Below are 139,953 nucleotides of genomic sequence, written 5' to 3' on the forward strand. Positions count from 1 at the left end.
TTTTAATGTAATGAGTGCTTATAAAGTGCCAGACAATTATTATTATGGTTGGATTTTTTTTCTCATTTTCACCTCTTCTTTATTTCTTCCTCTCCTCACCCTAGTGGAAGGTAGTTGTCTGCCATAATAACACATTTGTGTAATCTTAAGAAAGGCAGTCACTTCTGCAAGAGACAGGTTGATTTCCCTGTAGACACTTCTAGAACTTTCCACAAAGGGAATTGTTGCATGTCTGTGCTGCCAATGCAGTAGCTATTGAGCATTTGAAATATGGCTAAAGGACTGAGGAACCAGACAGATATTCAATCTTATTTAACTTTAATTCATTTAAACTTAGACTTACATGACTAGTGGCAACCATGATGGTTATATTAACATGACTGACAGTGCTAAATGTGGATGAAGAGGTGGAGTGGCATGAACACCCATTTTTTGCTGGAAGGAATGTAAGCTGTAGGCAGAGTAATATCCCCTAAAGATGTCCATGTCCTCATCCCCAGAACCTGTGAATATTACCTATGTGACAAAAGGGACTCGGCAGATATGGTTAAATTCAGGATCTTGAGTTGGACAGATTCTCCTGGATTTGAAATGGAGCAGAACCCTATGGTCCTTGCCCACTGCCCCTCACTCACCTCCCCAACCCCATGTCCTCTGCCTGCCTTTTGTCTGTGGAAAGCTTTAGTAAAAGAATAAGTTTAATGAGAGAAATAAGAAATGCAGAAGTAAAGGAAAACAGTCAAAGGAGACTAAATAATAATAATGTAGTCATTAAGCATAGTCAAGGGTCTTTAGTTCTTCCTCAAGGGCTATGGGCTTCCTTGGTACCTCAGTGGTAAAGAAACTGCCTGCAAGGCAGCTTTTTTTATAGGTAATTTTTTTTTTTATAGGAGCAATAGGAAGTTAATACAGTCACCTCCGGAAAAGGTATGGCATTTTCTTAGACATTACATTCACATCTACTTTGTGACTATGAAATTCCACTCTAGAGAAATAAAAACTTATATCCATGGAAAAGACTGGTAGAAGAATATTGACAGCAGTTTTATTCATAATAACCCCAAAGTGGAAATATGTGTCCATCAACAGGAGAAGGGATGAGCAAATGGGTATATGCAAATGACGGAATACCAAACGGTGATTAAAAAGGAAGCAATTACAGGGACCCCCCTGGTGGCCCAGTAGTTAGGGATCTACCTTGCAATATAAGGGACCTGAGTTTGATTCCTCTTCAGGGAACTGAGACCCCACACACTGCAGAACAACTAAGCCCTGGCACCACACAGGAAGTTCCTGCATGATGCAATGATGCCAAATAAATAATAAAAATAAATTTTTTAAAAAGGAAGAGATTACTGATTCATACAACAGCATGGATGAATATCAAAAGCATTATGTGGAGTGAAGGCAGCCAGATACAAAATAACACCTGCTGTAGGTTTCTGTTTATAAAAAGGTCTAGAACAGATAAAACTTAATCTAAGGTGATAAAAATCAGAACAGTAGTTGCCTGGGGTGGGGTGGAGGCAGGGAGGGAACATGAGGTGACTTTCTGGGGCATGACACCGTTCTCTATATTTTTATAGTTGGGTGTGTATTTGTCAAAACGCACTGAATGGTATCCTTAGGACTTGTGCGTTTTGCTGTATATAAAGAAATTTGCTCATAGAAAGATCCACTGAAGAGACAGCAAACTCCAGCTGATCATGTGTGTGATGTGTGTGTAGGATGAACTGGCTGATTATTTAGTGAGTGGATGGACGACAATGTTTTTCAACTTCAGCGCCATTAGCATTTGGAGCCAGACAATGGGGGGCCGGTCCTGTGGGTTGCAGTATACTTAAGGAAAGTCTCTCCCACACACACAGGTTGTGACAATGAAAAAATGCTTCCAGACCTGGCCAAATGTCCTCCCTGGGGGAAAATTTGTTCCTGGTTCAGAACCACTGAGAAAGAAGGAAGGAAGTGTAATAAAGCAAATACAGTGCAAGGGTTTCTGTAGGATCTAATTAGTGCCACTGTGTGTTCATCGCATACTTTCTTCCCCCAATGTTTTACATGCTTGAAATGTTTCACAATAAAAATTAGAGAACAATGCACGTGCCCTACCATCCAGCAGTACCATGTATTAGAATCCACCCCAAAATAGTCGGACACCACTTACCAATTCAACAACAGGGACAGAGAGAAACAATTGGTGCTTGTTCACAGAAAGGCACATATTAGAACCTCCACACTCTCCCCATTTCCTTGTTTATAACAGTGAAACACTGGAAACAACCTAAGGAGGTCTATCAATCTGAACGTCCATCAACCCCCATCAACTGGGGATTGTCTAAAATAGACTGCGGTGCATTTATGCTATGGAATTCTGTGCTGCCTTTTTTTTTTTTTTAATGAGAAAGACATGAATGTACTGACACAGAGGAATCTTGAGGATATATGACAGTGCAGCGCAGCTTGTAGACCCAGACAAGGGGACTGCAGGAGTGATGGATCTGCCCTGTATCCTGATCGTGGTGGTGGTTGCAGAGCTGTCAGCATTTGTCCAAACCCACAGGACTGTACACTAGAAGGAATGAATTCTACCTCAGAAAATTATACATATACTGATGACGTGTCTGTGTGCTGTGTGCTCACTTGCTCGGTCATATCCGGCTCTTTGAGACCCCATGGACTGTAGCCCACCAGGCTCCTCTGTCCATGGGATTCTCCAAGCAAGAATACTGGAGTGGGTTGCCATTTCCTTCTCCAGGGGATCTTCCCCACCCAGGGATTGAATCTGGGGCCTCTGGCATTGTGAAAAGTGAAAGTGAAAGTCGTCCAGTCGTGTCTGACTCTTTGCAACCCCATGGACTGTATAGTCCATGGAATTCTCCAGGCCAGAATACTGGAGTGGGTAACCTTTCTCTCCTCCAGGGGGATCTTCCCCACCCAGGGATCAAACCCAGGTCTCCCACATTGCAGGAGGATTCTTTACCAGCTGAGCCACCAGGGAAGCCCAAGAATACTGGAGTGAGTAGCCTACCCCTTCTCCAGGGGATCTTCCCAACCCATGAATCGAACTAGGGTCTCCTGCATCGCAGGTGGATTCTTTACCACTGAGCTATCAGTGAAGCCTGCATTATAGGCAGATTCTTTACTGTCTGAGCCACCAGGAAAGTTCATATCGATGATGTGATTATTTATTCATCTATAAATAAATTATACCTCCATGAACCCAACATGACCATTCTGAGAAAGAGTCTGTAGGTTTTATCAGAAGGGATCCATGGCAAAGGCAAGGATCGTTCGGTGTGGAAAGGTGAGTTTGTGTGAGTGAACTGTGGGCATTGCCTGAATCACCTTATAGTGGGAATGAAATAAAGGGAAAGATGGGCATTCCAAGGAGAGGTCCTTGGGTGGGCTCGGGCTGGGGCTCAGAGGAGGGCCCCAGGCCAGGTGCACCCAGGGGGATGGAAGGCAGGGACGATCCAGGGGAGTGGGGAGGAGAGGAGGCAGGACGCCGGTAGAAACCAGATGGGGACTCTTGCCATATATGGTTTCTACCTTGTCACCAGGTTATTATTATGTACAGCCTGCTATATATTCGTTAATGATACACCTGCCTTATCTGCCCTCCCAGCCTGCACTTCATTCAGGTGGGAAGACAGTCCTGGAGGCCGGAGGGACACTGGCCGCTATGTCGGGCTCTGAGGAACCCAAGCGGAGCCAGCCCTGGTCCCCGCCCTTGAGGAGTTCCCCGCCCAGTGGGGGAGAGCGACAGGTGAGTGCCCCCACGTGGGGAAGAGGCTATACTGGAGGGACCCCAGACACCAGCAGAGTTCCATGCCAGAAATCATGGAAGACTTCCTGAAGGGGGAGGCCTTTCCCAATGTCCTGAGGCCAATCTCAATCCCAGTATTGATGCTAATAATCTGATAACAGCCCCCACCTTGATGGAGTGCTTGAAATGTGCCGCTTTCACTGTGCCGAGCACAGGACAGGAATCAGTTAATTTAACCTCCCAACAATTCTATAAGGTAGCTACCGTTACCATTATCCCCCTTCCACAGATGAGGAAAACTGAGGCACGGACTTGGTTCCCCACCCTCCAAATGCTCATGCTTTGGTTGGGGAGACATGGATAGTCTCAGTCTAGTGAACTTGGGTTTTAATAGGGGTAAGATGAGGCATTGGTGGGAACCAAGGGAAGGAGTGGAGGGTTGGGGTTTCCCCGAGAAGAGATGACCTCCTGAGATGGAGGATGGAGTTAAATGCAGAGAATTGCATCATAATTTCAGTCCTGGTCTCTCTCTCATTTCTCTAGACCCTATTTTGCTTTCTTTTTTCTTTTTCTCTCTAATTCTCCTGCTCACTCCTGTCTCCTCCTCAGTATCCTTTTAACAAAGCCAACACATTTAACATCCATGCATCCTTTATGTATAATCGCTTGCACACTGGGCAGCCTGACTTGGTATGACTCTATCTTCTAAACTGATATGAAAGATAAATTGTATCTTTTAAATGGTGTTATAGACCTGGTTTTGGGTCTCACTCTTTTCACTCGATATGTTCTTAGGATCTCTCCCTCTTTCCGTATGTAACTCTGATTTTTTCTTTTTGATCACCGTGGGGCAATCCTCTCCCTTTTACCTGCCCATTCCCAAAGGAACAGACGCCGTGGCTGTCTCTAGGTCCTGACTCCCACTCACCTCACTGCCTTGGGCATCTTTGGATGTATCCTCTTATGTCACCTGTGCATGCTTTCCTGTGGGTACCTACTTAGAAATGGGGTTGCTGACACAGAGGATAAGTGCCTAGTTGATGTCACAAAATTCTGTCCAGTCATCTAAGGTGGATCTTGAGGTCCTAGAAGCATTTCAAGCCAGGCAGAGAAGGGTGGGGAAGAGCAGCCAGTGCAAAGGACTGGGAAAGTCCACAGTGTGTCCAGGGGTCAGGAAATTATAGGGGAGCCCCTCCCCTACGGGTGGATACTTTCACAGAACAGCCGGGTAATAAATACTTGACCCGAATTGGTTTCTTTTTCATTTTCTTTCCTAAAAAGGAAACTAGTATTTTTGTGGATGTCAGTTTGACAGCTTCTATTAAAATCTTAACTGAATTATACTCTTTGACCCAGCAGTATCTCTACACGTCCATAAGGAAGGAGGAAGAAGGGCGTTCACTGGGCTTTCTTTTGTAATGTTGAAACCTGAAAAATCACTGAAAGCTCCACCAATTGGAGAGAAGTCAAAGGAATTAGACTGTGATTATGGAATACTATGCAGGTGCAAAAAAGATTAAGGTGAAATGTAGGAGAGTAAAGTCTCCCAAGACATTGATAAGCTAGAAAAATAAGTCATAGTTCAATATATCAAGCATAATTCCATTGCCTGAACATAAGAAAGCAGTGGGAATATTTCCTTAAATACTTGCTTCTATGTATTCATTAGAGGTTGCAAAATCTTTCTGTAAAGTCTCAAAGAGTAAATCTTTTCAGCTTCGAACATCACGCCATCTCTATCATAATTCAGCTCTGCTCTTGTAGTGTGAAAGCAGTCATAGATGATAAATAAACCAATGTGCCAATGAAAGTTTATTTACAGACACAGGCAGTAAATAAATAGCACCTGATGTAAATGAATAGCACATGTTTTTAGAAGGCTCCTCACCAAAATATTATCATGGGTACTTACAAAAGGGGAAGTGAGAAGGAAGATGCTGGTCGAGAGAAATATTATCCTCTTATTGGAATTGTTTCCACCTTGTATAATGAAAAATTTGAATGTGAAAGGGAAGGAATGTTTTAAAAGTAGCTTGGTGACCTTTCCTCCCTCCCTGATGATAAGGTAATGATCGCTGTTTTGCAAAAATCGGTGTTTTGCTGCTGTTTTGTCAGCAGCCTGTAAAAATGACCAGGAACTAAAAGTTCCCCATCATCCCACCGGCTTGAGCAGAATTTCTCTTTTATTTATTTATTTTGGTTTTGGTTGCCAGGGTCTTGGTTGCTGGGCGCTGGTTGTCTTGAGCTGTGGCAGGCGGGGGCTACGCTTCGTTGTAGCGCTCAGGCTTCTCACTGCCGTGGCTTCTCTTGTTGAGGACCGCAGGCTCGAGGGCACGCAGGCTCCAGGAGTTGCAGCACCTCAGCTCAGGAGTTGCGGCTCTTGGGCTCTAAAGCGCTGGCTCAGTAGTTGCAGAATCTTCCCAGACCAGGGACTGAACCTGTGTCTCCCGAACTGGCAAGTGGATTCTTAGCCACTGTACTGCCAGGGAAGGCCAAGCAGAATTTCTTAAAGGATTTATTTCATTCATGCCATAGCTATTTATGGAGTTCTGAGTAGGTCGAAGGAACTGTTCTATGTGATCAGGATGTCCTGTGATCAGATCCTGAGAGACAGACAGGAAATACCAAATGCGGTAAATAAGTTAAAGACACAATATGATGGACAGCTCAAAGTGCTACAGGAAAATAGAACAAGTGAAGGGGGTTGGGGTGCCTGGGGGCTGGTTGTGATAGTAAACAGAGTGGTCAGAGAAGGTCTCGTTGCCAAAGTGACATCTAAGCAGAGAGCTGAGTGAATGAAGGGAGAGAGTCATGCTGCTCTCTGGGAGAGAGCTTTCCAGGCAGAGGAAACAGCCCATGCAAAGGCCCTGAGGTGGGAGCATGGGTGTGTGCAAGGATTGGTGGGCAGGGTGGTACAGGCTGGAGCAGCGTGGGTGAGGGGGAGAGGGTGGGGGGTGAGGTCGAAGAGGGGACACAGCGGGCCAGATCCTGAAGGGCTTGGAGCCCCGGTGAGGACTTTGCTTTTATTCTGAGTGAGATGGGAACCACAGCAGAACTTAGAGCAGAGGGACGTGAGCTGACTTAGGGTAATGGGCTGAGAGAGGCAACGAGCAGAAGCAGGGGGGCCAGAAAGAAGGTGACTGCCATGGTCCAAGCAGGAGATCATGGTGGATGTGACTGGAGTGGTCACACCGGGGATGGGGCAACAAAGGATCAGATCCTGGAGAGTTTTTGAAGGTCATGTTGACAATATGTGGGTTGGATGTTGGAGGTGAGGAGCAAATAGGAATCAAGGATGATGCCAGGTGCTTTGACCCAGGTATGACCAGGATTCACGTGCCACGAGATCACCTGGGAACTTGTAGAAATGCAGGTGTCTGGGCCCCACTCAGGTCTACTTAACCGGCACCTCTAGGGTGGGGTGCAGGAGTCCACTTTTTGAGTCAGGTCCTCAAGTGAAGGCTGGGGACTGCAGACCCCAAGGTAACCATGATGACCCCTTTGGGGGTTCACTCAGGGACAGGACATCAGCTGGTTGAGCGGGTTTCCAGATTGGAGTCCCGCCCTGTCACTTCCTAGCTGTGAGGCCTGGGGTGACATCTCCCAGCCACAGATTTCTTCATCTGTGAGAGGGGACTGTGACAGCACCTGCCTCCTAGAGCTGACGTATGATCTGAGTGAGTTCCTGTGTATAAAATATTTAAACTGGTGTTGGCACACACGAGCTCCCAATAAAGGGCAGCTATAATTAGCACCCTCTTCCAAAGATGATAAAGGCCAGGCGAAGAGCCAAACTGATCAGCAAGAAGTCATGGTTTCCTGCAGACTCCAGTGAACCTGGCCCCATGTCAAGGAGTACAGGGACAAGGTGCTAAGTTCGATCCACTTCTCATCTTTCAGAGACCCCCATCTGGTGGGCAAGGAAGTGCCAGGCTCAAACAGGCAGGACCCAGGGAGGTCAGAGTATGTTAGAGGAGGGGCAGGGCTATGGGAGCCCAGAGTGGGAGCAGGAACTGATCGTGATCTGACAGTGATGGGAACAGATATATTCTAGGCAGATACAGTGCACAGGAGGACAATGCTGTGGACATTTGTAAAGGTCAGAGGTGCCAAGAATGTTCCAGCAAGTTCAAGGCTTAAAAGGAGCATGGCAGAGTGGCTAAGTGCATAGACTCTGGAGTCAGACTGCCTGGGTTCAATTTCTAGCTCTGTCACTTTCTAGCTGTGTGATCTGGGGCAAGTTGCTTCACCTCTCTGAACCTACTACCCAAGACAGTTCCCTGTTGCTGCATAACGGAAAAAAAAATTAGTGACTCAAAACAACACATATTTATCATTTTATAGTTTCAATGGGTCAGGAAACTCATAATATTACATAGTAAATTTTTTGTGGAGAATACACACCAGATTCTACTGGGGGGTACATCTGGCTAAGGAAATGAGGTGGAGGATGCCTGTCTGTAAAGGTATTCACCGACAGATTATTCCAATCCAGTGTGATCAGAGCATCAACAGGAGAGTGAGCAGACTCCTGGGAGGCATTGGATGGAGCGAGACCAGGAAGCTCTCTATACACTCTGAGCACAGAGCAGGCCTTGAGAAGCTGGCCTGGAGTTTCCTGGGTGAATAGATAGAGGGGCGTAACGAGTAGGAGGCACAGCATGTGCAAAGGTATGGAGGCATGAAAGATCATTTATCCATCCGTCCAGCCATCTGTCCAGCTTTCCCTCCATTTATGCGTTAATTGATTCCTCCAGCCATCTTCCCACTTACTCATTATTCATTCATGTGTATACTCTTCATTCATCCATCCATCTATCCATCCATCCATCTTTTCAAACAGTCATCTATGCCCTCATTCATCCACTTATTCCATCAGTTACACATCCACTCATTTATGTATTTATTCATCAGTATCCAAAGTCAATGCAGGATACCCCGGTTCGATTCCTGGGCTGGGACGATCCCGTGGAGAAGGGATAGGCTACCCACTCCAGTATTCTTGAACTTCCCTAGTGGCTCAGCTGGTAAAGAACCCACCTGCAATGTGGGAGACCTGGGTTCGATACCTGCATTGGGAACATTCCCTGGAGAAGGGAGAGGCTACCCACTCCAGTATTCTGGCCTGGAGAATTCCATGGACTGTATAGCCCAATGGGGTCGCAAAGAGTCAGACACAACTGAGCGACTTTCACTCACCTCAGAGATTCAAAGTCATATGATCTTTTCACTCCAAATGCCACCTCCTCAGGGAGCCTTCCCTGACACTCTTTCTAAAGAACCCTCCAACACCGTCCCTCTTTTACCTTCCACTCCTTTTTCTTTGTAACACTCACCCCGACTGGTCACTGTGCTCTCTTATTGTGTGTCCATTCGTCTGGTGTCTGTGTCCACCACTGGAACACATGCATTCATTCGGCAAGTATTTGTTGAGGATCGACTGAGTGCCAGGCTCTGTTGTAGGCACTGGGAAGACAGACCAAAATCCTCACCTGTGCAGAGCTGATATTATAGTGGGGGGTATTGGACAACAAGTGTAGTAACTAAATTATTAGCAGGTTGGAGAATGCTGAGTTGCTGTGGACTTCCCAGGCGGCACTAGTGGTAAAGAACCTGCCTGCCAATGCAGGAGATGTAAGAGATGTGGGTTCGATCCCTGGTTCAGGAGGATCCCCTAGAAGAGGGCATGGCAACCCACTCCGGTATTCTTGCCTGGAGAATCCCGTGGATAGAGAAGCCTGATGGGGTGACAAAGAGTCAGACATGACTGAAGCGACTTAGCCTGCACCCATGAGGGCTGTGGTCAAAGAAAATGCAGAACGAGTGAGAGGTATTAGTGATCCAGAGGAGTGGTTGCTCAGATAAGTCGTCATGGACAAAGTGGCCTCTCAGCAATGGCTGAAAGGAGATGAGGGAGCCAAGTGGTTTTCTAAGGGAATTGCATTCCAGGACAGAGAGAATGATGTGTGAGAAAGCCGTAACGCAGGGCTGAGCTTGGTGTGTTGGAGATTCATTGAGCAGGCCAGCATGGCTGGAGCAAAGTAATCAAGGGGGAGAGGGAGGAAGCTGTGAGTAGAGAGGGGGCAAAGCAGGCCAGGTTGGGTAGGACCTTGCTTTAACTTTGAGACTGGAGCCGGGGGTGGATGCTGAGCAGAGGAGGGACAAGATCTAACTTAGGTGTGAACAGGTTCCCTCCGCCTGCCATGTAGGAGTAGATTGATGTGAGCTCTCTAAGGGCTGAAACTACATCTTTGTTCCTTCCATCTCCTTGGCTCCTGGAACAAGGGTCTGCAAACTATGACCCACAGGCTAAATCCTTGCGTTTCCCATTTGTATAAATAAAGTTTTATTGAAACAAACCCACACCCACTTGTTCACATATTATCTATGGTGGCTTTCCTGCTAAATAGAGTAGTTACAGCAGAGACCATCTGGCTCTCAAACCTGAAAACATTTACTGTTTGGCCTTTTACAGAAAAACTGTGCTGACCCCTGGTCTGGAACAAGGCCTGGCACATAGTAGGTAGTCAGTAAATATTGGTTGTCGCATAACTGAGCTGGTCTCTCATCTGTGACCCACACAAGGCTGCCAGCTTGCTCTTGTCTCAGAGCCAGTTCCAGTCACATGCGGGAGAACAACAGCCCAGGGACCAAAAATAAAATACTGGAACCATTCACATCTCTGCCACGGAGGAATTGCTCAGGCAGGAATATAGTCAGGACACACAGAGAAACTTCACATACTCTTCGTCCTTTTATTTTTCTTTGTTAAGACTTGGGGTTCCTTTACCCCTGCCAGGCATGGAAACTGCTCCCCCTATTTCTTTCTAACTTAAAAAAAATCCCCCAAACCCTCTTCCATAGAGAAGCCCCCGCCCCCCCCCCCGACTTTCCTGTCTCCTCTCCTGTCAACTCCAAAGTTTTGTATTTGTACATGACTTAGGTCCCAGCTGGTTTTTTTCCCCATGCTTCCGCTGCCCATTACTCAGATTCTGCATAATGAGGCAGTTATGAGTTAAGAATAATGGGGCTGTGCCAGCTGGCATGAATCCCTCTGGGAACTGAGAAAGCTCCCACACTCCTATTTCCTTTTCTTCTTACATACATTGATCACAGTATTCTATCCGTCCTCACTTTCTGAGTTCCTTCTTTACTGCAGTTTGTCCTGCACCCTCAGGATCCACAGAGAAATTAGAGCCAGTCCCTGAGAGCTAGGAACTCACAGTTTAATGGAGACAGTCCCAGTGCCGGGGGTGAAGAGACGGATGCATGGTGGGATGCATCCATCCATCATCCATGGTGGGGATGACTTGACCATCAAGGGAATGAGTTTGAAGTTTTATTCTGAGGACCCTCTCTGGCAGACTTGGATGGAGGCCAGATGGAGGGCTCTGAGGGAGCAGGGTGCCTCCTTCTGACTTGGTGTACATTCTGGTGATCTCACATAGGTATCCACACTCCAGATGCTGGGGCCAGATTGCTTGTGTTCAAATCCAGAGGCTTTCTAACTGTGTGGTCTTGGGTATGTTTCCCTCAGTGTCCTCACCGTAAAATGGGTATGACTAGCACCTACCACTTAGAGTTATTGGGAGGATCATGGGATTAATACATACAAAGAGCTTAGAACTGTTCCTGGCACACAATTGTTGTTTAGTTGCTAAGTCGTGTCCCATACTTCTGTGACCCCATGAACTATATATAGCTCACCAGACTCCTCTCTCCATGGGCTCCTCTGTCCATGGGATTTCCCAGGCAAGAATACTGGAGTGGGTTGCCATTTCCTTCTCCAGGAGATCTTCCCAAGTCATGAATTGAACCCGCATCTCCTACATTGCAGGCGGATTCTTTACCGCTAAGCCACCAGGGAAGCCCACCCGGCAGAGTCGGCACTCTGCCAGTAAACATCAGCAACTATTAAAAGCGCTTAGCAACAGGCATCCTATTATCATTTAGTGATGTCATCAATTATCCTATAGACTGAGCAGAAAGAATCACATCTCCAGTTTAGACCTTGGGTGGGAATGATGACATCACCAGTTACCAGGTAGAAAAAGGTTAGAATGTACACGCCAGAAGTTTCATTCCCACTTGAATTTCTGTTGTGTCCCAGTCCACACTCTTCTCTGGGGCACATGGGATTATCACCTATTTGCGCCTCAGTTTTCTATTAATCAAATGCAGATAATGAAAGTATCAATCTCACAGGATTGTTGAGAGAATCCAATGAGTTAGATGCACACAAAGGCCCCAATGTCCAGCACACAGTCAGCATGCAATAGACAGCAGCTCCCGTTAGCCTCATGGCAAGAGGACTCCATGGTGGGCACGCTGGCTAGGGCAGCAGGTGCTCTCCTCTCTGTCTGGGAGTTTTGGCTAAGAGCACAGGCTCAGGGGTCTGACCTACCACAGTCTGAGACCAGATCTACCTTCAAGAGCAGACAGGAGAACCTGGGCACGTTGCAGGCCTGAAAGTGGAGATAATGACAGTGCCAGCTCACAGGACTGGCATGAGGAGGCATCAACATGATGATGGTCATGCTCCCAGCACACAGTTAGCCTTCGTACACGTGAACTGTATAATCACTGAGGATGTCCTTGGAAAGGTTCTCCCCTCCGTGGAACCGTTTGCCCATCTGCAAAGAAATGGGCAGTGACCATGGCAATCTCAAAGCTTCTTGCTTATAAGAACTCACCTTTGCTTTGGCTGAGTGTAGATGTTGGGAGTTGAATGCCATCACCGGTGTCTGCCCTCATCCCAGCACCAGCTCTTTCCTTCTGTTCCTTCACGCCCCATCTCTTACCTGTCAACTTTCCCCTTTCTCCGGCTTCTTTCCCTTGTTCTTTTTCTCTCTTGGTTCTCTCCTGCATGCTATCAGATGACTGTTTGTAGAGCAATAAATAATGATAGTAATAATATTTTGTTTATTTAATCTTTCCTCCATGCTAGGACAGCTCTTTGCACATATTAACTCATTTAATTCACACAAGGACTTGTTACTGTTGGTTCAACAAACACTTATGGAGTTCCTCTTGTGTGCCAGGGCCTGAGAATCCAGCTCAGAGCAAAAGAAAGATCCTCGCCCTCGTGGGACTCACGTTCTAGTGGGGAGATAGAAGATAAAAAGGTAAACAACCATCTCTTCTAGTGCTATGAGGGAAAAAATCCAAGGAAGTCAAAGGAAGAAAGTGAAATGTTTTCTACAGGATGGTTGGAAAAGGCCTTCTGGAGGAGGTGTATGCTTCCCTGGTGGCTCAGATGGTAAAGAATTCTCCTGCAATGCAGGAGACCCGGGTTCCATCCCTGGGGCGGGAAGATCCCTTGAAGAAAGGAATGGCAACCCACTCCAGTATTCTTGCTTGGAGAATCCCATGGCCAGAGGAACCTGGTGGGTTATAGTCCATGGGGTCGCAAAGAGTTGGACACGACTGAGTGACTATCACACTTTTCTGGAGGAGGTGACACTGGATCTGACCTGATGATGTGAGGTGGGGCAGCCATGCAAGATCTGTGGGAAGAAAGTGCCAGTGCAAAGGCCCTGAGGCAGAACCATGCCTGGGGAGTGTTTGAGGAGTTAAGGAACAGCTGGAAAGCCTGTATCCCTGGAGTTGAATGAAGGGGAGTTGCTGTCACACAGGGCCCCCTGGGACCACATCATGCAGGGTCTTGTGGGACACAGTGAGGACTTTGGCCTTTACTCTGACAAGGAGCCATGAAAGGTTCTGAGCAGAGGAGGGATGCAGTCTGAACAAAGTTTGACAGGATCCCATTGGCAATAGGCTGTAGGGGGAGGGGATGGTGAAGGTGGAGGCAGAGAGATCATCCTCTCCATTTGACAGACATAGAAAATAAACAGAACCTCAAAAAAAGGCCAGCAACGGGCTCAAGCCCCCACAGCTGTTGAGCAGTGGAGACAGGTTGGCAGGCTGGCTGGGACTTGAGTGCAGTGTAGTCCACCTTCCCCTCCCTCTCCTCAAGCCTAGCTGCTCACCCCTCCTGAAGTGTACACCTGTAAAATCGGGACACAGCTCAGAGACCATGGTACACGGCTCACCAGCAACATGCTAGCTCCAGACGTGGGCACCACCTCAGAGTTCAGAGGAGCCTTCACTTTGTGGCCTTGGGAAAGTGCCTACCTCTCTCCTGAGCTTCTGTTTTCCCATCTATCACTTGGGAAGCATTAACCAACGTCTGGGTGTAGCCTGGTGGTTAAGAGCGCAAGTTCTGGCGTCAGATTCGGCAGGATCTGAGTCCTTGGTCTGCCACTTGCCAGCTCTATAACTTCCAGCAATTAGACATCCTCTTTCTAAGCTTCGGTTTACCTCATCTGAAAGATGAAGATCTTAACAGCACTAATTCCAAGGGGCAGTTGTAAGGATTAAATGAGATCATGCAGGTAAAGCGCTTAGCACAGCTCCTGGCATACATCAGGCACTCAATAAATGATCATTATTATCATTACTGACAGTAATGCCCACACCTCTGGGTGGGTGAGAACCTGGAGAGTGCCTGGTGGTACGCGGTCAGCGTTTGACAAAAGTGAATTCTCTCGCCCTTCTCTCATGCCTGACGGCTCCCAGGGGACCCAGGCATTCCGGCCTCCGGCCGCCCCCCCCTCCCCCCCCACGCCGACCCTTACAAAGGCCCTCATTCATGTCTGGTGCACAAAGCGGCTCATTCACCCGGGTCCCTTGGGCTTCCCGCCCCTGGCCGCCCCTTGTGCCTCGCCATTGGTCGGACCCCCTGCCTGTCAGGCTTCGGGTCTTGCCTGCGACCGTGCCGCCTAGCTCCACGATCCGGAGCCGTTCTTTTCCCACGGCTGGCACACTCCGGCAACTTCTGATTGGCCCCGCCCGCCAGCCGCTCCTCTTGATTGGCGGGTGCGCACCCTGTGGGCGAGTCCATAGCTTGTCGCAGCGGGCGCCGATTGGCCCCTGTTGCGCTTGTGTGGGCGGGGCTTTCTTGGCTGGCCCGCCCCTCCTTCTCCCCAGGCCGAAGCCTCGGGACGGCCCTGGAAGCCGGTGAGTGCCCGGGGCCCGCTGCCCGCTTGAGGCGGCGGGGAGTGGAACTGGGTCCCGGGAGGCTGCAGCTCCGGGGTTGCGGTCGGGGCTCCGGAGGCCGACGCGAGCTGCGGGGGAGGGGCGGTGACGTGGACACTCACCTTGCGCTCAGCCGGACGGCAGCGGGGGGCCAGGGGACGGGGTGAGGCTGGGCGTCTCCACTCGCCCCCACAACTCGAGTTCCTCCTCTAGGAGAGGCCAGGTCGGGGTCCTCGCTGGAGGCCCCAGGCCTGTTTCGCAGATGGGGAAACTGAGGCTCGCTTTTGGGACATTGGACGCTTTAATACTGAGTCATTGCCTTCAATCCCCCGCCCTCGATGACTGTGTCTCTGTCTTCACGTGTAAAACTCGCGGACAGGAGACAGGGATCATCGTGACTGGCAGAGCTGAGGGGTGGGGAAAGCCATCTTTGAGCCCCCGCGATGTACTTCAGCACTTTTATTTTTATAACTAAATAATTAACTTTAGATTATATTAACTCGAGATGGGTTGTATTGCACCCATTTAACAGGGAAAGAAAAACAGGCTGCACAGAGGTTGTGACTGCAGGGCGACAGGGCTGAGAACAACACTTTGAAGACCTACTGTGTGCTGGGTTCCTTAACCTTTTTAATCCAACACTAGTCCGCTAAGGAAGGCTGTAGTTCCTAAGAAGTAGATGGGGAAGGAGGTTGAGAGTTACCACCTGGGAAGAGGAAATTGACATCTTTGAGGACCTACTACGGGTTCCACCCAAATCTCCTGTTTAGAAAATGGTATGGGCTTGTACCCCAGCCCTCCTTCTTATTGGCTGTGTGAACTTGAGCCGGTTTCTTCCTTCACCTCTTCATGCCTCAGTTTCTCCAGAGAAATGGAGATACTGATTGTCCTTATCTCACTGGTTTTTGAGATCATTCTATGAGTTTGGTCAACTGTTCTAAAAGCAGGAAAACCCTCGGCCCATAGTAGGTGCGCTTAGTTACCATTATTTAGTCCTCGATTCAGAGAACTGAAGTTCCAGAGTCTAGAAAAGCATGTTCTCGTCTTCTTCGGTACTTCTCGATCTCCCTGTGGATTGTACCGCACCTCCCCCCCCCCCCCCGCCCCGTTTCCAGGGTTGAGGAAACTAAAGTTCTGCGTTATTAAATGATGTCTCCTTGCATTGCTTGTTTAAACGCTGGGCTGGGCACTTTCTCCCATATGGGTTTATTCATTTCATTGGCCTCCATTCGCGAAGAGGAAAGCCAAAGCCCAGAAAGCTTGAGCGGGATTCGAACCCCCGGTGTCCTCAGCCTTCTCCGCTGTGGGCCCTTGACCTTTGCTCGCCCAAAGGAGGAGGGGCCTTGGCGCGGCTGCCGCCGCCGCCGCCGCCCACCTGGCAACAGGCTCATCCCCGCCTCTCCCCATCCCCCTGTCTAGGGCAACTCCGGGATCCGCCCCCTTCCCCAGCCGGGCAGGTGCTAGGTGACATCAGAGCCGGGCTCCCTCCCGGTGACGCGACGTGGCCCCGCCCCGCGCTGGACCGCCGAGGTAGCCGCACCTGGGAGCTCTGAAGAGGCCGGGGGATTCCTGGGCCCCCTCCCCAGCTTCCGGCTTCCTGTACCAGCCGGCGCCCCCCAGGTAGCCCGGAGGGTCCTCGGGGTGAGGCACTTGGGTCTTAGGGAGATGGGGGTTGGGCGCTGGGATTCCGGGATCTGAGGAGGGAGTCGGGGGCCAGGAACCCCAGGTCTGGTTAAGGACGGCTCTGGGAGGCTGGGCTCATGGGTCTCGAGGGAGGAAGGTGCTGGGAACTGGACTCCCCTGAGAGCTGAAATGTGTGCATCTTGAGGGAAGAGGGGGCTGGGAGCCTGGACTTCTGGGTCTGAGGGAGGAGGGGTTGGATGCCCAGTTTCTGAGTCTGGGGGCAGAGAGTACCCTTGGATCCTAGCACTAGAGTGAGGTCAGAGGGCTGGATGCCAAGGGCCCCAACCCCTACCTCAGGGGCGGATCCCTGGCTCCTTCTCCTTTCCAGCCAGCAGTCCCTGCCCCTCCCAAACAGGTGCTTTCACCTGCACTGGTGACAGAAATGAGTCCTGGCAGAGGTGTTCCTGCTGGTTAAGGAGGGTGGGGCTGCCAGAGGGCCAGGCCACCCCATCAGAGCTGTTATCAGCCCTCAGAAGCTGGTCCCAGGCGTCTTCATCTCTAGCCTCTTCGCCTCTAACCGGCTGCAGTGAGGTGAGGGGGCTGGAATTCACAGGTCCAAAGGAGGAGAGGCCTGAGGGTTCCTGGAAATATAGTCCGCTGGGGGCCCAGACTCCTGGGTCTGGAGGAGGAGGGACTGGGGGCCCAGATTCCTGAGTCTGGAGGAGGAGGGGCTGGGGGCCTGGACTCCTGGGTCTAAGGGAGGATGGACTGGGGACTCAGACTCTTGGCTCTAGTGAGGGGAAGCACAGGGCTGGGTGATTGCAAAAAACTCCCAAACCCTTCCTGGTCAAAGGCCGTGAGCTGGAGAGGAAGTGGGTGGGGTGAGAGTGAGGGTAAAGTCCCAGGGATGGGACTTGGCTCTGAAAGGATGAGGGCCACTCAGGAGGCCTGGAGTCAGTCTGGGCGACCTGGGGCCTGGGAAGTGGAGAGAGATATGGCATCGGATGGCGGGAGACGCCCGCTATTTGAATGCAGGGGCCTGGGGTTTGAGGCCAGAGAGCAGCAGGACCAAATGTCATAGGGTGAGGGTGGAGGCCTGGGGCCACTGGTGGTGGGGAGAGGGCCTGGGGGTAAGAGGGGTGTGTGGCCTGGAGCTGAGTGTCCAGGTAAGGGAAAGAACCTGATGAGGCCAGATCTGGAGATGTCCGAGAGGAGCTGGGTGTTTGGAGGGACTTCTCCAGAGATATGTTGAGGTGGGGCTGGGGGGCGTGGAGGGCAGAGGCAGAAGTACCAAGGTGCGGCAGGCGGAGCACTGGGGGGTCCTGTGACTGGCGCGTGGGCAGCGATGTGGCCGTTTGAGGCCGTGGGAGACAACAGAGTCCGGCTTCTTCAGGGGCAGGGCACAGTGAGGGACAGGGGGCATGGTTTTCCTCACGGGTGCTTAAACTGCTCGAATTGCCAAGCTCTGTTCCTGCTGGTCTGCAGCCCCTTTAAGGGCGGGAAGGGGTCTAGCACAGGCTGGCTCGGATCTGAAAGTTCATCTTGGCTTGTGACTGTTTGAGATGTGTCTGAGACCAGATTGACCCCAGACCAGGTGCTCCTCGAAGCAGGGCCTGACTCATCTCTGGATCCCCAGACACTCTGGGCAGAGCTCAGGACTTAAGAAAACTTCAGGGAATGTTGAGTGAATGCAGAAGTTAATGAATGGGGCCAGCCCATGGTAAAGAGAAGGATTTGAGGTTGCAGGGAAGAAAGCCACTGCTAACGGAGTGATGAAATTCAGGTCTGTTCTGGGGTAGCCCAGAGGTGGTGAGAGAACCTGAGTTACAGAAATCAGGTTGACACCCTCCTAGGGCTTACATCTATGAGGTCAAGGTCCTCAGCGTGACCCAGTCTGACCCTCTTTGTCCCTAATCTTTCCTTACCTACTACCCTTCCTCCCTGGCTTACCTGGCTCCAGCCACACTGGCCTCTCACAATGAGGGCCACAGACATAGAGGCACATGCCTGCCCCAGGGCCTTTGCATGAGCTATTTTCCCAGCCTGGAATGCTGTTTTGTCTGACATTCCCATGGCCTGCTCCCTTCATCTCCCTCAGGTCTTTATTCAGATGCCACATCAGAGAGGCTTTCCTTGGCCACCCCAATTAAAACTTCAATGCCCCTCAACCGTAACAGTCCCTGTTCTCTGCTTCATTTTCCCCCTTGGCATGTATCATCATTTAATATACTGTATAATTTACTTATTTATCTTTGAATCTGTCTCCTGGGATTAGAGCAGCACTAACTCACAGAAACACAATGCAAGCCAAATGTGTAATTTAAAATTTTCTAGCCACATTAAAAATAAAGAAATAAAAAGGAACAAGTGACGTAAGTGCCAATGATGTATTTTTTTAATGCAATATGTTACCAAATGTAAGAAACACGAGTGAGCTTTTTGTTGTGCTGTTTTTGAAATCGGGTGTGTGTCTTAACACTCAGAACCCATCTCAGCATGGATTCTCCATTTCAACTCTTCAGTAGCTGCACATGGCCTTGGCTCCTATGATAGCCAGATCAGGGCTAGAATGTAAACACCTTAGGAAGGCAGGAATCTTTTTCTGGCTTATTCTTTGCTATATGACTGACACCTTGAACAGAATTATTTTTAGAAAAGAATTATTTTTAGAAAATTTATTTTATTGAAATATAGTTGATTTACAGTATTGTGTTAATTTCTTCTGTATAGAAAAGTGATTCAGTTATATATATATATTCTTTTCCATTATGGTTTATCACTCTATATTGAATAGAGTTCCCTGGACTGTACTGTAGGACCTTGTTGTTTATCCATTCTATCTATAATAGTTGGCATCTGCTAATCCCAAACTTCCGATCCTTGCCTCCCTCATCCCCTACCCCTTGACCTCCACAAGTGTATTCTCTATGTCTGTGAGTTGGTTTCTCTTTTCCTAGATAAGTATATTTGTTACATCTTTTAGATTCCATATATAAGTTATATCATATGGTATTTGTCTTTCTCTGTCTGACAATTCATTTAATACAATAACCCCTAGGTCCATCCATGTTGCTGCAAATAGCATTGCCTCATTCTATTTTTTGAATGGCTGAGTAGCATTCCATTGTATGTATGTACCACATCTTTATTCATTCATCTGTCAATGGACATTCAGGTTGTTATTAAAGAATTATTGAATTGGGAATTCGCTGGCGGTTTAGTGGTTAGGACCCCCGGCTTTCAGTGCCAGTGGCCCCTGTTCAGTCCCTGGTCGGGGAATTAAGATCCCGGAAGCCTCCTGGTCCAGCCACACACACGCGAATTATTGAATGAATGAATGGATAGAGAGGTGGATGGTGGAATGGGTGAAAAAGGCCTGTGAACCCATTTTGCAGAGGTGTAAATTGAGGTCTGGTGGAGAAGGCAGAGGCGACTGTCTGGGGGATCTGGGGTGGGGATGGAGCCCCTCCGTGAGCCTGGTCCTCTGCTCTTTCCCTGCAGACCATGGCAGCAGTGACCGTGTCGGTGCCCGGTCGGAAGGCGGCCCCCAGGCCGGGCCCGGTGCCCGAGGCCGCGCAGCCGTTCCTGTTCGCGCCGCGCGGGCCGGGCGTGGGCAGTGGGCCCGGGGGCTCGGCCGCGTCCCCGCAGGTGGAGTGGACGGCACGGCGCCTGGTCTGGGTGCCGTCGGAGCTGCACGGCTTCGAGGCGGCGGCGCTGCGGCACGAGGGTGACGAGGAGGCCGAGGTGGAGCTGGCGGAGAGCGGCCGGCGGCTGCGGCTGCCCCGCGACCAGATCCAGCGCATGAACCCGCCCAAGTTCAGCAAGGCTGAGGACATGGCTGAGCTGACCTGCCTCAACGAGGCCTCGGTGCTGCACAACCTGCGCGAGCGCTACTACTCCGGCCTCATCTACGTAAGTGGCCTCCTTCCCCAGGAGGGCCTTGCCCGGGCTGGGGGGGCTGCGGGGGCTGGGTGTCAGCACCCCAGCTGGAACCGAGGTGAGGCTGCTTCTAATTCTCCCCTCAGGTCGGGTGACGATGCCCACCCTTTGTTGCCGAATGATAAATTATTGGATTACCTAAATTATTGGATTACCAGGACTGCCTCAGACCCCACTGCAGGTGTCTCATACAATAGATGGTCCCTACTGGGCTTCCTTCCCCTGTGGCTCAGTGGTAAAGAATCCGCCTGCAATGCAGAAGCCCCAGAAGAAGCAGATTCGATCCCTGGCTGGGGAAGTTCCCCTGGAGAAGGAAATGGCAACCCACTCCAGTATTCTTGCCTGGGAAACCCTGTGGACAGGGGAGCCTGGCAGGCTACAGTCCCTGGGGTCCGGGAGAGTCCGACTAGACTGAAGCGACTGAGTGAGCAAGCAAGACACTCTAAATATATTGTTTCAATACACTTGCACAATTATAAAGCACTTTGTCCCCAGGTTACAGATAAAGAAACTGAGGCACAGAAAAGTCAAGTTCCTTGACCAAGGTCACTCAGTTGGGCTTGGTAGTCTGGCTCCAGGCTCTACCACTTTGCTATTAGGGCCTTTTAGGATTAAGACAGGACTGGTCATAGTGAGATTGACTGTGGCCTAGTCACTGTTAACCTTTTAATGTCTCACGTTGTTTAATCTTAATAGCAAGCAGGTGGAGTAGGGCTGTGATTCTTAGCTCTGCCTTCTTGTTACAGTCAGCTGTGGAATTTTTACAAAATACCAGCACTGGAGCCCTGCCCCACCCCGTTTGAATCAGATTCTCTGGGGGTGTGACGTGAACACTGGTATTTTTAATAAGCTTCCAGGGTGGTTCTAATGGGCAGCCAGAGTGTCGTTCAGAGCAAACAGGATTAGAGATGTTGACAAGGAATGTCGACAATAATAATGAGAAATAATGATCATGGGTGGCTAGCAAATATTTATTGAGTACTTACGATGTGCCAAGCACTGTTCTAAGTGCTGCGTGTGGGTTATCAGCTCCCTTCTGGGCTGGGGACTTGTCCTTATCGCCTGATGTTTTGGGAATGTTAAGTGACTTGGGTCCCAGGTCACATGGACGTGAAGGATTTGAACCCAGGCAGCTGGCTGCAGAGTCACACTCTGAATATCAGCTTAGAGGACTGGAGTCTCACTGCCTTGCTCATTGAAACTGGCCCCTCAAGAAAAGTCACAAAATATCTTGCTAAGACCGTAAAAGGAAAAGTGCTGGTTTTATATGTTTTAAAAACCACAAAACTTTCATGAAAGTAATAAAAGAATATGTCACTAAATGATGAGATGTATCAAAAAAATAAAAATAAATAAGCTGGCCTTAGTATTCACCGCATTAAGGGTCACAAGCAGGGTATTTTTATGATTTCTGACTCCTGTTTGGGAGAGAGACTGAGGCCGTGAGAGGGGCCAGTGCCTGGCTCAGGGCCCCTCAGCTTTTGGTGGCAGGGGTGGGATTTGACTGCAGGATTGTCTGGCCCTGCACTGAGGTGACACCTTCTGCAGCCTGTGTTAGGCCCTTAGGATTCCTCGCTTGCCTTTGTGAGCCACGGGAGCTCTGTGAGCCTCTGTCTGGGCCACTGCCCTGGACCTCGTCAAAGTCAGGGGATCAGAGAGGCACCCCAAACCCTGAGCCACCCCTTTCCTGTTAATACAAACTCTAAACCCTCACAGCAACGTTGTAGGGTATCTCCTATCATCCCCATTCTGTCGGTGGGGACACTGAGCCTCAGAGAGGGGCCTAGACTTAGGCCACGCCCCACCAGCTACCAGCCAGCTTAACTGGGATTTGAACCCAGGCTGTCTGACTCCAGACCCCCCATTCTATCCACCATAGTGGGAAGATTGTTGGGAAAGTTCAGGGGGGAAAATGGTGAGGCCTGAGTGAAGGCTGTGGTCTGAGAGTCAGAGAATTGGGGCCTGATGAATGAAAGTGAGATGGAAGTTTCTGGAAGCCCAGACAGGAAACAAATTGGGCCTTAACAACAATCACTAGCACTCAGGGAGGGCCTACTTTCTCCATGAGGTGCTAGAGATACTAAACTTCATTTCAAGATGATCTGGTTGACCCCTGCTCCACATACGGCTGTGAGGTAGGGGTTATCACCTCCTTTGCCCACGACTTGGAGAGGAAAAGACATTGGCCCAGGAGTAGTTAACAGCTAACGTATTAGGCATGCCCAGGGACTTCACTGATGGTCTAGTGGTTAAGACTCCATGCTTCCACTGCAGGGGGTGCGGGTTTGAGCCCTGGCCAGGGAACTAAAATCCTGCATGCTTCGAGATATGACATAATTGAGTAAATAAATAAATAAATAAGCACGCACAGGGCTCCAGGGCCCATGCTTAGCTCAGTACTTGCAACATGAACTTGTGGGTAGCTCCCCGAAGCCCTCTGTAGAAGCACAGTTCCCATCCCCGTGTGATCAAAAGGGGACCCGGAAAAGTTAAGGTATGTGCTCAAGCCTCCCAGCTAGAAGATTCGATTCAAGCTCTACCCGGCTTGCCCTCAGGCCATGCTTAGTAAATACTAACTGGCCAAAGGGAATGACAGTTCTTCCCAGTGGAAAGGGAGAGGGGGGTGTCCGGGATTCCAGAAACCAAGCTCCTGCCGCTCATAGGCTATTTGGCCTTGTGTGGTCCCTTCCCTGGGATGCCCAGGGCAGAAGGGGACCCCATCTGCTGGATACTGGCCATGCCCTCTGCTCCGGGAGGCACCTGAGGATGCTTGGCGTCGTGTCACTCTCAGAATCCTTCTAGGTGGTGGAGGTTCCGAGCTCCATTTCTCCAGAGCTGGAAACTCGGGCTCGGAGCGGGCAAACACCTGGAGTCAAGTCACACAGGCTGGAAACGTGGGGTGACGCAGCACCTGAGTCTGAGTGAACTCTCAGCTCCCAGGTGGGCTGGGAACCTGAGCGTCTCGGCGCCATGACAGGAGCGCCTTTTACTGCCCGCCCTGCCTCGGGCTGTCTGGTTTTTATTCATTATCTTCCTTAATCCCCACCGCCTCTGTAATGAGGTGGGGAGGGTTTCTCAGGGAGGAAACCGAGACTGAGTTGAGAGTTGCTGGGCTAAGGTGGGGCGGTGGCATCAGGGAGTTGGACCTGGTGGGTCCGCCTGCAGAGTCCTGCTCCAGGCCCTTCCCGCCAGGTTTCTGCAGCTGTGCGCCGGCCACTCAGGTGCCCCTGGCCCTCTCTAGGCCTCAGCCCTTTGCCCCCTGGCCCTGGCAGCCAGCTCAGGTTCCCTCTAGGGTGTCACGCTAGTGTCAAGGTATGGCTGGCAGGAGGGGGCTGGGACAGGGATGGGGGTGCAGGGGGTGGGCTCCTCCACCAGCCAGAAGTGGGGGCCGGGGCGCCAGCAGCCATGAGATACCCTCCCTGGGAATGTGGTCCGGCCGCCCCGCCCTTTGAGAGCTCCGGGGAGCTGCTGGCGGGGCGGGCAGACACCCAGCAAACCGGTTGTTCTGCTCCGGGCTGGCCACCCACCCTCCCATCCTTAAAAGCTTGGCACCAGGCAGCCTGTGGTGGCCACACCCTCACTCTACTTGAGAAGCTCAAGTTGTCTGGGAGCTTAAAGCAGTTCTGCTATCAATGGACAAGTAATCAGCTGGTCATTTAACTCGCTAAGCAGCTAACTAGCTGCCTAAGTGGCTAGTTGGTTTCATAGTTAACTAGCTGAGACCCTGGGGCTTCCCTGGTGGCTCATTGGTAAGGAAACTGCCTGCCAGTGCAGGAGACATGGATTCGATCCCTGGGTGGGCAAGATACCCTGGAGAAGGAAATGGCAACCCACTCCAGTATTCTGGCCTGGGAAATCCCATGGACAGAGGAGCCTGGTGGGCTACAGTCCATGAGGTTGCAAAGAGTCGGATATGACTGAGCAACTAAACAACAGCTGAGCCCCTAAGCAACTCTCTGGCTGTATTAGCTAGCTTAACCCAGTTAAGTTAGCTAGTTAGCTCTCTGGATTGTGTTAGCTAGGTGGTCAGCTAGTTCTCTAGCCTGTCTAACTGCCTTGACCCGTCCTGTTTCTCATCGACCTGAGGCTCTATTAGAGTTGGAACAGTGCTTAAATGATTACCAGGTCCTGAACTCAGGCCCAGCAGGTGTGTGGACAAATTCAGGGCATCCATGAACTTGGATGCAAAAAAAAAAAATTACATCTTTATTTTCACGCACCTCAAACCTGAAATTTAGCATGTCCTCCAATAAGAGGGAACCACCAAGACCGTCGTGGAGGCAGATCCTGCGAGTCTGTTATCAACAGAAACCGCAGACATGCTCCCGTCAAGTTTCAGCGGCTGCAGATACAAGAAGCACTCTTCCAGAAATATTCTATGTGTATTCAAGCAGATTCGGAAAAGTGTTCTTGCAAAGTTCTTACCTTGTTTCCTCTCTGTGATATTGTTTTGGAGATAGTTCTCTGTCTGCAGATGCCAGAAACCTCATAGGAATCCATTGTATGCCCATGCATCCAGATCATTTCCGGCCCTTCGTTATTTTAAAAGAATGATGCTACAGATGAACTTGCACTTGGTCCTTTCATGTGTGAGTCCAAGCAGTGACAGGGCTACAAAGCCTCCATTCTCTCCCCTTGTGAATCCTCATTCATACAGCACCTTTGTGCAGTTTGGAAAGCTTCTTTTCAACCATCAGCCTGAAACCATAACAAACGCTTAAATCTACATTGTCATGTGTGAATGGCAGTCCCTTTGCCGGATGTTGTTGTGCAGTGCACAACCTGCCCAGCTGTACATGGCAACTCTGTCTGCCCCTGGGTCGCAGGCAGGCAGCTAGCTGAGGCCCTCTCTCTTCTTGCCCGCTGCAGACGTACTCCGGCCTTTTCTGTGTGGTCATCAACCCATACAAGCAACTTCCCATCTATACGGAGGCCATCGTGGAGATGTACCGGGGCAAGAAGCGCCATGAAGTGCCACCCCACGTGTACGCAGTGACCGAGGGAGCCTACCGAAGCATGCTTCAGGGTGAGTGTGGGGCACAGGCTGCTGGAGGTGCCTCTTCAATGGGGACTGGGCTGGGGGTCAGGACTAGATGTCAGCTCAAGGATTCCAGACTCTGCAATGCTTCTTTGTGGGGCAGGAGGGAACACAAATGGAGGGCTGAGTGGGCAAGGCTCTGCCTCCTACCAGACAGGCAGGCTCCTTTTCATCTGCCTCTTTGTTTACCTGTCTCCTCAACAAGTATCATTTGGAAGTTCATTGGTTCCAGGCTTCTACAAAAATTCCTCTTGAAACAGTGACTCTTAAGAGTGTTCATTCATTCAGCATTTATGTTACTGACATGATCTACATTGTTATGACTGAATGGCCACCCCTTAGACAATGGGTAGCATGGGTTCGCCATGTACAGCTGGGTAGGTTGTGCACTGCACAAGGATATCCATCAGAGGGGTGCCATTTACTCCATGACAATTGTTTACTCCAGGCAAAATTCCATGATTCCATGTAGTATCCATAATACACTCATCTATATATTGTAGGTCATCTATTTTAATAAATATTTGTATATATTTAAAAACATATTAAACATTTTAATGTTTGTATCTTTCTATCATATGACATTAATAGTAGGCAGCATATAAGCTGTATTTACAAAGCAGTGGTTCCCAGAGTAGTGCTCTCAGCATCACTTGGGAACTTGTTCGAAATGTCATCTCAGCCTTTACCCTTGACCTGCAGAGTCAGAGAGCCTAGGGAGAGGCTCAACAGTCAGATGCTCCATGGGGGCAGGGACCTCACCAGTTCCCACTTGGTGTCTAACACTTAGTAGGTGGTCTGTGTGGATTTATTGAAGGGATGGCTCAGATGGCAAAGAGTCTGGCTGCAATGAGGGAGACCCAGGTTCAATCCCTGGGTTGGGAAGACCCCCTGGAGGAGGGTATGGCCACCCACGCCAGTATTCTTGCTTGGAGAATCGCATGGATAGAGGAGCCTGGCGGGCTGCAGTCCTTGGAGTCACAAAGAGTCGGACATGACTGAGTGACTAACACAGCAACTTGTCAGACCCAGGATGAGCAGAGGAGGAGATGGTGGGGACCGAGCTGTGCTCTCTGCCCTCAGGTTGGGCAGATGACCTCCCAATGGGCCATCAGTCACCGTCACTACCTTCTGTGGCCTGTTTGCTATTAGAGGCTGAGCCTGGGGTCTAGGATCTCACTCTCACATCTTTGAATCTCATCATTCAGCCCAAGGCGGCACATGGTAGGGGCTCAAATTGAAGTTTGTTGAATGAATTACATTCTGTTTGGTTGGAGTTTGTTGTCTTCATTTTACAGGTTAGGACACTGAGGCTCAGGGAGGGACAGCTGCTTTCCCAGAGTCACACAGTCAAAAAAGGCTGAGTCAGGGTTAGGTTTTAGAATCTAGGAGGATCATATGTCAAAAAACCCAGCTTTTCCTTAGCCCTTAGGAAGGATTTTGAAAAGAGGGTGGCCAGCATCTCGCTGGAGAAATCCTCCCAGGTGACCTGTCCCCCTTTATCCCCTACAGATCGTGAGGACCAGTCCATTCTCTGCACGTGAGTAATCCTGAAGGACTCCCTGGAGGAAGTGGGATCCCGGCTGGGCATGGCTCTGCTTGGAATGGATGGGGCTTACCTGGTGACTTGGGCTGACCCTTTTTGCTTACCTTTATGCCCCCTCTTAGTGGGGAGTCTGGGGCTGGGAAGACAGAAAACACCAAGAAAGTCATCCAGTACCTCGCCCACGTGGCATCATCACCAAAGGGCCGGAAGGAGCCTGGTGTCCCGGTAAGTGACCTGCCTTGGGACGTACTCTAGAGCTTGCTACCAGATGCTCCCTCCCTCTCAGGCTCTGCTTCCCCTCGTAACTAACTCCCCGCCTCTCTCATGGAATAACACAGTCGTAGGCCTTCTCCTGGCTCCCCCTGCCCCCCCCACCCTGAATCCCTACTGTGTGCCTGATATATAGTGCTGGGAGCCAAGGCAGGATGGACACAAAAATTGCAACAGCCAGTCCTTGGCCTCGTTGACACTTGGAACAGTGCCTCTGGCACATAGTAGGAGCTTACATCCCAGAGCACCCACTATGTGTCTGGCCTGTTTAGGTTCCTGCAGTGCCTGGGTTTGCTTTGTAAGTGAGCGTTTATATATAGCCTTTGACTTATATTACCGTAACACCCCAGTGAGGTGGGTGTGGTTTTTCCTGCATTAAAGATGGGAAAGCAAAGTCACACCTGGGGTGAGTCATCAGTTGTCCAAGGTCACACGCCCAGGAAGGGCTAGCCCAGATTCAAACCCCAGGTGATGGGGCCGCCGCCCACTCCCCACCCCCAGGAACCCTGCTCCACACGGCCAGTTTCCCCAGCCCCTTGTCTCTCCATCCCACCCCCTGCCCTCTCCCCCAACCTCAAGTTCACCTGTGTGTCTGTCCATGTTCCATGTGCCGTGTCCCGGTCCCTGTCTCGTGTCCTGTGACCTCCTCAGGCCTCCGCCAGCGCCGTGTCTTATGTGAGTAGCAGGGAATCACCTCGAGTCCTGCCACCCCTCATACCACCCGGTCACCCCAACCCACAGTCTTCCTGGCACACAGGTCCCAAGGCACTGACAGTCTCCCCTGCCCGGAGGCCACATTGTCACTTTTGTTGACCCTACTATGTGCACAGCAGGCGCCACACTGCCATTTCCTGCAGCCCTACTGTGCGCACACACCCAGGGCCCCCCACTGTTGCTTATGGCAGCCCGACTATGTAGTGAAGGACAGGGAAGCCTGGCGTGCTGCAGTTCATGGGGTTGCAGAGTCAGACACAGCTTAGCGATTGAACAACTGTGTGCACACAGTCAGAGCCATTTAATGTGGTCCTACTGTGCATGTGCAGACCCTACCACATCACTGTGTATATTAGCCCTCCTGTTTCTGTGCAGAGCGGCCGCAGATCCCAATGGGAAACAACCCAGAGCCTATAACTACCACTTATTGTTGATCTGCTAAATGTATGTAGACAGAGCCCACAGACACCACGCAGTCACACAGCCCAGGGACCCACACTGCCAGTCATCGTAGGTAGGCCTACTGTGTACACCCAGCTCAGGCTAGTGTCTGAGGGCTCAGAGGGCATCTAAAGAAATAGTCGGGATCTTTGAGAAGCTGGCTAGGAAAGAGGGGAAGAGGATTGTTGTGTATTGAGCACCTACTGTGTTCCTGGCTCTGTCACCGAAGTGGCTGTAGGGAAGCTCAGAATAAAATCTCTAGGCAGGGGGGCCTGCGGAGGGATAAATTGGCAGTAGGTATTAACAGATGCTTACTACTATATATAAAATAAACAACAGGGATTTACTATACAGCACAGGGAACAATTGGACTTCCCTCTTGTCTCAGACAGTAAAGAATCTGCCTGCAATGTGGGAGATACGGGTTCAATCCCTGGGTTGGGATGATCCCCTGAGGAAATGGCAACCCACTCCAGTATTCTTGTCTGGAGAATTCCATGGACAGAGGAGCCTTGACAGCCTTGACAGTCCACGGGGTCGCAAAGAGTTGGACACAGCTGTACAACTAGTACTTTCATAGAAAAAGATAGTCAATATTTTGTAAGTTTTAAGGGAAATGAATCAGAAAAAAGTATATATATATATCCAAATCACATTGCTGTACATTTGAAACTAACTCAGTATTGCAAATGAACTATACTTCAAGTTTTAAAAATTGCTGTCTTGAAAAAAAAAATATCCCCACTCAAGGGTTAGCCTGATTGGGGGAGGACACGACCATTTCTTGAATGTGTACTATGTGTCAGACAGTTTGAAGAATGCTACATAGATGGTATAGATTTTTCTTTAGTTCCACAAGTGATACATGAGTATGCATTCACTGTAACAACAACAAACAAACCAGACAAAACGAAATTCCTCTTTCCTTCTCTCAGTCCTCTTTCCTTGGAGTGGCTTACTCTGTTAACAGTTTGGTGTGTATCCTTGCAGACCTTTCTCTAAATGTCTACAAACATGTATCTATACCTATAGATATGGGAGTCTTGTTCTGTGGTGGTGTTTTCTCGGTTCTTTTTTTTGTTTGTTGTTGTTATTAATAGGATCACATTGTAGGTGTTGTCCTGCGACTTGCTTTTTGTTGTTTTGTTTCCGCCGGACAATGGATCTTAGAGAAGTTTCCTCATTCCCTTCACAACAGACTGAATGGCAAGCCCAGATCCGGGAAAGCTGGCACATGCGCAGACAGACACACAAAGGTCCCCCCCACACAGACACTCGGCCAGACCCCCCACCCAAGCGGGGCCAGTGCGCACCTCCCCCCTCTCCCCGCCCCCGACTCCGGCCACTGACGGCCATCCCCCCACCCCTGCAGGGTGAGCTGGAGCGGCAGCTTCTTCAGGCTAACCCGGTCCTGGAGGCCTTTGGCAACGCCAAGACGGTGAAGAATGACAACTCCTCCCGCTTCGTGAGTGCTGGGGCAGGGAGGGGCTGGGCTCCAGTTAGTGAAACGGGAGCTGGGAGCAGAGGAAGGTGGAGCCGGGGGGAGACAGACAGGACGTGTGGGTCCGTGAGGGAGGAGGGACCTGGGGTCCACGGCTCCTGGGCCTGAAGGGTGAAGGGCAACTGGGGACCTGGGTCCTAGGGAAAGGAGTCAGAGGCGCGTGGACCTTTAGTTCTCCCCGGGAGGCGCCCCCCACCCCACCCCGGCCCCCGTTGGAACCTCATGATCGGGATGGGGTTCAGATGGAGGGAGATAGTCAAGAGACAGGCTGACTCTGGGAGGGGTGAGTGTGGGTTGGGGGTGCTCCCCAGGCCCGCGGGACCCTCGGCTAAGCCCCTCCACCCGCCTCCCTCGCAGGGCAAATTCATCCGCATCAACTTCGACGTTGCCGGGTACATCGTGGGCGCCAACATCGAGACCTGTATCCTCTCACGGCCCCGAGGGGGCGCCCGGGGGCGGGGAAGAGTGGCGGCGGCCATAGAGGGCGGCCCTCGGGGTCTCACCGCGTATGGGAAACTGGGGTCCCCGCTTGCCCGGAACCCTGGGTGCCTGCTACCGACCCTGTGCCTCCGTTTCCCGCTCTGCAGAAGGGGAGGGACGCTAGAACCTCAGGAAGGGGCAGGCGCAGCATCTCCACGTTGAGGCAGGACGGCGGGGGCCGCCCGTAGCTTTTAAGAGAATGCCCTCCCAGGCTTGCCTCAGGGGAGCACAGAGAAACGATGCAGCCAAAGCGGAAGGCGTGTGGGGGCCGGCACTGGCTTCCAGGGCCCTGGCCCCGTGGAGTCACGTGGGACATGCTTAATCCCCAGGCGTTCCAACACACGTGAAAGGCTATCTACCAGCTACGCTCATCAGAGACTCGGCGCCCGGGGTTTTTATTGAGGGCTGGTCACGTAGGCACTGCCTGCCCAGCGCGAACCCAAATTTCAGAATCTGGGAAGGCAAACAGATGTTCAGTAGAAAGCATGTTGGTTTACACAAACAGTTTATGTGCAGGGAGCCCCTGCTATCAGCCTCCTGAAGTTCAGATTCCCAGACACCAGCCAAAGACGGGCCTTGCAAGCCTGCTGACTCCTGCCAAGCTGTGTCCTACTTTCTTCACCCATGCCAGGACCGCTTCCTAGAAATTTACAAGATAGAACCCAGAAGGTCCAGGAGTGCAAAGCTTAAGAGAACAAGCGAAGACATCACACTGGCCCGGGGTTCGAATCCCAGCTCTGTAGCTTTGAGGCGGGGGCCCCTTAAGCCCTCTTTGGGCCTCAGTTTCCCCATCGGTAGAAGGGGGCAAATCATAGAACCTACCCTTGAAGGGTCTGAAGGACAGTGTGAGGTACATTCTTAACATGGCTCCTGCCACATAAGCACTCAAGAATGAGTTACCTGGGGACCTTCCTGATGGTCCAGGGGTTAGGACTCCCATGTTCCCAGTGCAGGGGCCCCGGGTTCGATCCCTGGTCAGTGGAACTAGATCCTGCATGCTGCAAGTAAGACCCAGTGCAGCCAATAAATAGATATACAGTTTAAAGTTTATTTTTAAAAAAGGAAGACTGAACTATCTGAGACTTCCCTGGTGGGTGGTCCAGTGGTTAGGACTTGGTGCTTTCACTGCCAAGGGCTTGGGTTCAATCCCTGGTCTGGGAATTAAAATCCCACAAGCCGCTGCAAGGAGGGCCCAAAAGAAAAAAAAAAAAAAAGAATGAGGTATCCTTATTAGAAATGAATGATTAAGTTAGCACTGTCCTTATAATGTTAATATGTTAATATTGTTGGTTAATAATTATGAATTGCAATGTGGACAATATTAATAACAAATCATATTTCCATCCCTGGGGTGTCAGTTCACTGTCCCATACCTGCCCCCTCTCTTTGTCATCCAGGGAGAGATTGGGAAGCAGTGTGTTGGCAAAGAGTTTTTCCTAAGAGGGCGTGTGTGTGTCTGCTCAGTCGTGTCTGACTCTTTGCGACCCCATGGACTGTAGTCCACCAGGCTTGTCTGTCCATGGCATTTCCCAGGCAAGAATACTGGAGTGGCTTGCCATTTCCTTCTCCAGGGGATCTTCCCAACCCAGGGATCAAACCTGAGTCTCTTGCATCTCCTGCGTCGGCAGGCAGATTCATTACCACTCTAGAGGCTTAGGGCGTAAGGAAGCAGGGACCTCGCTGTCAAGCCCCTGGCCCCATAGACTCTATTGCTGCCTGGTAACCACTTCCTTGGGGTCAAGGTCTCGTGACCCCTGCAGCCACCAGCTTCTGATCCCCACAGTTCCTGTGGCCCATCACCCCACTTCATGGCGCTTCCTGCTCACATAGCTTTTTAAAACTCAGGGCTTTCTCTGCCCCGCCCCCTCCTCCATCCTCACCCTGATCCTCCATGAACCCCAGGGCTCCAGCAGCCTCCTCTGTTCACCTGTGTCTTCCCTGTCAGCTTCTGAATGCTAACTTTCTCCTGTCCACACTCCCCATCCTGTTGAAGCTGCTCCCACTGGGCACGGTTCTCCTGCCTGGCTGTCTCTGCCTCAGGGCCAGTGACCAGACTGTGGACTGATGCTCTCTAGGCTGGTGACGCCCCCAAAAGATGGACTGATCCCTTTTACACCAGTATTCCTCATGACCAACATTTCTGGAGGGTTGACCTTGTGCCTGGGACCACCCTGAGAACTCTCCGTCTGTTAACTCAATGCCTCGTATCTGTAACCCTGTGAAGCAGATGCTATTATTTTTTAAGGCTTTTTTTTTTTTTTTTTTTGATGTGGACTTTTTTTTTTTTAACATCCTTGTTTAATTAGTTACAACACTGCTTCCGTTTTATTTTTTGGCTGCAAATGTGGGGTCTTGGTCCCCAGATCAGGGATTGAATCTTCACCCCCTGCCTTGGAAGGCCAAGTCTTAATCACTGGACTGCCATGTCCAACTCTTTGCCACCCCATGGACTGCAGCCCGCCAGGCTCCTCTGTCCATGGGATTTCCCAGGCAAGAATACTGAGTTGCCGCTTCGTTCTCCAGGGGATCTTCCTGACCCAGGAACTGAACCCGTATCTCCTATGTCTCCTGCATTGGCAGGCAGATTCTTTACCACTGGGCCACCTGGGAAGCATCATGTGCTTGGTGGTCCATGAGCATAGGACACCGATGGCTACACCAAATATCAATTGTTTTATTTTCCTTTAAGGCATCTTGCAATTTTTAGTGTGTAAACCAGCCATCTGGCTTTCCCAGAAGGGAGAAGCTGAAAGCCCCAGTACGGGGAAACTGAGGCTGGGAGGGTCATGATGACAGGAGGTTTTTTTTTTGGCTACGCCACATGGCATGTGGGATCTTAGTTCCCTGGCCAGGGATCAAACCTGTGTCCTTTGCACTGGAAGTGCAGAGTCTTAACCATTGGGCCGCCAGGGAAGTCCTGATAGGAAGCATTCTTATCCATGGTAAATGACAGACCAGGTACCTGGTCAGGGGTTGGCTACATGGTGATTCATTTACCCCCACAGCACCTCAGGGACTCATGGATGGGTGTTAGCATCAGGCCCCTTGCACAGGTGAAGAAACTGTGCCCGAGGCTAAAGTGACACATGTCCACAGTTACTGGTCCAATGAGGTTGCCCACCAGGTCTTTGAGCGCCTCTATCGTTCCATGAGAGAGTGTGGGGGGGGCTACCCTCCCAAGGGGGTCCCCTCCTCTGCAGCACCTTGACTCGGCCCGCCCAGACCTGCTGGAGAAGTCACGGGCCATCCGCCAGGCTAAGGACGAGTGTAGCTTCCACATCTTCTACCAGCTGCTGGGAGGCGCCGGGGAGCAGCTCAAGGGTCAGTGTCCTTCGGCTCCGGGGGGCTGGGTGCGAGTTGCATGCGGGCCCCCTGGGGAGGAGGACGTGGGGGGCGCTAACCTTTGTCAAGCACCTGCTCTATGTCAGGCTCCTGCTGGGTGGCGGCTTCTCTCGCCTCCCGGATCCCGCTGCCTCTCGACTTCGCCACCCCTAGACTCTGCTGTCCTTTGGCTCCTGCTATCTCCTGGGTCTTGCTCACTCCAGCTCCGCGGCGACACGACTCCTGCCCACCCTCTCCTGAACCTCCACGGGGCTCTGCTTCCTCCAGCTGCGTGCTGTGACGAATCCAGCTTTGCCGCCGCGTGGTTCCCGATGATGATCGTGGTTTGCGTGGCTTTTGAGCTCCTGCCTCCCGGCTCCTGCCTGAGACCCCATCTGCCTCCTGCTCTGCGCCCCTCCAGCCCTCTGACTGGGGAAATGCCCACCCCCCTGAGGCTCTCTCTTCTTTGGCGGCCCCGCTGCCCTGCAGCTCCCTCGCGTTCTGGCTCCTTCCACCTTGTAGCTTGGGCCGCCTCCTGATCCCTCCACACCCAGCCTTCTGCTCCCCGTGGCTTCCAAACCCACACGCACTCTGCCGCCCGAGCCCTGCTGTCCCGTGGCTTCTGCTAACTCGGGCACCCGCAGCCCTGTTGCTTCTGCCGGTGGGTGCCTCTCACCTGCTCTGGGCAGTTCTGTGTCTTGAGAATCACTATGAAAAGAGGGAAGAGGAAAGGTCTGAGATGTGCTAAGTACCCACTTCATGGCCGGCCCTTCCCACCATACCCGTGAAGAAAGAATCCTGACTCATTTGACAGGAAGAGACCGAGGTTCCTAGTGGGGCAGTGATGCTCGTCCTCGGGTGGCCATTTAGGAAGCTAGGACATGAGTCTGACGCTGTGGCTCATACTTGACCTTGGCCCCTGCCGTTACCCCTACAGCCGACCTGCTCCTGGAGCCCTTCTCTCACTACCGCTTCCTGACCAATGGGCCGTCTTCCTCTCCGGGCCAGGAGCGAGAGCTCTTCCAGGAGACGCTGGAGTCCTTGCGGGTCCTGGGATTCACCCATGAGGAGATCACCTGTGAGTGAGCCCAGACCCTGCCTGGTAAAGGGTGGGGGTGGACTGCACGGGCTAGAGGGGCACCTGGCCGTTCATGGCTCGGTTTGAAAACTGAAACAGGGAACAGAGGAGAGAGGGAGCTTTAAATAGGGGATCAGGAAGGATGTGGTGAGATGGTGATGTTTGCACGAAGGTCTGGAGAGCTCAGATGTGTATGTTGGTGCTATCAGGGAAGAACGTACTAGGTGGGGGGGTGGGGACAGTGTGTGCAAAGGCCCTGAGGCAGGAAAGGCATGGTGTGTTTGAGGCATTGAAACTTCTCAAGGGACTTCCCTGGTGGTCCAGTGGTTAAGACTCCAGGCTTCCACCGCAGGGGCACAGGTTCGAGCCGAGGTCAGGGAACGAAGATCCTGCATGCTGCTCAGTATGGCTGAAAAAGAGAAAGATTCTTGTCTAATTCACTAATGGCCTCAATTAGTCAGTGACCCAGGTGGGTGGGGAGATGAAGCCACAGAGGCAGTTGGGGCAGAGGACTTTGTTCTGAGGGCACTAGGGAGCCATGGGAGGGCTGGGAGCCGCAGAGGAGCAGCTCTGGGTTGTGCGGAGGACGGACTGGAGGCCAGAGGAGGCTGAAACAAGGGTACAGGAAAGACCCTGATTGGCCCTGACTCTGCCCTGGAGCACTGGGGTGAAATACTCAGCTCATCAGCCCATGTTCTGCTGCTTTGCCCCACCTTCCTCACCAAACAGTATGTTCTGACAGTAGTTCGTTTGCAGTACTGTGCCAGGGCTGCCATCACAGAGTACTGTGAACAAGTGCCTTGCGTATGTGCTAAGTCGCTCAGTCGTGTCCCACTCTTTGAGACCCCATGGACTGTAGCCCTCCAGACTTCTCTGTCCATGCGATTCTCCAGGCAAGAATACTGGAGTAGATTGCTATGCCCTCCTCCAGGGGATCTTCCTGACTCAGGAATCCAACCTGGGTCTCTTACATCTCCTGCATTGGCAGGCGGGTTCTTTGCCACTAGCGCTGTCTGGGAAGCCCAAATGAGTGCCTTGAACACATGAAATCAATCATCTCCCAGTTCTGGAGGCGGGAAGTCTGAGATCAGAGTGTCGGCGGGGTTGGTTGGCCCTGGAAGATTCTGCTCTCTTCCTCTCCCCTGGCTTCTGGTGGTTTCCTGGCAATCTTGGCATCCCCTGGCTGGTAGAAGCATCACCTGATCTCTGCCTTCAGCTTCATGGGGCGCGCCTCCCTGCCTGCGCGTCTGTCTGCAATCTCCCCTTTTTATAGGACACCCATCAGTTTGGATTAGGGGTCACTGCACTCCCTTGTAATCCTGTCTTCACTTAAATAATTGCAGCTGCAATGACCCAATACCCAAATCAGGTCATGTTCTGTGAGGTCCCAGATATTAGGACTTTAATATATTTTGGGAGGGAGCAGAGGGACAGGGTTCAACCCGTGACATGTATGTAGAGGGCAAATCTCAGTCTTTTTTGTGGCTGCCTGGCATTTCATTGTTTGGATGAACTGTGATTCCTTTCACCAGTCCCGTAGAGAAGGACCCTGATTTCCAGGACTGAGCGGGAGCTGGACTGGGTCTCATTCTCCTCTGGTCTCCGGCGCTACAGGAGGCCCTGGGAGCTATTGTTGGCTCCAGGGCCAGTGGGGAGGGCTGGAGACCCAGTGCCAGCTTGGCTGTCCACCCAGGCTGCAAACAGGCCGGGCTTCCTCGGGCATATTGACACAGGGTCCCAGGCCTCCTCGCTCGATTTCCCAACCGCAGGTTGCGTAACTGCCCCGCCTGTGTGTCTCCGCTCTCCTTCCTGAGCAGCTGACAAATTTCTGGAGGGAAGTGACGGTGGGGGCCTGGGCCCCTCAGGTCCCTCCTGGCCTCTGGACACAGGTCGCCTCAAGTAACCCTCCTGTGGTGTGGTGGGCACGGCCAGCAGCCCCGATTTTTGCAAACCCGAGACAAAAATTTTGCAGCACCGACTGCGTGTAATGACATAATCTGAATATGATCAAAGGTCATCGTGTGAAAACCGAGTCTCCCCCCAGCCCCCCTGAGCCCTAGTTTTCCCACTGTTAAGCTTCCTGCATCTCCTGCCAGAAATATCTTAGGCACGAAAGAAAAAACACACATTATTCCCCAGTTCCAGGACTGAGGTTCAGGCATGTGTGTGCTCCGTCGTGTCCGACTCTTTTCGAGCCCGTGGACTGTAACGCGCCAGTCTCCTCTCTCTGTGGGGTTTCCCAGGCAAGAATACTGGAGTGAGTAGCCATTTCCCTCTCCAGGGGATCATCCTGACTCAGGGATCGAACCCACGTCTCCTGCAGTACTCTTTCACTGTATTGATGAACTGTGACTCTTGGAACGTGTCTGCCCCTTGCAGACACACTGTTAAGGTGACTGCATCCCATTGCTGTTGGGATGATACCTACCCCCAAAAAGGGGCCCCAAATATTCTTGTTATAATTTAAAAATTTTATTTTTGGCTGTGCTGGGTCGTCACTGCTACTTGGGTCTAGTGAGTCCAGTTGCTGCAAGGTTGGGGGCGGCTACTCTAGTTCCAGCGAGTGGGCTTCTCACTGCAGTGGTTCCTCTTGATGCAGAGCAGGGGCTCTAGGGTTCGGACTCAGTAGTTGTGCCGCCCAGACTTAGTTACCCTGTGGTATGTGGGTATCTTCCGGGACCTGGGATCGAACCCATGTCCCCTGCATTGACAGGTGGATTCTTAAACCACTGGACCACCAGGGAAGTCCCAAGAACATCCTTAGAAGTAGGTCTTTGTGCTCACAGGTGAACAGAACTGCAGCATCAGTTCTTAGCAACGAAATTCTGAGTCCAAGGAGAAGTGCCATTTTTAAGTTTTATCCAGCTTTGATGGACATTTAACGACTGTTTGAGATATCATTCATATACCAAACCATTCACCTATTTAAAGTGTATGAGTCAGTGGCTTTTAGCTTCACAGAGTTGTGCAACCATCACCAAAATCAATTTAGGACATTTTCAGTGACCCAAGAAGAACACTTGGGCCCCTTTGCGGTCCCCTGCCCGTTTCTACCACTAGCCCCTGAAGGTCATGAATCCCCAGGCACCAGCAATTACCTGCTCATGGCTTCTTGGTCTTCAGCTCTAATCTCCATCCCGTCACCGCCGTTTTCCTTCCCCCCAAGGAAATACGCGCTGTTTTTAGAATCGTGCTGAATCGACCTCGCCGCCGTCCATAAGGGGGCGCTCGTTTCCAAGTCCTGTCTGCTGCACCTCTTCCCGGACGTGGATGCCGGCAGCCAGTGTTGTCCCCTCTTTTGCTTCTGCTGGTGTGGCAGGTGGATGGGGTCTCATAACAGTGTGCTTTTGTATCTCCCCTCCAAGGAGTAGGGTCAGACGGTTTTATTTATTTACTTTTTTCTCTAGACTCTCCTTTGGACAAAAGAGGAGACAGACACACCTAACCCTGGCTGTCCAGTGGTTGGGACTCATAGGTTTGGGATGGCCCTGGGTTCGATCTCTGATCTGGCAACTAAGGTCCCACGAGCCTCACAATTCGGCCAAAAGACAAAAACGAAAAAGGAGACAGAGGTCCAGGGAGGTGGGGTGTCCGCCCTAGTCACTGCAGTTGACCAGGAGGTGGTAGAACCCAGTTTGACTCCAAAGCCAGCCCATGATCCCTTCCCAGAGAGGCAGGTGGGTGCCTCTGGGTCACCCTCGGGAGGTCCAGGGCAAAGAGCACCGGAGGCCGGTGGAGGGAGGCCCTCCATCCCCTCCTCACTTCCCGTCCACACTGGCACCATCAATGCCACCGGGGAGGTTGCACAGGGAGCCTGGCATGCAGAGAGGCGGCCTCGAGCTCACGTGAGGCCGTCAGAGCATCGCCAGCCCCACGCCCCCACCCTTGCAGGCCGGGGCTTGCTTGCGGTCGGCTGGGCTGAAGTCACCAGCCAGTGCTGACTGCCAACCCCTCAGGCGTCAGGTTCACCAGGTGCTCCGCACCCACGCAGGTTGCTAAGCCAACCGTGAAAGGCCATTTAAAGGCCACCGGGGGAACGCGAGTCTGAGTTGGGCCTGAGCTGACGTTAAGGGTGAATGATCATTCAGTTGATGGTGGCCTTCCTTGTCCGTCTATCAGGAGATGTCCTCATCTATTTATCTTTTGGGAGGTGTCTCTCTGCTTCCCGCCGCCCCCCCCAAACCTCCCAGTGTTTCCGGGATTCTTGGCTGTCCCCGTCTCGCCAGCCCCCTGACCCCAGCCCCGCCCCGTCCACTGTGCTGTAGGGGGAGGGGGTGGAACCCAAGGTCCAGAAGGCCATCCGGCTTGCCCAAGGTCACACAGCAAGAGAGCCCTTTGCCGTGTATTCATTCATTCTTTACTCATTCGACGCCTGATGGAGTCTGCGGGCCGGATCTCTGCAGGCACTGGGGGAGAGGAACCGTGGCCAAAACAGCGCTCTCCTGCCCCCTGGAGCGCTGAGACCCAGGGAGCATCAAATGACAGATAGATTAAAGTCGATCCAGTGGAAGAGTGACCCCTGGAAGGTGCATGGTGAGGTGACTGTGACGGCCAGGGGGCTGGAGAGGCAGGGGCGTGGTGTCTCAGGAGGGGCGGCGCTTGGCTGAGCCCTGTTGATCAGTAGGAATTAAGCAGGTATAGATGGTACTACCGGACTTCCCTGATAGCTCAGTTGGTAAAGAATCTGCCCGCAATGCGAGAGACCTGGGTTCGATTCCTGGGTTGGGAAGATCCCCTGGAGAAGGGAACCCACTCCAATATCCTGGCCTGGAGAATTCCATTGACTGTATAGTGCTGGAAGACCTGTAGGAGGAGGGAAGTCCCAGGGCAAACGCCTGGGGGCAAGAGAGTGTCACATGTTGAGAACGTGGTTGGCTTGGCTGGTTGGAGGGAGGGGACCCTGGGCTGGAGCCGGTGGGAGGTTTGGGGACAGGGTGTACTAAGGATCCTGACAAGGGATTAGATTGAATCCCAAAAGTAGCGATGAGTGTGGAAGGGATTCTTCCCCCCTAAAGTGGCAAGCTGAAGTTCATTCACAAACCCATTGATGGAGGGCTTAGAAGCAGTTAGAAGATGAGTAAGGAGCCAATAGACAAGGAGTTACGACCTCGGTGGATGTGGAAAGGAAAAACAAACATTTGTTGCACACTCCAGCGTGCCCCACAAACTCTACCAAAGCCTTTTCTGTTTTTCCTTTGAGGGCTAGCATTTACATACCAGTAAAATTCACCATTGTCAAGTACACAGCCCAGCCTTTGTATTAATAATATATTCCCAAGGCTGTGTGATCATCACTGCAGTCTCACTATCTAATTCCAGAAACAAACTCTTTTCTCAGCAGTGATTTTGTTTTCCAGACTAGGTCTCACATTTGAAAGGGTATGAAATTAAAAAAAAAATTAAAGGTATGTGATCATTCCAGTGTTCTGGGCTCCCAGGAGGCCACCTCAGTTAGCAGTTTCTTGTGTGTCGTTCAGAGCAAGACTTCTTGAAGCTGTCAAGCCAGTGACCACCACCCTCTCCATTTCTGTTTTCAGAGATTTTAAAGAATATTTATTTATTTGGCCACACCGGGTCTTACTTGTGGCTTGTGGGGTCTAGGTCCCCAACTAGAAATCTAGGTCCCCAACTAGAAATCAGCTAGAAATCTAGGTCCCCAACTAGAAATCAGCTAGAAATCTAGGTCCCCAACTAGAAATCCGTCTTAGCCACTGGACCACCAGGGAAGTCCCTCAGGGATTTTTTTTAACCCTCTTTATTTTGAATAATTTCAGGTTTACAGAAGAGTAGTAGAGAGTCCACAGAATCGTTGCATGCCTTCTCCCAGACTTCTCAAGCATCACCACTTGCTACATCTACTTTATGCTCGTCTGTCTTTCTAATTACTTGTTCTGAGTTGTTTCAGAGTAGGGGTGTTGCCCAGGACCCCTTCACTCTTCGTGTTAGTTTCTGATGGCCGCTGACACAAATGATCACAAATGTCATGGCTTATAATAACACGTTTACTCCCTGGCCAGAAGTACTTCCCTCCCTGGTCAGAAGTCGAAAATCAATCTGACTGGTTAAAACCAAGGTGTCAGTAGAGTTGGTCCCTTCTGGAGGCTCAGGGAGATTTGTTTTCTTGTCTTTCTCAGTTTCCAGAGGCCACCCACATGTTTAGCTCGTGGCCCCTTCTTCCATCTTCAAAATGCAGTGTTCTTGGGAATTCCCTGGCAGTCTAGTGGTTAGGACTTGGTGCTTTCACTTCAGGGACCCAGGCTCCATCCCTGATGGAGGAACTAAGATATCTCAAGCTGTCTGGCTGAGCCCCAAAATAGAAAACAGAAACAAAGTATATCACTCTAACCGCGGCTCATGTGGCTGCCCCATCGGCCTCCGTCTTATAAGGACCCTTCCAATCACATTTAGGGCCCACCTGGATAATGCGAGATTCATCTCCTGTCTTGAGATCCTCAATTTCATCACATCAGTTAAGTTTCTTTCTCCCTTCGAGGTAACATTCGTAGGATTCAGGCTGTGGATATTTGGGGGGGGGGGGGGCATTATTCATCTCACCACCCCCTGAATCTGTCACTGCTTACTCTGACACAGACACAGTACAGTGTCATCGTTAGGAAATGAGCATTAGCAGTATGGGTACTATTTATCTAATCCACAGACCTTATGCCAACTGTCCCGGTAATGTCTTTTATGGCAAAAAAAATCTTTTTTCACAGACCTTATGCCAATTTCCCCAGGAATGTCTTTTATAGCAAAAAAAAAAAAAAAGTTTTTGTTACACACACACACGCTTCCCCAGTCCAGGATCACACGTGTTGCATCTAGCCATCACACTTTACTCTTTATCCGTCTGGAACGGGTCCTGAATTTTTCTCTATCTTTTGTGACCTTGACACTTTGGGAGATTACAGGCTGGTTGTTTTCTCAGTGTGGGTGCACTTTCTCTTGATTAGATTCGGGTTACGTGTTTTTGGCACAGGTCTCCCAGAAGAGTTCCCCGCCCTCTCCACCTCCCACCACGCCCTTTTCCTGAGTAAACTTTGTGCAGAAGCTTATGTAGCACAGACACCGAAAAGTGAGCTTGAAGCACCCAGCTTGGGAAAATTTCTGCAAGTGACACCCTGTATGATCAGCACCTCGAAGTCCCCACAAGCTCCTTCCAGTTGCCAAAAACCCCCGTAACCTGGCGTCTAACAGCATAGAGTCATTTTGTTGTCGTTGTTCAGTTGCTCAGCCATGTCCGACTCTTTGCGACCCCATGGACTGCAGCACGCCAGGCTTCCCTGTCCTTCACCATCTCCCTGAGTTTGCTCAAACTCGTGTCCATTAAGTCAGTGATGCCATCCAATCATCTCATCCTCTGTCGCCCCCTTCTCCTCTTGCCCTCTTGAATTTGGAACAGATTATTCTGCCTGCTCTTGAATTTGGAACAAACAGACAGTTTGTGCACTTTCTTTTTCTTAAAAAAAATTATTTATTTGGCTGCATTAGGTCTCAGCTAAAGCACTTGGGACCTTTGAGTCATGTGGATCTTTCATTGTGCCGCCGGACTCTCTAGTCGTGGTGCAAGAGCGCAGTTGCTGGGCAGCATGTGGGACCGTAGTTCCCCAACCAGGGGTTGAACCCAGACCCCTTGCATTGGAAGCAGGAGTCTTAACCACTGGACCACTAGGGAAGTCCTGACCAAATCTAGATCAAGTTCTGAACAAAAGCAAGACCCGCGTTCCTTTGGATCCCACAGTGACTACCCTCTGTTAAAACCAAACACCAGACATTTTCATGTGTATGTAAAACAGCTCGGATTAGTCTCAGAGCATCTGAAACCATTATTCATAGACACGAATGTCCACTGGGATGTTTCGGAATCACTCGGGACGTGGACATCTCTTTGTGATACAGATGGGCTGCGTCTGGTGCCTACCCGCGCAGTCTCTGTGATCTCCAGAAACACCCCAATATGTTGCTGGAGTGGTGCCCATCCCTGTGGCAACCAACCCCTGCACGTTCCCAGGACGTCCTCTAGGGGGCAGCATTGCCCACTTAGGGCGAGATGTCTGGCCCCTTTGGTGCCTGCGTGCTAAGTCGCTTCAGTCGTGTCCAACTCTTGGGTGACCCCATGGACCGTAGCCGGCCAGGCTCCTCTGCACAGACGTGCAAATACAATCCATCTTTTACAGCGTCCGAGTTGGAGAAATCAGCTACACACGACAGTTATTTGTAACCCCCAAGCCAACAGTCCTGGTGTTTGTGTGGTCCTTGGCGTCATTCATAGAGGAGTGCAAGTTTTGAGCTGCCCAGGGAGCACCCAACCGAGGTTCCAGGGGCTGCATTCCGCTTTCTTGTTCTAGCTCACACTGCAAACCAGTATCCTTTCTGCAACCTCCTGGGTACCACGTTTTTCACTTTGGGGATGCTTTTTGTTTGGCGATTTCACTGTTTGAGATGCTCCTCCAAGTGTAGTGCTTAATGCCATCTGGTGTCCCTAGGAGCTAGAAGATTGTGATGCTGGGTACAGAAAAAATAGGTGTGTAAGAAAAGCTCCCTTCAGGTTCCAGTTATCGTGAATGTTGGTTGTGACTTCAATGTGAATCAATGCTATACATCAGATAAGGTGTCCCTTTAAAAATTTTTATTGAAATATAGTTGATTCACAATGTTGTGTTAATTTCTGCTGTACACCAGAGTGACATATATATATATATATATATATATAGTTTTTTATATTTAAATCTTATACACATCACTTTAAAAAATGGACATGTGTGCATAGCCCACCAGGCTCCTCTGTCCATGGGGGTTCTCCAGGCAAGAACACTGGAGGGGGTTGCCATGCCCTCCTCCAGAGGATCTTCCTGACCTAGGGATCGAGCTTGTGTCTCCTGTGGTTCCTGCATTACAGGTGGATTCTTGACCACTGGGCCCCCGGGGAAGCCCAAAACGGATATGAGCAGACACCAAATGGCAATAAAGCAAACCTCGTATATAAAATCTCCTGGAGAAGGGAATGGCAACCCACTCCAGCATTCTTGCCTGGAGAATGCCATGGACAGAAGGTCCATAGGGTCGCAAAGATTCAGACACGACTGAAGCGACTTAGCATGGATGCACGTCTATAAAATACAGAACTCATTTATCCATTCAGGTATTTTAAGACGTGCCTGGAGTCAGGTGATGGTGTAATTTGACATAGGGTTTTAAGCTAGATTTCTTTTTAAAATTTTAGTTTTGTAATTGAGGTGTTGAAGTATAGCTGATGTATTATGTGTTAGTTTCAGACGTACAGCCAAGTGATCCAGTTATACGTAAGTATATCCTTTTTCAGATTCTTTTCCATGATAGGTTTTACAGGAGACTGAGTCTAGTTCCCCGGGCTGTGCAGTAGGCCCTCGTTGTCTCAGCGAGGCTTCTAAGGGGCTAGTTCACACCCTGGGCCATGCGTCATGACCTCGCTCTCTGCTGCCCCCTTAGCCATGCTGCGGATGGTCTCGGCCGTTCTCCAGTTTGGCAACATCGTCCTGAAGAGAGAACGGAACACCGACCAAGCCTCCATGCCCGACAACACAGGTACCGTCCCCTGGCCTGCTGCCCACCGTCATGCAGACCTGCCTCCCCCCGGGCCCGCCCTGATTTCCTGCCCTTGGCTGAATCTTTACTGAGAAAACACCTTCCACTCTTTACTTGATTATACAGAGTGTGAGCTCTGCTGAAAATGTGAACAACACCAGTGTACCAGAGAGGGGGTGGGCAGGGTCCCCCATCATCTCAGCCCCTCTCAGGGTGGGCCCAGTGAGCCCTGGGCGTGCCTCCTCCTCGCCTCTGTGCTTTGCTTTTTTTTTTGGCCTTTCAAAAGCAGAAGTATAGTTGATGTTCCTTTTTCTTTTTATCCAAATGAAAATGGCTCTGCTTCTTTATTATAAAATAATACAATCTGGATGGGGAAGAAACTCTGGCAAGACAGCCAAGGATAAAGGCAGGGAAATTACCCATAATTACTGCTCACATTTTAGGGCAGCTCTCTCTGGGTTTTGTTCTATGTCTGTATCAATGAGGAGATAATTATCACAGAAATGGAATCGTGCTTGACACCCCCTTCCCCTCAGGATGGGAAGAGCTTGCTGTCCTGATCATGAAACCCTATGAGCTCATTTTCAAAAGCTGTATGACACAGGGCATATGAAGAAATGGGCATCCCTCTCTCTCTTTTTTTTTGGTGGTCGGGGGATCTGATCTTTATCAATATCAATATGGAGCCATGCAATATTCAGGATCTTCATTCTGAACCAGGGATCAAACCTGCACCCCTTGCAGTGGAAGCTCAGAGTCCTAACCACTGGACCACTAGGGAAGTCCAGGAGGATCATCTCTGACAGTGTCATTGATCTGAGCTATTTCTGTGACATCTGGTGGGTTCAGACACCCAGCAGGTGTTCAGTATGAACTCATTCATTCATTTGGTTTACAAACTGGGGTCAACAAAGACTTTTAAAATGGCCCACATTTAAAAAAATCTTTAAAAAAAGTACACACGGAGGGCTTAGAATCCTGTTAGGCCATCCTGTTACTGGCAGCATAGTACTCTGTGCTGGGTTTGGTATTTACTTTTGTTTTTCATTTTAAAATATTTTTGTATAAGGGAAAATCACTGCAGATGAATTAGAAATTGCAGTTGCAGAGAGAGACAGATTTAAATCTTCATCACCTCTCAGAAATAACCACTGTTGAAAAACTCCTCCTAGGTGTTTTTCCTTTTTGCTGGTGCTGAGTATTTGTAGTAGCTAATTTCCCATGATGCAAGTGATAGTAGCTTCGAAACACTTCTTAACGATCATTTTAATTCAGAGGTGAAAGAAGAAACACACCTGCCTGCACAGTCCTGCCTCCATCTTCTGCCAAAAGAGCCGTTAACATTTTGGCAATTATTTTTCCTACACAAATAAAGAAGATCAATGAATTTTTAAAGATTTCTTTTGGGTTTGGCCACCTCAATGAATTGTTATGCCAAGAGCTGTCCCCCCAACATTTTATTAAGACACCTTCCAACGTACAGAAAAGTTCAAAGAATTTTATACTAAATATTCGGATCCACCACCGAGATTCTACTATTGACATTTTACCACATTTGCCTCATTGACTATCTTTCCATCCTCTGCTCACTTGTCTTTTTTTCCTGGCATATTTCAAAGTTGCAGATACTGATAAAGACCCTTCAGCATGGGTACCACTTACTGGCGTCCAACATTCGTTTACAATTCTTTCTTGAACTTGAAGTGAAACATACATATCATGAAATGTACATGGCTTAAGTGTACCATGTAATAATTTATAATTATCATTTACTTATTTATTAAATAATTATGTATAATAATAATATTTAGTGACTGCAGAACACTTGTTCAAATGGGTGGACCCTGACTAACCAATCCCCAACATTGGGCGTGCAGGTTGTTTCCTGGTTTTCTCGATCATAACACTGTGATGAGCATCCTCTTAGTCCAGCCTTTACTCACCTCTGGGTTTATTTTTGCCAACTTGGGGTCCCAGGAGGATAATTGTTAGGCCAGAGAACACACACTTTTAGGACCCCTAATGCCTCTAGTGGGAAAGGCTGGGGTCCCACCAACAGCTGGGGGGTCGCACCCTCTCCCCCACTCCTTGCTGTCCCCACCTCCCAGTGCTGACCCCATCTTGTGCCTCTTGCCCTCAGCTGCGCAGAAGCTCTGCCGCCTCCTGGGCCTGGGGGTGACGGATTTCTCCCGCGCCCTGCTCACCCCCCGCATCAAAGTTGGCCGGGACTACGTGCAGAAAGCACAGACCAAGGAACAGGTGGGCGAGGCTGGGGGCAGTGTGTGCAAGGAGGGTCCTGGATTTTTAAGCAGCCTATGCCTGTTCTTTCTCACTCACTCAGCAAACTTTGGCTGAATATCTGTTCAATTACCGACTCTGGTCTAGGTGCTAGCATAAAGACAGTCATGGAAACAAGGGCCATGCCTTCAGGGAGCTCAGGGTAGTAAGGAATCAGATAATAGAAGAAACGGGGATGCTTTCTATGCAGGAGGGGGTTGGGGTGGTCAAGAAAGCCTTCTTGGAGGAGGTGACATTTGAATTGAGGCTTGGATGGTTTAAGACAAAGGGAACAGCATGTGTAAAGGCCCTGAAGGTGGAACAAGCTTGGTGAGTTGGGAACATTAAGGAGATCAGTGAGGCTAGAGAGCTGGGGAGAGGGTGATAGAAGCTGCAGCCAGAGAGGTTGGAAGGGGACAGATTATCCAAGGTCTTAAGGGCTATAGTAAGGAGGTGTTTTATTCAAAGTGCTTTAGTAGACCAGTGAGGATGTAAGCTGGGGACCAACTTGATTCAGTTTGTCTTTTATAAAAATTCCCTTGTCTATTATGTGGAGAATTGGCTCTAGGGGGCACTGGTGGAAGCAGAGAGACAGGAAGAGGCCACTGTCATAGTCTAGGCAAGTGATGATAGCAGAACACACACAGGTGATGCAGTGGGGGTGGGGAGAAGTGAACATGGACCAGCTATTTTCAGAATCCAATTCTGGGGTAGAGGCCTCTGCCTGACCCTCAAATACAAAGGCTGGGCACTCGAGGTCCTAGGTGCAGTGAGAGTTAGGAGACTGAGTGTCACTCTGACCCAGGGTCCACGCTCATGAAAGAGTGGTTGGAGAAGTTGAGGCACAGAGAGCTTTATTCGCAGGCCTCAGGTCACACAGCCTCTAAATGGCAGAGCTGGGATTCCAACCTTGGTGTCAGGCCCCAGATCCCACTCTCTTACCTGTTCTACTGTGGAAATTGGTTCAAGCGTTGGGTGGAGGATTCATGAACTAACAGCCCCCAAGCACCTCATACAGGGCCCAGCACACAGTAGGCCTTCAGTAACTGTCTGCCAGTGTTAACGTCATCACTCTTGATGAACCACAAGGGGGCGGCTTCTGCAACCAGGGTCTCCTCGCCAGCCCCCGGGGGACGGACCGGGGCGCTGACGGGCAGGCGGGGTCCTCACGGTGCGCCCCGCCCCGCAGGCTGACTTTGCGCTGGAGGCGCTGGCCAAGGCCACCTATGAGCGTCTCTTCCGCTGGCTAGTGCTGCGTCTCAACCGAGCCCTGGACCGCAGCCCCCGGCAGGGCGCCTCCTTCCTGGGCATCCTGGACATCGCGGGCTTTGAGATCTTCCAGGTCTGCTCTATGTGTCTGGCGGGAAGACGGGAGGGCTCCCATGCTGGCCTGGCTCCCCTTCTCTGGGTCCCTGTCTCCCTCTCCCTGGTCTCTGTCCCCCTCTCTCTGATCTCTGTGCCCCTCTCTCTGGCCTCTGTCCCCCCCTCCGGGTTCCTGCCCCCTTCCCCCTGGGTCTCTGTCCCCCGCTCTGGGTCTCGCCCCTCTCTCTCATGCGTCCCCGCCCCCCGCAGCTGAACTCCTTCGAGCAGCTCTGTATCAATTACACCAATGAGAAGCTGCAGCAGCTATTCAACCACACGATGTTCGTGCTGGAGCAAGAGGAGTACCAGCGCGAGGGCATCCCCTGGACCTTCCTCGACTTCGGCCTCGACCTGCAGCCCTGCATCGACCTCATCGAGCGGCCGGTGAGCGCACGGCTCCTCCCACCACACCCCGCCGTCTCCCGGCCGTTCACCCGCATCTCCTCTGCCTTCCGTGTCCTCTGCCTTTCGTGTCGCTTTGGTCCAGCCCCTCCCTCTCTCCCAGCCTTGGGCTTCTCCATCAGTTAAATGGGGAAAACGGCCTAGATCTGTGTGACCGCTAGATGATTGGAACCCAGAACGTGCCTACCACCGGCCCGGCTCAAATCGAGGGCTGATTGACAGCTAGAATTGTGATGGTGGTCCTCCTGTTTTCTAGTAGGTCCCAAGTGGCACAAGAGCTAAAAATAAGCAGCAACCTAAGTGTCCAGTTTTGGGGAATCGGACTTAATGCTTCTCCCTGCTCTGTCAACGGTCAGGCCAACCCCCCCGGACTCCTGGCTCTGCTGGATGAGGAGTGCTGGTTCCCAAAGGCCACGGACAAGTCCTTTGTGGAGAAGGTGGCCCAGGAGCAGGGCGGCCACCCCAAGTTCCAGAGGCCAAGGCACCTGCGGGATCAGGCCGACTTCAGTGTCCTGCATTATGCAGGCAAGGTAGGGAACAGGGAGCGGTGGGGCAGCCTTGAGGCATGCGGGTGGGAGTGAGGATGGAGGGAGGATGCAAGGGGAAGGCAGGGGCCACCTGGTGTCCACCGGAAAAGTCCCAGTCAGGCCAGGGGCCAGGAGCGAGGACTCTATCTGATGAAGTCAGCAAAACCTTCCTCGAGGTGGGGATATTTGTGGTAGGTTTTGAGGGATGAATAGGAGTTCACCAGGTAGAGAGTTAGGTGTACTTTATTCACTCATTTGGCCAGCGTATGCCTTTTGTGTGCACAGCCCTGTGCTGAGCAAAGTTGGGGATCCACGTCAGACACGATTCTGTCCTCACAAAGTTCCTTCTCTGGGAGGAAGACTAATAAAGACCATTGGGATAAAAGGTGATGAGTGCCTTAACAGAGGCAGCTACAGAGAGTATCAAAAAGTCCAGAGGAGGAAAGCCGGGGAAGGTCTCACAGAGGAGAGTGATGCTTTATCAAGCTCTAAATCAAAGGTCAGGGACTTCCCTGGTGGTCCAGTGGCAATTCAGGGGGTCGGGGTTTGTTCCCTGGTCAGGGAACTAGATCCCACACGCCACAACTAAGACCCGGTGCAGCTGAATAAATAACGAAAGGGTCAGCAAACATTTTCTGTCACTCGTTTCAGCTTTGTGGAACAGACAGTCTGGCACAACTGCTCAGTTCTGCCATCATAGCACAAAAGCAGTCACAAGTTCACACATAAATGAAGGCTGTATTCCAATAAAACTTTATTTACAAAAGGAGGTGGCAGGCTGAATTTGGCCTGTGGACCGGGGCTATCTGGCAACCCCTGCTCCAAATGATGAGTACGGTTGAGTGGAGGGGGGCGGAAACCACAAACCACAGGGCTGGCCGGCAGGAGACCCGTGTGTCCTGTCCCAGAACTGTTGTTTCCCACACATTTTCTAAGGTTTCCCGCAGGCCCAGGGCTGTGCTGGACTCACTCAGACTCAGACCCTGGCCTCTGGGAGCCACCCCGGAGGGTGGGGGAAGGAGGGCACAGCAGGGACTCCTCGTGGTCCAAGATTGTGACTCTCCCGGGGAAGGAGTTGGCCCTGTGAAAATCCACGGGGGGCGAGTCACAGGAGGCGGGAACGGCAGGCGTCAAAATCCTGAGGTGGAAAGGAGCTTGCACGTTTGAGGAGGAGTGTGGCTGAGAAAATAAGAAGTGATAATAGTGGATGAGGTCATGGAGGCAGAGTTGTCTCAAGCGAAAGGCAGAAACGGAGGGGAGCCAGGCGGCGGGTGGGTGAAGTTCGGGAGAGAGACACAAGGTGGCGCCAGCGCGCTCGTGAGCGGTGGGCGCGGTCCCCGCACCCCTCCCACCCCCAATCGGGGCGGGGTGGGGGGGCGTTTTCAGAGCTTCTGGGAGGCTCCTTGGGAAATCCGAAGAGCCTCAGTCCACCTCCTCCACCACCCTCCTCTGCCCGATCTCATTCAGGTCGACTACAAGGCCAACGAGTGGCTGATGAAAAACATGGACCCCCTGAATGACAACGTCGCAGCCCTGCTCCACCAGAGCACAGACCGGCTGACGGCGGAGATCTGGAAAGACGGTGAGGACCCGCTTCCCCCAGCCTGTCCCTGGAGCTCTGCGCACCCCTTCAGTTTTGTTTCAGAGGCTGAGTCCTGAATCTGAGTTGTCTGCTCAGATACAGAACTGGTACCAGGACCGACAGCCTCACAATAGTGTTTCCAGTTAGTAACTGAGGGATCGATATTTCAAACCAGCTTCGCACTCACTGATAAAACACCCAGCTTAATCAGAAATGAGACAAGGATGCTCCCTGACAACACTGCTGTGAAATACTCTTTTGGTGATAGTAGTTTATGCCATCAGACCAGCAAAATAAATGAGCATGTGAATAGTCAAAAGGAAGCTATGAAGTTAATTGTAGATGTCATATGTCCGTCGCTGCCCCCCGCACCCAGCAAAAAAAGATCAAGAGATTTGAATGAAAAGGAATAAATAACAAGAGAACTCAGATGAGTGATGTTTTACATGTTAGTCAACTTTCAGACTTTGCTTTCCCTTCAGGGATTCAGGGAAGAAGGAAGGAGCAAAAACCAAGACATAGTTTTGGTTTCCTGCTCCAACAAGACCCATGTGAGTTTGGCCATCAGTCTTTTCAGATGGACACTCCTAGGAAGCAGATAGAAAAGCTATGTCCATGCTTGTCCCTGATCCTTGGAGGAAGTTTGAGAGATGATTTATGAAACTAGCAAAACCAGCATCTCTGTTTTCCCTGATTCCAGGTTTCCAGAATCTGTCAATTGTCTTAACCTTTTATTGAAGTGAAAAGCATAGTAGTGGAAATGTCAGCCCATGCAATTAGACAAGAGAACAAAATAATCAAGAAGAGTTGTTCCAAAACAGACTCAGAGCAAAATGGCATAGGGCATCTTGATACAGTCAGCTGATTTTAGACAGTATCTCATGCCGTTTCTACAAGAAGATTTGAAAAGCAGTATTTGAGTTTCAGTAACAGAACCAGAAGGACTTCCCAGGTAGTGCTAGTGGTAAAGAACCCACCTGCCAATGCAGGAGACATAAAAGACACAGGTTTGATACCTGGGTTGGGAAGATCACCTGGAGGAGGAAATGGCAACCCACTCCAGTATTCTTGCCTGGAGAATCCCATGGACAGAGGAGCCTGGTGGGCTAAAGTCCATGGGGTTGCAAAGAGTCGGACACGACTGAGAGACTTAGCAATGCACACACATGCAACAGAACCAGGTTCTGCCGAGAAACCTCTCCTTCAGACTGAAAATCTCCCCTCTCAACTTCCTTAAAATTCATGCCCTATTCATGGCCACATGATTTTCCCCCTAGCCCCTCACATGCTCTGCCCCATATATGCTTGGCTCTCAAAGGCTTCAGGAGAGAAAGTAGAAGTGGTAAAGCCTCTTGAGGGTCCTAGTCTGAAACCCAGTACAGTATTGTCTCCTCCACAGTTCTCCCAAACAAAGCATGTCATAAGACCAGCCCAGATTCAAGGAGGTGCCAGTCCCAGAGTGCGATGGGGAATTGGGGCCATTTCTGCACCAGTCTTTACTACAGCTGCCCTGAGTCCAGGGTCGGCTTTGCTTTCTGGCATCCTGACAGCCCAGCATTGGGTACCGAGCATCCTCGGCAGCTCAGAGGGAGAGACCAATGAGACACGCTCTCCTCAGAGAGGCAAACGCAACAAGCTGGGTGGGAACCTTGGCTTAGTCCTGAGCTTCCTGGCAGCCAGGGCAAAAAGGGGATACCTAATAAAAACAGATACAGACCCAACTTCTAGGGAGAGAGATTTTCTTCCCCCCCCAACACTGGGCATTAAATTCTCAGAGGACATTTATCCTTTCAACCAACATTGGTGCCCTCACTAGTCAACATAAATGTGAACAGGACAGTCTCCCTGGCTTAAAAGTTCATGGTCCAGTGGTTAAGACTCTGCCCTTCCAATGCAGGGGGCTCAGGTTCAATTCCTGGTCAGAGAACTAAGATCCCATATGCCGCACAGTGTGGCCAAAAGGAAAAAAACAGTTAATGGCCAAAGTCAGGTTTCCCCTCCTCCTGCTTTGCTGTGTGCTGTTGACTAATAACCCTCTCTTCTTTTTCCTTCCTGCCACCTTCTCTGTCCTCTCATGCTGCTCCCCTTCGCATCTCCCACCCCATCTCCCTGCCTCTCCCCCCATCTGTCCTCACCCCCCAGAACACGGGGGCTTGCAGCAGTTCTCTTTCCTTGGCTCCTTCCCACCGTCGCCCCCAGGATCTTCAGGGAGGCACGGCTCTGCCATTTCTCCATCAGGGGGTGGGTGTTGCTGTGCGTCAACGGGTGAGATTTCCTGGACGAGGAGGGTGGGCCCTTCGGACCGGGAACCTGTTTTGAATGTCTATCCCCTTTCCTTTCCATCCAGAGATCTCCCCCTCTTCTTTTTCCCCTTCTTGTCGGCTCCCTCAGCAGTTTCCAGATTCTTCATAGCAGCACAAGGCCTTCTTTGAACTAAACTGCATGTAAACATACAAACAATTATGATGGTATTAAGTTCATTCAGGGTTTTTTGTAATATTGTACAAAAATCTAAATGAATTTTTTGGCCACCCCTCTGTCAGCTGGCATTAATCCAGCATATACTGTGTGCTGAGCCCTTTTACTATTATTAACACCTGGAATTCTCCGAACACCCAATCAGGTGTTAGTGCTCTTAACCCTGTTATAGATGAGGATGTGGAAGCCCAGAGAGGTTAAGTCACCTGTCTGAGGTTACACAGCCAGTAAGGGGCTGAGTTGGGATTTGAACCCAGAGCCTCCCCTCTTACCTGTTCTTTTGATAATAACTAGGGGCATGGCGGTGGGGGCAGGGAGACTTAGACCTGGGGAGGAAAAATGTCATATCTGAACCCCCACTGTTCACCAAGCTCTGCTTTCTGAGAGAATTATCTATTGAGTCCATAACCCTCATGATTGGGGATTGCAGGCCATCAGATTCTGCCCCAACTGCAGGTCCTGGAACCGCACGTGATTTAATACATTGAATTTGTGACAAAGGAGTGGCTGTTGCTCACTAGTTGAAGTGACACCATTAAATAATAAAACAAAGTTATGGAACTTTCCTGGTGGTCCAGTGGCGAAGGTGCCATGCTTCCAGTACAAGGGCCCTGGGTTTGATCTCTGGTCAGGAAAGTAGATCCCATATGTGACAAGTAAGACTTGGCCAGCCAAATAAATAAATATTATTTTAAAAAGACAAAGTTACCATGAAATCAGGCCTTTTTGGGAAAATGGTGACTGCGGAGGCAGTTGGTGATGTTTGCTTTTTCTTTTCTTTTTTAAAATTTCTTTTTTATTTTTTGGCCTTATTTTAAGTATGATAATAAAGCCACATTTCACTGCATTTTTAACATGACACTGTTTTGAGTTCCTAAAAATGCACCTGTGGTTATCACCCTTTTCCTTCTCGGTACCTCAGTCTCGTCATCTGTAAAATGGAGATGACTCTTATAGGCTTGTAAACAAGCCGATGTATGTCAAGTGCTTTGAGCAGAACCTGGCAGAGACTCAGTGCTAAGGAAGCATTTGCTATCATCATCATGATTTGTTGATAAGGAAAATGGAGAAGAAGGGTCAGGGTTTGAGAGGATTCACACCACTTTGGTTCAGATCCTGGGTCTTCAGATCCTAAACTGTGTGGCCTTGGGCACAGTTTTCCAGCTTTCTGAGCCTCAGTTTGCTCGTCAGTGCAATGGGCTGATAATACCTGCCTTGTTAGTCTATGAGAGATGGTTCATATGTAAAGTATCAGGTCTTATAAATAATGAGATCCTTGACTTCGGCCAATTCAGTCCCCTAAAACTGACCCCTGACTTTATTCTTTCTCCCACAGTGGAGGGCATTGTGGGGCTGGAGCAAGTGAACAGCCTTGGGGATGGCCCACCTGGTGGCCGCCCTCGCCGGGGCATGTTCCGGACAGTGGGACAGCTCTACAAGGAGTCCCTGAGCCGCCTCATGGCCACACTCAGCAACACCAACCCCAGCTTCGTCCGCTGTATCATTCCTAACCACGAGAAGAGGGTGAGTGACCCAGCCCGGGGAGGGAAGATGGCTCTGGAGGGAGGAAAAATCCCAGTCACTGAATTTGGTTGCAGCTATGTCTGGTCCCAGGCTCGTCTGTGTGATCTGAGTACGTTGCTTTCCCTCCCAGGCTCATGGCCCTGTTAGGAAAATTTATTCATTCATGGGGCCTACATTTTATCGAGCACCTACTAAATGCCAGGTGGTAGGGATACAGTGAAATCACGGAGGGCTCCCTGGAGGAGGTGAGGTCTGAGCTTGGAAGGATAAGTGGTATTTCAAGCAGAGAGCTGCTTGTGCAAAAACCTAGTAGTTGGTGGGAGTATGAAATGTGCAAGGGATAGAAAAAAGGCCACTGGAGCTAGGGAGAGGTGTAGGGAGACCATGCCTGGCCTCCCAGGCTATCAATAAGTTTTCTAGTTGGGAAAATCAGAGAACTGACCCTGTAGAGAAGGGTCAACATAAGAGAAGATGAAACTACAAAATTAGGTGCTTGGGGCTCATACTGTCCTCAGAAGGTAGGAGCTGCAGTTATTGGGGAGGTGGCTCTGTGTGCGTCTCTGATCTCTGTAAATACTGTGTGTGTGTTAGTTGCTCAGTTGTTTAACTCTTTGCGACCCTATGGACTATAGCCCGCCCACCTTCTCTGTCCATGGGATTCTCCAGGCAAGAATTCTGGGGTGGGTTGCCAGTTCCTACTCCAGGGGATCTTCGCAACCCAGGGATCAGACCCACATCTCTTGCATTTCCTTCATTGGCAAACGGATTCTTTACCCCTGTGCCACCTGGGAAGCCCCTCTGAAATTGGAATGTGGCTTAACAATCAATGACCTGTCAGAGTGTAATTGACAGGAGTTTTTCTTTCTTGGTGATATATAAAATAACAGTGTGTTTTATAATTGAGGGTGCCTTATATTTGATGAAATATGGCATACACAGACTCAGCCGCTTTCTCCATAGAGCCCTGGTCCTTTTAAGTGGAAAATGGTGCTTAGAGTCTAAGATGTGGGTGCTTGGTGTGCTCAGTGGTATCAAGGTGTCACTCCAGGGGGATTCCAGTGTGTAGCTGAGGTTGAGAACAGCTGATCTAGAGGTTCCATAAAAAAACTGGTTATTGTGTTGACTACTCTGGGGGCCTGGGCAAGGCAAGAGTTGTCTTTTAGAATGCATAATTTTTGTAGTGTTTAGATTTTTACCAAGTGCCAGGTAGTAGGGATACAGTGAAATCAGGTAGGGCTCCCTGGAGGAGGTGAACACTTCCTGGGTTTCCTTGGTGACTCAGTGGTAAAGAATCTGCCTGCCAATGCAGGAGATGAGGGTTCCATCCCTCGTTGGGAAGATCCCCTGGAGAAGGAACTGGCAACCCACTCCAGTATTCTTGCTGGGAAGTCCCATGGACAGAGGAGCCTGGTGGGCTATAGTCCGTGAGGTCACAAAGGGGTCGGACATGCCTTGGCAACTAAACAACAGCAACAACAATATTTATATATTTATTTGGGTGCACTGGGTCTTAGTGACGGCATATGGGATCTAGTTCTGCCAGCAGTGATCAGACTATGCCCCCCTGCATTAGGAGCCCTGAGTCTCAGCTACTGGAGCAACAGGGAAGTCCTTGAAAGTTAACTACCAAAAATAATAATGCACGTGCTTTGTTCACCTTCCTAGGCTACACTATGCAAATTCAGCCCTTTTGTGTTCCTTCCCCTCTACTCTGCTCTTTGCCACGTAATGCTGTCAGTCATTTACTTTTGACGTTTATCAGTGATGTCTTGTGGAGAAGGAAATGGCAACCCACTCCAGTCTTCTTGCCTGGAGAATCCCAGGGACAGAGGAGCCTGGTGGGCTGCCGTCTATGGGTTGCACAGAGTCAGACACGACTGAAGCGACTTAGCAGCAGCAGCAGTGACATCTTGACCTCACTTATTGTCAGTCTCTTGCAGTGGACAGTGACCTTCCCCGGGGACAGGCATGTCTGCCTGGCACATAGTAGGTGCTCAGTAAATTATAGGTTGGTGGTTCAGTTGCTAAGTCATGTCTGACTCTTGCGACCCCATGGACTGTAGCCTGCCAGGCTGAGAGTCCATGGGGTTCTCTAGGCAAGAATACTGGAATGGGTTGCCATTTCCTTCTCCAGGGAATCTTCCTGACCCAAGGAGCAAAGCCTCGTCTGTTACATCTACCTGCACTGGCAGGCGGGTTCTTTACCACTAGGGCCACTTGGGAAGCCCAAAATTATAGGTTGAACCAGATGAAATTACCAACCGTTTTCGACCTGCCCACCAGCGTTCCCCTGCCGGCTGCCGGCCCCCGGCCGGTGAATGGCGCCCCCGTGTGGCGGCCGCTGACCTGGCGCGTCTGTTCTTGCTCTCCGCAGGCGGGGAAGCTGGACCCCCGGTTGGTGCTGGACCAGCTGCGCTGTAACGGCGTCCTGGAGGGCATCCGCATCTGTCGCCAGGGCTTTCCCAACCGCATCCTCTTCCAGGAGTTCCGGCAGCGGTGAGCGGCATCGGGTGGGGTGTGGCCCGGTTTGGAAGCCACCTTATCTGCATCCGAAGCTCCTCTCTCCCCGCCGCTACTTCTGGGCGGGGCGGGGGTGTGGCCTCGGCGCGAGGGGAGGGGCGGGGCCTCTGGGCGAGTGCCTTTGGTTGCTGAGTCTGTGTTGTGGGAGAGCAACGTCCCCTTCAGTGGGCTCCCAAGAGAAAGCGCATAGAGCACTACGTTGCAATCGCAACAACCATTTCTTATAAAAAGGCAGTCGAGCAAGAGAGAACAGAAAATATCAACATATAAGATCCCTGGTGATTGAGAAACTCTGATAAACACATTTCTCAATCACCAACAGAAACTACAGCACATTAATACATGATATTAATATTTTATGGCATATGATATTTATGTGTATGTATGTATACAGTAAATATTAAAACAAAAATTATGCTTCACACAAGCTGTATGTAGCAGAATCAGTCGCTAGAGAATGAGAGCCCAATATACAATTTAAAATTTTCCTATTAGCCATATTTTTAAAAATAAAAAGAAGCAGGGGGAATTAATGATAACAAGAGAGTTTATGTAATCCAATACAGCCAAGATATTACATCATTTTAACATGTAATCTGGAGGAGGAAATGGCAATCCACTCAGGTAATCTTGCCTGGGAAATTCCATGGACAGAGGACCCTGGCAGGCTACATATAGTCCATGGAGTCACAGGAGTCAGACATGACTGAGCACCCACGCAACATGTAATCAACATAAAAATTTCGTAGTGAGACATTGTGCATTATTTTGTTTCTTACTGAATCTTTGAGATTCAGTGTATGTCTTCCACCCATAGTACATCTCAGTTTGGACACAAAATTTCCAGTGGCCAAAGGGAAATATACTCCTATTAAGGCAATGAAATTGTGTTGAAAAGAAAAATATTTTGCACTGCTTCAGTTTTTAAATTTAAGTTTCGTTTAATTAAAATGAAACGCAATCACAAATGCAGGTCCGCAGTCGCCCCAGCCATGTTTCCAGAGCCCAGCAGTTGCATGTGGCCAGTAGCAGTACATTGGACAGCTCAGGTCTGCAATTTTCTGCGCAAAGTGTGGTCCCTGGATCAGCAGCGTCAGTATCACCCAGCAGCTTATTAGGCATGCATATTTTGGGGCCCCTCCCCAGACTTACTGAATCAGGATCTGCATTTTAACAGGATCCTTGGTGACTGAGAAACTCTGATACACACAGATGCACACACACACATTTCCCAATCACCAGTTAAAAAATATGGCATATGAATATATGGCATTAATACACCATGCATATGATGTATATGTATGTGTGTATGTTGTGTATATCATATCCATTTTTTTTAATGAAATGTCATGATCCAGGGAGAGGGCACAGCAGGGGAAAGGCTATGAGGATGGACACGTATGTGTTTAATGAAATGGACACAAGTTCGGATTTGCACAGAGAAATGTGAAAGAAACAGCTGTAAGGCACTTAACTGAGGATTGACACGCAAAAGTTCAAGAACATCAGCCCCCGTTTGTTATTATTCTTACACTTCCAAGACACACTTTTTACCTCTCAATGACCTATGCACCCTGCGTGCATGTGTGCATGCGTGCTAAGTCGCTTCAGTTGCATCCAACTCTTTGCAACCCCATGGACTGTAGCCCACCAGGCTCCTCTGTCCATGGGATTCTCCAGGCAAGAATACTGGAGTGGGTTGCCATTTCCTCCTCCAGGGGATCTTCCCAACACAGGGATCAAACCAGGTCTCTTAGTCTCCTGCATTGGCAGGGGAGTTCTTTACCACGAGTGCCACCTGGGAAGCCCCAATTTCCTTTGGTATTGCTGTAATTAAACACTTGTAATCAGTACGTGGTGTATCCCAGGAGGGGAGCTTTTATTGATGACATTACTCTTGGCGATATCAATGCTGTCAGCCTGGTGAGCGACCCTTGGTGATATTGGAATGTTTCTTTCTCTGACTGTTCCTGTTGTCATTGTTGTTATTGCTGTTTGTCCCTCTGAGCCCAGTGCCTGGCCATGGTGACAGCTTGCTGTTACTCTTCACGCTACCCCACCCCTCTCTCCCCATTGCAGGTATGAGATCCTGACGCCCAATGCCATCCCCAAGGGCTTTATGGATGGGAAGCAGGCCTGTGAGAAGATGGTGAGTGAGAGGTGGAGTGCAAGTGTGTGTGTGTGTGTGTCTGTCTGTCTGTCTGCATGGTCTCAAGCGGTGGAGGTTGAGCTGGAAACCTCTCCTCTTCTCGCCCCTCCTCCTCACAACCCCTCCCCCACCCCCACAGATCCAGGCCCTAGAATTGGACCCCAACCTCTACCGCGTGGGACAAAGCAAGATCTTCTTCCGGGCAGGCGTTCTGGCCCAGCTAGAAGAAGAGCGGGACCTGAAAGTCACAGATATCATCGTGTCCTTCCAGGCAGCTGCCCGGGGATACCTGGCTCGCAAGTAGGGCTCCACACTATCTCTTGGGGTCACATTGGCCAAGATTGGTTCAGGGAGGGTTGATCAGATGTCCCCAGAGGTGCTGCAGGAAGGAGTTGACCAACTGGCTCCAGATGGCAGGGCCTCTGGGATGGTAGAAGGGCTGAGACACAAAAGGATGGAACCACTAGACACCTAGGCTTCTTGGTTCTACAGTCCCTGAGGCTCCTGAGTGATGCTGGGACCACACAGCAGAGCTCAGTTCAGCCATAGGGTGACCAAGCATCCCAGTTTGCCTGGGACTGGAGGTTTCCTGGGATGCATGATCTTTGTGCTAAAACAGGAAGCCCCAGGCAAACTGGGTTGAGGTGGTCACCCTAGTGGCCGATACCTCAAGGGACTCCAGTCTGGAGGGGGAGACATACGCCAGCACAAAGTGTCACAATCCAGGGTGAGATGTGCTTCAGTGGGGGTCGTCCAGCTACAGTGAGAGGCCCTGCAGACCAGGTAGATGAAAGACCATGGGGAAGGTGTTCCAGGCAGGAGTGACAGCCTGCCAAGGCCTGGTGATGTGAGAGCCTGGCACATTTCAGGAAGGCGGGGAGTTTTCAGGAAAGTTCCCTTCTCCTTGGGAACTGGCCCAGAGGAAGGATCAGAGACTAAAGAACTCCCCAGACACCAGGCTGAGGGGCAGGGACTGTGTCCGGGAGCAGTGGGGAGCAGCAGAGGGCCGGGTCAGCTGTGGATGTAGAAAGACCTCTCTGGAAGCATGTCAAGGATGGGCTGGAGGCTGGGAAGGAAGCTGGGGTGTCCGGTAGGATAGAAAGTGAGATCTGAACTGGGGCTGGGGCTGTGGGGCCAGAGTCAAGGGTAGAAAGACTGATGGACTGCACACAAGATTTACCAACAATAGAACAATGCCCATCGCTGGTGGGGCTAAGTTGCTTGTCATGTCTGACTCTTGCGACCCCATGGAATGTAGCCCACCAGGCTTCCCTGTCCATGGGATTCTCCAGGCAAGAATACTGGAGTGGGTTGGAATCTTCCCAGCCCAGGGATCAAACTCAAGCCTCTTTCATCTCCTGCATTAGCAGGCAGGTTCTTTACCACTAGCGCCACCTGGGAAGCCCAGTAGGCATTTAATAATGGTTGCTAAGGGGACAGGGCCTGGAGGAGCCAGGTCTCCCTTCTCCCACCTGCCTGTCTCCCCATTCAGGGCTTTCCAGAAGCGGCAGCAGCAGCAGAGTGCCCTAAAGGTGATGCAGCGGAACTGTGCGGCTTACCTCAAGCTGAGACACTGGCAGTGGTGGCGGCTCTTCATCAAGGTGAGGGCACCTGGAGGGGTGACCCCAGTGGCGAGGAGACAGGTCCTTGGGGCCAGATCTGCTTGGGCAAGTGACTTCCTTGGGTTGGGCCTCAGTTTTCTGCATCTGTAAAATGGGACCGATCAGCCCAACTCTTGTTCCTTGGGATTCTTCAGTTAACAAGTGACAGAAAATCTGTCTCAAAGCAGCATGGGTAATAGATACGGGATAGCTTTAGGTGCGGCTGGGTCTAGGGTTGAGTTGGGTGTCCCTAAGATCCCCTAGAATTCAGTGATTCACTGGAAGGACTCACAGAACTTAGAAAAGTTGTTACACTCATGGTTACAGTTTATTACAGTGAAAGGATGGACATTAAAGTCAGGAAAGGTAAAAGGTGCATGGGGCACAGTCCAGACTTCCATTTGGGTTCTTCAGGTGTGGGTGGGGCTGGCCTGTCTCTCCAGCCAGAATCACACAGTGTAAAGTGCGTCTTTCACCACGAACTTGGACTAAGAACTTTGAGGCACACTGTGAGTGGCCAGTGGCTGCTGCAGGCAAAGCGATCCTGTAGCAAAATGGGGCACATTTAGTGCTGCTTGTCATGTACCCTGAACTGTTCTAGACTCTTGATAAATATGAAGTCATTCACGCATTCTGAAAACCCTGTGAAATAGGGGCTGTTATTATTCCCAATTTTTTTGTTTGTTTGTTTTTGGCCCCAGCGAGGGACATGTAGGATCTTAGTTCCCCGACCAGGGATCCAACCTACACCCCCTTCATTGAAAGCACAGTCTTTTTCTTCTTCTTTTTTTAAATTTGTGGCCAAACCAGTGGGCATGTGGGATCTTAGTTCCCTAACCAGGGGATCAAACCTGTGCCCTCTGCATTGGAAGGCTGAGTCTTAACTATTGGACCACCCGGGGAAGCCCCTCTCATCCCACTTTTATAGATGAGGTGACAAAGCCAGAAGTGGAGGAGCTGGCATGAGAACCCAGGAATGGGGCTCTCAGAGTGTGAGCTGTTAGCTTCCAAGCCCAGTGGCCTCCCACGGTGGGAGCCAGCCATCCACACCCCCTCCTGTCCCCACAGGTGAAGCCGCTGCTGCAGGTAACGCGGCAGGATGAGGTGCTGCAGGCGCGGGCTCAGGAACTGCAGAAAGTGCAGGAGCTGCAGCAGCAGAGTGCCCGCGAGGTGGGCGAGCTCCAGGGCCGGGTGGCGCAGGTAAGGGGCGGGGCCATCGGGCGGTGGGCGGGGCTTCCGACGGAGTCCGCGGCAGGAATAGGTTGCCGGCGGAGTTTTACTGGGGCGGAATGGGGACGGAAACTGTGCTGTGGTGAGCAGTGAGATGCTGGGAGCCGGGTCCTGGGGATATAGCCAGGGTATCTGGTGGGAGTGGGGTGGTGCTGCAGTGGTGGTGCTGAGCAGTGGTGCTGCTGAGACGAGATGCTCAGGTAGCTGGTCCAGCACGGGGTCAGGGCAGGAGCCCAGTTTCGTGGTGGAGCCGCCCTCCGCAGGCGGTGAACCTTTCACTGTTGCCAGTATTTCTGGTATCTTAAAATAACGCCGAAGCAAAGCCCTTCTCGTTCATTTTTTCTGTTTGCTTTTTCGGAGTTATTTCCTTTGGTTGAATTTTTAGGCGTGGGAGTAGTAAATGCAATGTGAGCTGACAGAAAGTCCTCCAGAGGCCATTTGGATGGAGGATGGACTGGAGATGGAGAAGCTGGAGGCTGGGAGGCCGGGAAGAGTCCACTGGGAGAGGATGAAACCTGAGCCTGTTAGGGTTATGGGGACTGAGTGGGGCGGCAGGGCAGGAGGAATGGACGGGAACTGACGGACTATAGGGACGTGAGGGAGACGGAGGAACCCAGCGGGCTGACTCGGTGACTGGGGCTCATCCTGAGATGATGGGCAGGTTGGGGGGCTGTCTTCTATCCCTCCCCCCACCCCCACCCCCCGGCCCCAGGCTCCCAGGGCAGACTAGATCAGGGGGCAGGAGACCCTAGTGCTCCGCGGAGGGCCATCCTGGGAGCACTGCCTAGCAGCCGCTGACCCCCCTCCACCCCGTCCCCAGCTGGAAGAGGAGCGTGCCCGCCTAGCAGAGCAGCTGCGCGCAGAGGCAGAGCTGTGTGCTGAGGCTGAGGAGACCCGGGGGCGGCTAGCTGCCCGGAAGCAGGAGCTCGAGCTGGTAGTGTCCGAGCTGGAGGCCCGCGTGGGCGAGGAGGAGGAGTGCAGTCGCCAGCTGCAAACCGAGAAGAAGAGGCTGCAGCAACATATACAGGTCTGCCCACCCCACCCCCCTGCCTGCGTGCCCGAGGCGCCTCCCCCACCCCTTCTGTTGACCCCACCCACCTCTGCTTTTGCAAACCCTGCCTCTTAAAAACAAGTCTCAGTTCAAAGTGGCTTAAGCAAAAAGACTACTTTTGTTTGTTGGGGTTAAATAATGGGAGGCGCTGGAATGGGTCAGCTTCAGGCATGGCTGGATCCAGGTGCTCAAGCAATCGCCTCAGTACCCTGCCTCTCTCCATCTCCTGGCTTTGCCTCTGTGCTGCTGCATTCCGAGGCTGGCTGCCCTCCCGTGGTTCCCCTTCAAAACTCACAGATGTGTTCTAAGCTTAAGGCACATCTCAGTTCAGATGCTGAATTCTCACTGGCAGGACTCCATCGGCATTTGTGCTTCATAACTTCTTCAGTGGAAACAAGTAGATTAACATCCCCAAGTTGGTCCAAACATACTTCAAAGTTTCCCAATAATTAAGTGAGTGGTTTTCAATTTAAGAGAAGCTGAGTTAAATTGGAAATTCAGCTCCTCAGTCAGACTGGTCACATTTTGAGAACTCAGTAGTGTTTTAATCACCGCCTCTTGACTCCATTGGAGAGGGAGAGCCCTACCTGCGGTTATGGAGATGGCCTAACACGCCACACCTGATCCTAGACAAGATGTGCAACAAAGCAGGTTACTGGTCACAAATGCTCACAGCCTGAGGGAGGCGGCCACTGTGACAGAGAGTCACGGTGGGGTTGCACTCAGGGACGCAGTGAACCAGCTGGTGCTGTGGGAGGCAGGCTTAGTAGTAACGAGAGAGTGAGGTGACCCTGGGTTCCTGCAGGAAGATGTGACTGGTTTGTCTGATTAATTAAGTTATCTTTTGGTGCACCACATGGCGTGCGTGATCTTAGTTCTCCAGCCAGGGACCCCACCCCCATGCCTCTGAACTCATGCCTCCAGCATTGGAAGTGAGGAGTCCTAACCATTGGCACCAGGGAAGTCCCAATTGCTTTGTTTAAATAATTCCAAGGACTAGCAGGTAATTGAAGTATATAGATAGGGATAAGCAGATACCCTGTCTGGTCCCCAGGATATAATATCTGTATCCTGTATAGATATTGTGTATAGATATCTATACAGACAGTGTAGACAAGGTATAGATATTGTATCCTGGGCACCAGGTTCTATGCATTGAACAGTGCCTGGCCCCCCTACCAGGCACTCAGTCAATGTTTATTGAGCCAATGAATGAAAGTAATGGTTGGCTCCTTCCCAGCCCCACCCAAAGTGTGGCCCTGTCTGAGCCACACGCCCTGGGGGTCTGTGAGCCATCCCCACCAACCCCATCCTTCCCATCACACCCCAGTCCCCAGCCTCTGGGTCCTCACCCCACCTCCTCCACACTCCAGGAGCTGGAGACTCACCTCGAGGCTGAGGAAGGGGCCCGGCAGAAGCTACAGCTGGAGAAGGTGACGACGGAGGCAAAGCTGAAAAAGTTGGGGGAAGATCTGTTACTCTTGGAAGATCAGAACGCCAAACTGAGCAAGGTCAGTGAGCCCCCAAGGGTGGAGGGTGTGGGCCCACTGGTGGGCTGGGTCCCTCTCTGCATCTCCCACCCCTAGCTTGGCCCACCTGTAGGAGTCTTTGGACTCTCCATCTTGGCTGTGTCTCCCTTGAGCTTTTCCCATCTCCTAGCCTCTCTGTCACAGCCTCACTCCAGCCAGTGTTTACTGAGCAGCTATTGTGAGTCATTATGTATCTCTGTGTTATCAGACACCCCAAAGCCTCATTGCTAAAAACAACCCCCATTTCATTACATCCCATTGTTCTGTGGGTCCGCTGGGCTGGGTCCCCTTAGGCAGTCGCCATGACACACTGGCAGGGGCTGGAAGGTGGTGCCTGGGTGCTCCTTCATGCAGCCTCTCTGCTCACAGGAGAGCCTGGGTTTCTCATCTGGCAGCTCACGGCTCCTAGAAAAAGAAGCAGAAGCAACCAGGCCTCTTAAAGGCTTAAGCCTGGAACTGACATCACTTTCTCTGAATTCTATACATCAGGTGTTGGCAAAGGTTTTCTCTAAAAGGCCGGATAGTAAACATTCGGGACTCAGCAGGCTGCTCTCTTTCTGTGACAGCCACACAATTCTGCCCTTGTAATGTGAAAGCAGCCACAGATGGTCTGTGATCAAATGGGCGTGGCTGCATCTCAATAAAACTTTATTTATAAACACAAGCAGTGGGCCAGGTTTGGCCTGTAGGCTGTGATAGGCAGACCATTGAGCTTAAAGCAGACTCAATCTAGATTCAAGGAGTGGAGAATTGGACTCTGCCCATGGCTGGGCATGTGGTGAAGAGTCTGTCACCATCTTTAACCTGCCCAGGGTTAAATCCCTGGGCTAGGCACAGGAAATATGGGATTTAACTAATTAGAAAAACATTTCAGTCTTCTTCACAAGGTCATGGGCAAGGGGGATGCTAGCTGAGGCACCCCAGGAAATCGACATAATCATACATTGTGAAATAATTATAAACTGTCAGAAAAGAACAGAAAACTGTGGAAGGGGATGCTCTGACCTGCACTAGGCATGGTCAGGACAGGCTTCCTGGAGGCAGTGGTGCCTGAGTGGAGAGCTCAACGATGCACAGGAGTTTTCTGGAATATTCCTTGAATGCAGTGGCTCTTCTCTCCTACTCTGTTCTATGTCTTCCTTTTTAAGGTAATGCCAACCCACTGCCTAGGTTTCCAAAACCACTCACAGTATGGAAGATGCTGCTCAAAAAATACAAAAACAAATAATGAAAATAAATAAAAAATAATAAAAAGACAGAAAAGAAAAAAGTGCTGTTCCAGGCCAGTGCTTCTCAAACTCCCATGTGCCCAAGAATCACAGGGAGAACTTGTTAGAGTGCAGATTCTGACTCGGCAGGTCGGGGTGGGGGGACCCCGAGATTCCATTCCTAGCAAGCTCCCATTTGGTGCTGATGCTGCTGGTCCATGAATCGGACCTGGAGTAGTGACGAGGCTCCAGAGCTCTCCCGTGCACGCAGCTGAAGTGCAAGGATGTTCAGTGCAATGTTGTTTATAATAGCAGGTGATGCGAATCAACATGAGCATCCATCCGAGGGCCGATGGGTTAATGAATGGGGGTATCCTTCCAATAGTGGGAGCGTATGCAGTTAACAGTCCGAGAACTGATGGGGGTGGCATGGGGTCATAGACAGTGGAGAAAGGGAAAGGCGGGAAGGGGGTGGGAGCAGGAAGGGTCAGGGAAGGAAGGAGGTGAGCAGAAACACAGATGGGAATGACACCCAAGATGAGTGTCGAGCCCCTGACTCCCACCCGCACCTCCCACTATGCTCAGGAGCGGAAGCTACTGGAGGAGCGTCTGTCCGAGTTCTCATCCCAGGCAGCTGAGGAGGAGGAGAAAGTCAAGAGCCTCAATAAACTTCGACTCAAATATGAGGCCACCATTGCAGACATGGAGGGTGAGCTCCTGCACCCCTCCGTGGGGGGCCTATGCATGCTCCAGTAGGGGCAGGGGTGGAGTGGGAGGGACAACCCTCATGTGCTGGGGGGGCCTCAGTGGTCATATCTGCTAAATGGGGGCAGGAAAGAAGGCTGGGGACACGTTGTGTGTCCTCCCTCCCAATCCAGTTCTCTTCCTCTCTCCTTGGTTTCTTGGGTGACTCTCTCTCTAGCTGATGGTCCCACTGTTTCAGATACTTTTTTTCTCTCTCTCTCTGTCCCTTGCTGAGGATTCAGAAGCAGAAACAGAAGGGGAGGGAGCACGGAGGAGGCTGGGGAGGCCGGGAGAAGAGGACAGGGCAGAGCCAGCCGGCCAGCCGGCAGGGGCTGGGGGTTGGGGGGCGAAAGGGGAGGACGGCCTCGGGGGTCTGGTCTGGGATGGGGCCAGTGGGCTGTCCCAGGGGTGGGGAAGCTGGGAAAGATTGGGAGGGGTGGAAAGAGAGGTTGAGCTCAGCTTGACACCCCGAAAGTGCGTGCGATGATTGGGGCGAGGGGGCTGGGGGTCTGGCTCCCTCATGCGTGGCCCGCCCCGCCTCCCGCCTCAGACCGCCTCCGAAAGGAGGAGAAAAGCCGCCAGGAACTGGAGAAGCTGAAGCGGCGGCTGGACGTGGAGGGCTCGGAGCTGCAGGAGCAGATGGCGGAACAGCAGCAGCGGACGGAGGAGCTGCGCGCCCAGCTGGGCCGCAAGGAGGAGGAGCTGCAGGCCGCCTTGGCCAGGTGCGGGGTGGGCCGGCGGTGCGCGTGGCACGAGGGCGCCGCCTAGCGGTGGTGGAGGCGCCCGGCTGAGACCCGCTCACCCACAGAGCCTCAGTGTACCCTTCTGTAAGATGGACACAGCCAGCGTTCCAAGCCCGCCTGGTTAAGGGAAAACTGAAAGCAGACCCTGCGTGTCTAGTAACTTAACAGTTTCTTGCACTGAGGGCAGAAAATGCTTTTATCTTCTTCTCCCCACCCCCATCCACCAGCCTCTCAAAGCTGAACAACTCAGAATCCGCTGTGATTGTATAACTGATCTGGCCATCTTAGGAGTCATAATCATCATAATGTCAGTCATTCACAATTATTGAGCACTTACTGTGTGCCAGATATGGCACGCACTGTTTCAGATGCTTTTCACCCTTGTGACCTTAGGTGCCCTTGTGTATGGATGCACCTGGAATTCAGAGCAGCTACAATGTTGGGGAAATGTGCATTGCAGAATCGATGCGACATGGGTTGGTGGAGGAGAGTTAAGAACGTGCACCCTCCAACTTAACTTCTGAGTTCAAATCCCAGCTCCTCCCCTTTCTGGCCACATGACCTTACCCGAGTAACATCACCTCTCAAGTCTTAGTTTCTCCATCTGGAAAATGGGGGTGATTATAGAAGCTCTCCCAGGGTTAGTGTGATAGTCGCTCAGTCGTGTCCGACTCTTGGTGACCCTATGGACTGTAGCCCACCAGCCTCCCCTGTCCATGAGATTTCCCAGACAAGAATACTGGAGTGGGTTGACATTTCCTTCTCCAGGGGATCTTCCCAACCCAAGGATCGAAACCAAGTCTCCTGCATTGCAGGCAGATTCTTTATCATCTGAGCCACCTGGGAAGCCCAGGGTTAGTGTGGGGGTTAAATAAGAAAGCGCTGAGTACATGCTTGGCACACCCTAAGGCCTCAACTGATGCTGTGGTGTGTCTGTTCCTACATTCCATTATTCCTGTTATTTTTTTCCCGTTTGCATTGAGGTGAAATTCGCATAGCAAAACTAACCGTTCTAAAGCATACCACTGAGTGGTATTTGGTAATTCACAATGCTGTGCAATCACTACCATCACCTCAGAAAAAAATCCCATTAAAAACTCACTCCCCATCTGCCCCCTCCCCTCAGCCCTTGGCTACCACCAGTGTGCTCTCTGTCCAGCTAGGTTTGCTGGTTCTTGCTACTTCTCATAAGTGGAACTGTGTAACGTGTAGCCTTTGGCTCTTGTATTACTGTTTCCATTGCCATTCTCGTGGCAGTCCTGTGACGTGGGCAGTCATGCTGTCTCACAAACCGGGAGCCTGCAGTTCAGAGAGCTTGTCACTTGCCAGGGCAGGTGGCCAAGCAGGGGACACAAACTGTGGTCAGCATATTTCCCTGAGCTGTCTAACCTGCAGCCCACACTCCCCCTCCATTCGGCACCTCTTTGCAAGAGCTCGATCCTGGAGGGGTCATGAGGAGGGGCTCAGGGGTCAGCCACCCACTGACCATGTGACCGGAGCAAGTACTTTCCCACTCTGTGCCCCAGTTTCCTGCGTGGGCATGAACATCACATGGGATGATAAGGCAAAGGGCTCTCAAGCGGAGGGAACTTAGTAAGTATCTTCGTGATACCAGTGGTGTCATCCCCATTTTACAGCTAGGGAAGTCGAGGCTCTGAGTCCTAGAGGCAGAGCTGGGATTCGAATCTGGAACTGGCCGTGTCTCGTCCCTCCGCCCCCCAGAAATCATCCCCACTCCCTACCTGTCCCCGTTCGAACCCCCTTGGTCCTTGTCCACCCCCAGGGCAGAGGAAGAGGGTGGAGCCCGGGCCCAGCTACTCAAATCCCTGCGGGAGGCGCAGGCTGGGCTGGCCGAGGCCCAGGAGGACCTGGAGGCCGAGCGTGCGGCCAGGGCCAAGGCGGAGAAGCAGCGCCGGGACCTGGGTGAGGAGCTGGAGGCACTGCGGGGCGAGCTGGAGGACACGCTGGACTCCACCAACGCGCAGCAGGAGCTCCGGTGAGGCTGGGCGGCTGGCAGCTGACACCAGTTGAACACCTGTGGAGCCGGGTTGGGAGGAGAGGAAAAGGACATGGGTCCAAACTCTCCATCTGCACAGATGTTGAGTCATTCACCAGTTGTTTTCTGGGCACTGGCTCTGGACCAAGTTGGGGACATAAATGGATCAGACTCAGGCATTGCCCTCTGGAACTCCCAGTCTAGGAGTAGGCAGATTCAGGCAAAGACAGACCCGGTCCAGAGCTAAGTGAGCTTTAATGGAGTAGGACAGGCCATCGTGGATGATCAGAGAAGACCCCTGTATCACTCTGTGGGAGGGAGTTGAAGAAGACTTCCTTGAGAAGGGGCATTTTGAATAGGGTTTTGACAGATGCGTAGGAGCTCACTCTTAAAGCCACACTCCTCCTGCAGCATCACCACCCATACTCCTCGAGGAATATAGAATGAAGTCCCCATCCTTGGAGGGAAAGAAGAAGAGGAGGCACAGCCGGCTGGCGGGGGCTGCCCTGAAGTCCCAGTCTTGCTCTGGTCTGAAATTCTACTCCCCATCCCCCTTCCCCAATAAAAGGTCCAAGAGAGAGCAGGAGGTGACGGAGTTGAAGAAGGCTCTGGAGGAGGAGACTCGCATTCACGAGGTGGCAGTGCAGGAGCTGCGGCAGCGCCATGGCCAGGCCCTGGGAGAGCTGGCGGAGCAGCTGGAGCAAGCCCGGAGGGTGGGTTGGGATGGGGCTGGGGTTTCTGGGGAGCCATGGGGCGGCAAAGTGGGATGCTGGGTGGGGCAGATATGTCTGGCTGGTCCTAGGCCAGCCCCCTTCTCTCCTCAGGTATTCATGTCTCTGATCCATCTTTTTTAAAAAAATAATTGTATGTATTTATTTATTTTTGGCAGTGCTGGGTCTCGCTGTTGCTCAGGCTTTTCTCTAGTTGTGGTGAGTGGGGGCTGCTGTCTAGCTGCAGTGCTCGGGCCTGTCATTGCAGTGGTTCCTCTTGTCATAGAGCAAGGCTCTAGAGCTTTCAGGCTTCAGTGGTTGTGGCTTCCAGGCTCTAGAGCACAGGCTCAATAGCTGTGGCCCTGGGGCTGAGTTGCTCTGTAGGCATGTGGGATCTTTCCGAACCGGGGATCGAACCTGTATCTCCTGCATTGGCAGATGGATTCTTTACCACTAAGCCACCAGAGAAGCCCCCCTGATCCATCTTTCATTCAGCGAATGTTCACTGAATATGTGCTGTGTTCCCGGTGTGATATAGAGGGCCCCAAGTATGAACCAGACAACCAGTACCCACTTTTATTGTGGAGCTGATGTTTTAGCAGGAAAGGCAAGCTCTCTGAACTGCAGGCTCCCGGTTTGTGAGACAGCATGACTGCCCACCACTACTCCATTAAAGCTCACTTAGCTCTGGACCGGGTCTGTCTTTGCCTGAATCTGCCTATTCCTAGACTGGGAGTTCCAGAGGGCAATGCCTGAGTCTGATCCATTTATGTCCCCAACTTGGTCCAGAGCCAGTGCCCAGAAAACAACTGGTGAATGACTCAACATCTGTGCAGATGGAGAGTTTGGACCCATGTCCTTTTCCTCTCCTCCCAACCCGGCTCCACAGGTGTTCAACTGTTTATCAATCTAAACAGATTCATAGTATATATCATGGTTATAAGTGCTATGGGAAAATGGTGAACAAAAAGGGGGGTCAGAATGCTAATAGTGGGGCGAGAGGGGCATTTTGTGATTTGAAATAGAGAAGGCCATGGAGAGATTATATGAAAAGGTGACCTATGAGTAAAAAACTGAAGGAAGGGGTTTCCCAGGAGGCTCAGTGGTAAAGAATCTGCCTGGCAATGCAGGGGACATGGGTTCGATCCCTGGGCAGGGAAGATCCCACATGCGTCGGGATAACTAAGCCCTTGCACCACAACTATTGAGCCTGTGCGCTAGAGCCCAGGAGCCAAAGCTACTGAAGCTTGCATGCCCTAGAGCCCATGCTCCACAGGAAAAACCATGGCAATGTGAAGCCCATACATGGCACCTAGAGAGCAGCCCCTGCTCACCACACCCTGAGAAAGCCCCCTCGAAGACACAAAGACCCAGCACGGCCAAAAATAAATATGGTCACATCAAAAAAAAAAAACAACTGAAGGAAGCAAAGGGTGATCCCATCTTGGCATCCTGGAAAACATGTTCCAGGCAGAGGGAACAGTCAGTGCAAAGGCCCTGGGGTAGGAGTGTGCCTGGGTGTTTAAGGAATGGTGAGGGGTTCCAGAGGAAATAGTGCAAAGGACATGGGGCATGCCTGTGCCTGGCCACGTAGAGAAAGGGAGTCATAAATCGCTGCCATCTCTCTCCCACCTCAGAGCAAAGGCACATGGGAGAAGACCCGCTTGACTCTGGAGGCTGAAGTGTCTGAGCTGCGGACGGAGCTTAGCAACCTGCAGACCGCGCGGCAGGAGGGTGAGCAGCGGAGGCGGCGCCTGGAGTCCCAGCTGCAGGAGGTGCAGGGCCGCGTGGGAGACGGGGAGCGGGCCCGAGCAGAGGCTGCGGAGAAGCTGCAGCGAGCCCAGGTGAGTGGGGCGCCCAGCTCAGCTGTGGTGTCTGCTGTGTGGCTTTGGGTGAGATGCCTGCCCCCTCTGGGCTTTCATTTGGTCCACATCAACCCTGCCGTCCCTGCCAACTTTTTCAGCATTATCACACATTAACAGCTAGTATCTGGTGAGTGGTTGCTATACACCAAACATCCTGTGTATTTTCATTAAAACCTCCCAACCCTCCTCTGAAGAAGTGCTAATATTGGTCCCATTTTACACACAGGGAGACTGAGGCCCAGGGAGGTGAAGCTGGTTGTCTAAGGTCCCTCAGAGCCAAAGTGTGAATCCAGGCATGACTAACTGGATTGCAGCTCTTAACCCTGCCACAGCGCCCACCCTTCACCTTCTTATCTTCTGGCCGTAAATAATCCATGGTCTGATTAGAAAAACCCAGGGCGAACATTTGAACCTGTAGGTAGAAAATATCATACTGTGGTTGTTAGGAGAGATGTGGGTTTTTTATTCTAATTGTATTATGTTTTTAACGAAATGACCAATACCTGTTCATTGCTGAGAACACGAGGCCAGGAGCTGCATCCAGGGTCATTGTGGTGGCGATTTGGGTGCTAGGAGAACAGCTTTATTGAAATATAACTCACACGCTGTATAACTCACTCATTTAAAATCAAAGCAGTCCGTCCTAAAGGAAATCAACCCTGAATATTCATTGGAAGGACTGATGCTAAAGCTGAAGCTCCAATACTTTGGCCATCTGACATGAAGAGCCGACTCTTAGAAAAGACCCTGAGGCTGGGAAAGATTGAGGGCAGGAGGAGAAGAGGGGTGACAGAGGATGAGACTGTTAGATAGCATCACTGATTAAGTAGCCATGAGTTGGAGCAAACTCCAGGAGATAGTGAAGGACAAGGAAGCTGGTGTGCTGCAGTCCGTGAGGTTGCAAAGAGCTGGACGCCACTGAGCAACGGAACAACGAGTTTTAGTATATTCACAGAGTTGTACGTTTATCACCATAATCTAATTTTTAGGACATTTTCATTGACCTGGGAAGAAATTCTGTACGAGAGTTAGGGTTAAGGTCCCCCAGTCTCACCCCCTGCCCCAGCAATCACTAATCTACTTTCTGTCTCTTTAGATTTCCTATTCTGGACATTTCATAGAAATGGAATCATACAATACGTATCTTATGTCTGACTTCACATAATGTTGTTCACATAAAGCATAATGTTGTCAAGGTTCATCCATGTTGTAGCATCTCTCTGTACTTCATTATTATTATTTTTTTTTTAGAGTGACATGATTCAGGTCTATTTTATTTTTTTTATTTTTTATTTTTCAGTGGGTTTTGTCATACATTGATATGAAAAAATATGGAACGCTTCACGAATTTGCGTGTCATCCTTGCGCAGGGGCCATGTTAATCTTCTCTGTATCGTTCCAATTTTAGTATATGTGCTGCCGAAGCGAGCACGTACTTCATTATTTTTATGGCTGGATAATATTCCATTGCCTAGTGAGACCACATTTTGTTTATCCAGTCATCCATGGATGGACGTTTGGGTTGTTTCTACCTTTTGGCAGCTGTGAATACTGCTTCTGTGAACCCCCGTGTACAGGTTTTTGCATGGACTTGTTTTCATTTCTCCTGGGTACAGACCCAGGAGCGGAATTGCTGGACCCTGTGGAAACTCTGGTTTGACATCCTTGGTGACTCAGATGGTAAAGAGTCTGCCTGCAGTGCAGGGGACCAGGGTTCGATCCCTGGGTCAGGAAGATCCCCTGGAGAAGGGAATGGCAACCCACTCCAGTATTCTTGCCTGGAGAATCCCATGGACAGAGGAGCCTGGTGGGCTATGGTGCATGGGGTCACAAAGAGACAGGACTGAGCGACTAACACTTTCACTTTGACATGGAAACTCTGCATTTAACCATTTTAAGGAGTTGCTAGACTGATTATTGTGGCAGCCACACCCTTTTACATCCCCACCAGCAGTGGGTAGTGGGGATCTGAGGCAGGGAAGCAGGGGGCTTGGCTGGCAGGAAGCTGCCATTATAAGACGCCCCTCCCCCACAGGCTGAACTCGAGAATGTGTCCGGAGCCCTGAGCGAGGCCGAATCCAGAGCCATCAGGCTGAGCAAGGAGCTGACAAGCATGGAGGCCCAGCTCCACGATGCCCAGGTGACCCCAGCCCCCATCTCACCACCTGCTCCCCAACCCAGACCCCCACCCCCACCCTTCTGCCCACACTAAACATCATCCTCCCGTCCACCTTCAGGAGCTGCTGCAGGAGGAGACCAGGGCGAAGCTGGCCCTGGGGTCCCGGGCACGAGCCCTGGAGGCAGAGGCAGCCGGGCTGCGGGAGCAGCTGGACGAGGAAGCGGCCGCCAGGGAGCGGGCAGGCCGCGAGCTGCAGGCCGCCCAGGCCCAGGTGAACAGCCCTGCAGGGAGATCCCCCACCCGGCTCCTCCTGGGGTCCCTGGCTCACAGGGTGACCCCACGGGCCAGCATGTTGCAAGCCAGACCGCTGCAAGCCAGGCTTCCCTCCTCTCTGTCCCCACAGCCCCAGCCCTGCACAAACTTCATCCTCTGTCACCTGCATCCTCCTCTCAGCCTCCCTTCAAACCTCCCTGCCTCTAATCTCTCCCCTTCCGACTCATCCTTCACGTGGTCTTTCTAAAACCCGAGCGGGTGCGGCCTTTTCCTTGGTCACACACCTCCCAGGGCTCCCCAGCTACCCGCCCTGGAAAAAACCCATGCCTCTCACCAGGTTGTCAGAGACCCTGCGTTCTCTGGGCCTTCTTTCATCGTTAGCTGTATTCATCTCTCATCTCTCTTTCATCACTTCATGTGGGAAAACGCTTTTCATTTTTTAGGACTTAGCATCTGCCTCTCCTGTTCTGAGAAATTACTCACTACCCCTCTCTGAGCTCCCATAACCCTTCTTTCTCCTTTGTCCGGTCACCCTGACTGGCTAGAACTGTCAATGCCCATGAGCCCCCTCGCCAGACTGAAAGCTCCTTGAAGGTGTGACCCCATCAGAGTTAGATCTGGGTCCCCAGCCTAAGCCAACATAGTGCCTGATGTATAGGATGCCTTGAGAAATGCCTGTTGAACGAATGAGTGATGAATGTATGCCTGTGAATATCCTTCTTTAACTAGAAAACTCCTATGCATACTTCAAGATCCATCACAAATGCTCCCTCCTCCAGGAAGTCTCTTGAATGTTCTGAATAGATTTTTGAACCTGTCTGGTGGACACCTGTGGCTTCCCTATTTCTATCTTAGCCTCTATCACCCTGGTTGTGACACTCAGTCTCCCCCATCAGACTGGGGGTTCCCCAGGACAGAACCCAGGTCTGATTCATCTTCTGGGTCCTGTGGGAACCATTTTAATGTCCTAGAGGAACTGGGGCTCTGAGAACTCACAACCTCATCCCTACTCTTTAGGCAGAAGTGCCCAACAGAGTGAATCATTTCCCTCTCTGGGCCTCAGTCTCTTCATCTGGGAAATGGGGCCCTACCAAATTCACACCTGGGTCGCAGACACGGGTGCCACCCTCCCTCTCTCTCCTCCACCCCCAACCCCAGCTCTCAGAGTGGCGGCGGCGCCAGGAAGAGGAGGCAGGGGCCCTGGAGGCAGGGGAGGAGGCTCGGCGCCGGGCAGCCCGAGAGGCTGAGGCCCTGAACCAGCGTCTGGCAGAAAAGGCGGAAGTGGTGGAGCGGCTGGAGCGGGGCCGCCGGCGGCTGCAGCAGGAGCTGGACGATGCCACGGTGGACCTGGAGCAGCAGCGGCAGCTCGTGAGCGCGCTGGAGAAGAAGCAGCGCAAGTTTGACCAGGTGAGGCACCTTGGGTTAGCCACCTGGGGAACTGGGATGCTCACCCCTGCTGCCCGTCACGGTCATTGTGAGCCATCAGTAACAGGTGATGTCACAGCTCAGCTGTGAATCTGCGAGGACCTTTGGGCAAGATGCCTCTTCCCTCTGAGCCCCTGTAGAATAGAACGCCCATCGATCCTGGCTTATGTCTCCTGCCCCCAAATAATTACTGCTGGTGCCCACTGTTACTCCCAAAAGTGTCCTGCAGATACACCAGAGGGTATACTTAGGAAGGTGAAATGAAATAACACATCTTGCTTCTGCTGCTGACTCACCGTGGGCCTCAGGAAAACTGCTTGTCCCATTTCAGCCTCAGTTTGCCCGTCTAGAAAATGGGGATAAGGGAATTCTCTGGCAGCCTGGTGATTAGGACTCTGTGCTCTCACTACTGTTGTTGTTCAGCCACTAAGTTGTGTCCAACTCTTTGTAACCCCATGAACTGCATCGCTCCAGTTTGATCCCTGGTTGGGGAACTAAGATCCCACAAGCTATATAGTACAGCCAAAGAAAAAAGAAGAAAGGAAAAATTGGAAGTGGGGTAATACTGAGCATCTGACAATGTAAGAATGGAATAAAATTCTCAGACCCCCAGAGCATTAAGATCAGGCAACCCTGAGGTTCACATCCCAACTGGGGCCCTTTCTGGCTGTGTGGCTTGGGCAAATTGTACAATCTCTCTGCCTCATTTTCTTCATCTGGAAAATGGGAGAGTCCTTATTTTTGCCTTCATTTTTGAAAGCTGTTTTCACTGGCTGTTGAATTCCAGGTTTTATTCTTTCCACACTGGGAAGAGATCATTCCATGTTCTGGGGCCTCCACTGTTTCAGATTAAAAGTTAGCAATCATACAAATCATGGTTTCCCTGTAGGTAATGTGATGTGGTTTTCTAGCTGGTTCAGACTTTTTTCTCTTTATCTTTGCTTTTTAGCAGTTTGACTATGACATCCAGCTGTGGGGTTTTGTATTTATTCTACTTCAGTTTGCCAAGCTTCCAACAGGTTTGGGTTAGTGTTCTTGATCAGATGTGGAAATCTTCAGCCATTATTTTTTCAAATATTTTTCTGCCCCATTCTCTCTTTCTCCCCTCTTCTTCTCAAACTCCAAATACATATATGTTAATTTGTTTAATACTATTCCATAGATCATTGAAAAAATTTTTTAAAGAATTAATTTGTGTTATATATATATATATATATATATATATATATATATATATATACACATATAAGGTTAAGCAGGAGGTGGCAAGAGTAAACATTGACGTCATAGGAATCAGTGAACTAAAATGGACTAGAATGGCTGAATTTAATTCAGATGACTGTTGTATCTACTACCAAGGGCAAGAATTCCTTAGAAGAAATGGAGTAGCCTTCATAGTCAACAAGAGTCCGAAATGCAGTATTTGGATGCAGTCTTAAAAACAACCGAATGATCTCTGTTCATTCCAAGGCAAACCATTCAACATCATAGTAATCCAAGTCTATGCCCAAACCACTGCATGCTGAAGAAGCTGAAGTTGACCAGTTCTATGAAGACCTATAAGGCCTTTTAGAACTAACAGCAACAACAACAACAAAAAAGATGTCCTTTTCATCATAGGGGATTGGAATGCAAAAGTAGGAAGTTAAGAGATACGTGGAGTAACAGGCAAGTTTGGCCTTGGAGTACAAAATGAAGCAGGGCAAAGGCTAATAGTTTTGCCAAGAGAACAAACTGGTCATAGCAAACACCCTCTTCCAGAAACACAAGAGCTGACTCATCGGAAAAGACCCAGATGCTGAGAAAGATTGAGGGCAGGAGGAGAAGGGAATGACAGGGGATGAGATGGTTGGATACCATCACCAACTCAATGGATATGAGTTTGAGCAAACTCCAGGAGATGGTGAAGGACAGGGAAGCCTGGCGTGCTGCCGTCCATGGGGTCACAAAGAGTTCGTCACGACTTAGCCATTGAACAGCAACAAATATACATATAAATATATATATATTTGCATGTCTTATAAGTTTTATTGTTTATCAATTGCTATGTCATAAAAAAATGGTGAAGGTTTGAAGTACATTTTAAATTAATTTTTATGTATTTTTTTTCCTACTATGACTACAAGAGGAAGAAAGAAAACCCTTTCTTCTCTTGGGTATATAAAGTGAGGGGCTGATCAGTTTGATCCATTTAAGGTTTTGCCTTTTTTTGGCTCAAAATTTCCTTTCATTTAATTTTTTTAAAACTTGAAGTGTAGTTTATTTACACTGTTGCATGAGTTTCAGTTGTACAGCAGAGTGATTCATATATTTATATACGATACATATATTCTTTTTCAGATTCTTTTACTTATGAGTTACTAGAAAATATTGAGTTTCCTGTGATTTACAGCAGGTCCTTGTTAATTATCTGTTTTATATATCATAGTGTATATCTGTTAGTCCCAGATTCCAAATCTATCCATCCCTCCTTTCCCCTTTGGTAACCACAAGTTTGTTAATTTGTTTTCTATATCTGTGAGTCTGTTTCTGTTTCGTAAATAAATTCATTTAATTGCATCATTTTTTAAAGATTCCACCTAAGAAGTGATATCATATGATACTTCTCTTGGTCTGGTTTACTTTGCTTACTGTGATAATCTATGGGTCCATCCATGTTGCTCTAAATGCCATTATTTCATTCTTTTACTTGGGTGAGTAATATTCCATTGTATATATAGACCACATCTTCTTTATCCATTCGTTCATCCAAGGACATTTAGTTGCTTCCATGTCTTGGCTATTGTAAGTAGTGCTGCAAGGAACACCGGGGTGTATGTATCTTTTCGAATTAAAGTTTTCTCCAGCTCTATGCCCAGGAGAGGGATTGCTGCATCATATGGTAACTCTAGGGCTTCCCAGGTGGCACAAATGCTAAAGAACCTGCCTGCCAAAGCAGGAGACACTGAAGACTCAGGTTTCATCCCAGAGCCAGGAAGATTCCCTGGAGGAGGGCATGGCAACCCACTCCAGTATTCTTGCCTGGAGAATCCCGTGGACAGAGGAGCCTGGTGGGCTCAGTCCATGGGGTCACAAAGAGTCTGACAGGGCTGAAGGGACTCAGCACTCTGGCACATGGTAACTCTATTTTTAGTTTTTTAAGGAACCTCCTCACTATTCTGCAGAGTGGCTGCACCAATTTACATTCCCATCAACAGAGTGATCCATTGATGAGCGAGCTGGTCCCAGACCCAGTAGCAACTTTAATCCCTCTATGTCCCTCTTGTGTCTCTGCCTCTGTCTGTCTGTCTGTTTCTCTGTCCTTGGCCCCTCTCTCTTCCCCATCCCCTTATACACTCCTTTCAGCTAACCTGTCTCCCCCACCCCATCTCCCTCACCCCGGAAGCTCCTGGCGGAGGAGAAGGCAGCGGTCCTGAGGGCAGTGGAGGAGCGGGAGCGGGCGGAGGCCGAGGGCCGCGAGCGCGAGGCCCGGACACTGTCGCTGACCCGGGCCCTGGAGGAGGAGCAGGAGGCGCGCGAAGAGCTCGAGCGGCAGAACCGCGCGCTGCGGGCAGAGCTGGAGGCGTTACTGAGTAGCAAGGACGACGTCGGCAAGAGCGTGAGTGGCCCCGGGTCCCCGGAACACGCACACACACACACACACACATGGGCGACCGTGCTCCCCCACCCCAGCCCACCCCGTGACGCTGGGGCACATAAGCACACGTGTGTGCTCTCCCACCCGGAGGGTGAAGGGAACCAACGTCGGAGAGTCCCCGTGTTCGTGCCCCAGACACACGTGTTCACGCACACACCAGGGAAGTGAGGAAAGCCAGGTATCAACAGGCAGCCGTTCATGGGCCCAGCACACGGGGAGAATCTTCCAGCAAACATACATGTGCACATGCTGACCATGAGAGCTTCTTAGAAAACATCCATGTGCAGGTGTGTGTTCACAAAATGTGCACGGACTCTCCCCTTAAACACACTTGCTCACGTGCACACAGCGAGCAGGAGAGCCACCCATGCCGTGTGTAGGTGACTGCGGTCAAGAAGGAGCTAGGATGGACATGTCACCTCGCTGCCTCCCCCTCGTCTATCAAAGCTCCCCTCCCCTCTAGCCTAGCAGAGGGCTCCGGGCCTGGCCTCCCGCCTCCTCGGTGGTCCAGGGGCTCAGGGCTCACTCTCGTTCTGCCCACCCTCCTCCCAGGTGCATGAGCTGGAGCGAGCCCGCCGCGTGGCCGAACAGGCAGCCAGCGACCTGCGAACGCAGGTGACGGAGCTGGAGGACGAGCTGACAGCGGCCGAGGATGCCAAGCTGCGCCTGGAGGTGACCGTGCAGGCCCTGAAGGCGCAGCACGAGCGGGACCTGCAGGGCCGCGACGAGGCGGGCGAGGAGAGGCGGCGGCAGCTGGCCAAGCAGGTACGGCAGGGCGCCGCGCACCTCGGCGGCGTGCCCGGAAGTCTCACCCACCCGCCTGCGACTCTGGGTTTCTACCCAAGTCCCGCCTACTAGCCAGCCACCCTGCTGTTCCTCAACCCGCTCACCCACCATGACCCATGAACCCACACGCACATCCTGTTGACCCATTCAGACACCCTCCATCCACTAACCGGTCCACCCAACCACCATCCCATCTACTGAGCCAACCCCCCAACTGCCCATACACACCCAACACTTCTACACAACCAACTCTGCATCCGACTTCTCCATCCACTCAATACCCGCTCCAGTCAACCTCCCCTCTCCAGCCAACCGCCCCAGTATCTACCCACCTCCTCCGCACCCCCAACCAACCTGTATACCCATTTTTTACCTGCTCATTGACCAGCTTGTCTTCACCCCACTTCTTCTATGATCTTCCTCCCTTTTTCATTTACTTCTTCACCTGCTTCCTCATTTACTCTGCCCTTCTCTCTCTGCACATTCATTCATTCATTCTTCATTCAGTGGAGGAATTTCCTGTGGTCTGTGGTGGGCAAGGCTTTTCACTCCATGATGTGTGCTGAGTGTGAGAGGGGCAGGTTAGCCCTGAGTATCAGAAAGAGCCCTGTGGGGCCATGTGGGCAGCAGACTGAAGCAGGGGAGACTGGAGTTGGGAAGCCCAGAGCAAGTGATGAGGAGATGATCCAAGGCCAGGATGGGGGCAGTATCTGACCGCTTCTTTTTAAATCTCCCTTGGCCCCATGGCTAAGGTTCATGCACGATTTTGTCCTGAGCGCACCAGGAAGCCGGCCACAGGAGGGCCATGAGTAGTGTCAGCTGTGATTGTAGAAGGACCCTTCTAGAGCCTTCAGGAATGGACTGGAGGGGAGTGGTGGGAGCAAAGAGGAGGCTGGGGCAAGCGGGAGGGATAAGGCCTGAGCTAGGGCTGTGGAGTTGGAGAGGATGCTTGAGTTTGAGGTGGAGAGAGGCAAGGGGCAGGAGGAGTGGGACTGGAGTCCTGGGCAGGGGCTGGAGGGTAGACATCTATGCCACTGGCCTGTAGGGGGAGCCTGGGCCTCCTGGCCTCTGAACCCGCCCCTCCCGGCCTCCCCTCTCCCAGTTGAGGGACGCAGAGGTGGAGCGCGATGAGGAACGCAAGCAGCGTGCTCTGGCCGTAGCCGCCCGCAAGAAGCTGGAGGCCGAGCTAGAGGAGCTGAAGGCTCAGACCACGGCCGCCGGGCAGGGCAAGGAGGAGGCGGTGAAGCAGCTTCGCAAGATGCAGGTAAGGGGTGGGGCTGAAGCCACGGAAAGGGGAGGCCCCGCCCTCGCTCCAGCTCCAAACCCAGCTCGCACCCCGCCCTCTCGATCCCAGGAGCAGCACCCACGTTAGGCAACAGCTCTAGAAACATCCATGCCCCAAAGGCTCATTTGGTTCTTTTTATATTTTTTAGTTCCTTTACTTAAATTGCTTAATGTTTGGGACTTCCTTGCGGTCCAGTGATTAAAGCTCTGCACTTCCACTGTAGAAGGCACAGGATTGATCCCTGGTCAGGGAATTAAGACCCTACATGCCGCTGGATGGGGACATAAATAAATAGTGGTCAGGTAGTAAAGTGGCCAAAAGTGCAAACGCCAGGGTCAGGCAGCCTGGGTTCAGGTCGTGACTCTGCCACTCACCACCCTGAGTGCACTGCTGAACCTTTCTGCGCCTCAGTTTCTCCATCTGTAAACTGGGTAGGAAAATAGTCCCCACCAAGTGGAGTTGTGAGAATTAAGGGTGTCAGTATGTGTACAGAATAGAGACTGGCCCTAGGTAAGTGATCGGTGTTTTCCATCACTTTTTTGTGGCCGAGCTGCTTGACTTGAGGATTTTAGTTCCCCCACCAGGGATCGAACCCACGCCCCCTGCAGTGGAAGCTCGGGAGTCTTAACTGCTGAACCGCCCTGGAAGTCCCTCCCAACTCTATTGTTACTCCAGACTCCACATAATTATCCCCACTTTACGCTTGCTTTAATTTTGATGTGCTTCTTTTTTTAACGAGGTGAGGCCCAGACTCGAGGGGGTGGGGGGACCGGCCCATGGTCACACAGCCAGCGGCTGGGAGCGGGCTGCAGAAGCCCAGGTCCTCAGGGCTCTGCTAGCTCACGGGGAGCCCTCACAGGGCTGACTGCGAGGGTAGCGAGGGTAGCGGGGCTGGGGGGGATTCCCTGTGAGGCAGGACCTGGCTGGGCCCGCTCACTCGCTCGGTTCCGCTCAGGCCCAGATGAAGGAGCTGTGGCGAGAGATGGAGGAGACACGCAGCGCACGAGAGGAGATCTTTGCCCAGAACCGGGAGAGCGAGAAGCGCCTCAAGGGGCTAGAGGCGGAAGTGCTGCGGTTGCAGGAGGTGATGCCAGGGTGGAGGCGATGCCAGGATGGGCGGGGCTCAGGAGGGTGGGCGGGGCCGGGATGCTCCAGAGCCCCACTAGGGTCCTGAACCCGGAAGCCACAAGGTCAATGTGGGAATGGGCTAGAGCGGGCAGAATGGAGGCAGGGAGGCTGCAGAGGGACGAAGAAGGCTGTGCCGGGACGCAGAAGAGGGAGCAGTCAGAGTGAAGGAGCAGGACGGACAGGGCTGTGGGTGGTAAGGAGGGGAGGAGAGGGGGTCTGGCCCGATGACTGACGGAAACTGGAGGAGGAACTGGTCTGAAAAGAGATGCTGGGCTCAGTGAGGAGGGCATGAGGGTGAGGGACCCTGGCGGGCGGGCGGCAAGAAGTAGACACGGATCAGGGGCTGCGGAGATGGATATAGGAGACATCTGCTTATAGACTGAAGCTCACTGCAAGGTTATCCAGGGGTAGCATGTTCAAGTGCAGTGAAAAAAAGATCAAGAGACTTGAGGCGTGAGGGGTAGAGAGGTCAGTGCTCAGCCAGCCTTCCATCACCACAGCTGACCAGCTGCCTATTTTGCTCGTTGCAGGAACTGGCCGCCTCTGACCGTGCCCGGCGGCAGGCCCAGCAGGAGAGGGATGAGATGGCAGATGAGTTGGCCAACGGCAGCCTAAGCAAGTGAGTGGCCCATGGTAATGTGGGGCAGAGCGCCCTCTTCTGGCCATCCTGCCCTCCCACCTCCCCCCACCTTGCCCTGCCTGTTCTCCCTAGGGCTGCCATTCTCGATGAGAAACGTCAGCTGGAGGGGCGCCTGGGGCAAATGGAAGAGGAGCTGGAGGAGGAGCAGAGCAATGCAGAGCTGCTCAATGACCGCTACCGAAAGCTGCTCCTGCAGGTAAGCACATCTGGGTCACCCCCTGCCAGCCTGAGTCCCCACTGACCTGGGACCATAACACCTTCAGTCCTCTTTTTCAATCCACAGAGGAAAAGGGAATATTTGAGTTGGGTTTTGAAGGTTGAATAGGAGTTCTCTAGGTGGGGGAGGAATAGATGCATTCATTCTGTATTTCTGAGACTTCTTGAATGCTGGATCCAGGGAGCATAATGCTGGTAATACAGGATTCATTCCAAAGCCTCTTCTCCTGGCTTATAAGTGGTGACTTATAGGTGGCCATCATCTCATCCTGCAATCACTGGGCTCGACTTTCTGTGCATGTGGGGGGAGCAAGAGAGAGCAAGCTATCTGATATCTCCTTATAAGGGCACTAATGCCATCATGGGGGCCCCATCCTCTTATCCTCATCTAGTCCTAATTACCTCCCAAAGGCCCCATTTCCAGATACACACTGGGGGTTAGGACTTCATATGAATTTGTGGGGCAACAAACATTCAGTCCATAATACACCAGTTCCCCAGGAAGCTAGCCTGGTGATCTCAAAAGCATTTAGAAGTCAACCTGGAAAGGGTCCCAACTGGCCCCAAATGGAGCAGCTTGAGCTTCAACCAGGGTCATAATTACAACTGATTTAAATCCATCAAATCTGTTTAAAACCTCAAGTACACAATGACATTTTTTAAAAAAAAATACTAATTAGTCACTGTATTAGCTGCCTGAGGTTGCTGCAACCAATTGCCACAAACTGGGTGGCTTAAAAAGGCAGTAACTTATACCCTCACAGTTCTGGAGGTCAGAGGTCCAAAATCAAGGTGTCATCAGGTTCGTTCTTTCTGAGGGAGCATCTCTTCCAGGCCTCTCTCCTGGTTGCTTGTTAGCAACCCTTGGCGCATAGATCCATCAGCCCGGTCTCTGCCTCTGCCTCACATGGCCTTCCCTGTGTCTTCTTTGTGTGTCTGTGCCTCTTTCCCTCCTTGCAAAGACACCAGGCATATTGGATTTAGTTCGAGGCTGTTCAGTTGCCAAGTCACGTCTGACTCTGTGACACCATGGATTTGAGCCTGCCAGCCTCCTCTGTCCATGGATTATCTAAGCAAGAATACTGGAGTAGATTGCCATTTCCACCTCCAGGGGATCTTCCTGACCCAGGGTCTAAACTTGCATCTCCTGCATTGGCAAGTGGGTTCTTTACCACTGAGCGACTAGGGAAGCCCATTGGATTTAGGGCCCACCCCAATCCAGTATGGGCATCCCAGGTGGCTCAGTGGTAAAGAACCCACTTGCCAATGCAGGAGACGCAGTAGACTCCTGGTGGGCTATAGTGCATGGGGTCACAAAGAGTCGGACACAACTGAGCGACTAACACACTTAAGAAAGGATGGAGGAGGAAACTGTAGATTAAAAGAGACTTAAAAACCATGTACAGAAAATTTTAATAGGCAGAATTCAACTATAGAATCTAGGGATGCATCTTTGAGTAATAAAACTCAAAAGAAAAAAAAAGAAAAGGCAAGGAAGTGATCACCCTCAGAGTCAGGAAGGGGGAGTTCCCTGGTGGTCCAGTGGTTAAAACTCTGCACTCCCAATGCAGGAGGCTCGGACTGAACCCCTGGTTTGGAAAATAAGATCCCACAAGCTGCACAGCACATCCAAAAACAGAAAAATGTCGGGATGACATGTTGTTTGGGGTGAAAGGAAGAGGTTGTTAATAGAGTGGATACATGAAGTTCTATTTTTTGACCTGGGCAGGGGTGACAATGATGTTTGCCTTTTATTAACCTATACTGGAGTGGGTTGTCATTCCCTGGTCCACGGGATCTTCCCAACCCAGGGATTAAACCTGGGTCTTCTGCATTGCAGGCAGATTCTTTACCATCTGAACCACCAGGGAAGCCCAACCTATTAAGCCATATAGTTGATCCTTTTTTTACTTTTTCTGTATCACAGTTTTATTTTCCAATAAAAGGTTAAAAAAAATAGCATATGCTAATCACCACGTCGGTCTCTTCCTGTGAGGGTGAAATGAAGTAAAGCATGAATCAGACTGCATCTGACTCATTTCCATGTCCCCAGCATGGGACCTCACTCAGAGTACGAGATGAATAAATAAACAGGCACTATTATTAGGGGTGTGGTTACACATTAGCAATATAGTAGCTCCTGTTAATTGAGCTGGCAGTTCTCAGAATGATCCTGCATATCATTCTGCCAAAACCACCTGAAGTGCTTGTTGAAAATGCGGATTCATGGACCTCATTCCAGACTTGCTGAGTGAGAATCTCTGGAGGGTGGGATCCTGTGGTCCTTTTCTTTTCTTTTTTTTTCACAAGTTCTCTGGATGAGCCTGGTGCAAACAAAAATGTGATAACCCTTGGAATAGACTCATTCACAGTCAAAGACAGAGTCGGCAGCATTTAAACAAGCCTGTGATAGTCCTCTGGACTTGTTTATTTATTGGGCTGGGTTGTACAGCATGTGGAACCTCAGTTACCCAATCAGGGATCGAACTCGAGCCCCCTGCATTAGAAGCTCAGAGTCCTAACCACTGGACCACCAGTCTCCTCTTGTGGTCTTATTAAAATCGCAAAAACCTATCCAAAAGGTTAAAACCCTGAGCTGGCACTGCTGTTGGCTGATAAGCCAATCAAGGAAAAATACATTTAATGAGTGTTTAGTATGTGCCAGGCTCTGTGCCATGCACTTAACAGGCATCAACTCACTTAATTATGGGAGGTTCTGGCACTTACCTCCCACCTTCCCTCCGAGACGCCGCCATGACAGTCCTGCCTTCCCCACTGCTACAGGTAGAATCACTGACCACAGAACTGTCAGCTGAGCGCAGTTTCTCGGCTAAGGCAGAGAGTGGGCGGCAGCAGCTGGAGCGGCAGGTCCAGGAGCTCCGGGAACGCCTGGGTGAGGAAGACGCTGGGGCCCGAGCCCGCCAGAAGATGATCATCGCTGCACTTGAGTCTAAGTTGGCCCAGGCTGAGGAGCAGCTGGAGCAGGAGAGCAGGCAAGTGGGAAGGGAGGACACAGCTGGAGGGCAGCCCTCACGTTCTGGGCAATGAGACCAAGGGGAGCTGTGTTACAAGCACCTGGTTTAGAAACATCCAAAAGGCATCCTAATATTAATGGTTGATGATTCCCTGTATCATTTAGGATGCTTTGTGCTGCAAGTAACTGCATTCCCACTGTATAATTTAAACAGTAACATAGCAGTTAGCTATAGTTGCATTAGTTGCATAACAAGTGTTAGTCGCTCAGCTGTGTCCAACTCTTTGTGACCCCATGAGCTGTAGCCAAGCATCTCTGTCCATGGGATTCTCCAGGCAAGAATATTGGAGTCGGTTGCCATTTCCTTCTCCAGGGGATCTTCCCAACCCAGGGATCAAACCTTGCTCTCCTGAGTTGCAGGCAGATTCTCTACCATCTCAACCAAGGAAGCCCCATATGCAGGGAAGCTATCTAACAAACCACCTTAAAATTTCAGTGACTTAAAACAGCAATTGTTTATTATTGTTCATGAGCCTTTGGAATGGCTGGTAGGTTCTGCTGACCTGGGTTTGGTGAGCCTCACTCACGCATCTTTGCTCAGCTGAAAGTCAGCTAGATGGATTTGCTGATCTTGGCTGGGCTCTCACATGTCTACAGCCTTGCCTGGGACAGCTCGGCTAACTTGTCTCTGCTCTAGGCCGAGCCAGGCTTGTTCATATGACAGAGTGAAGGTTCCAAGAGAGAAAGTTTCTTAGGGCCTAGACTTGGAACTGGTACAGTGTCACTTCTGCCACATCCTTTCACTGAAACAAGCCATGTGGCCAGCTCAGACATAAGAGAATATCCAGTCATGGTTGCCAAGCACCACCCATTGCTGGGGGTCCTCATCACATGGACTTCACCCTAGTATGATGGTCCATGCAGAAGAGAATGGGTGAGCATCAGGATAGGGAAATTCAGGAGACAGGAGGTAAGGATGGTGCCAGGTGTCTGACCTGCAGATCTAGGTGGACCATGGGGAACTGGGAGGAGGAGCAGGTTTGGGAGAAGGCATTGAGCCCAGTGCAGGGTGTACAGGGTCTAGTGGGCAGCCGAGGCTGGGGGCCGAACCAGGCTAGAGCTCAGGAGACAGAGTTAGCGGACACCAGGCTGTTGATGGTTGTAGAAACCTGGGGCACAGCTGAGCGCGTCCAAAGAAAAGTGTGTGAGTGAGAAAGGAAGACAGCAGAGATGGTAAAGGATGGAGTTCTGGGCTCCCAGAGTGTTCTACAAGCACAAAGATCCTGAAAAGGAAATTGAGAGAAAGAAGAGAGGGAGAAAGAAAATTCCAGGTCAGGCAGAAGGGAGCTCAGGTGGGAGATGATAGGTCCTGAACTGGGGGCTGGGGCTGTGAGGCTAAGGAGGGGGCAGGGCAGAGTCGAGGGGGCAGTGGGACAAAGTTTGGGTACTGACAGGCTGGGGGTGGGGCAAAGGAGAGAAAATGGGTGAGGATGGTGCCTGGCAGTCTGAGTTGGAGACTTGCAGTCAGTGGGTCAGTTCTCTGAGAGGAGGAGGGTTGGGAGCGGGGTGGAGGATACAGTTGAACACGAGAGACCTAGTAGGATGTGGAAAACTGGTGTAGACGTGGAGACACACTTTTAGGAACATCAAGCACCTTAGCTGGAGTCAAGGATTAGATGCCCTGGTGGTAGCCTGGTACCCCCAGGCCTCAGTAGACTGTGGGAGCCAGTCATGGGTGGGTGGGAAGGTGGGCAGAGGCCACTCCGAGAACAGGCAGCCACTGGACGAGGCTTGGCGGGGGTGGAACCCCAGGTGAGCAATTCTTTTGATTCTCCCCTTCGTGCCTCTCTTCAGGGAGCGCATCCTCTCTGGCAAGCTGGTGCGGAGGGCTGAGAAGAGGCTTAAAGAGGTGGTGCTCCAGGTGGAGGAGGAGCGGAGGGTGGCTGACCAGCTCCGGGACCAGGTGAGCGGCTGACGTCAAGGAGAAGCAGTGGGAGTGGGGGGACCACTGACTGAGAGGTAGCTCGTGACATCTCTAGAGGTAGTGAGCGCCCATCACAAGAGGTAATGTGTGGGTACCGGACTAAAACCAAGTACAGACAACGTCCTGGGGCTTGGAGCATCAGCGGAGAGCCTGAATTAGTGACTTTTTGTGATCTGTAAATTCTGGAATCTAGGAAAAGCCCTGGTGGGGAGCTGAGACAGCTAATGAGAGGGAAGAAGTTAAATCCTACCCAGAGGCTAGGCCACAGCTTAAATAATAAAATGGTGTTTATTGAGAGCTTTCTTTAGCCAGTGCTAAAGACATAACATGTAGTAACACTTAATTCTAATCAGAACTCATGAGGTAGGTACTATTATTTTCCCTCTTATTCATGTCAGAAAACTAAAGTAACTTGATCACAATTATTTATTTAGTAAGAGATGGAGCCAGAGTTCAACCTTCAGCACTTTGGCTGAATATCTGTCCCCTTAATTATTTATTGATCAGTAAATGTGTCCCACATACTGTGCTACCTACTTAAACAAAAAGACAGCATGCTTGCATTCTCTCCTCAGCTCCATTTCACAGGTGAGAAAATGGAAACTTTAGAAGGGGGTATAATTTGCCCCAAATTCACACAGTTAATAAAAACAGTATGGATCAGGTCCTCCTAGATCCTCTTGCCAGCCTCCACCCCAGGCTCAAATGTAATTCACTCTATGTGCTGTGCCCTTAAAAGCTCAGCTGTGTTTTATTCGCCAATTATTTCACAAAACAATTGTTGAGCACCTGCTACTTGCCAGGCACTGTGCAAAGCATTGGAGATATGGCTGTGAATGACACAGAGAATGTCCCTGCCCTCCTGAAGTTCACATTTTCAACACAGGAAGAGGAAGACACTGTAAACCTATAAACAAGCAAACATAATCATAGGTTGTGAAAGGGGTTATGAAGAAAAAAGAGAATAAAGAGAGAGGGGGATACAGAGGACTGGAGAATCCTCCCTAGATTTGGAGGGAGGTGGTCCGAAAGACCCTCTAAAGAAGTGACATTTGAATTGATACTGAAGGGTGAGAAAGAGCCAGGGACAGGGAATAGCTTGTGCAAAGACCCTGGGCTATGGAAATCAGCTCAGTGAGTCCCCAGCAAAAAAGCAGAGCAGAATAACTTGCAAGAATGGGGTTGGGGGGTTGAGTGATAAATGAGGTTAGAGGAGTTGGCTGGAGGCAGATTATGTGTGTCCTCTCCTTAGAGAGAGAGATGGCAGGGTCTGGGGGAGGGTCTCACTACAGATGGCTGGATCCATGTGATTATGGGAAGAAGACCCTACAGGGGCCTGGAACGCCAGGCCCAGGTGCTGGGACCTTGTCCCAGCGGCACTGAAGAATCACGGGAGGACCTTGAACAGGGCAGGGGCAGGGGCACATCTGAGCACAGAGAGACCCCTCTGAGGCCGAGTGGTGGGTGGTCTCGCCCTTGAGCCTGACCTGGAGGCTGGTGAGAGGATCCAGCAGAGCAGAACAAAAGCATGAACAGAAGGCAGGGCGTGTGACAGTCAGGGTGCAGGAGGGAGATGTGGGGCGCTCTGGGTGAGAGCCGCTCTGGGTGAGAGCCGCTCCCAGAGACATGACCCGACGCCCTGACTCCCGCACAAGCTGGAGAAGGGCAACCTTCGAGTGAAGCAGCTGAAGAGGCAGCTGGAGGAGGCTGAGGAGGAGGCTTCCCGGGCCCAGGCAGTCCGCAGGAGGCTGCAGCACGAGCTGGAGGATGTCACAGAGGCCTCCGAGTCTATGAACCGGGAGCTGAACACGCTGAGGAACCGGCTCCGGTGAGGCCACCCCGTGCACGTGCAGCCCCTCTGCAGAAACCCCCAGCTCCCCCGTCTTCGCTCTGTGCCTCCCTCCCCATGTTATTCTGTTTCTCCGTATCCCCCCGCCTCTCACTTTTCTCTCTCCCCTCCTCCCGTAATTGCCTCCTGGTCTCTCCTCCTCTCCCCCGCAGGCGCGCACCCCTCACCTTCACCACCCGCACCGTGCGCCAGGTCTTCCGGCTGGAGGAGGGCGTGGCGTCCGATGAGGAGGCGGCGGCGGAGGAGGCGGAGCCGGGGTCCGGGCCTTCGCCCCCGGAGCCCGAAGGGTCTGCGGCGGCCCCGCCGCAGTGACCCTACCCTGCCCCCAGCCACCGGACCCTCCCTCCTTGGCCCCCCCTCCGCAGGCGCCTGTCCTGAGAACCGCCCTCTGGCTTCTTGCACTTTGGAAACGGTGCCACCTTCCGGCCAGACAGCACTTATCCAGGCCACCCCGGGGGTCCCGGGAGACTTCCCCGTGAACCGCTAAACAGAGGAGCGGGCAAGCAGGGATCGCAGACTGGGGCGATCTCACTTGGGAGAAATTCGGGTGTGGTCGGCAAGCTGGGGTCCCATCCAGCTCCAAATCCTTCCTTCGGTTTTGAATGATCTTTGTTAGGAAGGGAGCTTGACTCTCCACGTCCCTTCCCCTCCCCCTCCCTCTTTCTCTCTCCCTGTCTCTCCACTTAGCCACCGACCCCGGAACTTATGAGCAACGGCACCCTGAACTCCAGGCGGCCCTCAGCCTTTGACCCTTGCAGAAGGGCAGGATAAGGGGACCTCACACATCCCCCCTCCCCTCAGGTTCCCTCCCGTTGCTTTTGTGTGATCACAGTTCAGCTGGAGTTTCCCATGGGGGCTGGAGGAGGCCCCATACCCTCCCGGCCTGCAAACTGTGGCAGAAATAAACTCCAACCCCGACTGGACCCCGCGGGCTATGTGTGTTCCTCCAGGGGTAGGGAGACAGGACGGGCAAGGGGCGGTGCGGGGTCAGGGGGCAGTGGGTTGATTCTGATCCAGCTGGTTGGTGTCGGGGGACCTCCAGCTTGCCCAGCATTTAATGTGGAAGGAATCCTTCCCCTCTCACCCTGTCTCCCTCCGAGGTATCACCTCCATTATACAGATGGGAAAACTGAGGCTCAGAGCTGCAGGGTCCCTGGCTCCACGCCTCCCAATCATCGAGTGGTAGGAAGGGGAGCTGCACTCTAGCTGACCCTCAAGTCTTTGCAAAGCAACGACCGTAGGGACTGCTAAGCTGTTTGTTGAATACTATTTACGGGGCTATGCTAAACTTGGGACATTAGACTCAACCAGTAGGTGTAGAGATTTCATTGTTTTCCAGTGTCTAGAACACTGCCTGGTGTAGTTAACCTTTTTATATTTGCTGAATGACTAGATCACCCCCTCCTTTTTATATTGGTTAAATGAATAGATCACCTCCTCCACTTTCTGAGTGGTGGAAACAAGCTCAGAGAGGTTGAGAGACTTGCCCAAGGACAAACAGCTACTAAGAAATAGAACCCAGTCTGGCTTCAGAGTGGGTAACCCCTGAGCCCACGCTGGGGACCCAGGTCCATCCCTTTTCTGGAGACTAGAAACCCTCGTCTGTGAGCTCACATGACCCACCTGGGGTTTCCAATTAGGGCTATCAGTTCAGTTCAGTTACTCAGTCCTGTCCGACTGTTTGAGACCCCATGGACTGCAGCACGCCAGGCCTCCCTGTCCATTACCAACTCCCGGAGTTTACCCAAACTCATGTCCATTGCATCGGCGATCCCATCCAACCTTCTCATGGATCCCCATTTTTACCACCAGGGAAACTGAGGCAGATAGTTGCCCACCCCCAAATCACAAGGTGAGAGCCAGCGATGACGGGCATGTCTGCACCCTCAAAGTGCATGTCCTTGCCATTTTAGTACGACCCCTGCTGTTAAAGACCCAGCCCTTAGGTCTGCCCCCAAAGCCCCCTTCAGGAGACCTTCTCTGCAGACAAGGAGGATGAAACTTTTAAATGAAAAGGAAACTTTTATTTCGGTGGGGAGTGACAGGGTGGGTGGGAAGGGGGGGCATGACACTTTTTCTTTGGGGAGGGGGGGTGACATGCGGCAGCTTCTGCATCGGGCGGTTCATGCACCCAGGGTGGGCGTGGGGGAGGCTTGGGGGAGGGGCCACGCCGACCCCTCCCTCCCTGCCCTGGGGGTGGGTTGAGAAGACCCGCCATTAGCACCAGAGTTGGACGATTTGCAGACCTCCCCTCCCCAGACTGACTCCGGACACCCTCCCCCATCCCTGAGAGCGCCCCCTTGCCGCTCCCCCCCCCACCCCAACGACAGGCCAGGCCCGCCCCGCCCACTTTTGAGTGAAAAACTTATTGCTGTGTGTGTGTTGGGGAGGAGCCGCTGTGTTCAGAAAGACCCCCGCCGTTCATTCCTCCCCAATCACCCCGCCCCCTGCCCCGTGTCCGCGCGTTCCCGGAGCGCAGGAGGGGCGCGACATGCGTGTGGGGAGCGCGTCATGCAGCGCATGCGTGTAGTTGCAGGCACCCTGGCGGCCGGGGGGAAAAGGGGCGCGGGACTTGGAGGTTGTCCCTTTAGCTCTCTCTCTCCCTCCCCGACTCCCACACTGTTGACTTGGGGGACGGGGAAACGAGAATAACGTTTGTAGAGGTTTGTAATGATTGTGGTTATTTTCAAAAGCTGAACTAAAAAGCTGGGTACGTGTGGCAGATTGGCGAGCCGGGGGGGTGGGGCGTAGACGTTGGGAAGAAGTCCGTACCCTTTAGAAAAATCCTCACCCCCTTTCCCCGCACCTTTCGGCTTCCGTGAGGGTCAGGGGTATCTGGGGTTTTAAGAAGTTAAACCCTTTGGCAATATAATCAGTCTCCAACCCCATACCCTGGTGTCTGAAGCCCCTAGCCCTTTACCCCGCCCCACCCCGCTCCCACCAGAACCCTCCCCACCCCTCGCCCCTGGTTCGCCAGGGTTCAGGGTCCGAGGGAAGAATGGGGGGACTCAAAATGCCCCTTGCATAGGAATCGTTGCATCAAGAATCGTGCTCAGTGACATCCCCCCAACCCTCGGGTGGGGGGTGTTCCTGAGGCCGGTGGGAGCAGAGGGAGGGAGGTTGCTAATTCCGTGGGCCCCCAACCCCAAAAAGGGGAGTCCCCTAAGGACTCTGGGACCGGTGTGGTCTCTGGACTTGGGGGAGGTAGCGCATCCTTGAGCCAGGATGGGATGTGAGAAATGATTTTCCACCCGCGAGCGTCGGGGGTTGAGGAACGCGGGGGAGGGGCTAACTGGAATCCCAGACCGAGTGGATATGTCATTGTTTCCCAAGCTTCTGATATTCCAGCGTTCCTCCACTCGGGAACAGCCTCTACATTTTAAATGTGAACACCTCTAACCTAAATAGACGGTGTCCTGGCCAGGCAGCAGTATCTGGACTTACAGGCTTATATGCGAAATGCCAGGAAAGACAAAACTTTTAAAAATAAGTGTTTGTCCTTGTACTGCTTAAAACCTTAGCACGTCGCCAGGGGTGCAGATATGACCCTCTGGGAAACACTGGCGTCTATGAAGGTGCCTTTGGGACACCATTTAAAGAAAGGGGCTTTTGGAGGGGACAGAGTTAGCCATAAGAAGGGGGTGCCCCGGAAAGATCTGGTTCCCTGGAATTGCAGGCAGGTTGAGCCTATCTTGAAAATTCTAGCGTCAGGGGAACCTGAGCTGGATGTCTGATGTCAGGTTTAGGGGTGTCCAGGAAGTGTTCAGAGTGTGGCAAAAATTGGAGCATCCCGAAGGCTGAACGTGAGTTCAAGGGCTGGGTCAAGTCTTGGAGGTTAAGGTGCTGGGATGCAGCCCAGGGGTTAAGGACTGGGCGTGGGGGTGGGGTGGGGGGGCGGTGCGGGTAGCATCTGTGTGCAGAGAGGTTAAGTCCCAGGAGCGTGCTGGGATTTGGAAGATGCGGGGTGCCAGAATCAGCCCCAGGAATCCTGAGGGCAGGTCTCATGTCTTGGAATCTGGGGCGGGGGGGGGGGGGGGGGTTTGCGGAATTTTGTGTGCTAGGGCCAGAACATCCCAGGAGTACCGGGATGGGAGGTCTGAGTCCATGCAGCAATAGAGGCGAGCAGATCCCTGGGGGTGGGGTGGGGGGTAGGAGAGGCGGATGAAAGAGTGAAATTCACCAGCGGGATGCTCCTAAAGGCTGAGGGAGTAGCTGTCCGCAGGCCCTCCCCGCCCCCCGCTCCATGCCTCCGCTTCTACCATCTGAGCTCAGTTCCCGTTTTTGGCTTGGGTGACTGTTCCTCCTTCCCCCACATTGCTGCTAATTTTTTTTTTTTTAAAAATCAGTGCGTGATGGGTTGCCCTCCTGGGGTGAAGGGTAGGAGGCTAGGAGACCCTCCTGTGGTGTGGTTTAAAGGCCAGCCCGACCCCCTTGGAGGTCCCCACCCGCTTCCCAGAATGTCCCTTCCCTCGCTCGCGACATGCAGACCCTCGCGGCTTATTGCTGAGGTGGAGTTGGACAGGTCCAGGTTGGAGGAGGCATGCAGAGTAGGGGGGAGGCGCCCCAAAATGTGATTGGCATAATTTGGATGTATTTACACGAGTTGATGGGGCGTGGCGGGGGGGGGGGTTCCTATGGCTCATGGAGACCTGAGAAGGCTTTTTTTTAGGAGGGGCAAAGAGTTGGGGGGACGGGTTTTGGCTCCTCCCCCTCCATCCTGGGGGCCCAGGTTGGGGTGAGGGGCCCGGGGGTGTCTGCTGGCGTAGTCGTCTCCGTTGCATATTATTAATGACTTTTTGTTTTTGTTTTTTTTTGTAAAAAAAAAAACCCTTTCCCCCACCCCCCACCCCCAGCTCCTTTGACCTTCTTCCCTGTCACCCCCGAGTCCCCCCACGGGGGGGAAGGGAGCGCTAGAGGATGGAGGGCAGGGTTGGGGGAGCGCGGCGGGCGGCCCTAGGGGAGCCGGGGGGAGTGGCAAGGGGGGCGAGGCGCAGGGACACCCCGCTCAGGCCCGCGATGCTGCTCAGGCTGCGGGATTTCTCGTAACCTGGGGGCGGGGGGAAGGGCAGAAACACAGGAGGAAGCGAGGAGATGGGGGTGAAGGCGGAGGGTCCAGCAGACAGCGGGACCCCAAGACAGAGGGAAGCAGGAGAGAAACAAAAAGAAGGGATACGAGATGGAGAGACAGAGACAGAGAGAGATGGAGGGAGAGGGAGAGACGGTGGAGACAAGAGCCAGACACCAGGACACAAGACGACAGATGGCAAGAAACGGGTAGATGGACAGAGGCGGACCAAGGAGATGGACAGAGAGAGAGGTGAACAAATCGGACAGTCAGTTGGCATCAAGGAGAAGGTTCAGACATGGGGAGGGGGGAGAGACTCAGGGTTAGGAGGCAAGGTGGCACTCGCCGAGCCTCCCCCACCCTACCCCCACCGCCGCCCACCCCTCCCACCCCCTTCCCCCCAGTTGGCCCCCTCGTCTGAGGCAAAAAGGTGGGGGGCAGCGAGGCAGATGGTGGGCAGCACGGGCGTGGGGGAGGGAGCTTGGGTGGAATGCCAGTGGGCGAGCAGCTGGTGGGAGGGCTTGGGAGGGGGTGGGTGGGGCCGCAGGCGGTGGGGGGCTAACCTAGATGGAGAAAGAGGAGGACGGGGCATGGGGTGGTGGGCTGTGAGGGGCTGAATGGAGCGCAAGTCAGCAGTGCCCCCTGAGTGGGGCCGCGGTGTGGTGGTGCTGAAGGACAGCTCCAAGAGCAGTCTGATATGGCAAGGCTTCGCCGAGGGTTGTAATGGGCTGTCTTTAAAGGCTAAGGCTTTCAGATGGGAACCTTCTGATGGGAAGGTCCTGACAGTGTCTTGATACTCAAGGGATCTAAGGCTTAGGGGCAGGTGTGGGGTTTCTTGAAAACTTAGGAATGTCTTGAGAGTTCTGCCAGTATCTGGGCTGTTCTAGGGCTTTCCTAGCCAGTACCAAGGGATCTGTCTGGATGTGGGCACCTTGACAGGAGGAGACAGGGCCTGGGTCGGGGAGTCAGAAGCCCAGTATCTTGGAGTCACCCCCTCCCAGCCATTCCCAATTGCTAACCTGGGGGAAAGGGGCAGGGGGGGATCGAGGGTCTCGCGAGGTCTCAGGCGGTGACAAGAGCTGGGGACAGAAATACACAGAGTCACGGCGGGGGGAGGGTGGCCAGGGAGAACCCCCCAACACAGCCTCACTGTTGGGGGGCCGGAGAAACGCCGGAATCTCTTCCTCCTCTCTGGTGTTTTCCGCGGGAGGGGAGCAATGAAATGGGGGCGGCCAGAGACATCAAATATGGGAGGAGCTTCCGGGGTGGCTTTTGGGGTGGGGGGGGAAGATGAAGGGAGAGAGGAGGGGGAGTACTGGGGAAGGGGGGGTGCGGGTCAGGTGCTGGACCCAGCAGCACCTGAGGGAAGACAGAGAAGGGGGCTGATGAGGTGGGTGGGGACCAGGTCAGGAGGAAGGGTCTTGAAAGAAGGGGGGCTAGGGAACAGTGGAGGGTGAGGGAGAAGCTAAAAGAGGACGGCAGGCGTGGAAGGGGTAGGGATCCAGGACTTTGGGGGAGGGAGTTGAGCCAGCCCCATCAGCTCCAGCCATTATTTGAGTTCAATGAATGGATTTTGGCATCAGAGGCAAAAGAAGCAGAGACCTACCCGCCTCCCCCCTGCCGATCCCCCCACTCCTCCCTTACCCACATTCCCAAGTCCTCCTGCCCCACCCCTCAATTTCATAGGGGCCCATCCAGACCTGGGGGTGGGGGAACAAAGGGAGTAGGCAACAGGGCTGGGTGCAAGCGGGGGTGGGGGGGGTGAGATGGGAACAGGGAGGTGGGGGTTGGTAATGAGATGACAGGGGAGGATGATGGGGGAGAGGTGGGGGACGTTGCAACAGGAGAGGTCCGGGAATGGAACCAGGCAGTTCCCTCTGGACTAGGAGCCCAGAAGCCTGCTTCTTGTCCTGCATCTGCTCTGTGGCTGGGGGTTGGCCGTGGCCCTCTCTGAGTGTCTGTGAAACAAGGGGCTTTAGATGCCATCTCCTTAGGCTGAGGCTAGGGATTCTTTAAGCTGTATCTCTGCATTTGCAAGGAAGACTCCATAGGTGTCTGTTGAATGAATGTGATGGACCAGGGGCCTTCAGGTGGCTTCTCAACACTTTTAAGATCAAATCCAGCCTCTCACCATGGCCAAAAACACTTCCCTCCAGGCTCCTCCCCTCTCCTCTCGGCCATTCAACTCCAACCACACTTTCCTCCCTGCTGTTCCTTTAACAAACCAGGGGCATCCCACCTCAGCACCTCAGGGCCTTTGAGCTCGCTCTTTTTTCTGCCCGCTGGTCCTTTTTGGGCTTCAAGTTTTAGGTCACCATCTCAGAAAGACCTTCAGAGACCCCTTTATCTGACCTGGTTAGAGTAATTATCTTGTTTGTTTTCTGCTTCCCCCATTCATGGAGTGGAGAAATTTCCCTGTAAAGGGCCAGATAGTCGATATTTCCGGGGCTCTGTGGGCCATTACCATCTCTGTTGAAACTATTCCACTCTGCTGTTGTAGACAGTGGCCGTGTTCCAATAAAGTTTTATTTACAAAACAACTGGTGCACAGGTTTGGCTGTTGGCTATAGTCTGTCGCCACAGGGCTCTAGAGTATCAGCTCTGTGATGGGAGATCTGTGCTTTGGGCCCTGCCAAATCTCCAGTGCCTGGAACTATACCCTCAATCATTAGCTGCTGAATGAGTCAAGTTAGGGGTTAGCTGGGGTTGTTGTGAGGATTATAGAATATAGATTATGTGGGAAATGCGTGGTTACATTTGCTGGATAATTCGTCCATTGTCCCCTCACTCTCTCTCTGACCTCCCCACTGTCCAGTCCTGGCCCTTTTCCTCTGCCTCTCTTCTTCCCCAACCCCATAGCTCAGGCTTTGTCCTCTGCCCCGGGACCCTCATCCCAGCCTGCACCTCAGCCTCCCGACCTGCGGTCTCCCCACTCCAGTGCCTCCTCACGAAGTCCCAGAGTGGACCTCAGTTCAGTTCAGTCACTCAGTCATGTCCGACTTTGCGACCCCACGGACTGCAGCACGCCAGGCCTCCCTGTCCATCACCAACTCCCAGAGCTTGCGCAAACTCATGTCTGATCTGCTTCTCCCCAGATCCCAGGACAGGGCTCCTTAGCTCAGCCTGCTCTCCTGCCTCAGGTCTGGGTCAGCATCTGCCTCTCCCACCAAACTGGGGGTCGGGGGTGGGGTTGATACGAACCCATTGATTCCCCGCGCTCAGCACTGTGCCAGGAACATGTGTGTGGGTACTTGCTAAGTGCTGGCCAAGCCACGAGTGACTGCATAAGTGGCTCAGTCCTTCTCACCCCATCCTGTCCTCAGAAGAACGTTCTGGGTGTGTGCCCCCTTTTACTGATTAAACAAACAAAAGCAAAACCAAGGTGGGGAGGCAGGGGAGAGATGTGGATAGGGGTGAGGATGGAGGTCAGTCGTGAGGCCGTTGGGGTGGGGGGGTCAGGCACATGGTGGTGAGGGGTGGGGTGAGTTCTAGCAGTTAGTGAGAGGCAGGGCAAGTCCTGGGCAGATGGGTGTGGGGTCAGTGTCAGGGCCGGCGGTTACTTGGATGGAGCTGTTCACAGTGAGGGGTGGGAGTCTCGGTCAGTGGGGGCTGCATGATCTCAGATGGGTTAGTCGGGAGGGAAGGGGTTCAGAGGGGTGGGGGCTACTTACCCCGGGGGGAGGGGGTTCGTCCACTAGGGGGATATCCAGGCCGCAGCGTTGGCGTTGAGGTCGGGCAAGAAGCTTGGGGGGCCTGGCTTACGCCAGTCTGGGGGGGGCAGTGGGGGAGCACCGGTGGCTGGGGGTGGGGGAAGAGGCCAGAGGGTCCAGGGTGGGGTGGGGTGGGGGGGAATGGAGATGCAATAAAGACAGGTGAAGGGTCAGTGGTGAGGAAATTCGGGGGAGGGGGTCTGAGAGGGAGGGAGTTGGGGGCCAGGAGGTGGGGGAAGGGAAGTCCAGCACCTCCTCCCCCATCTCCCTCTCTCCCCTCCCCTAGGGGAGGGGAGAGAGGGAGGGTCCCGGGGGGGCGGGCAGTGGGGGGCACCTCACCTTTCCGGATGGAGCCATCAGGGGATGGGGCGTAGTCGGTGAGGAGGAAGCAGGCTCGGTCCCGGCCATAGCGGCCCCGGCTCCCAGGGGTGATGGGACTCTTGTCTTCCGGGGACATGGCGGGCTGGTCAATGGCCGGGCAGTCCTCATGGGCCAGCGCAGCAGCTGCAGGGTCCCCATTGGGGCGGGGATCTGTGTCCGGAGGGGCAGACAGAGACACAAAGGCAACAGTGAGGTGTGGGAACTCATGGAGGAGAGGGCGCCAGAGGTGCTGGGGGTCAGGGGGTGTGGCTGGCGTGTTTGGGAAGTAGGGTCATGGCCAGGAGGGTGTTGAGTCTTGGGAAGGATAGCAGGGAAGGGTGTCGAAGGCCAGGAAGTGGAGCCAGGCCAGGCACTGGGTGTGGAGAAGAGCGGCACTGGGTCAGGGCATTGGGTGTTTGGAGGAACGGGAACAGGGAAGAGGTGTTTGGGAAGTGAGCTGGGCACTGGTGGGCTGCGTGGTTGAAATGGACCAAACGGGGCACAGCGAGGCTCCAGTGTGTGCTGTGGGATAGGTTTGGAAGGATGGTTGGGAGGGGCGAGCAGGCTGGGAGGTGGTTCTTCAGGGAGGGGTGTTGGACGCTGGCAAGGGCACAGCGGGGAGGCGTTGGGAAGGTGACAGATGAGGGAGGGGGAGGTGGGGGTCCCCTAGGCTCTGACTCCGGTTATTTTTAATTGGTGTGAAACTGGGTCAGCGGCTGAGGGAGCAAGATGGGGGGCCGGGTGGCCCAGCTCCCTTTCTTGACCTATTTAAGGCATGGGGGTGGGGCCCCCCCAGCCTCTCCCTCCCCCCAGACAGATGCCCCAGTCGCTGCTTCTGAGACACAGACTCCCCTGGGGGGAGGGACGCACGGGCTCAGTCAACTTTCCTCTCATTTCCTTCATCACATAAGCTGCAGCTGCCCTGGCCTCTGTCTCAGGCCCTCGATTCCCACGTGAAATTCCCTCCCTGTGTCTCTCCGAACCCCCCTTTTCTCTGAGTCCCTCTCACCATATGGCTGATCACTCTGCCCTCCTCCCAGACCCCCTGAATACCTTGGCTGCAGGTCTGTCTCTCCCTAAAACTCTTTCACACGAAACCTGCTTCTCTATCATGTTCCCTTTCCTCTTTCCCATGTCCGTTGCTGACCACCTCCGAGCCTCAACACATACCTCCTGCCCCCCTCACTACCACCCCACCTCTGCCTGCCCGCTCCAACCCCCACCCCTGTGACCCCTCCTCACCTGCCCGGTTGATCTCAACCACTTCCTCCTGAGCCAATGGGCAGGGCTCCCCAGGGGCCGGCAGAGGAGGCAGCCCCATGATTCCGAGCCCACCCGCTCCCCCCCTGAGCAGCCCAGGGTGTGTGTGGGGGCCCGGCGGGTAAGCCCCGGCCACAGTCACCCCCATGGAGGGCGGGGTGATGGGGGGTGGGGGGCTGATGCCGCCGCTGCCATGGTGAGGAGGGAGTGGGGGGGGCGGGGGCGGGTCGGGCTTGCAATAGTTGGGCGAGCCAGGCTGCGGGGGCCGGGGAATGTGTTTGTTCTTCTTCTTGGGCAGCTTCTGTTTGGCCATAGCCAGCGAATAGTACATGCCGAAGTTGTTCACAATGACGGGCACCGGCATGGCGATGGTGAGCACCCCAGCCAGGGCACACAGCGCCCCGACCAGCATCCCCGACCACGTCTTGGGGTACATGTCTCCGTAGCCCAGGGTTGTCATGGTGACCACGGCCCACCAGAAGCCAATGGGGATGTTCTTGAAGTAGGTGTGGTTGGAGCCCAGGATGTCGTTGGGGTCGGCGCCGATGCGCTCGGCATAGTAGATCATGGTGGCGAAAATGAGCACGCCCAGGGCCAGGAAGATGATGAGCAGCAAGAACTCGTTGGTGCTGGCGCGGAGCGTGTGGCCGAGCACGCGCAGCCCCACAAAGTGCCGCGTGAGCTTGAAGATCCGCAGGATCCGGACGAAGCGGACGACCCGCAGGAAGCCCAGCACGTCTTTGGCAGCCTTGGAGCTGAGGCCGGAGAGCCCCACCTCCAGATAGAAGGGCAGGATGGCCACACAGTCAATGATGTTGAGGCTGCTCTTGAGAAATTCCACCTTGTCTGGGCAGAAGGTGATGCGCATGAGAAACTCAAAGGTGAACCAGACCACGCACACGCCCTCCACGTAGGTCAGGAAGGGCTCCGTCTCCACCTCCACATTGGTGATGTTCTCTGGCGGAGCCCCAGGGATCGGGGAGGCTTGTGTCACTGTCTTGTTACTGATGTGGATGAAGCCCTCGTGGGTCTCCAGGCAGAAGGTGGTGATGGAGATGAGGATGAAGAAGAGGGAGGCGAACGCCACATACTGTGGGGCAGGGTGGGAGAAAGAGGGCGAAAGGTGACCCAGGCATCTGGTCGATCAGCCATCTACCCAAGACCCACCCAGTGGCCCCTTTCTCAGACCCAAACTCCAGGGGAATCCGGGTGTCCCAGCCCCAATGCGTCCATTGCTTCTTGCATCCTGTTCTCTCTAAAGCTTGCAAAAGGATCAGAGACAGCTCTCCCCCAGCTCGGGAGAGGAGCTGGCCCCAGCCGCAGCAGCAGATGGTCCACTTCTTTCCTGGAAACAGCAATTTCTGGCTCTGTGCTCTGTCTCCTAGACCACCCCCCCCCCACCCTCCTGTTCCCTGTGTCATATCTCGGGGTCCCTGGCAGGGTCCAATGATTCTGCTGGGGGATGGGGGGAGGGAGACTAAAATCATGCATCCTATGTCTCAGGGCTTTGGGGCTTGGCTTGGAACTGGGGGGAAGGGAAAGGGGAGAAGGTGGGTGGGGAAGCAGAACTAGGAGGTGGTTAAGAGTAGGAAAGCCTGGGTTTGAATCCAGCTTTTTCTCTGCCTAATTGGGCAAGATTAAGAATTCTGAACCTCAAGTTTTGGTGTTTTATTTTTACAGGGTTATTGTAAGGATTACATTAGATGAATATACAAAGGACTTGGCTCCAAAACCAGTGCTTGAGCTTTTGTTAGGGTATAAGGGCATCAGTTAAAGGGGGGCCAAGGTTGAGACCTCAGGTATCAATATTTAAGGACCATGATGCTAATGACCGGGTCCAAGAAAACAGAGAAGGTTGGGTGAGCCCCTCACCCAGAGAGAACAGCGAAGGGGTGGGCCCACAGATGAGAGGAGCGGTGTCAGGGCTCTGTACAAAGAGGGAAGTGAAGGGTCAAGACTGAAAAAAAGGGATGATAGGGGTGGGGTTTAAGGCTCTGGAAAGGAAGGGAATGTCCAGGGCTTGGGCATAGAGGAAGGGGAGAGGACAGGGCTAGGTCCAAGGAGAGGTGAGGGGACTGGTCAGAGGTATGACCTGAGGTATGGGGTGCCTGGGTGATTTCAAGATGGGGCATCAAGATGGGGCTCGGGATCTGTGTCCCGAGCGCTCAATGGTGTGGGTTTTGATGAAGGCCTTGAGGACTGAAGGCAGGGTCAAGATCTTGAAGGCCTCTAGGAATGGTAGTTGGCTTTATCAAATATGTAGAAGGGAGGTCAAAGCAGTAGGGTTAGTCCTGAGAGAAGGGGATGGGCGTTGAGGCAGAGGGAGCTTTAATCAGATGGGTAGACGAGAGAGAGGGGCTGGGCTGCAGAGAAGAGAGAAGAGCCAGCAGTGGGCTGCAGAGATGACCCTAGACCTTGGGGTAGCCTGGGGGGAGGGAGGGTCAGAGCTGGCCCTCTGCCCCACCCCCTCTTCGTTTCTCCGCAGTGGTTTAAGAGGCCAGAGGCCGGCGCAGAGCGCATGCCCGGTGCTCCCCCCGCACCCCACTCGGAACCCGGTGCACCGCGCAGGCTGCGGCACCGCAGTGGGGGCGGGCCGGCCGGCTCGGGGGCGGGGCGCGCGATGGCCAGCACCACGGACAGCTCCCCCGCCGCAGTGCGCAGCCGCAGGGACTGGGAGCAGTCTTAACCCCTACCGGGCCGGAGCGGAGCAGGCGGTGCGCAGCCGCGGTGCCGCTTCACAGAGGGAGGCCACAGGCCAGGAGCTTGAGTAACTCCTTCCCTCCCGGGACACAGAAAGAAAGGCCGGCACCCGCCGCAGTGCGCAGCTGGACAGAGTCAAGACTGGTTTACCCCCTTGTCCCGAGATGGTTCAAAAGCAGATGGGGTAGGAGGGCATGGAGTCCCTGTAAGAAGGTAGGGAGATTACGGAGAGGGGAGCGAGGCGGGAGGAAACCGGGTCCTCCACTTTGCTGGCTTCAGCTCTCGACTCTCAGACTTTCCCTTGAAGGCTAGAAAGTGCTACACGGACACGCAAAACACAGCTGTAAAGTAAACAAATGTCCTCCGGAGCTGTCCTGAACCCCTAGCTTCACCTCAGGACCCTTCAATGGGGTCACAAGAGGGTAGGGCGCCCCAGGCCATGGAGGGAGGGTGACTCTCCTGACGGGGCATCTAGGGCCACTTCCCTTCCGCACCTCTTCTCCCCCACCTCCCCCCACCCCAAACCCAAATCCTGCCAACTCAGCGCTTCCTGGGGACCAAACTTTATGCGGTGCCTCCGGGCCCCCTCCCTCTCAGTCCCTCCCCCGGCGCGAATGCGGCACTGCGGCTCCGCGTCCTTCCCGGCCCAGGACGCGGCACGGTGGGGGGAGGGTGCCGGACGGCTCCTCCGGGTGTTTGGGTCCCCAGGAGGCTCGGAGGGGGGCTGGAGTCTCTCCTCTTTCCCTCCTTTCTCTAATTCCCCCTATCTTGAACTGTCCTCTCTCTATCAACACAGGGAGGAAGTTAGGAGGAGGAAGAGGTTCAAGTGAGAACTAGGGGGGAGGGTAGCTATTTAGCCAAAGAAGTTACAGATTTTTGAGGAAAGATTTTTAGGTGGGAGATGAAGAGATCTTTGGAGGAAGTCTAGAATTTTGAGGGCAACAAGGCGGGAGACAGGATAAGGCTGGAGTGTGGGTTCTTTGGTTCACTTTGCAGGGAGGGGGGTCAGGACGGGCTGAGGAGCCCAGTTCTAGGCTTCAGACTGGGTAGTGGGGGGCGGGGGTTCTGAGAAAGATGAAGCGAGCTGGGATTGGAGCCGGGGATGCGGGGACAGGTGGAAAGAAACCAAGAAAGAACTGGGAGCTATTCTGAGAAGGAAGTTTTGGGTCTGATAACCTGAGGGTCCCAAGGATTGAGGTTAGGTAAAAGTTATGGAGCAGGGAGGAAAGTCATTTACTGACTAGGAAAAAGGCTGGGAGGCTGAGGATGGGGGTAGGGGTGGGGCTGTCCCAGAGATAGAGTGGGCTATGCAGTTTAAACAATGGAACGGAGAAGCTGGGAGAATCTGTGGATGAGGCAGAAGCGATTCTAGAGGGCATATGGGAAGTTCTGGAGAAGAAAGACATTCTGGGGGCACGGGACTCTTCTGGAGACATTGAGGAGGAGTGTGAAAGCCTTGGGGGAAGTCTGGAGCTGTACTGAGAAATCCTCAGGAGAGGAGTTGGTGTGAAGGATGCAAGAAGGGATGTGAAACACAGAGGGGGCAGCGGGGTTCCAGGAGAGAAGATGTCCCAAGACTCAGTGTTGCAGTGGGGGTGAGGGGGGGAGTGTCCTAGCAGGAGCAAGTGGTTTGGAGGTTCAGAGGGGTTCGGGGCACTCTGAGAGTGGGGTGGAAACTATTATGAGACTTAAAGGGCAGAAGAAGCAGAGGGGCTCAAAGATAACCCAGGAGACGCAAACTTGGAGAGAGGCAGGGGATTCGGAGACGGGCAGAGGGAGAGAGAGGTGCTGGGATAGCCTGCAGGACTGAAGGCTGGAGAACTGAAGAGCGGGCTTCACGGGGTCTGCAGGGGATAGAGACAGTGTTCACAAGCCCTGGGACACTTTGAGGGTTAGAAAGCGATGTCTTCTGAAGATTTAGGGAGGTCCAAGAAACTGAAGGCTGGGGGGAGAGTCTGCTGAGAGTCTCAGAGGTGAGAAGAGATGAAAAGAGTCTGGGAAGACTCTGAGGGTTGAGGAAAGACCTTCTGAAAGCTCTCTATCGGGGTCCAGGAAAGGAGGGGGTGGGGCTGTTCAGGGAAGTTGTTTAGGAGATTGGCCCATCAGAGAAGAAGTTTCTAAGCGTCTAGGATGGACTAGAGAAGCAGGGTGGGGTTGAAACAAGTCTGGAGGGTTCTGAAAGCTGGAGAAACATCTTCTGAGAATCTGGGGATGGCTAGGAGAGGGGGATGTGTTCAGAGGGGTACGGGAGACCCAGGAATGGGGTAAGAGGCTTCTAAGAAACTGGGAGGCTAAGAGATCAGGAGGGTCTGAGAGGGGCCAGGGGCTGAGGGCGAGGATGGGGAGCTCCCTGAGGGTCTGGGAGCTCCCGGAGAGGGGAGGGGAATGGGGGCTCTGAGAAAGCGCTCACCCTGGCGGCCCGCGACGAGTAGGGATCCTCGAAGAGCGCCCACACCCGGGGCTGCCAGCGGCGCCACCACGTGCCGCCCGCGCCGCCCGCGCCCCCTGGCGGGCCCCCGGCGCCGCCGCCCGCGTCCTGGAAGCAGAGGCGCTTGAGTTCGCCGCCGGCGCCGTCCAGGCCGCCGCCGCCCGCGCCCGCCTCGTCGTCCAGACCCGCGTCGTGGGCGCCCGCGGCGTTGGCAGCGTTCGCGGCGCCCGAAGGGTCGGGTGCCTCGAAGGAGTCGAGCGCTTCCTCGGCGTCCCGGTGCTGCCGGTAGGTCATCCAGCAGCAGGCCTCCACGTCGGTCTCGTCGATGCCCCAAAAGCCGAGCTCCTCCTCGAAGAGCGGCCCGCACACGTCGGCCGGGCAGTGCAGCTTGCCCGTACGGTAGTAGTTGAGCACGTAAGCGAAGACACCCGGATGCCGGTCAAAGAAGAACTCATCGGCGCCCGGGTCGTAGTCGAAACGCGCCGCCGCCTCGGGCTCCGTCAGGCCGGCCAGCCGCGTCCCCGGCAGGGTGCGCAGCGTCGAGCGGTACGTCTCATGGCGCACGCCGCCCACGTTGATCACGATCTTGCCACTGTCGCCACCGCCGCCGCCGTGCCGCCCCATGGCCGCCGCCGGCAGCCCGGGGCATGGCTCGGCGCGCCGGCCCCCGGGCCCGCGGGGTGCCGGGGGGCCCGCCGGGGACGCGGCGGGGCCGGGCTGCGCAGGTTGCTGCTCTTGCAGCAACGGCGGTGGCGGCGGCGGCGAGGGCAGCGGTGGCGGGGACTCGGACGGCTGCGGCGGCGGCGCCGGCTGCTGTTTGCTAGCCGCCTGGCGCCCGCGGAAGGACGAGACGCAGACTGAGCTCAGCATTGGATGGGGGGCGGAGCGGCAGGGGCGGGGCGTTGTAGGGGCGGAGCCACGGGGGGAGAGACAGATGTGACTGGGTGAGAGGAGGTGATGGAGGAAAGGGGCGGGGCAGAAGGGAGGGAGAAACTGAATTGATTGGTTTTTGAAGGGGTGAGGGCGGGGCTGAAACTGGGAAAAGGCCCCAGACTCCAACACCGCCTAGATGGACGGGGCGGGGCCACGCATGCGACACACCGATTGGGTCTTTCTGAGATAAGGGGCGGGGCCGAGCGAGGTGTTAAAGGGGCTGGATGGGAAGCGAAAGTTGCCTGGTTTGGCCGCACTAGGAGAACAGAGGAGGCGGGGCTAGATGTGAGAAAGAGATCTGATTTAACTAAAAAAAGGAGCGGGGTGGGTAGAGGAATAGGACTTGTCCAAGCTATTTAAAGGGGCCTGACGGTCCGAGACTGGGGGAGGCAGGGCTTGGGCCACAAGGCGGATGGCCGTCCGACTTGGATAGAGACGGGCCTAAAGAGCCTGCAAGCAGTACCTGGTGGAGTGGGGCAGATGGAGACTGCCGGGTTGGGATTCTAACATTGCTTGGACGGGGCAGAGCGGATCTTAAGAAGAGGCAGGGCCACAGAAATCAGAAAGTCCTAATTCTGGGAGGATGAGAGGGTGGGACTGAGCGAGGGGCGGGAACTGGAAATGAAGAGTGGCACTGGGCTGAACTGAAAAAGAACAGAGAAAGGGGAACAGGAACTAAGACCCGGCAGAGAGGGGACGGAATGGGGCGAGGCCTGGAAACCTGAGAGCTTCTGACTAGGTCTAATGGAGGAGGAGAGGTAAAGAAAGTACCGGGTCAGAACTGCAAACTCGGCCCGATTAACCGGGGCTGGACCGAAAGAATGCCAGGGTGGATGGGAAGAGACTGAGAGAGGTGGGTGGGATCCACGAATGGTAGTAAACCTCTTGAATTGCCTGTGGAAATGCAAGACTAAGAGAGGAGAGGGGCTTTAATAAAGGATCTTGAAAGCAACCAGGGTAGGCGGGGGCGGGGCAAGGCTAAGAGTGTAGAGAATGGCTAAGGAAAATGTGAGACCTGCAAAGAGTACAAGGCTATCGGGATGGACGGAGCGGTGGAACCTAAACCGGAAAATCTTGGAGGCCAAATAACCTGGGAGAGAGTCCTAAGGGTCAGCAGGGCCTTAAAAGGCGGAACGCGGTGAGGGAAAGGGGACAAGGTATAGATAATGGCAGACTGCAGCCAGGGGAACCGAGGAATGGATGAGAACTGGTGAGGAGAGTCTTAAGGGAGGCGGAGAGGAGAAACTAATAAAACACCGGGAAGCACAGTCTAGGCTGAGGCAACAGGCAGGGCCGATAGGAAATTGGGCGGAGTCAGGTGTCGGAGCGTCCGGCAGAGAGGGCGGGGAGATCGGGGCGGGGCCAATGGAGGGCGGGACCAGAACTAGGCGGACCGCCTAGCAGCGGTCCGGCCCCGCCCCCTGGGCGGGCCTAGCCGCCGGGTATTCGGGCGCAGGCGCGGGGCAGGGGCGGGGCCAGCGGCTGCGGCTGGGGCTGCGACGGCCGGAGGCGGTGCCTGTGGGAGGGAAGGGGGCTGGTCAGGGGTTGCGGGCCTCCCCGCTCTGCACTATCCCCGGCAGGTGCGGCGGCTGGTTGGTATCGCCTCCTTACCCATCCCCGCTCCGGCTTCTGTGTCTCTCATCAATGTCTCTTTCTCTGAATATTTGTCCCCCCGCCTCTGCCCTTACTCCTTTGAGATTCTGGCCCCTGCATTCTAAGTCTCTGCGCTCCGTCTGGGTCTCTGTCCCCCTCCTCTGAGTCTTACCTCTCTGCTCTCTAAGCCTCAGTCTCCTCTCCCCGGACGATGGCGGGGTCTCCCCACCCTCAATGTCTTTCTCTTGGCCTCTACCTTTTTCTCTGATTTCTCTCTCTCTCTGGCCTCTTTCTCCTCTCTTGGGTTCCTGAACTCCTCTCTCTGGTCTCTTTTCCCTCCTGTCTCTGTCCTTCCTCTTTGTGTTCCTGTCCTCAATACTCCCCTCACCCCAGGGCTTCCCCCCTCCTCTCTCTGGGTCTCTGTCCCCCCAGTTCTTGTTCTCTGACCACCTCCTTCCCTGTGTCTTTCCCCCCTCTTCCGTCTCTTTTGCCCCTCTGTCACTGCCTTTTCTCTTTGTGTCCTCTCTTTTCCTCCCTTGGGTCTCTACCCCCTCCCACCCGTGCCTCTTTGACCCCTTTCTGAATCTGTCCCCCTTTTTCTTGGTCTCTATCCCCACTTCTTTGGGGCTCTGTCCTGCTGTCCTTTGGCCTCTGTCCCTCTCCTGGATCTCTGTCCCTCTCTTTCCGGCTCCCACTGCATCACCCTCTCTAACCCTCACCCTGGCCAGGACTCGAGGCTGCGTCACTGCAGAGTTGCAGAAGTGGGGCCCGTCCTGCGGACCTGGGAGGTAGTTTCCTTCGACTCCCCCACCCCTAGACCTAGGATCCCCCACTACCCCCTGACCCAGTGTTCTCGGACAGTCCTCAAGCTCCCATGGGACCCGGGAGGACATTGGGACTTCTGCTCTTCTCTGCTCCAAATTCTTATGTATCCCTAGGCAGAAGCTGTGAATCCTGAGGTGAAGGAATGGGCTTGGGTTGAGTGAGGCTTTGGGGGCAGGTGGGGGTGGTGATGGATGCTAGGGCAGGGGTTGAGTGGGCATTAGAGGCTGGGAGTAAGCTCTGGGGTAAGGACCTAAGTCAAGTATCACCCCTTATTACCCTCCCACCCCACCCCAACTCTATACTTTTCTGCATTTGACAGCAGTCAGGCACTGGATCAAGTTACCAAATCAGCGTTTTTGCAGAGGTCAGAAGGTGTGGAAGAAGGTGCCAGGGCAGAAGGAAGGGGAGGAGGAAGAAGCGAGGAGGCTGGAATAGGGGAGAATATGGAATGAAACTCGGGATTAGAGACCATGGGATGAGGGGAAGAGGTTCGGTCAAGGATGATCCAGATTCCATCGGGCCCCGGGAAATGTGGATGCCCTCACTTCCATGTGGTCCTCTCCAGGCCCCACCGGAGTATGAGGGGGGATTTATGAGCCTGGATTCTCCATCCATACGGAAGGCTTCTGACGGCATAACGAGGGCTTGAGTTATGGGACACCAGCTTGGCAAACAGACCAGAGGGAAGTGGACTCGATTTTTGGCGACAGACACCAGGGGAGGGGAGGGCAATGTCTGTTCACGTCTTCAAACCCTTTCCCCACCCCTCTTCCTTCCCAATCTATCCTTTCTCAGGCCTTCAAGACACAAAATTCCTGAAAGCCCCAAACTCTCACCCTCGTCATCCTTGGCGCCCCCTCCTAACTCACCCTCTCTCATTCCCCAAAGCCCTGGAATTGTTTCTGACTTCCAAGACCCCTTTCTTGTTCCTCCGCCCACATTCCTACCAGATCAAAATCCAGGACGGACAGTCTATCCCGGGCACTAAAGCTGAAAATGTGGGAACTCTCTGACTCTGATCCTTGATCCCTCCGAGAGACCCTCCGAGTACCTCTCCGCTGTAATCTTTGAGTCCCCGTCTCCCTTGTCCCCCGCCTTCAAAACTGGGACTTGGACTGTCTTACCACCCCCGGACCCTGAGCCTTCTCCCCCCACCCCTCCTCCGTACTCACCCCAAGTCGAGGCGGGGCGGGGATGAGGGAATCCGGGGCTGGCGATGGGGGGAGGGGTGACCCAGCTCCGGCAAGCTCCCGGCAGCTAGAGGCTGCGGGGGGGGGGGTGACATCATCGCCGGAGGAGGGGCGGCTCAGCTCCCCCCACCCACCCGGGGGCTTCAAGCCCCGCCTTTATGGCGTACCCAGGGGTCCCGAAATCCCAAAGGTCGAGAGGAGGAACGGGAGATAAAGTGTGCGGGAATGGTATGCCCTCCCCTTAGAACAAAGGTTGGGAAACCCTTTACGGTTTCAGACACCCCCCCCACTGCCACCTGTCGCTGCGGTCGCGACCTGTCGCCTCCTACGCATGTTGTGGCTACGGCCGCCCACGTCAGCGCGTGAACACCGCGCTCAGACTACAACATCCGTGATGCTCTGCGGCGTCGGCTGCCTTTGAGAAGAGGCTGTGTAGGCGAGGGGCTTCATGGGCTTCGTAGTACAAGGTCCTCCCACCGGTGTGATCTGGGAGAAAAGGAGCAATGCCTTTCTGTCTCAACTCCAGAAAGCCGGACACTAACTTTTTTTCCCCCTCTTAAAAAGAAAAAAAAAAAAGGAAGCGACCTCGGTAAGTTTGAGGTAAATAGTAAATTTTTTTTTTATTATCAGGGAGTGCGCATGCGTTTAACCAGGGCCTCAACCGAAGGACTGCGCCTGCGCAAGCTCGCCCTTTCACTGTCTTGGTCCTCGAGGTCGAGCGCGGGCCAGACCCACTCGAGCGCCGCTTTTCCTGTCGCCACGGTCGAAGACAGCCACGTAGCTACCCAAGAAGACATCACCGAGGATCCAGAAGGGCCCTGAAGGCGGAGGCACGTCCAGAGCCGCGAAGCCTGACAAACAGACACTGAAACCACTCCGAGTAATCTACAAGGCGATAAGACCAGTCACAGGTGTCACGGCCACCGGCCTGCCTTTCTCCTAGAAGCCAGAGCATCGCCCTACCCACCACTAGATATGTTTCTGTGCCGCCTGCTTGGACGTAGTGACGTCTCACTCCCAGCCCCACCCTTCCAGATGCATCACTCTGGCGTCATTGTGACGGCCACCTACCTGGATGACGTAGTCCTGGGCCGTGAGGTTAAACCAGACCCCCCCAAGAAGGAAGGAGACTGGGGGAAGCGTTGGGATTTTCGAGCACTCGATGTAGTACTGAGGAAAAAGAGGAACAAGTCCGAGATGAGGGATTCCTTCTCGGCTCAAATTTTTTCTGTGGCTCCCCAGTGCAGCAGGGTCATGTCCATTTTGGGCAACTAGGTGTTAAAGACCTTGTGTGGTCAGGCTCTACTGTATTATGTAGCGTTACTGGCTCTTCCTTACTCCTGTATAATTCTTGCCACTTATCCTAGGCTCCCGTTTGATCAGGTCCTCTTTTCCTTTAATTGAAAATCAAAAACTGGTAGCCCACGGGCCATATTGGGCCTGCAGGTATATGTAATTGGTCTTACACTCATCATGTTCACTCACTCTCATCCAGTAAACCTGGGTCACCGTCCTCTTCTATACACTGTGACACTCAGGATAGACTCTAGGGAGGTGTCTGCTTCCTTCCACTAGCCCCCCAACCTCTCACTCACAAGGTCCAGTGCTTTCTGCCCTGGGATGCCCTCCTACCCATCTGATTCCCACCTTCAGGCCAGAGCATCCTGTACAGTGACCTCTGTTAAATCCCTGTGAGTCTCCCCAGCCCACGTACACCAGCCACCAGGTCCTCACCTCCCCCATCAGCAGGGGGATTGCCCCAATGGCTTTCTGCAGTGCCCGGATCTCCTCAGTGGGTCCTGTGATGAGAGATGTGCCTGTGTCCAGAATGGCAGCACAGCCCCGGGCACAGATAGTCAGCCCTGTGCCCACCTGAACACTGTGAGGAAGAAATGGGCAGTCATTAGAGCTGGCATCCTAGGAGGCAAGACCCCCAGCCCTCTCCTCCCTCAGAGCCCACAACCCCCTCTTCCATCAGACCCAGGGAATCTGGATCTCCAACTCCCTTTTCCTCAGGACACTGGAGTTTAGGCTGTAGCCCACTCCTCCCAGACCTAGGAGGCCAGGTTTCTCACCGCTCCATGTGGATCTGCCAAAAAGCGGGGATCATGACTGGCACAAAGGTAAGGGGTGGGATGTAGTGTGCTGGGTCTGAGCCACCCAGGACCAGCTCTCCTCCGTCAGCTGCCTCAGGGTTCCTGCAGAGGCAGACAGTTGTAGGTGTCATGGGAATTTCTCCTGTCAGCCCCAAGAATGGCCAAGGGAGGGACTTTGTGCCAAAGGGGTGATGTCTGGGATCTAGTTGGGATAGTGGGATGCAGGCAGGACCTCAATGTGGGGACTGGAAGCAAGGCAAGTAGTGAAGAGAAATGGGGATTTTCTTGGGGGAGGTTAGGATTTCAGGGTCTTGGGGGGCTTCCTGAAGTGGGCATGGGACTTCTTGATTTGCTCATAGAAAGCAGGACTTTGGGGGGAGTAGAGCATTGAGATTTCTGAATTGGCTCTGGGTGGCATGATTGAGAGGAGTGAGGCACCCCAGGTGGATGATGAGACTTTCTGAATTGCATGTCTAGACATTCAGTGGAATTAGACTTCTTCAGTTGGCTGAGAGTGATGGGAACGGGGCGGGGGGTGGTGGTGGGGTGTAGGGGGTGGTAGGGGTGGGGACTTCCTAGAAGTGTGGAAGGACAGAATCTTCTAAGTGTTAGGTGGACGAATTCCCTGGCAGTCCAGTGGTTAGGACTCTGTGCATCCCCTGCAAGGGTCACTGGTTTGATCCCTGGCCGGGGAACTATGCTGACCCAGGCAAAAAGAAGAAAAGTGGATGGAACTTCCTGGGTTGGACATCCAGATAACTAAAAGACATAGAATTTCCTCCTGGTAGACTTCCTGAATGACAGATGGGGCTTTTTGAGTGTAAGGTTTAAGCTTCCTAAAAGGTAGATGGGACTTCTTAGGTTAAAAGGGGGCAATTCCTGACTTCTGATGTGTGTTCCCAAATGGAATTGGGATTTCTTTATGCTGAAGATGGGGTTCTTAAATTCAGTATTTGATGGGGTAGGGCATGGAACTTCCTGATTTGAGCTTTGAAACGTGAAACATTTTAAATGATGGTGAATTTTTTTAGTAGGTCTCAAGGTGTTGCTTAGCGAGTGGAACTTCTGAATAGGGTTCAGGTGTTTCTCCTATTGGGACAGTGACTTCCTGAATGGAGGGCGGGACTTCCTTTATTGGGCAAGGGACTTCCTAAAGGAGGGCAGGACTTCCTCCTTGGGACTAGGACTTAGAGGAAGGTAGACCCTCACCCGTTACCTGTTGAGGTAGAAGGAGAAAACAGGCTTATCCAGTAGGCCCTGGTCCACCAGTCTGTCCAGCGGGGGCCGAACTCCTCCCACGGCCAGAACAGGAAAACCGAGGCCCAGTATCCCATCAAAGTGGGCAAAAATGAAGACCAGGCTGGGCTCCCACAGAGCCTCCCCAAAAGTCACTGTTGCACCTGTGATTCCCCCAATCTGGGGTAGATTCAAAAGGAGTGAGTTACTTCCGGAAGGACGTTACCTACATAACGCTGAGGTCTCCCAAACCAAGGCATGAATCCCAGGTCGGATTCTCAAAACCCCCTGGAGCTGTGAACCCCTCCAACTGCCTAAGAAGCTCTGCCTGGCAAAGGCCTACCCCTGCCTAGGAGGCCCCGCTCCACCCTCCTTCCTCCAGGAAGCCCCGCCTCCCACTTCCGAAGCTGCGTCTGTCTGTTCAGGAGGCTCCGCCTCTCCAAACCCCTCCCTAAACCAGATAATTTTAGAAATCCGCTGCTTCTAGGCTCCCGCCGTCCCGGGAACAAGGTCACGCACAGTCAGCTTGTCCTCACTCAGGATGCCGGCTAGGCGCCCGGTTCCATATTGAATGGCAAACTTGGTCCCATTGGATCGGAAGGAGCTGGAGGATTTGGGGTTGAAGCGGTGGTGGAGCCCTAGGTTAGAGGGTCAAGGAGACGTCACTGGGGAAGAGAGGTCTTCCCGGTGCCTCCTGCCCCTCTGGCCGACTCACCTGTGAGGGTGTGTCGGAAGAGAACAGGTCCTCAAAAACCCTGGGAAGACCAGGCCCAGCCCACCTTCTCCAGTTACCCGAGTTCAACCTTAATTTCCCCATAAAAGCTCACAGCAGGGTAGACTGAAGAAGTGGCATCTCACAGATGGAACCCAGAGGTTGGATGAGCCAGTGTCAAAGACGACAGAGAAGTTTTGTGGGGGGGTCCCCAGCCCAATTTCCCCATAATACTGGGCCTGATGGCAAAACAGGAGAGGTTGTGGATGAAGAGCTTGACTTGAGGGCAGGAAGGTTGGGGTGGGGGCTGGAGGAAGTGGTGGGGTGTGGCAGCCTGTGTAGGGCTGTGACCTACGTTCATATAATTGGAGAGAGACACAAAGAAGGTCTTGTTCCCAGGGGATGGAGCCCCCAAACTGGGGGGCTCCGATAGCTTCTCCCATCCCCTCAGTGGGTTCAGGGCCTTGAATCCAGTGTTGACTCTTTGAAGTGGGATCCTGTGGGGGAAGAGATGCCAACAGTTAAGGAGCTTACCTTTCTAGAGATCCTCCATAACAGACTTCCCCAAAGAAGATATGATGACAATGTAAACATTTCCATGGTCCTGGAGTAATGGTCACTACCGGTTCAGTCCAGCCACTCAGTCATATCCAACCTTTTGCAACTCCATGGACTGCAGCACACCAGGCTCCCCTGTCCATCACCAACTCCTGGGGCTTGCTCAAACTCATGTCCATCGAGTCGGTGATGCCTTCCAACCATCTCATCCTCTGTTGTCCCCTTCTCCTCCAGACTTCAATCTTTCCCAGCATCAGGGTCGCTGCCAGGAGCCCTACAAATGTGACCTTACAAACACCCCTGCCCAAACACCTACCAAACCACAATGACAGATTTCCCCTGAAGACTCTCCAAAGAGCAAACCATCTCAAGCAGACTCTCCCCAAAACGTTTCAATAAAAGACATTCCAAATGTAAAATAAGCCATTCCGACGTACACAAAGTTCTCCCAAGATTCTAACATATTCGGGGATGGATTGAGAGTTTGGGATTAGCAGATGCAAGCTATCAATATTTTTTAATATTTTATTTATTTATTTGGCTGTGTCAGTTGTTGGTTGCTGCACACGGGATAGAGGCCATCGTTGCAGCATGTGACGTCTTTTAATTGCAGCATGCAAACTCTTAGTTGTGGCATGGGGGACCTAGCTCCCTGATCAGGGACCAAACCTGTGCCCCCTGCATTGGGGGCCTGGAGTCTTAGCCACTGGATCACCAGGAAAGTCCCGGAAACTATCAATGTCGTATATATAGAATGGATAAACAGCACAGGGGACTATAGTCAATATCATGTAATAAACCACAATGGAAAAGAATATGAAAAAGAATGTGTATAGGACTTCGCTGGTGGCACAGTGAATAGGACTCTGCCAGCCAGTGCAGGGGACATGGGTTCCGTCTCTGGTCCAGGAAGATTCCACGCACCACGAAACAGCTAAGCCCATGTGCCACAACTACCTAAGTCTACATGCCTGGAGCCTGTGTCCCCCACAAGAGAAGCCACTGCAACGAGGGGCCCTCACACCACAACGAAGAGTAGCCCCTGCTCGCTGCAACTGGAGAAAGCCCATGCAAAGCAACGGAGACCCAGGGCAGCCAGTGGTTGAGGCTCCGAGCTTCCACTGCAACAGGCGAGGCTCCATCCCTGGTCAGGGAACTAAGACCCCACATGTCTCAAATGAGAGTTACTATGCCACAACTAATAATCCCACATGTCGCAGAGAAGATCTTGTATGCCACAACTAAGACCTGGTGTAGTCAAATAAATACAAAATTCAAAAGTGAAATAAATTTTAGAACTGCTACTTTCTGATTGAGTAGATGTCTAGGACGGAGCCCAAAGGTTTGCATTTCTACCAGGTTCCTGGGTCCTGCTCATGCCAGTGTTGTTGGTCCTGAGTCAATACTCAGAGAATCACGACTCTTTACATTGACTAGGGAAGTGGCCATGATCTTAGGTTGAAAAAGTAGGTTAGCAAACATCATGTGCAGTAATCTTTTTGTACCTGCTTGTAGTTTCTTCTTGGGACTCTGCTCTCCATGACCGCCCCCGCCCCCCGCACCACCCATGACTCAGTCTTAAGAGGCTTAAGAATGTGAAGTGGGGATAAAATGTTTCCTGGAAGAGTAGACCCCCTCCTGCCATTAAGAGTTCCAGAAAGTGGAGAGAAGAGAGGAGAGGAAGGGAGAGACTGGGGGAGGCAACAGAGGAGGGAGTGAGGTCATAGGGGTCCCTAAAACGGGACTTCTTGAGACCTCAACAATTTGGAAGATGGAGAACTGGGGGAGTCTCAATTTAAATGTCAAACCTGTCTCTCCAAGTTTTGTTGGAAGAGGGGTGTCACAGGTCTGGAGATTTCAGTATCAGATCATCACAGCTCAAAGTGGGACCAGCAGAGTCCTTCCAAAAATGTGTACTGAGAAGATTGGGATGGGCCCCAACCCAGGGTTTCAGGGTGAAGAACCTTGGACTGAAAGGGCTTGGGTCTCAGGAGAGATCAGGGAGGACCCTTCAGAGAGTGAAAGACCCAGGAACCGGGTCTCCAAAAGGAACCGAAAAAGTAGGAGTCATGGATGCTGGGGTGCCAGGTTTGGGAGTCCCTGAACTGGGGAGCCCTGGACTTGAGGGTAAGGGGGAGAGGACGGTCCCAGGTTTGAGGGTGGTGGGGTCCCCAGTACCGGATCAGCGTGGCCCCGGCAGGCTCCAGGGTCAGGAATGGTGGCAGCAGCAGCAGCAGCAAAGATGGCAGAGACATCTCTGGGGACCGTGTGCACCCAGGCGTCCTGCAGCTCTGCTTTCTTTCCGCGGAGACTCCGCCCTGTTCACTGCCCACTCCACCAAGACATGGAGTTTCTTGATGGTTGATGTGGGGATAATGGGTGGTACTTTTGAAGGGATGTGCAGAATATTTTTGTAGGGTCTCCAGAAGTATTATCCTGTGTTACTGGCACGCCTCACTCCCAGATTCAGTGGTGGTGGAGGGTCTTCTGTGCCCCGTCCCCTCCATTTTTTAGATATTGTCTCTTTTACTTAAACTTTCACTTCATTTTTTTCTGAGACTCATTAACCACAAGGGTTTTCCTGGGCCACCAAAGGGATGGGCAGGGTGTTTGTGAAGGGTCTGGGGGAAGGGTGAGAGAATCAGGTTGCCAGAGTATCAAGAACCCTACTTCTTTTGTTTTTTTGTAAGGTTTTCTTGGTGTGGACAGTTTTTCAAGTCTGTTAAATTTGTTACAATATTGCTTCTGTTTTGTTTTCTTTTGGTCATGAGGCATGTGGGATCTTGACTCCTGACCAGGGATCAGACCTGCACCCCCTGCACTGGAAGGCAAAGTCTTAATCATTAGACTGCCAGAGAAGTCCCAGGACCCGCTCATTGTCTTATTTGGAAAATACTGAAACACACACAAATAAAAACCGTTCATAGTCCCATTGCCTTTTCCTCATTGCAACTAGGCATGACTAATGGAAAACCCAGCTACCAGCGTGACTGGGATAGGAAATGAGCAGCCCAGACCTCCTGAAAGACACAGTCTATTTGCAGCCCAAGATGAGCCCCTGTAAATATCGTGACACTTCAGTAGACAACTCAGTAGAGAACTCCAAAGCTTTTTAAGCTAGGTTGACTTTTAGTTACAACTTATTTCATAGAAGGAAATCGGTAACCCAGAGCAGTGACTATTAAGAAGGTCCTGCATAGGTATTCCCAACTTGTAAGTTACTCCCAGAACAGTTAGCAAAATCTCTTGTTATCACATGGCATTTTAATTTAAAAGTTTTTGGCCACTTAGTACCAGGATTGGGGAAGAGGTAGGAAATGGGGAACCTGTCTTTTAATATTCAAATATTTATTTGTTTTTAATGGCAGATTGGGCTTCCCTGGTAGCTCAGATGGTAAAGCGTCTGCCTACAATGCGGGAGACCCGGGTTCAATCCCTGGGTCGGGAAGATTCCCTGGAGGAGGAAATGGCAACCCACTCCAGTATTCTTGCCTGGAAAATCCCATGGACTGAGGATCCTGTTAGGCTACGGTCCATGGGGTCGCAAAGAATCAGACATGACTGAGCGACTTCACTTCAAATGTTGAGAAGCATCCAAAAATCCAACTGAAAAGTACCCTAGATTTCTGGATATCACCCTCAGAGTTTCTGATTCCAAAGCCCCAAGATACAGTCCAAGAATCTGTAAGGAAAAAAAAACAATTCATTTACATTATTACAATTGTGTTAATGCTATTTCCATTTACAAGGGTTGGACAGAACTAGAGAAAAGCAAACTGGGGAGGGTGTACTTGTTAGCGATGTGCAATAAATCACTCCAAGACTGAGTGGTTTAAGACAGGAACAGCACTGTTCACAGCGGCCAGGACACAGAAGCAGCCTAAATGTCCATCTATGGAAGAATGGATAAAGAAGATGTGGCACGCATATACACTGGAATATTACTCAGCCATTAAAAGAATGAAATAATGCTATTTGCAGCCACATGGATGGACCTAGAGAGTCCTACTGAGTGAAGTAAGCCAGGCAGAGAAGGCAAAGTATCATATGACATCCCTTAAGTGTGGAATCTAAAAAGAAATGATGCAAATGAACTTACCTATGAAACAGAAAGAGACTCACAGACTTAGAAAACAAACTAATGGTTCCTTGGGGGAGGAGTATAGTCAGGGAGTTTGGGAAGGTCATGTACACACTGCTATATTCAAAAAGGATAATCACAAGGACCTGCTGTAAAGCCCGCAGAACTCAGTGCTCTGTGCCAGCCTGGATGGGAGGGGGTTGGGAAACAGCGAATACATGTATATATATGGCTGTGTCCCTTCACTGCTCATTTGAAACCATCACAACAATGTTAATCGGCTATACCCCAGTACAAAATAAAATTGAAAATTTGAAAAAAAATCATTTATTACTTTTTTGATAAGCTTTCTGGGTTCGAAATTTGAAAACAACTTGACCATGCAGTTCTGGTTCGTGGGGTTGCAGGCAGATGTCAGCTGAGGTGGCCAACATCAGAAGGCTTCTGTGAGGCCAGAAGATCTGCTTTCAAAATTTTGTTGGGACCCCGACTCTGGAACTTGGGTTTCCTTTAGGGTGTTGTAGCTTAGGTGAATGCTGGAGGAAAGGGATTGTCAAGGGTGAGGTTACAAAGCGGGAGGGCCTAGGACCCCCGAGTTTCAGAAAGCATTCTCAACAGCACCATGAAGAAGTGGGGGCATTCAGTGAAGAGGTATCCTAAAGGAGCAAAGGCTCAAGTGTTGCACAAATAATGATGCAAGAGAGAAGGAAACACTGCAAGAGGGAAATGTTTGAGTAGGGGGAGGAGAGGAGAAGCAGTGCTGAAGTGGAGCGGTTGGCCTCTTACAGGTCTTCCAAACATGCTCACGGGAGACGCAAGAGTGCACCTCTGCAAGTGAGCTGGCAGTGTCCCTGGGGCCAGCCTAAGGAAGTTTCTTTGTGAATGTTTCTATTTTTTTCAGCAAAAGAAGAAGTGAGAATGAAGAGTAGGGAGAATGGCTGGAGGTTTAGAGAGAAGAGATGAGAAAATGATTTCTTAGGGACTGGAGAAGAAAACTGTGGCAGCCTTGCAGTTTGGTTCTGAGTATTTGCAGCCACACATCTGAAATGTGTTCCCTCCCACGTTCAGCTGGGTGGGAGCAGGTGCAGAGAAGGCAGTGAGTTCATTTTAACCAGGGTTGGGGTTTTGCCAGGCAAGTATGACTGAGGGAGAAAGGATAAGGGAGATCATGTCATTTGTGCAAGGGCACAATTATGGTGGTTGACCACAGAATCTATAGTCTAAGGAAGGGAGGACACAGGAGGAGATGAGAGAAACAAGGAGGGAAAAGAAGGTAGGAACAAAGAATCAGAGGTACCAATGGCATTCCTGAATTGAAAGACCTTATATGATTTGGCACTAGTCCCTGCCTGACAACAACCTCAGACATGGAAATGATACAACTCTAATGGCAGAAAGCAAAGAGGAACTTAAAGAGGCTCTTGATGAGAGTGAAAGAGAAGAGTGAAAAAGCTGGCTTAAAACTCAACATTCAAAAAATTAAGACCATGGCATCCAGTCCCATCACTTTCTGCAAATACAAGAGGACAAAGTGGAAACAGTGATGGATTTTCTTTTCTTGGGCTCCAAAATCCCTGCAGTCGGTGACTACAGCCATGAAATAATAAGACGCATGTTTCTTGGAAGGAAAGCTGTGATAAACCTAGACAGAATATTCAAAAGTAGAGACATCACTTTGCCAACAATGGTCCACATAGTTAAAGTTATGGTTTTTCCAGCAGTCATGTACGGATGTGAGAGCTGGACCATAAAGAAGGCTGACTGCCAAACAATTGATACTTTTGAACTGTGATGCTAGAGAAGACTCTTGAGAGTCCCTTGAAAAGCAAACCAGTCAGTCCTAAAGGAAATCATTTCCGAATCATCATTGGAAGGACTGATGCTGAAGCTGAAACTCCAATACTTTGGCCACCTGATGTGAAAAGCCTACTCATTGGAAAAGACCCTGATGCTGGGAGAGATTGAGGGCAGGAAGAGAAGGGGGCGACAGAGGATGAGATGGTTGGATGGCAATATCAACTCAATGGACATGAATTTGAGCAAACTCCAGGAGATATTTAAAGAACAGGGAAGCCTGGCGTGCTACAGCCCATGGGGTCACAAAGAATCGGACACGACTGAGTGAAGAACAACCTTCCTGACATTGTCTGTTCTCATCCCTCCCACCCCGACTCCTGGCTATTCCTCAAACACCCTAGACATGCTCCTGCCTCAGGACCTTTTCACAGGCTGTTCTGTCCTTGTGGTTTCCCTCCAGAAAAATCTTACTCACTCTCTTCCTTCAAATCTTTGGTTAAATTCCACCTTCTTAGTGATGTTTACCCTGTCTACCCTATTGAATATGGAAACCATCCTCTCCCAGAATTTCCAACCTTTTTTACCCAGATCTTTCCCCCCCGCCATAGGTTTTTTTTTTTTTTTTTAATATATACCTTTCCCTTGAAGTTTATGTATTTATTTTTGGCTGTGCTGGGTCTTTCATTGCTGTGCATGGCTTTCTCTAGTTACGGCATAATGGGGGCTACTCTTCATTGCATTGGGGTATCTTCTCTTGTTGTGGAACACGGGCTCTAGATGCGCAGGCTTCAGTAGTTGTGGCGCCTGTGCTTTCCCGCCCCGAGGCATGTGGAGTATTCCTGGACCAGGGATCGAGCCCATGTCCCCTGCATTGGCAGGCAGATTCTTAACCACTGGACCGCAAGGGAATTTGTCCCCATTGCATTTGACATCTTCTAACATTTCATTAACTGCAATTAACACAACATGACTAATGTTATCAGTAGTAAGCCACATGCTTCTTCGAATCAGTGATACACTCTACACTGGTAATTTACTTATTATCTTCAACACGTGTTTCCCAATTACAATCTGATCTCCACAAGGGCAGGGATCTTGGTCTATTTCCCTTGCCACTCTATCCACAGCACCTAGGACAGCGCCTAGCATCTTGCAAAGACTCAATAAATATGTTTAACTGGTTATGCTGAGAGATTTCCCTGACACAGCAGAGTGGAGGGCCAGTTTCTCTACAACAACTCTTACAACAAGCAGCAAGAATACTCAGTCTTGACACCTCAAAGTCCCCTCACCCAGATTTAGCATCTTCCATTCCCAATTAGGTGGCGCTAGTGGTAAAAACCAGGAGATGTGAGAGACATCGGTTCGATCCAGGGAATCGGGAAGATCTGGAGAAGGGCCTGGCAACCCACTCCAGTATTCCTGCCTGGAGAATCCTCATGGACAGAGGAGCCTAGTGGGCTACAGTCCATGGGGTGGCAAAGAGTCGGACACGACGGAAGTGACTTAGCACAGCATGGAGAAGACTCTTGAGAGTCCCTTGGACTGCAAGGAGATCAAACCAGTCAATCCTAAAGGAAATCAGTCCTGAATATTCATTGGAAGGACTGATGCTGAAGCTGAAATTCCAATATTTTGGCCACCTGATGTGAAGAACTGACTCCTTGGAAAAGGCCCTGATGTCAGAAAAGATTGAAGGCAGGAGGAGAAGGGGACGACGAGGATGAGATGGTTGGGTGGTATCACCAACTAGATGGACAGGAGTCTGAGCAAGCTCCGGGAGTTGGTGATGGACAGGGAAGCCTGGTGTGCTACAGTCCATGGGGTCACAAAGAGTGGGACCCGACTGAACCACTGAACTGAAATGAACTGGAAGGACTTGCCTGTAACTCCATAAATGGTCACAAGGTGGTGGTGTGGGCCTATTTTCTCAGTCAAGATTCGCTCTCTACCTGACACCTCAGTTTCTTTGTGAGTTCTAGTTTATAATTTTCTGAAACTCTAGGAATTATACTCCTAACGAGACAGGAGACAGACGGGCTCCAGGCTGAGGCGTTAGAGTTCATCGTCTGTGGACAGATGCTCCAAAGCAGTAGGAGGGGAGCTTCATTGATGGCTCAGTGGTAGAGAATCCACCCGCCAATGAAGGAGACGTGGGTTTGATCCCTGATCCGGGAAGATCCCACATGCCGTGGAACAAATAAGCCTGGGGGCCACAACTACTGAGCCTGTGCTCTAGAGCCCGAGAGCCTCAGCCACCGAGCCCACGTCCTGCAACTACTGAAGACTGTGTGCCCTACAGCCTGTCCTCTGCAACAAAAGATGCCACCACGATGAGAAGCCTGCATTCGCCACAACTAGAAAAAGCCGTGTGCAGTAGCAAAGACCCAGTGCAACCAAAAGTTAATTAATTACTAATTTAAAAAATAAACTAAAGATAGCAATATTACATGTCGATCCCAAACTTCCAATCCATCCCCCTTGCCTTAGCAAAGCATTTTTAAAGGCAAGGTGAGGGAAGGCTGTCCCAGGGTATGTGATCAGTTAGTGCACAGTTCTCTGCGTGGTTGCTATTCAGGTGATGGGATAGTTAACAGACTCACTTAACAGTCTCCTCAGTCTGTCAACAGTCTGCAATCATCAAGTAGTTAATTTCTTACATGTGGTGGCAGTGGTTTTTAACATCTGAAAAACTCAGGAAATACACATGAGATACTATTCTCTGGGTATTTCAGAGCGACTCTGCAGCAGAGAATATGTGGGAGGGGTCTGTCACAGGAAGTCCCCCCACAGTCCTGAATGGTTACAGAGACTGAGTGATTTGCCCCAAAATTGTTGTCCATCTTCAGACCATTTCAGCCTTTGACACTTTTCTAAGAGTGAAAAGTTAAAAACAATTTCACCAGAATAAACATAGCTCACAGATAATAAGTCTTCCGGGGTGGCTCCAGTGGGAAAGGACCCACTTGCTAATGCAGGTATACTTAAGAGACTCCAGTTTGATCCCTGGGTCTGGAAGATCCCCCGGAGAAGGAAATGGCAGCCCACCGCAGTATTCCTGCCTGGGAGATCCCATGGAGAGAGGAACTGGTAGGCTGCCGTCCATAGGGTCACACAGAGTCAGACACGACTGAAGTGACTTAGCGTGCACATATGCTGAGCTCCTTATTTGAGCCTGGCAATGTTCACCACTTTTTATCTCATTTAATCATGACAAGTTCAGTTCAATTCAGTCACTCAATCATGTCCAACACTTTGCGACCCCATGGACTGCAGCATGCCAGGTTTCCCTGTCTATCACCAATTCCCGGAGCTTGCTCAAACTCATGTCCATCTAGTTGGTAATGCCATCCAACCATCTCATCCTCGTCGTCCCCTTCTCCTCCTGCCTTCAATCTTTCCCAGCATCAGAGTCTTTTCCAGGGAGTCAGTTTTTCGCATCAGGTGGCCAAAGTATTGGAGTTTCAGCTTCAGCATCAGTCCTTCCAAGGAATATTCAGGACTGATCTCCTTTAGGATGGACTGGTTGGATCTCCTAGTAGTCCAAGGGACTGTCAAGAGTCTTCTACAACACCACAGTTCAAAAGCATCAATTCTTCGGTGCTCAGCTTTCTTTATGGTCCAACTCTTACATCCATCATGACTACTGGAAAAACCATAGCTTTGACTAGACGGACCTTGGTTGGCAAACTAATGTCTCTGCTTTTTAATATGCTATCTAGGTTGGTAATAGCTTTTCTTTCAAGGAGCAAGGGTCTTTTAATTTCATGTCTGCAGTCACCATCTGCAGTGATTTTGGAGCCCAAGAAAACAAAGTCTGTCACTGTTTCCATTGTTTCCCCATCTGTTCGCCATGAAGAGATAGGACCAGATGCCATGATCTTCATTTTTTCAATGTTGAGTTTTAAGCCAGTTTTTTGACTCTCCTCATTCATTTTCATCAAGAGGCTCTTCAGTTCCTCTTCACTTTCTGCTATAAGGGTGGTGTCATCTGTATATCTGAGGTTATTGATATTTCTCCCGGCAATCTTTATTCCAGCTTGTGCTTCATCCAGCCTGGTATTTCGCATGATGTACTACTCTGCAAATAAGTTAAATAAGCAGGTTGACAATATACAGCCTTGACATACTCCTTTCCCTATTTGGAACCAGTCTGTTGTTCCATGTCCAGTTCTAACTGTTGCTTCTTGACCTGCATACAGATTTCTCAGGAGGCCAGTAAGGTGGTTTGGTATGCCCATCTCTTGAAGAATTTTCAAGTTTGTTGTGATCCACACAGTCAAAGGCGTTGGTGTAATCAATAAAGAAGAAGTAGATGGAATTCTACTTCTGGAATTCTGTTGCTTTTTCAATGATCCAATGGATGTTGACAATTTGATCTCTAGTTCCTCTGTCTTTTCTAAACCCAGCTTCAACATCTGGAAGTTCACGGTTCACATACTGTTGAAGCCTGGCTTGGAGAATTTTGAACATTACTTTACTAGCGTGTGAGATAAGTGCAATCGTGTGGCAGTTTGAACATTCTTTGGCATTGGAATGAAAACTGACCTTTCCCAGTCCTATGGCCACTGCTGAGTTTTCCAAATTTGCTGGCATATGCAGTGCAACATTTTAATAGCATTATCTTTTAGGATTTGAAATAGTTCAACTGGAATTGCATCACTTCCACTTGCTTGTTCATAGCGATGCTTCCTAAGGCCCACTTGACTTTAGACTCCAGGGTGTCTGGCTCTAGATGAGTGATCACACCATGACAATTATCTGTGTCATGAAGTTCTTTTTTGTATAGTTTGTCTGTGTATTCTTGCCTCCTCTTCTTAATATCTTCTGCTTCTGTTAGGTCCATACCCTTTCCGTCCTTTATTGAGCCCATCTTTGCATGAAATGTTCCCTTGGTATCTCTAATTTTCTTGAAGTGATCTCTAGTCTTTCCCATTCTACTGTTTTCCTCTATTCTTTCCATTGATCACTGAGGAAGGCTTTCTTATCTCTCCTTGCTATTCTTTGGAACTCTGCATTCAAATGGGTATATCTTTCCTTTTCTCCTTTGCCTTTCCCTTCTCTTCTTTTCTCAGCCATTTGTAAGGCCTTCTCAGACAACTGTTTTGCCTTTTTGCAGGTCTTTTTCTTGGAGATGGTCTTGATCACTGCCTCCTGTACAATGTCATGAAGCTCCATCCATAGTTCTTCAGGCTCTCCATCTATCAGATCTAATCCTTTGAATCTATTTGTCACATCCACTGTGTAATTGTAAGGGATTTGATTTAGGTCATACCTGAATTGTCTAGTGGTTTTTCCTACTCTCTTCAATTTAAGCCTGAATTTTGCAATAAGGAGTTCATGATCTGAGCCACAGTCAGTTCCTGATCTTGTTTTTGGTGACTGTATAGAGCTTCTCCATCTTTGGCTGCAAAGAATATAATCAATCCGATTTCAGTATTGACTGTCTGGTGATGTCCATGTGTAGAGTCATCTCTTGTATTGTTGGAAGAGGGTGTTTGCTATGACCAGTGCGTTCTCTTGACAAAACTCTATTAGCCTTTGCCCTGCTTCATTCTGTACTCCAAGGCCAAATTTGCCTGTTACTCCAGGTATATCTTGACTTCCTACTTTTGCATTCCAGTCCCCTATGATGAAAAGGGCATCTATTTTGGGTGTTAGTGTAGAGGAAATTTTTAAATTTTTACATAACCTCCTGCTCCTTCTGCCTCTGTAACTCAGCTTGCTTCTTGCAAAGTCTAGAGCAGGTAGGTCTCAGAAAGTGGGGACTCACAATACTAGGAACTGGAGCTTATCTCACTCACCCTTGTCCTACTCTTTGCATTCACCCTAGCCTCTGCAAACCCGCAAACCTGGTTAATCATGCCTGTCAGTGTATAAAAACACTGTAACCCCTCCAACTAAAAAAAAAAAAAAAACTAAAAAAAAACTAAAAAAAAAAAATAAAGTGTATACAGTTCATTGTTTAAAAAAAAAACAAAAAACAAAAACACTGTAACCCCTTTGTCCGGGGCTCAGAGCTTGGAGTGTTAAGTCCCCTGGGCCCGCCGGCATAATAAGCTTGAGTTCTCCACCTCTCCAAGTGTCATACTTGATTTCTTGAGTACTGGTTTCTGCAACATTTCTTCTAGCAGGTCTTGTAGGTCTTCATAGAGCCATTCAATTTCAGCTTCTTCAGCATTACTGCTTGGGGCATAGACTTGGATTACTGTGATATTGAATGGCTTGCCTTGGAAATAAACCAAGATCAGTCTGTCATTTTTGAGATTGCACCCAAGTACTGCATTTCAGACTGCATTTTGTTGACTATGAGGGCTACTCCATTTCTTCTAAGGGATTCTTGCCCACAGTAGTAGATATCATGGTCATCTGAATTAAATTCACCCATTCCAGTCCATTTTAGTTCACTGATTCCAAATATATTTAGGTTCACTCTTGCCATCTCCTGTTTGACCACTTCCAATTTACCTTGATTCATGGACCTTAGATTCCAGGTTTCTATGTAATATTGTTCTTTACAACATTGGACTTTACTTCCATTGCTAGTCACATCCACAACTGGGCGTTGTTTTCGCTTTGGCCCCATCTCTTCATTCTTTCGGGAGTTATCTCTCCACTCTTCTTCAGTAGTATACTGGGCACCTACCGACCTGAGGAGTTCATCTTTCAGTGTCATATCTCTTTGCCTTTTCATACTGTCCAGCAAGACGGTAGAAGGGGCGAAGTCCCATTTAAAATCAAACCCCCTGCCCACCAGAGACGCTCGGAGGGTTCAAACAAAACCTTGTGCGCACCAGGACCCAGAGACCCCGCAGAGACTGAGTCAGAACCGCGTGTGAGTGTCTCCGGTGGAGATTTGGGTCACCAGCGGCCTGCCGCAGGGCCAGGGGCTCTGGGTGCAGGAGACTGGTCACACAGCCTGTGGCATAAGCCCTCTTGGAGGAGGTCTCCATTAACTCCACCGTCAAGCCACCGAGCAGATGACCCACAAACTGCAGAACAATTATACCAAAGAAATTATCACACTGTTAAGAAAGTTCTAGGATCCACAACAGATCTCCCAACCTGGGGATCTGGCAAAGCGACTGAGAACCCCCAGGGGAATTTGACTCTGGAGGCCAGTGGGATTTGATGACAAAACTTACACAAGACTGGGGAGAGAGACTCTTGCACACAAAGCCTTGTGTGCACAGGGACCCAGGAGAAAGGAGCAGTGACCCCACAAGAGGCTGACCTAGACTCGCCTGTGAGTGACCAGGAGTCTCCAGCAGAGGCAAGGGTTGGGGGCGTTGATGAGGCAGTGCAGGACCCTTTGAAGGAGGTCGCCACTATCTTCATTACCTCCACCAGAGTTTGGTCTCAAGTCAAACAACCTGAGGGAACACAACCCCTCCCATCAACAGAAAATTGGGTTAAAGATGTACAGAGCATGGTCCCACCTATCAGAACAAGACCCAGTTTCCCCCACAGTCAGTCTCTCCCAACAGGAAGCTTCCATAAGCCTCTTATCCTTATCTGTCAGAGGCAGACAGAATGAAAACTGTCTTCCAGATGTTCAAGAACTTCCAGATATTGAAGCTGGATTTAGAAAAGGCAGAGGAACCAGAGATCAAATTGCCAACATCTGCTGGATCATTGAAAAAGCAAGAGAGTTCCAGAAAAACATCTACTTCTGCTTTATTGACTATGCCAAAGCCTTTGACTGTGTGGATCACATCAAACTGTGGAAAATTCTACAAGAGATGGGAACACTAGACCACCTGACCTGCCTCCTGAGAAATCTGTATGCAGGTCAGGAAGCAACAGTTAGAAGTGGACATGGAACAACAGGAAAGGAGTATGTCAAGGCTGTATATTGTCACCATGCTTATTTAACTTACATGCAGAGAACATCATGAGAAATGCTGGGCTGGAGGAAACACAAGCTGGATTCAAGATTGCTGGAAGAAATATCAATAACCTCAGATATGCAGATGACACCACCTTTATGGCAGAAAGTGAGGAACTAAAGAGCCTCTTGGTGAAAGTGGAAGAGGAGAGTGAAAAAGCTGGCTTGAAACTCAACATTCAGAAAACGAAGATCATGGTATCTGGTCCCATACTTCATGGCAAATAGATGGGTTAACAATGGAAACAGTGGCAGACTTTATTTCCTTGGGCTCCAAAATCACTGCAGATGATGACTGCAGCCATGAAATTAAAAGATGCTTGCTCCTTGGAAGAAAAGCTATTACCAACCTAGAAAGCATATTGAAAAGCAGAGACATTACTTTGCCAACAAAGGTCCATCTGGTCAAAGCTATGGATTTTCCAGTGGTCATATATGGATGTGAGAGTTGGACTATAAAAACTGAGTGCCAAAGAAATGAACTTTTGAACTGCGGTGCTGGAGAAGACTCTTGAGTGTCCCTTGGACTGCAAGGAGATCAAACCAGTCATTCCTAAAGGAAATCAGTCCCGAATTTTCATTGGCATACTGATGTCTAATAACCATTTCATCTGGGTCTGCATGCCAGGTTCTTCTATAGAACAGAGAAGTAGAGGAGGTGAGGAAGCCAAGTAGAAAAGCTATTTATCTTGCAAAACCGGAGGGGATGTGTCAAATTTCTCCTTTTCTGCAGTCTTTCACAGGTAGGCTAAGTCAGATTGTATCTCTGCGAGTTGAACAAAGGCACTTTAATAGTCCGAGAGAGGGCAGCTTTCTCTGAGGCAGGCCATTATGTATGATTATAATAATAAAAGCAAGGCAAAGAAAAGGTTAAAGTCAAAGAAACAGATCCAACAGGGAGTCAGATTGGTTCTACCCTGTAACAGTGTGTGTGGATTTCTGATAGTGCTGAAGGTCAGCGCCCCTAAAGCGCCCACCCGCTCTTGTTCAAAGGTCAGCAGTACTGTAGTAAGTACAGGAGAGAGGAGAGAGAGATCTGTGGGTCCTTGTTCCCAGACCAAATGGTCTGGGCATTCCTGGGCTGGGGGAGGCAGGTGTATTGGGGGAGAATATACAAGCCACCGGATATTAGGGGACAGAAGCACAGATGTCTGGGAGCTCCACCGTGGTGACCCTCACGTATGTGAGTGATGGAGGGGGACCTTCCCTGGAGAGAGGCCTGAGTAGGACAAGACGCTCAAGCCGGGTCAGGATGGGCTGCACATGGCTGTGCGGTTTGTCGACAGCACAACCTTCCCTGCAGCTTCCTGCGGTTGATTTCTATCCAGCCACACCTGCATTACGTCACTGAGTTCCCTTAGGCATTCAGGGATTTATATATTTGTTCATTCATTCACATCACAAAGACTTCCCTGTAGCTCAAACGGTTAAGAATCTGCCTGTTTGAAGGCAGATGAGGGAAGAGGGTTCGATCCCTGGGTCAGGAAGATCCTCTGGAGAAGGGAACGGAGATCCACTCCAGTATTCACTTTAGTATTCTTGCCTGGAGAATCCCCAGGGACAGAGAAGCCTGGCGGGCTACAGTCCATGGGGTAGCAAAGAGTCGGACACGACTGAGCGACCAACGTGTTCACATCACAGCCTCTCCAAGCCGGTCCTCGCTTTCTCCTACTTTCTCCACTCCTGTCTTTGTGCCTCGGGCCCGCCTTCCAGTCTCCGCGCCCTGCCCTCTCATTGGTCCAGCGCCCTCAGTCCTGCCCCCAAATCACGGGGGCGGGGCGGAAGCTTTTATTCCTACCCCTTCCATTGGGTACACTGCCTAAGCCTCAGATACTTCAACCAATGGAAGCCAACCTATTCAACCAATGGGGCTGGAGCACTTAATATAAAGAGTGTGCTGGTGCTCCGCAATGGAATCTCCAGGTGGTGTCCGCTGGGCCACTGGAACTTCAGTCGGGATTGGAAGAAGCTCATCCTGAGTGTTCTGCCTGGATACCCAGCTCCACAAGGCTGAGGAAGGAGCCCTTCTCACCACCATCTCTTGTCATGAGCCACCGAAAAGCTGTTAGCAAGTCGAGCAGGGGTCAGCCCGCAGGTGAAAGGACCAGACACAGAGGTTTTAGAGGAAAGGTCTGGTGTCAGCTGTTGAGGATGGGCGTGCACAAAAGAAAGTGTGGACCTCTTTTTTCTTTTTTTTTTTTTAGTAGCTGCAACTGGTCAAACAGGGCCCAGCACCCCTGAGGAAGAGAGGTGGGACCCAGAAATGAAGAGCAAGCTGCACTGTCAAGTGTTGCCTCACGGGACTGACAGTTGTTGACCAAACACCCTGGCTGGGCCCTTTGAGAAGGAAAAGGGGTCCGGGGAGGCAAAAGCGAAAGAACATAGGCGAGCATGAAGGATCCCCGACTCTCTACCCACCTCCTAAATTGAGGCTCTTTTCTTTCTCTCCTCTCAGGCGGCGTTTCACAATTGATGATTTTGAAATCGGGCGTCCTCTCGGCAAGGGAAAATTTGGGAATGTGTACCTAGCTCGCCTCAAGAAAAGCCATTTCATTGTGGCCCTGAAAGTCCTCTTCAAGTCCCAGATAGACAAGGAAGGATGGAGCACCAGCTGCACAGGGAAATTGAAATCCAGGCGCAACTCCAGTAAGGACAGTCTCTGTATGAATGAGATTCCCGTGCGTTTTTTCCCCCACAGACTTCCAGATGGAGCTGTTACTCTCCTGGTCCCAGCACAATTTGCCCCTTTGTGTGACCAGTCATTTGTAATAGCATCGTGAATTGGCCCTCAGGGAGGAGTCTTGACCCTTCCTCCTTTTGTCCCCCAGACACCACAATATCCTTCGCCTGTACAACTACTTCCATGATGCACGCCGGGTGTACTTGATTCTAGAATATGCTCCAAGGGGTGAGCTCTACAAGGAGCTACAAAAGAGCCACACGTTTGATGAACAGTGTACCGCCACGGTGAGGCAGAGGAGGCTGAGGGCTAGGGTTCATGAGGGTCACTGCTTATGGCTTTCATGAGGGTTCAGATTGCTTCTTTAAAAAAAAAAAAACTTGTATGAATTAATGAATTGATTTATGGCTGTGCAGGGTTTTTGTAGACATGTGGGACTTTCTCTACTTGCACTGGCTTCTCATTGCAGTGGCTTCTCTTGTTGTGAAGCATGGGCTCCAGGGTGCGTAGGCTCAGCAGTTGCAGCGCACTGGCTTAGTTGCTCTGTGGCATGTGGAATCTTCCCAGATGAGGACTTGAACCTGTGTCCCCTGCATTGGCAGGTGGATTCTTTACCACTGGACCACCAGGGAAATCCTGAATTGCTTTTTTCTATCAATTTTACATTTGGATACCCTATGGCATCACTGACTCAATTTGAATAAACTCTGGGAGTTGGCGATGGACAGGGAGGCCAGCCATGCTGCAGTCCATGGGGTCGCAGAGTCGGACATGACTCAGCGTCTGAACTGAACTGAATAATTATCCCCGGGACATTAATAAGTAGTGTGTATAAGTTTGCATTCTTTGGTTTTAAGCAACAGAATCTAACTGCATTACCTTATGGAAAGAAACATGAAAGGCTGTGAGGGAGTTCACTGAATAAATGAATGAAACTGACTTAGAAAGCCAGGGATTTTTGGATTTTGGGCTCCAGGTGGGAATGACAGCCATCATCACCTCATGGCCGGCTTCATTTCCAGACTGCTTTTTCTCTGTTCACACAGGTAATGGAGGAGTTGGCAGATGCTCTGACCTACTGCCATGAAAAGAAGGTGATTCACAGGGATGTTAAGCCAGAGAACCTGCTGCTGGGGCTCATGGGTGAGGGAAGATGGCAGACTTTGGCTGGTCTGTGCACACACCCTCTCTAAGGTAGGACAGGCGGTGGCACCCTGGGTGCCAGTTAAGAATGATCCAACTTAATTCATTTCACATGTAAGACCCAGCTACAAACCTGGATTTGTATTTCAATGCTGCCTTTTGAAATGCATATTTTAATAAGTATTTGTAGACTGAAAGAATGTGGTTCAACTATATCATCTAATTTTTAATGTTTACGTAAAATTATACCAATAAGTTTCCGTGTAAGTACATTAAGAATGATTGTGCCATAATTCCAGGAATTTTACTCTATCAATAAACCATAATTAATTTACTTGGTCCCTCTTGGTGGACCATCAGTTTGTTCCAAAACTTCCTAGATCAAAAGCTAAATAATGTAGGAAGAATATCAGAATATGGAATTGCTGGTTCCAGGACTTGCCTTCTCTGAACCTTAATTCATATGAAAACTTGGTCTTTCCAAGTTCCTGTGCTTGAGAGGGGATTGCCCAGGATTAGATGCTGGGGAAGGAGAATGTCCCTTCTACTGAGCCTCCGCTTAATGTTCCTTTCTCTAGGAGAAAGAAGATGTGTGGGACGCTGGACTACTTGACCCAGAAATGATTGAGGGGAGAACATACAACGAGAAGATAGATCTATGGTGCCTAGGGGTGCTCTGCTATGAGCTGCTGGTGGGAAATCTGCCCTTTGAGAGCGCCTCCCATAGTGAGACCTATAGAGGCATCCTCAAGGTGGGATGGCCACACTCTGGGCATTCATGCGGGGGCTGGGGGTAAGGGGTGGCTGGGAGCCTGGGGCACACACAAGGGTGGTCTACCATGATCCCAGCCAGTGCCTCGAATGGACCAAGTAAACTAACCATACTTCTCTTTCTCCTCTGGCCTCATCAGGTAGGTGTAAGATTTCCTGCATCAGTACCTTTGGGGGCTCGGGACCTGATCTCCAGGTTCTCAGATACCAGCCCTCGAAGTGGCTGCCCTTGGCCCAGGTCTTGAAGCACCCATGGGTCCGGGCTCACTCTCAGAGGGTGCTGCCCCCAGCTGCTCAAATGGCTTCCTTAGCCTTGTCCACCCCTATTTTTTTGTGATTGCTTATGGAACACCCTGGCTGTGGTATCTCATCTGTCTTTTGTTTCTTTGCTTGTAAGATGCATCATGCTAGTTAATAAGGGCTTCTCTTGTGGCTCAGCTGGTAAAGAATCTGCCTGCAACGTGGGAGACCCGGGTTCGATCCCTGGGTTGGGAAGATTTCCTGGAGAAGGGAAAGGCTACTCACTCCAGTATTCTGACCTGGAGAATTCCATGGACTGTATAGTCCATGGGATTGCAAAGAGTTGGACAGGACTGAGTGACTTTTACCATTAATAAAGGCCAAATCATTTATTTTTGGCTGTGCTGGGTCATTGCTGTTTAGGATGGGCTTTCTCTAGTTTCCATGAGCAGGGGCTACACTTGATGTGGTGTGCTGGCTTCAATATTTGGGGCCCATGAGCTTAGTTGCTCCTCTGCATAGAATCTTCCCAGACCAGGGATAGAACCGGTGTGCCTTGCACTAGCAGGCAGATTCTTATCCACTGTGCCACCAGGGAAACCCAAAGCTGAATCATCTTGTACCAGGTCTCTTTCTTAAAAAAAAAAAAAGTATTTATTTGACTAAGTTGGGTCTCAGTTGAGATCTTCACAACATCATGCTGGATCTTTTGGTCTGGCCGTGCACTCTGGTGGCAGGAAGGCTCTGGAACGCGTGGGCTTAGTTGCTCTAACCGCCCCCACCCCCCCCCACTGGGATCCTAGTTCCCTAAGCAGAGATGGGACCCTCATTCCCTGCATTGCAAAGTTGGATTTATTTTTAATATATTTATTTGGCTGCCCTGTGCCTTAGTGACGTGTGGGATCAGGTTCCCCTAGAAGTGATCAAACCCAGGCCCCCTGAATTAGGAGCCTGGAATCCTAGCCACTGGAACACCGGAGAAGTCCCACCAAATTATTTTTAAAATATGCTTTTACTAGGTCTAGGTTGGTAATTTCACTTATTTGAAACCAGTAAGCAGCGCTCCTCCAAAATCAGAAAACTTACCACAACTTAAAAAGGACGAACATTCTTGTAATCAGCCGTGTGCCAAAAGGAGCCGCAGCTGGGGAGGTGATGCCGAGTAAACCTTTGGTCCTCGAGCAAGAGACATACTAGGCCGAGTTTAAGGCTACACAGGGAGGGGCGGGAAGATCTGGGACTCACCATGCCGCCCTGGTAAAGAACCCGCCTGAGACGCGCCAGACCTGGGTTCAATCTCTGGGTTGGGAAGGTCCCCTGGAGAAGAAAACGGATATCTACTCTAGTATTCTGACCTGGAGAATTCCATGGACAGAGGAGCCTGGTGGGCTGCAGTCCATGGGGCCCAAAGAGTGGGGACACGACTGAACGACTTTGACCTTCACGCCGCCCTACTGCACATTTCATTGAATGGGTCAGGAACTCTTCTGCCGACCCACATCCTAGTTACCCGGAAACGCAAACCTCCAGTGGGCCCAGGACTTCCACGCTGGGCAGCCCATTAGGCTATCCGGGACGAACCGGAATTTCGTCATCGCGACTACCCGCCCACTCCCGGAAGTGACGCACAGTGGGGTTGCCGGAAGAAGTGGCGAAGTTACTTTTGAGGGGACCTGAGTCGCGGCGGCGTGCCAGGGGCTACGGAGAAGAAGGAAGAGAAGGCAGAGCAAGGGAACAGAAGCAGGTGCACTCAAGTGTGGGGCGGCGCGGGAGGAGCCCTGGGCCTGGGGCTTCCCGGCGTTCCCTGCGCTGCTTGGCTCAGCCCCCTTCTCTCCTTGCACCCTCTCCCCTCCTAGTTCGCGCCGCCCCCCGGCTGTTTCCAAGGCAACGGGAGTAGGGGACCCCACCGTAAGAGAGGCCGCCCACGAGACCCCCGCGCGCAGCCATGAGCCCCGCCCCCCACTGCTGTTCGGAGAGGGGCGGGACCTGGAGAGAGGTGTGAGGGCGGAGCATGATGGGAGGAGGTCGGGGGGCAGTGATGGGTGCAGATGGGGCGGGGCCTAGAAGGAAACGATGTGGGCGGAGCACGATGGGAGGAGGCGGGGGGCCGTGATGGGCGCAGGTGGGGCGGGGCCTAGAAGGAAATAATGTGGGCGGAGCATTATGGACTGAGCAGGGGTCCGAAGGAGAGATGGGGGTGCTTCATCGGCGGAGGTGGGATGAAGCTGGAGGGGAAAGAGGAAGTGAGGGCGGAGCCCTCGAAGCCGAAGGGATAGTGTCTGGAAAAATCCGGTGGGCCAGGTCTGGAGTGGATGGAGGGAGCCTAAAAGAGGGGAGCTGACAGTAGGGGAGGGCGGGGCTTGAGACCCAGTTGAAGGCTGTCCTGGAGCAGAATGGGGGCGGGCCCTATTAGAACTGGAATAGAGGGTCTGTAGGCTGGCAGAGACTGGGGGTGGGGTCTGTACGAAGTAGGGGAAGAGTGTGAGAGATGGAGAAAAGAGAGGTACCCTCATCAAGACCTGTGGCTGGCCTACTCTGACCTTCCCTGGCCCCACAAGGCTCTCCGCCCCCTTGTATCCTGCAGGCTGCTCCGTGACCCCACCATGTCCACCCCTACCACGAATTCCGTGGACACCCCCTTGCCTGGTGAGTGACCCCCCTTCTCCAACACAGCTATTCTCCCATCAGATTATTGTCAGCCGAAACTCACTGTGTCTCCCTCTCCCAGGAAATGGCCCCAGCACCCCCTCTTCTTCACCTGGGGGAAAGGAGGATGGTCCTGAACCATGCCCTGGAGGGGCGGATCCTGATGCCCCAAGCACTGATGGGGCCGACTCAGCCTCCGTCGTGGGTGAGACAGGGTCCAGGGACATGGGTTGGGAGTTGGTATGGAAGCTCAGAGAGGAATCTAGGAGAGAAAGATCAGAAATGGGGATGGCCAGCCCCAGCATCTTGCTGATTTTTTTTTCTTCTGTTAGTTCTTGGTACTTCTTATTATGACCCATTCTTTGGGATTCACTGATATACACATCTTTCCCTCTGAATCACCGTCTCCGTGGTCCCCCCTCCACACTCTGATTCGTTGCCTATGATCTCTCATGGACCTGTCCCTCTGGCTGCTGTTTATCCCGTGGCTCTGTCTCATGGCTTCTGTCCACCCACGCCAGTCATCCTCGACACAGCAGAGGAGCCGGAGCGCAAGCGAAAGAAGGGCCCAGCTCCAAAGATGCTAGGCGACGAGCTGTGCCAAGTGTGCGGAGACACAGCCTCCGGCTTCCACTACAACGTGCTCAGCTGTGAAGGCTGCAAGGGCTTTTTCCGCCGAAGTGTGATCCGAGGCGGGGCCGGGCGCTACGCCTGCCGGGGCGGTGGCACCTGCCAGATGGACGCCTTCATGCGGCGCAAGTGCCAGCAATGCCGGCTGCGGAAATGCAAGGAGGCAGGGATGCGGGAGCAATGTGAGTGCTGGGGAGGGAGCAGGGCCAGGCCAGCCCCTGTCCAGCCCTGGAACCTCTGCTGAGGCCTGTGTCTCCCCACCAGGCGTCCTCTCTAAAGAACAGATCCGGAAGAAGAAGATTCGGAAGCAGCAGCAGCAGCAGCAGCAACAGTCATCACCCACGGGGCTAGGAGTCAGCAGCAGCAGCCCAGCCTCTGGGCCTGGGGCCTCCCCTGGAGGGTCCGACGGGGGTGGCCAGGGCTCCGGAGAAGGTGAAGGTATCCAGTTAACAGCCGCTCAGGAACTAATGATCCAGCAGTTGGTGGCGGCCCAGCTGCAGTGCAATAAACGCTCCTTCTCCGACCAACCCAAAGTCACGGTACGGCCCCTTCCACAGCCTCGAGGGACCATGCGCCCAGCGTGGTCAAGTTGACAGGGCCACAGTCCAGGGCACAGGGAGAGAATGAGGCTCCAGAGAACAGGTGCTTTGAGATGGGGTAGTCTTGGGCTCACGGGAGACATGCTGATGGTAACCTGCCCCCCCACCCTGTGCCCCCAGCCCTGGCCCTTGGGTGCAGACCCGCAGTCCCGTGATGCTCGCCAGCAGCGTTTCGCCCACTTCACGGAGCTGGCCATCATCTCCGTGCAGGAGATCGTGGACTTCGCTAAACAGGTGCCTGGCTTCCTGCAGCTGGGTCGCGAAGACCAGATCGCCCTTCTGAAGGCCTCTACCATTGAGGTAACGGCTAGCCTGCCCAGTCTCGGGGAGTCCATTCCATCCTGCCCTTGAGGAAGTCCTGAGATAAACCCCAGGAGAGATACCTGGAGCATAGGGACAAATCAGACTCTAGGCCTTGCCCTGGTGCGGGTGGTATTCTCCAGGAGAACGTCAAATGCTAAACAAGTCATCAGAGCCTCCTGTGATGGCGAGGAAAGGAAATGGCCTGAGATGGAGAATAATTGAGGGTTGGGCTGGAGGGCCACACTTCAGGGAACATGCTGACAAGGCTTGTTCAGGCAGTTGATGTTTGAACCAAAACCATGGTAGTGAGTAAGTGCTGAGTGTCTAGTGTATGTCAGGCCCTATTCCAAGTGCTGGGGGCGTGGTGGTGAACAGAACAGACTGAAAGCTCTTCCCTGTGTCTAATAAGCACTTAGGGAGAGTGTCCTGATTGGAGAAGGCTGGGGGTGCCGAACCTGGGGAAGGGAGAGAGCTTGGAGTGTCCAGCATGCTGGCTGTAGGCCCTGTGGCTGAGAGAATGGTGGGGTGGGCAAGGGATGATCCCAGCAAGATTGGGCTCGCCCATTCAGGCCAGTAGAGGAAGGACAGTGGCTGAAGGGTCACAGGGCTCCTCCAGCCCCTGCCCAGCCCCTTCCCATCCCCCTCCCCTCCGCCACCCTCAGATCATGCTACTGGAGACGGCCAGACGCTACAACCACGAGACTGAGTGCATCACCTTCCTAAAGGATTTCACCTACAGCAAGGATGACTTCCACCGCGCGGGTATGGTCAAGTGCAGGCTGGGCAGTGGGGTCCCTGCTGGCCAGGAGACCCAGGGCCTCTCGTCCCTGTCTGAGCTTCCATCTGTTCACATCCCAGATAGGGTGAGGGCTGAGCGCACCCACCTCATAGTGAGAGCTAAGAGCACAGTGAGGTTATTGAGCCCTGACTCTGCACATGGGGCACATAGAGCAGGATGCGACAGAGGGGTATGTGCTGTCATATAGGGCATCTTGGTAGGAATTAAGGAAAGACACTATTTCCTCCCCAGCCCTGGTCTCATGTGAGAGAGGCTGGATCTCAGTCCACTGGGAAATGCACAACCTCCCCAACTGTACAGGGCAGCATGGTCCCTGCCCTCCAAGAGCACTTCCCTGGGGATGTAACCGAGGCGATGGGCTTCTGGAGATAGTGTGGCTCAGTGGGACCAGAGGACAAGGGAGGTGGGGAGTAGTGTTAGCTACCAGGAAACACAAGTGCAGGGCCTCACTCTCTCTGCCTCTGGGCATGCTCAGTGAGTCCTGCTCTCTCCCGTCATCTCTCTGTGGGGCACTTCTCTGTACTCCTGGACATCTGCTCCTCACCCCATCTTTCCTTCCTCTTAATTCCTGGCTCTCCCAATACCCAGGGCTGTCCCAGTAACCCTTTGAGTATAATCTTGGCAGGGGATCACTGGGGGTTGGGAGAGTTGCTGGCAGGGTCTCAGCATGTGCAAAGTCCTGGGGTGGGGAAGGGCGGGTGGTTTTAAGGAACCACAGGGCGGTTTGGGCAGCTGCAGCACAGTGAGATGGGGCTGGAGTGGGGGTTGGTTTCCCCTACTGCCCCATCCTCTGCCATTGCCACAGTCCAGGCCACAGTTTGCCCTTCCGGGAACATTGCAGGGCCCCTTGCTGGGCTTCTACCTCCACCCCAGCCTGGTGTGTTTGTTCACACAGTCATCGGAAGGATCCAGTTAACAACCACTTTAGCTCACGTTCCTCCTGTGCTCAGCACCATCCGTGGCTCCCGTCACACTGGGAGAAAAGCCAGAGTCCTCACCTGACCCACAGGCCCTGCAGGGCGTGGCCTCATTCTCCCCTGCCCTCATCTCCCACCCTCCCCTCATTCACCCTCCTCCAGCCACAGTGGCCTCCCTGTTATTTGAACCCACCAAATGTGCTGTCGCCCCACAGCTTCTGTGTTTGCTGGTCCCTCTTTCCAGAACTAGGATGACCATCTTGTCCTAGTTTGCCTGGGACCTTCCAAGCTTTCTTTTTTTTTAATTAATTTGTTTTTAGCTGCACTGGGTCTTCGTTGCTTTGCGGGAGCTTCCTCTAGTTGCGGCAAGTGGGCTCTTCTCTCTAGTTGCCGTGCGCGGGCTTCTCCTGTGTGTGACGGGCTCTAGGCAGGTGGCCTCGGTAGTTGCGGCGCATGGGTTTAGTTGCCCTGCAGCTGGTGGTATCTTCCTGGACCCGGGATCTAACCTGTGTCCCCTGCATTGGCATGCGGATTCCTACCCACTCTGCCACCAGGCACGTCTCCTTCTGAGCTTTAATGCTCAAAGTCCCAGGGCCTAGGTAGCCTAGTTCCAGGCCAAACAGACTGGTGGCACCCTCCAGGGAACACTTGCACATCCTGT

General features: G+C 51.9%; 4 protein-coding genes, 1 non-coding gene and 1 pseudogene across 9 annotated transcripts in view; 3 read left to right on the forward strand and 3 right to left on the reverse strand.

The window, feature by feature from the left end:
• The first annotated feature begins 14,745 nt into the window (after nucleotides 1–14,745).
• On the forward strand, nucleotides 14,746–91,045 carry MYH14 (myosin heavy chain 14). 5 transcript variants are annotated; one of them, XM_065926547.1, is made up of 42 exons: nucleotides 14,746–14,785; nucleotides 19,928–20,338; nucleotides 25,235–25,391; nucleotides 26,916–26,943; nucleotides 27,072–27,174; nucleotides 27,871–27,894; nucleotides 29,747–29,839; nucleotides 30,233–30,296; nucleotides 33,578–33,676; nucleotides 34,614–34,754; nucleotides 44,223–44,318; nucleotides 46,459–46,577; nucleotides 47,785–47,937; nucleotides 48,168–48,341; nucleotides 48,716–48,889; nucleotides 50,354–50,468; nucleotides 54,283–54,470; nucleotides 56,845–56,966; nucleotides 59,070–59,139; nucleotides 59,279–59,439; nucleotides 60,632–60,740; nucleotides 61,809–61,940; nucleotides 62,791–62,997; nucleotides 64,395–64,532; nucleotides 66,344–66,467; nucleotides 67,053–67,224; nucleotides 69,029–69,241; nucleotides 69,810–69,954; nucleotides 71,589–71,795; nucleotides 73,852–73,956; nucleotides 74,054–74,206; nucleotides 75,367–75,615; nucleotides 79,019–79,231; nucleotides 79,823–80,035; nucleotides 81,159–81,320; nucleotides 82,297–82,425; nucleotides 83,000–83,088; nucleotides 83,182–83,305; nucleotides 86,110–86,322; nucleotides 88,158–88,262; nucleotides 89,939–90,111; nucleotides 90,285–91,045. In XM_065926547.1, exons 2-42 carry the CDS (start codon nucleotides 19,931–19,933, stop codon nucleotides 90,442–90,444), a joined length of 6,024 nt encoding a protein of 2,007 aa, XP_065782619.1. In that variant the 5' UTR covers nucleotides 14,746–14,785; nucleotides 19,928–19,930; the 3' UTR covers nucleotides 90,445–91,045. The 5 variants fall into 5 exon arrangements, with proteins under 5 accessions (XP_065782619.1, XP_065782618.1, XP_065782622.1 ...); XM_065926546.1 differs by lacking the exon at nucleotides 14,746–14,785 and adding an exon at nucleotides 16,228–16,423; XM_065926549.1 differs by lacking the exon at nucleotides 14,746–14,785 and adding an exon at nucleotides 16,272–16,333.
• Nucleotides 73,142–73,248, reverse strand: LOC136162010 (U6 spliceosomal RNA). Its single transcript, XR_010661862.1, has one exon. It is a non-coding gene; the product is annotated as a U6 spliceosomal RNA (small nuclear RNA).
• A 4,070-nt stretch (nucleotides 91,046–95,115) lies between the features above and the next one.
• Nucleotides 95,116–106,525, reverse strand: KCNC3 (potassium voltage-gated channel subfamily C member 3). The gene is given in 7 exon segments (XM_065926555.1): nucleotides 95,116–95,179; nucleotides 96,217–96,276; nucleotides 98,869–98,974; nucleotides 98,976–98,995; nucleotides 99,247–99,438; nucleotides 100,510–101,617; nucleotides 105,638–106,525. Coding segments are annotated over 6 exon segments (2,331 nt in total). The 3' UTR covers nucleotides 95,116–95,179; nucleotides 96,217–96,259.
• A 4,284-nt stretch (nucleotides 106,526–110,809) lies between these two features.
• NAPSA (napsin A aspartic peptidase) lies at nucleotides 110,810–117,053 on the reverse strand. The gene is made up of 9 exons (XM_065926582.1): nucleotides 116,977–117,053; nucleotides 114,596–114,737; nucleotides 114,356–114,479; nucleotides 114,048–114,166; nucleotides 113,509–113,708; nucleotides 112,272–112,394; nucleotides 111,931–112,075; nucleotides 111,268–111,366; nucleotides 110,810–111,081 (listed from the first exon to the last, which is right to left on the reverse strand). Exons 1-9 carry the CDS (start codon nucleotides 117,051–117,053, stop codon nucleotides 110,890–110,892), a joined length of 1,221 nt encoding a protein of 406 aa, XP_065782654.1. The 3' UTR covers nucleotides 110,810–110,889.
• Nucleotides 117,054–130,610: 13,557 nt separating this feature from the next.
• On the forward strand, nucleotides 130,611–133,495 carry LOC136159250 (aurora kinase C-like; annotated as a pseudogene).
• A 1,517-nt stretch (nucleotides 133,496–135,012) lies between these two features.
• Nucleotides 135,013–139,953, forward strand: part of NR1H2 (nuclear receptor subfamily 1 group H member 2) — a 6,375-nt gene continuing 1,434 nt past the window's right edge. The window contains exons 1-8 of the mRNA XM_065926576.1: nucleotides 135,013–135,142; nucleotides 135,255–135,394; nucleotides 135,983–136,044; nucleotides 136,127–136,249; nucleotides 136,566–136,856; nucleotides 136,939–137,213; nucleotides 137,394–137,573; nucleotides 138,239–138,338. Of these exons, the coding sequence (XP_065782648.1) occupies nucleotides 136,002–136,044; nucleotides 136,127–136,249; nucleotides 136,566–136,856; nucleotides 136,939–137,213; nucleotides 137,394–137,573; nucleotides 138,239–138,338 (1,012 nt within the window). The 5' untranslated portion in view covers nucleotides 135,013–135,142; nucleotides 135,255–135,394; nucleotides 135,983–136,001. The remainder of the gene's footprint in view (nucleotides 135,143–135,254; nucleotides 135,395–135,982; nucleotides 136,045–136,126; nucleotides 136,250–136,565; nucleotides 136,857–136,938; nucleotides 137,214–137,393; nucleotides 137,574–138,238; nucleotides 138,339–139,953) is intronic.

Source organism: Muntiacus reevesi, chromosome 2 (genome assembly GCF_963930625.1).
Source record: "Muntiacus reevesi chromosome 2, mMunRee1.1, whole genome shotgun sequence".
In the NCBI taxonomy this organism is placed as follows: Eukaryota; Metazoa; Chordata; class Mammalia; order Artiodactyla; family Cervidae; genus Muntiacus; species Muntiacus reevesi.

Bases quoted from the DNA above. Each gene is read 5' to 3' on its own strand.
- MYH14 (XM_065926547.1), top strand. From the start codon at position 19,931: ATGGCAGCAGTGACCGTGTCGGTGCCCGGTCGGAAGGCGGCCCCCAGG. The intron at 62,998-64,394 runs GTCTGCCCACCC...TCCACACTCCAG, and splicing joins GGCTGCAGCAACATATACAG to GAGCTGGAGACTCACCTCGA. The intron at 69,242-69,809 runs GTGAGGCTGGGC...CCCCAATAAAAG, and splicing joins AACGCGCAGCAGGAGCTCCG to GTCCAAGAGAGAGCAGGAGG.
- NAPSA (XM_065926582.1), bottom strand. From the start codon at position 117,053: ATGTCTCTGCCATCTTTGCTGCTGCTGCTGCTGCCACCATTCCTGACC. The intron at 114,167-114,355 runs GTGAGCTTTTAT...CCTCTAACCTAG, and splicing joins CTTCTTCAGTCTACCCTGCT to GGCTCCACCACCGCTTCAAC. The intron at 112,395-113,508 runs GTAACGGGTGAG...CTGCCTCTGCAG, and splicing joins TTCTCCTTCTACCTCAACAG to GAACCCTGAGGCAGCTGACG.